Here is a 144,179-nt window from a genome sequence, read left to right as displayed (position 1 = left end):
TTAGAGCAGCTCCTCAGGAAGCTTCCTGAGCTCCCAAGGCATCCATGGGAGGTGGTAGGCTGTCCTTCTTTGGAGGTTTTTAAACAGCTAGATGGCCATCTGACACCAATGCTGATTCTGTGAACTGCTGGGAAGGACAACAGGAAGGGTTGCATCAGTGCATAGTTCTTGTGACCCTTTCTTACACACCCAGGGAAATGCTGATTGCCACTTTGGTCAGTGAGCAATTTTTATCCAAGCCAGATTGGCCAGGGATCCTGGAGGTTTTTTGTCATCTTCTGGTCATGAGCAGGGGTCACTGGAATTGTGGGGCAGAGGTATTTGTGAAGTTCCTGCATTGTGCAGGGGGTTGGACTAGATAATTTTGTAAGTCCCTTCCAATTCTTTGATTCAAAGGATAAAATGGAAAACCGGTGAACTAGGTATGTGACCCAGAGGTCCTTCAAGAAAGGTTGAGGTAAAAACTGTGATACAGCTCTGTTGAACTCAGTCAAACTTTCAAGTAAAATTAGTAAAACTGGGACATCTAGCAGAACACAACTGAGGCTTGAATTTTAAATATATATGGGAGGCACTGAGAGCACTGCCCCCTTCCAAATTCGCAACACACACCCCCCATCTTCCCTTCACATGTAAATTTAAAGATGCACCACGCCAGCCCAAACCTTCTTTCCTTTGTCAGTTGGCCAGGAGGGGGAGGGAGAATTTCAAGCTTTTTGTTTTTTATGCTGGAAAGTCAGTTCCCTGACTGGAAATGTACGTGGAGGTCAAAAGCTCCCAGAGATCATCTTTTGCAGGCACACAGAAGAGATACAAAGCACCTTTAAGGCCAACCAAGTTTTATTCAAGGTATGAGATTTTTGCACTGCAAGAGAGAGAGAAACTTTTGTTGGCTCATTATGCCAGGGCTCTCCTCGGTGCATCTGGGTTTGCCTCCCCATTTTCACTGTATTCATGCCTTTGTGATTCAGTCTTTTTCAGTAGAAAAGCAATGTGAACCATTTAGATGAGGCAGAACAACAAGCCAATCAGGTGGATTAGGCTGAGAGTTTGTGTCCGGGCCAAGTTTACCAAGCACATTTCCTTTGTAGACTGAAGATTTTGAAACCTAGGCTTCCCATATAAGTCGGCTGATACTGACCACTATACATTGGTGTCTCTATATTCTTGTATTCATTGGAGTTGTAGTTATTTATCTAGGGAAGACTATAGTTTTGTAGACAAAAACATAGCTCTCAGTCTGTTTCATGGTACCTTCACATGTTCTTGACTAGCACATTAAGCAACTTCTGTACAAAGCTCACAATGCCCAGCCATTTCCTGTTTTCCTCTGGGTCTTAGGCTCCAAGCATTGACCATGAGATTTCTGTAATGAACGTCAATAAATTAAAAGTAGGTTTGCAACAGCATACTGAACAGCATGCTCAGGATTGCTACAGCATAGACATTCTCTCCAGATTTTGATGCAATCATTCAGAGCAAGAGCTATTAGTTATCAAGGACTGTTAAATAAAATATTGGAAAAGTGCAAAAATTTTAAGCATGTTTTATTTAAAGTTTTTTAAACAAATCTTTGTGTGTATCTGTGTCCTTTATAAAGTTTACATCTCTGCTACCTGGCATTACATTTTATGACACACATGGCTCAGCCCGACAAGGTTGCATTTATGTCAGATCCGTCCTTCATAACAATTGAGTTTGACACTTCTGGTGTTGAGTTTTACGGAGAGGCTTCAAACAGAGAGTAGCTATAAAAGAAAAGTGCATGCACAATAGGTCAGGAAGGCTGACAATGCGTACATGGTTGTGGAAGCTTATAGTTGAATTTGTTGCCTCGGATGGAAGTTGTTCTCCTTGTGCTTTCTTTCTTGATAATTTAAATGAACGTTAATTTAATTAGCACACCCCCCATCCAGTTCTGTGGCATCGCCCCTTGAAAAAAATCCTGATCCTAAGCATGTCAGAAGTCAGCCCCACTATTTTCCATGGTGTTTACTTCCAAATTGATATACATAGGATCAGGTCTTTTTTTTTTTTTTTGCTGGAGGCCACAGGAGTGGAGCTTTGCCTGGGCTGGCCAGGGCTCCAACTCCAAGGCCAGCTGGTGTGGTCTCATGTACAAATGAGCCCCTGCTGGGCTTTTCTCCAAAAAAGCCCAAGCACCTCATAGGATTGTACTCATACTTACTCATAACTGACCTGATCGAGGCTCTCAGAGGTCAGTTCATAGAGTTGCTGAAGTGACTTGTTGGCTCTTAATACACATAGTTTCCAAAGCACTGGAAACATGCTTAAGATAACATCTAAGTGTGTCCTACTAGTTTTGGTGGAATTTTATCCCAAATGAAAGGGGAAAGGAATCCAGCCTTACAAATGGATAACTTTTGCAAACTCTTCAAATGTTCTAAAGCTTTTGGAACCAAGAGAGAAGAATCCAAATTTACGAGATTATATCAAGACCATGTGGACGCAACATTTGGGAGCGTTCAGCCAAAAAAAGCCTTTTTATCTGGAAGCAACTCCCACTGATATCCAAAACTAGAGAGTATTTAGCCCCCTCCTGTGTTCTATGTCACTCACAAGAGTAACAGTGAGAGCAGACATACACAATTATGCCAGTCAAGTCTATTGAGACCCTGGAGAGCCGCTGCCAGTCTGAGAAGACAATACTGACTTTGATGGACCGAGGGTCTGATTCAGTATAAGGCAGCTTCATATGTTCATATTAAAAAAATCTAAAAAATGATACTATATTTGGTAAACTTCCGGCAAAGTATGTGAATTTTACGCTCTACTAACTTTTGTATTGGTCCAACCCATTGACGAATGTCGTTTTGATATATATGGAGTATAAGAGGTGTATTGGTGTATAGACATAAGAGATGCCTACAACTTTATTGTAAGCGGCAGTTTTTTTTGTTTGGTTTGGTTCCCCATATTGGGGTGTGTTATTTATTTAAAAAATTCTCAATAAAATTTAAATAATAAAAAAAAAAATCCAGGCATCGAATGGAGTAATTCTATAGAGAATGCACTCCAAGTCCCTCTTCCAGAAGCAAACTTCCAGTGGTCTCCATGGTGGACATAGCGGGAGGCCGTCACCTCCGTGTGGAGCAGGGTTTCGTTCGAGTGATGCAATTCAAACGGGCCAATTAAAAAAAGCGAAGGGTCTAGGGGGGCGTGGCAAATGTCGCCTTCCACCTCGGGGCTTTAAAAAGGGCTCCATTTTGTGCCGGCCGCCCGGGAGTAGGTGGCGGCGGCGGCAGGATATCGATCGGCGTCCTCCGCCCCGTTGAAAGGCGAGGGGGAAAAAAGTGCCGCTCTCCACGTCGCCTTTTAGGGGGGGGGGCGCCTCGGCGGCGGGAGACGCAGCGGAGAAGCGGCCCGCCTCATCCCTCCTCGAGGTCCAGCCAGCCGCAGTAGCCGCCGGGCGGCAGGCGAGAGCGAAGGGGAGGCCCCGCCGCGGCGCGAGGAGGATGAAGCCGGGAGGAGCCGCGGCGGGCCCGGGAGCTGAGGCGGCGGCGGAGAAAGTGGTGCACTCCCGCTCGCAGGTGCCGTTCCCGGGCGGCGGCGCCAAAGCGCTGGGCGACGCCTTCAAGCTGCTGGTGCCCAAGTCGACGGAGTTCATGAGCTCCGACGCCGAGCTGTGGGACTTCCTGTGCAGCCTCAAGCACCAGTTCTCGCCCGTCATCCTCCGCAGCAAGGACGTCTACGGCTACGCCTCCTGCCGGGCCGTCGTGCCGGACATGCCCCGGGGCTTGGCGCGGAGGAAGTGCCGCCCGTGGAGGAGAGCCGCCGCCAGGGGGAGGCGCTGCCGAGGAGCTGCCGCGGCCCGAGGAGGAGGGGGCGGGGCCAAGAGGGCGGCCAAGAAGCGCAGCCGGCACGAGGCCGCAGTGGCCGCTGCTGCGGACGGAGGGCAGCCCCGAGCCGCGCCGGAGGAGACGTCGCCGCCGCCTCCCCTGGAGGAGATCTGGAGGGCGGCCCCGCCCCGCCTCGCCGCCTTCCCCACCATCAAAGTGCGGGGCAGCGTGTGGAACCGGCGCGCTTTGGAAGCCAACCGGCGCAGGGCGCAGCGCATCCTGCGCGTCGACCTGGCGCCGGTGGTGAGGATGAGCCGCTTCCCTCTGGCCAGATGCTGAGGGAGGGGTTTCCCCGGGGGATGCATGGGTTTTATTCCCACTACGGATTATTGCGGGGAGGGGGAGATGCAACGCTTGGGCCACTCCCTCGGGGCAGAGGCAGGCAGTGCCCTGTTTACAGATGTTTTTTTTGGTCTGGATCGTGCCCTCCTTGATTCAGTGAACTGCACTTTAGAACTGGGACGGAAGAAAAGCTGCTTCTCGGTCGGCTTGATGTCACTAGTCTGTGATCCAACTATAAAGACTGGTCTCCTTTTCTGACAACTTTTATCTAGGCTAGTGGAACTATGTGGCATGAAGGTATTTGTCCTTGCCCCCCTCCCCCCAAAAAACCTTTGGACTACCTCTTTTCTGGAAGTCTGAAAAAAAAATGACATTTGTTTTCTCTTTCAAAGAAACTTTCTGCTAACACAAATGCAAATGAGCTCTTTTTTCCCTTGAAGATGTAACCAACGGACTATTATGTATGACTATTTTGTGCTGTTGCGCACTATGTGCTCAGGGTTGTTTAAATGCTAAATGTTTCAGATGACTGAAGTTTTGACCAAGGATACAGGAATGAAGATTTAAGAGCCCATGGCTGATTTGGTCTTGCAAAAGGCTTCACTCCTTCTGGTTTGTTTTGTAATAATTGGTTTTGACCTACACATTTTCAGTATAATGGTAAAATATTTTGTATGTGAAAGTTTTATAGATGAATTGAAGTGATATTTCTGTTAAAGCATCTAAAGACATTTTTATTGGATACATCATTTTTATATAACTTTTGCTTTAAAGGAGAGGTTACCAATTTAAGTGAAAATTAATAAAAGTTAAAGATCAAGTTTCTATTTGACGTGGTTATTTGCAAAGATGCATGTTGTCTGCAGAGGGTTTCTTGATATGTGTTAAGGGCTCACAGAGACTTTTCTAATTGACTAGTTCAAGCAAGGTTAGCGATCTGTAAAATAGCAAGGGAAATTATTTGCTCTGTGGCCCATGGCAGTATTTTGCAGTTGCTAATGTGTACTACAAGTGTGCATGGGAATTTTAGATACTTTCAATTGTCACCTAAACAATTGTGAGGCTGGTCACATTTATCCCCAGTTCCCAGGAAGTCTTGTGAAAGGAAATATCAGTGCATTCAGTTGTCAGCTAAATCTGCTTCAGACTTAAAGCGACACTCTCTAGCCGAGTTCAAGTTCAATACTTGTAGCACAGGAGATCTCACTAATTTTTGTGCACTTTAAACAAAAGTATTTTAACTTCTTTGTGCCAATTGTGGGAAATGCAGGAGAGTCAGAAGTAAAAGCATGAACTTCAGCTACATTCCTGCAACACTGCTTTCATGGCCCATTGATATCAAAATGTGTCACTAATAGTAAAAAATGCCCAGTTAATACCTGTTTAAATGAGTCTGCATGACCTGCAAGGAAATACTTCTGTTGAATGGGAATATAATACCCCCCTTGAAAAAACAGTTCTGCACTGGGTATTCCTAGTGTGTTTGCTTATTACAGTAACTCATTCATTTTGGATAACAACCTTATAAGTACTATCAATGGATTGGTGACTACCATTAGGGTCACTGATGGCCATGTCTGCACTATTAATGCAAATGTCTGATTTCATATTTGATTAAGGGCCGATTATGCTGTGTCTTAGAATTAAAACAAAAGTCAACATCAGTAAGACAATTGTCTGTTTTTTTTGGTCTGGATTTGGTCTGAATGCTACTGCTCAGTTTGGAGAGCATTACTTCATGGGGAGTTAGTTGTTCCCTGCTTCCAAAACTCTCAGGCTACCATAATCTGTGGTGGTTTAAATACTTAACTATGTCACTTCTTCCAGGGAAACGAATATGTATGTTGGAGGGTTACATATCTTTGCTGGGCAAAGGTATACCTTGTTCCATCACAAAATTTTAAAAATCAAGAGCCATGTAATGCCTTTTATTAAGACCAGAATGATACAATATAGTGTGCAAGTTTTTGAGTTCTCCAGAACTCTTCAATTGGGTTGGATTTCTCACCCCTTCCTTAAAAAAAAAATCTCAGGCATAAGATACGACAAGTAACAAGTTGTACCCTTGGCATGCTGGCAACAAGAAGCAAAAAGATGGAAGTCATGCAATCTTATATTCTAATAGCCAAGTTGGCCAATTTTTGGATACTTAAAACCAGTGGCTGAAGCTGTGAATAGGCCAGACAGATCTTGCCATAAACCTGAAAGAGTCCTAGGTTTGCAGAAAAATGTGAAATATATAAAAATCTACACTGAGGACTTTTAAAAAATCTGAAAATGATAAAAGGGAGTGCCTGCAGCTTTAAGCAAGAGATTTCCTCAGTGACTGTTGCTAGGCAACCACAGTATTTCAGATTGGGTTTCAGTTAGTGAAAGGGAAAGGAAGGAGACAGGACCCTTTTCAGGCCTATTTTCACCTTAAAAGGGGGACTCATGAGGGCCAGACTGACTAGGGTTGCCAGCTCCATGTCTGAAAGTTCCTGGAGATTTTGTGGTGGAGTCTGAGGAGGGCAGGGTTTGGGGAGGGATGCCTCAGCTGGATATAATGCCATAAAGTTCACCTTCCAAACCAGCCATTTTCTCCAGGGGGACAGATCTCTGTTTTCAGTTGTAATCCTGGGAGATCTCCAGGTCCCATCCCTGGAGGCAACCTCTGGATTACTTGATACCTTACTTGCATGACTCAGGTAGGCCTTTCTGCTTGTTGCTGTTCAACAGCAGCTACTCCATGAAAGCCAGTGTGGTATAGTGGTTATACCTTTAGAGTAGGGTCTGGGAGACCTAGGTTCAAATCCCCATCTTGCTGTGGAAGGTGACGGTGATTTTGAACCAATCACATACTTTCAGACTAATGTACCCAACTGGGTGGTTGTATGAATAAAAAGGAGAGAGGCAATAATGTAAGCTGGTTGGTCCACACTGTGAAGAAAGGTGAGGTATAAATGAAGTAAATAATATAGCTGAGGATCCGAGGAAAATAAAAGATAGGTTGGTGAATGGCTGAGAAGGAGAGAATTGGACAGGAAAGTGTGGCACCACACAACAGGGTAAAAGTTTTCCTAGGTAGAGGCTGCTGGAGAGGGGAGAGGGAAAGTTTAAGGTAAAAGAGCCAACGAACGTAGATTGGCTATTGGGTGGGAGGGCTGCCAATTCCAAGTTAGGAAATTCCTGGAGATTTAGGAGTGGGGGCTGGGGATGGTGGGGTTCGAAGAGGGGAGGGACCTCAGAAGGGTGTAATGCTATAAATTCCACCATCAAAAGCAGCCATTTCCCAATGTAGGACTTGGATTGCCTGGGTCATAAGAACATAAGAGAAGCCATGTTGGATCAGGCCAACGGCCCATCAAGTCCAACACTCTGTGTCACACAGTGGCAAAAAAATTTATATACACACATACACTGTGGCTAATAGCCACTGATGGACCTGTGCTCCATATTTTTATCTAAGCCCCTCTTGAAGGTGGCTATACTTGTGGCCGCCACCACCTCCTGTGGCAGTGAATTCCACATGTTAATCACCCTTTGGGTGAAGAAGTACTTCCTTTTATCTGTTTTAACCTTTCTGCTCAGCAATTTCATCGAATGCCCACGAGTTCTTGTATTGTGAGAAAGGGAGAAAAGTACTTCTTTCTCTACTTTCTCCATCCCATGCATTATCTTGTAAACCTCTATCATGTCACCCCGCAGTTGACGTTTCTCCAAGCTAAAGAGCCCCAAGCGTTTCAACCTTTCTTCATAGGGAAAGTGCTCCAGCCCTTTAATCATTCTAGTTGCCCTTCTCTGGACTTTCTCCAATGCTATAATATCCTTTTTGAGGTGCGGTGACCAGAACTGCACACAGTACTCCAAATGAGACCGCACCATCGATTTATACAGGGGCATTATGAGACTGGCTGATTTGTTTTCAATTCCTTTCCTAATAATTCCCAGCATGGCGTTGGCCTTTTTTATTGCAGACGCACACTGTCTTGACATTTTCAGTGAGTTATCTACCATGACCCCAATATCTCTCTCTTGGTCAGTCTCTGCCTGTTCACACCCCATCAACTTGTATTTGTAGCTGGGATTCTTGGCCCCAATGTGCATTACTTTGCACTTGGCCACATTGAACCGCATCTGCCACGTTGACGCCCACTCACCCAGCCTCAACAGATCCCTTTGGAGTTCCTCACAATCCTCTCTGGTTCTCACCACCCTGAACAATTTAGTGTCATCCGCAAACTTGGCCACTTCACTGCTCACTCCCAACTCTAAATCATTTATGAACAAGTTAAACAGCATGGGACCCAGTACGGAGCCCTGCGGCACCCCACTGCTTACCGTCCTCCACTGCGAAGACTGCCCATTTATACTGACTCTCTGCTTCCTATTACTAAGCCAGTTTTTGATCCACAAGAGGACCTGTCCTTTTACTCCATGACTCTCAAGTTTTCTAAGGAGCCTTTGATGAGGAACTTTATCAAAAGCTTTCTGGAAGTCAAGGTAAACAACATCTATCGGGTCGCCTTTGTCCACATGTTTCTTCACCCCCTCAAAGAAATGTAACAGGTTAGTGAGGCAAGATCTTCCCTTGCAGAACCCATGCTGAGTCTTCCTCAATAACCCGTGTTCATTAATGTGCCTACTCATTTTGTCCTTGATAATGGTTTCTACCAACTTTCCCGGTATTGAAGTCAGACTGACTGGCCTGTAATTTCCCGGATCTCCTCTGGAACCCTTTTTAAAGATGGTGGTGACATTTGCTACCTTCCAGTCGTCAGGAACGGAGGCAGATTTCAATGAAAGATTACAGATTTTTGTTAGAAGATCCACAAGTTCAACTTTGAGTTCTTTCAGAACTCTCGGATGTATGCCATCCGGACCCGGTGACTTATTAGTTTTTAATTTGTCTATCAGTTGTAGGACCTCCTCTTTTGTCACCTCAATCTGACTCAGGTCTTTCAACACCCCTTCCAAAATTAGTGGTTCTGGGGCGGGCAAAAAGTTCTCGTCTTCCACAGTGAAGACGGAGGCAAAAAATTCATTTAGCTTCTCAGCCATTTCCCTATCCTCCTTCAGTTATCCTTTTACCCCATGGTCATCCAAGGGCCCCACTGCCTCCCTGGCTGGTTTCCTACTTCTAATATATTTGAAGAAAGTTTTATTGTTGGTCTTTATGTTTTTTGCAATATGCTCCTCATAGTCCCTTTTTGCCTGCCTGATCACAGTCTTGCATTTGATTTGCCACAGCCTGTGTTCCCTTTTACTAATCTCACTTGGACTGGTTTTCCACCGCTTAAAGGAGTCCTTCTTACCTTTTACAGCTTCCATTACTTTGTTTGTTAACCATGCAGGCCTTTTCTTATGCCTGTTTGTGCCTTTCCTAACTTGTGGTATGTATTTTATCTGAGCTTCTAGGATTATAGTTTTAAATAGCGTCCAAGCTTCCCCAAGGGTTTTGACCGTATGTACCTTTCCTTTCAGTTTCCTCCTCACATGCCTCCTCATCTCAGTGTATTTACCCCTTTTAAAGTTAAACGTGGTTGTGGCGGTCTTTTTGGACAACTCCCTATTTATACAAACGGTGAAATCAATAACATTATGGTCACTGCTCCCAAGTGGCGCAATCACTTTTACATCTCTCACCAAGTCTTGGGCATTACTTAGGACCAAATCCAGGATCGCCCCACCCCTGGTAGGTTCTGAGACCATCTGCTCCATAGCACAGTCATTGAGGGCATCAAGAAACTCAATCTCTTTCTCTCGACCAGAACACATATTGACCCAATCAATCTGCGGGTAGTTAAAATCACCTATTACGACACAGTTTTTACGTTTAGCCACTATCTTTAAGCCTTCCATCATATTATAATCGTCCTCTCTCTTTTGATTTGGTGGGCGATAACAAACTCCCATAGTTAAATTTCCTTTTGGGCCCTCTATTTCAACCCAAAGCATTTCTAAAAGTGAATCTAATTCTCTGACCTCAGTCTTACTGGACCATATATCCTCTCTGGCATACAGAGCCACCCCACCTCCAACCCTTCCCTCCCTATCCTTCCGATATAGCTTATATCCAGGAATCACCGTGTCCCACTGATTCTCCTCATTCCACCAAGCTTCTGAAATTCCCACAATGTCTATGTTTTCTCCCAACACTAAACATTCCAATTCACCAATTTTACTTCGAACACTTCTAGCATTTGCATACAAACATCTATAATTTCCCAGGCGAGCTAGGCCCGCCACCTTCCTCCTGCCACCTCGAGACTCTGGCAGACAGTCCATATTGTTTGTCGCCTTCACAGTGGACAACTCTGGTCTGTTACCTGGTAGAAAAATAGCAGTTTTTCTGGGGTCTGGAGATTACCCACTATTACAACTGCAGTCCAGATGACAGATATGTTCCTTTTTTTAAAATTTGGAAATAATCTTTATTTTTAACATACACCAAATCAATATGTAAATACATTGATACAGTTTATGGAATGACAAATACAAAGGATGATGATAATACAGAGAACCAAATGTGTTACAGATAAGATACAAATAAGGAATGCATTAGAAAAATAAGAGGTCCCGATAGTAAGCCTTATTAGGAACCACTTTTTGCTGAGTCAAATAGGATACTATTGGAAACCATACTGGTGTAAATTTTTCTTGATAATTTTGCAGATTTGGCATGAGATAATAGCTGGTAATTTTGCAATGGACAAAACATTCCCACACCTTATTTTGCCAAGATAATAAAGATGAACTTTTATCTCCCCATTTTGTAGCAATTACAATCCTAGCGATGGCTAACAAAGTTGTGATCAAAATATTTTTACTTTTGTTTCCAAAGCCCACTGGTAGCATAGATAACAACAGAATTTCTGGCCTGGCAGGAACCATGACTCTGTAAAATCAACTGCCAAAATGAGTATATGCAACAATATAACCAGCAGTGCATATAGTCCCCCAAATGACCACATCCCTTCCAACATTTAGCACTCACAACAGTCCTAAAACAGTGTAATCTACAAGGAGTAAGGTACCATTTATGTAACACCTTAAAATAATTTAAACGAATATTAAACACATTAGACTTAAGCTCATATGAATTATAAATTGAGTGCCAAGCCTCCTCTTGGAAATTCTGCTTGCAAGTATCCTACCAAAATATTTGAATTTGTAAGGGTTTTGTGACATAACTGAAACAAGATTTTTATGGATATTTGCGATAAGACCTTTAATTTCACCCTGATATTTATACAAGAGTTGTTCAAAAGGAGTAAGAGGAATCTTAATAATCTCATGGAAGTTGTTCGTTAAAAACATATTTTTAACTTGCAAGTACCTAAACCACGATACCTTTACACCCAGTTTTTTTCTCTAAGTCCTCCTTACTTATAAAGGTACCTTTATGAACAAGGTCAATAATTCTATATATATATCCTTTCCTCTCCAGTCTGCAAAAGCATTAAATTCCTGCCCAGGGGCAAACCAGAGTTGATTTAAGAAAGTAGTTGAGCGCGAACATACAGGAAGTAGAAGCTTGCTATACTTATCCCAAATTTGTAATGAGTTGCTAAAAAGATGTTATTTTTAATGTTTATAGGTCTATGATTTTTAGGGCTTCAGAATAACTCCTGCAATGAAAAATGCTCTGAATAAGATTCCTCCACAGCTTGCCATGTCAGATAAGCTTTACCCAAAATAACTCTTGACTATGCTAGCCAAATTCGAAGCAGCATAAGTTTCTAAAAAGGGCTCACCCAAACCACCAGCTGAAGTCGGTTAGGGTTATCAAATTTAATTCTAGCTTATTTACCAGCTCAAAAGAATTCATTAAGAGATCTCTGCCACATCTGTAACTGAGATTGTGGGATATGAACAGGAAGAGCTCTAAACAGAAACATGGCAATAAGTAACTCTTAATAAGGCTAATTCTATCCGCCCATGAATATTTCATAGTAATCCAATGTTTTATCTTAATGTTAGTTTACAAATACAATTTATCAAAGTTACAGGATACTACATTGTGCAAGTTTGGGGGAATAAACACCCCCAAACATCTCCATTGAGTATTATTCCAGGACAGTTTTGTAGAGTTTATAATTTTAGATTTCAACTCATTTCCTACTTACAATGGGATAATGTTAGATTTGTTAAAATTAATCTTAAAACCTAAAATTGAGAAAATTGTATCAAAAGTCTCTTCTAAACTCAGCAAAGATGTTACTGGGTTAGATTAAAAAATTATCAAATCATCCGCATACTCACTATATGCGCTTTGTCATCAATATTTATCCCCATTATTGCTGGGTGAATTATACATTGAGCTAACAGCTTGATGGCTAGTTCAAATAACAAAGGAGACAATGGGCATCCCTGTCTAGTACCACGATGTAGAAAAAAGCTCTTGCTAAGATAGTTATTAACTTGTATTCTCTCCAAAGGCTTAGAGTATATTAAAGATATAGCATTTTGAAACCTAGGGCCAAAGTTCATACCTTTTAAAAGATTAAATAACTGAATTCCACACTGTCAAAAGCTTTCTCCAGATCTACTGTCACTGTTATGGAATCTAATTTATTATGCCTGTCGTGTGAAATAACATTGAGGACCCTCCTAATGTCATCTCTCAAAGAACAATGAGGCATAAAACCCGTTTGATCTGAATTGATGTAGTGTTATAATTTTTTACAACCTGTTGGCTAAAACTTTGGAGAAAACTTTTGTATCACAATTAAGTAGTACAATTGGCCTGTATGATGCAAGATTTTCTGGGTCTCTGTTTTCTTTAGGAATTGTAACAATTTAAGCCTCAGACCAAGAAGGGGGCAAATTTCATGAAGTCAAGATATGATTACAAACTTTTGTAAGAGGGTCTTCCAGAATGACTTTGAAAACTGTAGAATTCTGGACAAAACCTGTCATTGCTTGGCATAGTATTTGGCCTCATTTGAGAAATAGCCTTGCGAACCTCCAAGCATTTCATTTCCCTATCTAGAAATGATTGATCTACAGATAGTTTCTTGAGAATCTTGATTTTGGCTAAGAATTTATTAATGGTTTCATGGTTAGGATTAGTAGAAGAGTAAAGTCATTTGTAATATTCTGTAAACGTGTTGGCAATTTCTGTTGTCTGAAATACTCTATTTCCTTTTGTATTTTTAATGGAAAAAATTATTCTATCTACCGCTCTCTTTTTGACTCTCCAAGCTCGAAGTTTTAGATTTTTTGTTTTGCCAAGTTTGTTGTTTTAAGTATAGCATTTTTTCCTAATCTCACTTGTCTCCAGCAACTCTAATAGTTTACATTCCACTTGGAGGCACTTAAATATCCTTTTTGAATTACTGTTTATGAGCCTTGTCTAAATCCTGAATATTATTAAGTAGTTCTGTAACTCTTTCTCATTTGAGAAAGGATTGCATCAAAATTAATTTACCACGTATTACTGCTTTGAAAGCATCCCAAACCATAGAGATATATACCTCTCCATTATTATTATCCTCAAAAAACTTCCTAATAAAAATTTCTAATTCTTCTCTCAAGCTATCTCTCAGTAAAATTGACTTGGACAGCTTTCAGTTGAATTGTTGTGGAGTTAAGTCTAGTTTTTTTCAATATACATTCTACAAATGCATGACCAGACCATACAAAAGGACCTATATCCATCTCCTGGATGAGATTTGCAACTGACACTGAGAAAAGTAGATAGTCTATTCTTGTGTATGATTTAAATCTTGGAGAAAAACAAGTATAATCCCGCTCAGTCTATGAAGCCTATGCCAAATATAACAGTTGATATTTATTTAGTATGTGAAAGAGTTTTGTATGTACATCCAAGTGTAGATGCCTTAGACTCCCCCCCCCCCTTATAATTGGATTTATCCAGAGAATAATTCATAATGAAATTAGTCTCCTCCAACTATCCTAGTGTCCCTCTTTAAATCTTTGTAACTTATCCAAAGTTTAATCTTGAAATTTCACTTGCATATCATTAGGGGCATATATTGAGGCAAATGTACATGCATTGTCATCCAGGATACCTTTAACAAACAGAAATCTGCCACATGGGTCTGAGAGCGTGTCTATACTGTTAAAGTGTTAGCCAGGAAAATAGCTACTCCTTAGCCTTAGAGGAGCCACCTGCCTGGAATTATTGAACATACCACAATTAAGCTAACACTGGTTGATTTACATCCTTCAAATGTGTTTCTTGCATAAAAACAATATTGGGCTTTGACTTTAAAATAAAGGATGTCATACGTTTTCTCTTTATGACATTGTTAAGTCCGTGCACGTTAATCGAGCATATCCTAAGGTGATCACCCATGCCTAAGAACTAGTTTTAAATTTAATCATTAATTAATTAATTTAGAATTAGTTATAAATAAATAAATAAATTTTGATTACCAATATTAACAATTAATTAATTAATCCTATTAGTGTGGATTTGCAGATACCCTAAATGTAAATATAGCTATGTAAATAGTTCATTTTAACCAATTAATTTATAGCAGAAAATTTATCCTAAACTTTACATGCAGTAAATTCACTTATTTATAGTAAATACATAAACTTATAAATCAATTTGCCCTAAATAAAGTGATTAGTGCTGTGAATAATAAAAAAACAATTGAATATTAGGAGAAATAAATATTCACTATAACAAGCCTGAATCCTCTGTTCCTCTCCTTACCAACAAGTTGTGTGTGTGTTCTTTCTAAATTGGTATAGTACTAATAATAGTAAAGCAGCTTTTTTTAAAAAGAGAGAGACTATATTTTGGGACTACAATCCAATAAAATGACTGAAATGAAATTAAACCTGGCCACCACTTCAAAGAAACCTTTCCACAGGCTGTTCCCATGAAGAAAATGGCTACTTTGGAGAGTGGACTCTATGGCATTATACTTTGCTGAGGTCATTTAACTCCTCAGACCTTGACCTCCCAAGGCTGCACCCCCAAATCTCTATGAATTTCCTAACCCGGAGCTGGCAATCCTAAAGGGAACTGGTTTCTGTAGTTGGGAAATCTACTGGAATCCATGAAATCTCCAGGCCCCATCTGGAAGCTGGCAGCCCTAGCAAGGAGAGAAGGAAGCAGAAAAAGAGGAGAGGTTCTGGGGGCTTTCATGAAAGGGAAAGAGGAAAGAGTAGGGAGCAGGAAATTAGATGCCTCCCATAAATTCTTGCAGGTTCCCACTTGTTTATAATAATCTACTACATAGTTCATCAAATTACTTTCTAATGCCAAATAGAACACACAGGTCTCTTGAAGACTGACAGCAAAATATGGTGAGTTGGAAGGTGCATATTTTCATATGCTATTTTAATAAAACATTCACTACATTTTATAGATTCCAATACTTGAAAAAACTAAACAATTCTATCTGTTCGTTCTTGGTAGATTATCATAGAGACATGCTGCGACCTGACATTCTATTCAAGATATAAGAACATTTCTGATGTTCCTTCTTCAAAGTCCCTCCTCAAACTATTTCAAGCATTTCATCTGGAACCACATCTGTAGTATCTGTAATTATCTGTAATAAATACAGCAGTGACAAACCACTTCCCCAGAGCGGACCACATAGTGAATGTTTTGTTAAAATAGCATATGAAGATATTTAAAGCAGTAGTATTGTAATGAACACTTTGGTGTATATTGTTCATAGAATCATAGAGTGGGAAGGGACCTCCAGGGTCATCTAATCCAACCCCCTGCACAATGCAGGAAGTTCAGAAATACCTCCCCCACACATATACACCCCCAGTGACTCCTGCTCCATGCCCAGAAGATGGCAAAAACCTCCCTTCCCAAACTGGCCTGGAGAAAAATTGCTGACTGACCCCAAAGTGGCAATCAGCATTTCATTGGGCCATGTAAGAAGGGGCCAGAAGAACTAAGCATTGATACAATCCTTCCTGCCCTTCATCTCATGATCGGCTTAAATTCACAGAATCAGCATTGCTGTCAAATGGCCATCTAGCTTCTGCTTAAAAACCCCCGAGGAAGGGGGGGAGGGAAATATATATATCCCCTCCAAGGAAGGAGAGCCTACCACCTCCCAAGGAAGCCTCTTCCACTGAGGAACTGCTCTAACTGTCAGGAAGTTCTTCCAGGGCCATCTTAACAGCGTTATGGGCCCCGGGCAAAGCAGTGTACTGGGCCCCTACGACAACTTACTCACGAATAAAAATATAAATGGTCGACGTATACAAAGGATCTTTGTATAGGTCTACAAGACTACATTCAACATTTTCTCAGCTTGCACAAATAAAAAACTTATCCATTGATATATCAATATCATTCATATATCACAAACTATCAATACCTGGTTATTAGTACTGCATCATACCCAGATTAGTATGGGGCCCCTATGCTCGTGGCGCCCATGGGCAAGTGCCCATTAGGCCCATGCGGTAAGACAGCCCTGAGTTCTTCCTAATGTTTAGCCAGAAACTCTTTTGATTTAATTTCAACCCATTGGTTCTGGTCTTACCTTCTGGGGCCACATAAAACAATTCCACACCATCCTCTATGTGACAGCCCTTCAAGTACTTGGAGATGGTGATCATATCACCTCTCTGTCCTCTCCTCTCCAGGCTAAACATACCCAGCTCCTTCAGCCTTTTCTCATAGGGCTTGGTCTCCAGACCCCTCACCATCTTTGTTATCCTCCTCTGGACATGTTCCAGCTTTTCTAGATCCTTCTTAAATTGTGGTGCCCAAAAATGAACACAATAATCTAGGTGACGTTAACCAGAGCAGATTAAAGTGATAACATCACTTAGTGTGATCTGGACACTAAACTTCTGTTGATGCAGCCCAAAGTTGAATTTGCCTTTTTAGCCACTGTATCACATGTTCAGTGTATGGTCCACTAAGACTCCTAGATCCTTTTCACATATACGTCTCCTCCATCCTCTAATTATGCATTTGATTTGTCCTACCCAAATGCCAAACTTTACATATACCCCTGTTAAAATTAATTTTGTTTTAGCCCAGCTTTCCAGCCTGTTATTTTGGGATAAATTGTTACATTGTTCAATACTTATATCAGTAAATACTTGGTTTATAATTGTCATGGAATTTCTCACAGGTCGTTTTCGCAGTCACCTTCCGCTGGCGCGACCCCCCTCTTCACCGCGCAGGATCTGCGCGGATTTTGCACTAAACGCTGCGGAGCAGCCAGAAAAGCCGGAAGCTCCCATCGCAAAAGCTGCGCAAACGCCAAACTGCTTTTTGGCGGTTTCAGTTTGAGCGGCCTTTGCAATCTGCCTCAACAGGGCAGTAAAGTGTAGAAAACTGGAGATCTTCCTGGCTGTTCTGCAATCTGGAATGTTCTTAAAGAGTTTAGTTTGAACTCAGGCCATAAAATATTGTATAGTGCTGAGTCTCTGAAATTCAAGAAGAGTTTCTGTTCCCTAAAGCTAGCTTTCCAAAAGTATGCAGGTATCTACCCTGGACACTTAGTAGCCCTAAAGAGGGCTCAATAAACCAACTGATAGTAGGAGTTAAGAGACCTTTAAAGGCTTGGAAGCACCTCAGTCTTATGTTAGACAGCATAACTTGAAAATTGCCTTGTGCCTAAAATAGCTTCTTAATTAGAATCTGGTGGGTAGCCAGGTTGAAATAGCAGATCTTTGAAGAAGAGTGCATGCACATGAAAGCTTATTCCCAGAATAACAATTTTTTGGTCTTAAAGGTACCACTGGACTCAAACTTTGTTCTTCTTAATTAGAAGACATACAACTTCCTGTCCCCCTAGATTAAAGAGAGTATCCTGGGAAAGATTGTTAGATTGCTTCCGTATTGAAATTTTGCTCTGGATTGCCATGGAAACTTTTTGGAGCAGCCACATTATCAGCCCCTATTAATGTTGCCTTCACTTTCCAAGTTCTCCCTGCTCTACTTCAATCTTTTCCAAGCCACCAGGGGATGGCGTGGAAACAGGCGCAGGTGTGTGTGTGTGTGCGCGCTGGAGGCCAGCCAGGGAGGGGGTGAAGCACCAACAAGGTCTACTGGGCCAGCTGTTCCATTCCGCTAGTCAAGCCCAGCCAGGTGAGTGAAGGGCTGGCGCTTCTCTGAAGGCTGCATTCCACCAAGAGATGCAGGCAGGCCCCAGAGGTGGCAGAGGGCTCCTCATGGCTGGCCAGTGGAGCATGCAAGCGGGAGGAGGAGAGCATGGTGTGGACATGCCAGGATACACACAGCAGCCTGGCTGCCCACTTTCCAGGCAGGCTCTCCCTCCAAAGGGAAGCTCACCCCAGTGGGAGAACACTGAGGAGGAGCACTGCCTCAGGCTCATTTGCTCCCAAGCCTCCCTTCCTCACCCTCCTTTCCTGCCCCTCCTGATTTGGAGAGCCTCATTAGGAAGTTGGAGGCAGGTCCCCCAGAGGCCCCCCTGTAGCTACGGGCCTGCTGGAGAGGAGACAACTGAGAGGTGATGTGATCACCATCTTTAAGTACTAGAAGGGCTGTCATATAGATGATGGTGCAAAGTTGTTTTCTGTTGTCCCAGATGGTCGGACCAGAAACAACAGGTTGAAATTAAATCAAAAGAGTTCTCCCTCTGAGGCAGAGAACATCTTGTGGGTGATCCCCACCCTGCTTGTAGAGAGGCAGGAACAAATTGCTTCACTTCCTGTTCCTGGTGGGTGTCACCCTCAAACCTCAGTTCTTTTCCTGCCTCAGTAGGGAGAGCAGCTGGCCTAGGCTTTGCCTAAACCTATTCTATCTTTTTTCTATCTGAGTGAGTGAGAGAGAGTGAGTTTCTTGGTATCTTCGGTTTACCCCTTGTCTGTTCTTTTCATTTTCAGCCAGTTTCTTTGCGTTCTATGCTGCATTTTCTCCTCCTTATTCTAATCTTTCCTATGGTGTATCTCATTTTTAGAGTGTAGGACTGAGTTGTAGTCCATACAACATGTGCCAACTGATTCCTAGGCTGTACAACATGCGCCAACTGAGCCGCCATCAAAAACTGTCTATGATTGTATTGCCTTTTATTTTATTTTATTCACGTTTTAATTGTTATTTCTGTTGTTTTTATAATGTTGTTATCCGTCCTGAGCCCTCCTTGGGACAGGGTGGTCTATAAATGACCTAAAATAAATAAATAAATAAAAATAGGACCTGCTGTTGATGGCTGTTTTATCCTGCCCTGCGGGGGCCATTTTATTTTTTCCCTCAGTGAAAGTAAAAAAGTACAGCAATGCTAGGGATCGACAGGGCTTGCTGCTTCAAAACTTTTTGGGGCTGACTTAACGGCACAGAGGCCAGCTACATTTCCGTATCAGCCAGGGAGCAGGAGGCTCTGTACTTCAACCAGCATTGCGGAGCCGACAAGACCCTGTAGTGGCTTGTTGTGGACTCCCTGACGGGCCAGCCATTAGGTGGCGAAAATCTAAAAGGCAGCAAAAGCCAGTGCAGTGTTGCAGGAGTCATACTCTCAGTCGGAGAGGAAGCAGTGCGCTCCAGAAGAGGCAACAGGCAAGGCTAAGCCAGCAGTGCATATACAATTCCGGCTAGGCTTATTACAGGTAATGGGAGGCCAGTGGCGAGGACTATCCTCCATTGGAGGGAACCTCTATGGCTTTGGGTTACCTGGGAGCAGCATCACAGATGGCTCAGGGAGGTAACCACTGTGGATGTGGGTCGTTGTCTCTTCCCTCTAATTTTTTCCCTTTCTGGTGAATATAGGGTTGCCAAGTCCAATTCAAGAAATATCTGGGGACTTTGGGGGCAGAGGCAGGAGACATTGGGGGTGGAGCCAGGAGCAAGGGTGTGGCAAGCATAATTGAACTCCAAGGGAGTTCTGGCCATCACACTTAAAGGGACAGCACACCTTTTTAAATGCCTTCCTTCCATAGGAAATAATGAAGGACAGGGGCACCTTCTTTTGGGGCTCATAGAATTGAACCCCCTGGTCCAATCGTTTTGAACCTTGGGGGGTATTTTGAGGAGAGGCACTAGATGCTATACTGAAAATTTGGTGCCTCTACCTAACCCCCCCCCCCGAGCCCCTGATACCCATGGATCAATTTCCCATTATTCCCCATGGGAATCGTGCTCCATAGAGAATAATTGCCCAGTAGACATTTCCCTCCCCCCCCCGCCACTTTCTGATGACCCTAAAGCAGGGGAGGGGAGGGCCTCCAAACCTGGGGATTGGCAACCCTCTCTCTCTCACACACACACATGCACACTTACTGGGTCTGGTTCCTCCACAAGGACATCTGAAAAGAACAGGGGCTATGCTGTTCCCTCCCTCCCTCCCTCTCGCTCTCTCTTACACACACACACACACACACACACACACACACACACACACTTAGTTGCTCTGAAATGAAAGCAAAACAAACGGAGGGACTGTGTTGCTGACCATTCCCATGAAGTTCTTCCTGCTCAACTTTAAAGGCACAGAGACACACACACATTTTGAAACGGACCTGTTTACAGGTTTTTAAACCTGCCCAAGATCTAGAGCTGCATGGTGGCTATGGGGGCGGGGCTTCCCCTGCCGGCCAGCTGGCTGGGGGCAGGGGGAAGCCTGTAAACCCGTGGGATCCCCAGCTGGGACCTGGGGATTGGGAAGCCTAGGTGAATATCATAAGGCAGTGATGGCGAATCTTTTAGAGACCGAGTGCCCAAACTGCAACCCAAAACCCACTTATTTATCGTAAAGTGCCAACGCGGCAATTTAAACTGAATACTGAGGTTTTAGTTTAGAAAAAACAACTCGTAGTGAAATTAACAAGCTGCAAGAACATTTTGTCTGGATAGCATTTGCTTAGGAAACCAACAAGATAGTAACATGTCAGAATGGGAGAATGATGGTGAGAGTGTCATAAGTCAATAAATGGAGGCTGTTCATTACTCTGTTGCTTGCAGGTCTGGGTTAAACTGAGAACATGCCTTTCCCAGAGGTATTCCTGTCCACCTAATTGACTTTTGGAAATGTAACATACATTATAAACATCATTCTAGTTTGTCATTAGGAAAAAAGAATACATTAAAATATAGTGCGTTTAGTAGGAGCTGGTGGTTAGGGTGTCCAAATCAGATCGGGGAGGTCCTGATTCATATGCTCACTTTGCCCTGGCAGCTTGCTGGGAACTCTTGGACCAGTAATATACTCTGAGTTAATCCTCCTCATAGGTTCGTTGTGAGGATAAAAGAGAAGGGGAGAGTGTGTCAAAGCACTTCAGTGTCCTTCTGGGGGAGGAAGACAGGGGATACATGATGTTAGTTAATAAATAAAGTTGATGAAAGGAGCCCACTGATTTATATGGCTAAATCTGAGTCCAGCAGTACCTTAGAGAACAAGATTTTTGAGAGTCAAAGCTCCTTTTATCTAATCAAGGGAGCTCTACTGCTGGAAAGCTTGTGCCCCCTCCCCCAAATCTTGTTCGTCTCTAAGGTGCTCCTGGGCTCGAATCTAGTTGTTCTACTGTGGACCAGCACGGCTACCCTTGGAAACTTCAGGGATAGTCTGAATTGTATTAACTAGAAAGTCTGGTGTGAGAAGGGAGGGCCAGTTTGGTGTAGAGGTTAAGTGCATAGACTCTTATCTGGGAGAACCAGGTTTGATTCCCCACTCCTCCACTTTCAGCTGCTGGAATGGCCTTGGGTCAGCCATAGCTGTCACAGAGCTGTCCTTGAAAGGGCAGCTTCAGGGAGAGCTTCTCTCAGCCCCACCTACCTCACAGGGAGGAAGATAAAGGAGATTGTGAGCTGCTCTGAGACCCTGAGATTCAGACTGAAAGGCGGGATATAAATCCAATATCATTTCTTTCTTTAAACTTAAACTGCAATCCTGTGCATGTGTACATGCACAGGATTTGAAAATTTAAATAAAACAAAGCTTGGAAGATCAAGAACCTGGCTTCACAAGTCACCAAGAGCAAGCTCTCTCCCCTAGTACAGCTGACCAAGCTGCAGAGCCTTCTGATATCCACCATCAACACCATACAATGGGGAGATTTCATTCTGACCAACTCTAGATGTTTGTTTTACCCTATCAGGTTCTTCTTTTGCAGAAGTCAGATCTATCACTTTGTGTCCCAGTGTCTGCAATGCAGCCTCTGTCAGTGGACCAAGATGTCAGACAGCATTCCCAGCAAGCATTTTTGAATTCCTCATTGCTTTCAGAATATTCACAGTTGCAAGCTTCAGTGGCTGGGGAGCCATGATCTGAGATCAGGCAGTTCAAGGCCAGTGGTCAGAAAAAGCATCAAGGCTTCCTACCATTGTCCTGGAGCTGAGGGCGATCAGATTGGGCTGCCTGTAGTTTGCCACCCAGAATGCAGGCTGTCATATTCTCTTCTGGACAGATAGTATGTCCGCCAAAATCTACATCAACAAGCGGGGGGGGGGGGGTTCTAAATTTTCTACTCAACACAGGGACGCACACAGTCTGTTCCTATGGTCCAAGATTCACCTGGCATCCATCAAGGTGGAACCTGTGATAGGGACAAACAGCATTAAGATTGTCTGGTTGGGTTGTCGGGTCATCTGACAGGAGGAGTGGTCTTTCAACAAGAAGATTTACAACAAATCATTAACTACTTCAGAGAATCAATGGTCGACTTCTCCGCCTTTGCATCAAACACCAAGTGGACCACTTCTACTTCAGATTATTCCATTGTAAAGCAGAGACCTTGGATGCTCTTATGGTCCTTGGGCAGAGGGAACCCCTGTTTGATTTCCCCCCATCAACCTTCTTCCTAAGATGTTCAGCTGGAATTGTGATCTCAAGGTAGCAATTCTAGTAGTGGCTTCTTATTGGTCAATATGCCTTTGGTTTGTGTCTTTTCAGGAGATGTCAGTAGAAGATCCACTAACTCTTCTAGGTTTACAGGACATTACACCAGAGGCTGATTTGCCATCCTCGACCAAGATGACACTGTTTGACTGCATGGAAGTGGAAAGGAGGAAGCTTCTTCTATTGGGATATTAGCTGATGGTGAACAATATCAGCCTGATTTTGCTAAAACAGTCTTCTACCAGGATCTACAATACCCCCCTGAGGCCTGTGTTTGCTGGGGCTCAAGGTGACATTCATCTCATTTCTGCAGGATAGCTTATCATGCAGTTTTAAAAACAGCTACATTGAGAAGACAGCTGGTAGCATTGGCATCAGCATCAGTCTTATCTCAAGTGTAGGGAGTGAACATCTTGAAATATTCTCACTTTCTTTGCTCCCTCCAAGGGATCTCTCTGGCCGTTTTCGCACTAGCGTTTACTCCGGCGTAGCACCCCATTTACCTCCGGATCTTTTCCTGGTTTTCCCACCTGTTGCTCCGGCGCTGCGGTTTGCTCCGGCGCTGCAGGGGTTTCACGCCGGAGTATCTAGATCCACCTCCTTCCGGAGTTTTTGAAAACCTCCGGATCCACACCGGATCCACTCCTCGGAGTTTGCTGTGGGAAATCCATCCACGCCGGATCGACTGCTTTGTGGGCGTCACCCTCTCCCTTTCCGTCCTCCCACCCCATCCACCCCCTTGGCCAATCATCAGCCTTTCGCGGCGCTTCCCCAAAGTGCCGGCACGGCCATTTTTTTTTAAAACTTCACAGTTTTGCGTAATAGTGATATTTCGAAATTAACAAATAGAAAAAAAAACCCCTCCTGGAATAGCCTCAATTGCCACTTCAATTGGTTTCGTTAGAATTTTTTATTATTATTATTGACTTTAGTTGCGTTATTTCGCTGTTGCGTTATCTCGATAATGCGAAAACAACCATTGTTGGGGGGGGGGGGAATCTAGTGCTGGTGCGGGCCAAAGCGTTCATGTGTGTTTTAAAAAGGGAATGCCTCCCTCAGCTGTGCCACCAGGATTTCTGGACCTGCACAAAATCGCCATGTATAAAATGGGAAGTTGGAGTCCTGCATTCTTCTCCCTGGCTACATTCCGCTCGGTTAGAAAATAGACGCGAGCTCGCTCTTCACACGCGCCACAGAAGGGGAAGGAGAGAATGGGGCGGGGGGGGGGAGCTCTGGCAGCAGGAATCAGTCAGGTCCCCGTTGCAAGCGCCAGCCGGGGAGGGGAAAGAAAGAGAGCGGAGGAAATCCCAGCTTCGCCACCCGGGAGGGAGCGAGGCTGGGAAAGGAAGAAGCTGCCACACACACACACACACACACACACACACACAAACCCCTCGATTTCTCTCTCTTCGTTATTGCGATATTTCGCAACTTCAGAATTTGGGGGGGGGGGAATCTAGTGCTAGGATTCTCCACTGTGAATGCTTCTGTTAATACATAAAGGGCTGTGGAGGATTCTACAGCTGCAGCCAATCCATAAGCAGCAGCAGCACACGTGATGCGGTTTGTCCACGAAAAGAAGGGGAGGGAACAGCTGTGCCTGCTCGATGTTACGTTAGTACGTTAGTACGTCCTTACGCAACCAGACTTGCGCTTTAAAAAAAAATGATTGACAGGGCATCGAACTCAAGTCGATGCCAGTGGGAAAACGATTTGAGCCGGGGCTTCAGGGAAGGTGACTCCGCAAAGAGTCACTAGTGCGAAAACGAGAAAAATGATCCGGACATAATTGCGCCGCGGAATAAGGGGAGCAAACGCTAAGTGCGAAAACGACCTCTGTCTCAACCATCACAAACTCATAGTTTCTGACCTGGAGCCTTAACACCATCTTGTCCACTCTAACCGCCCTGAGCCCACCTCGGTGGGGTAGGGCGGGATATAAATCGAATTAAATAAATAAATAAATAAATAAAATAACCAGAGTCTCCTTCGAAACCATTGCTAAAGTTCTTCTGCTCTATCTGAGAATGAAATATGTTTTTCCTAGTTGTCATCACGTCAGACAGGAGAGTATCGGGATTGAACGCTCTTTTGGTAAAGTCTGTGCTCTGTTTTTCAGAAATAAAAGATGGTTTTACACATAAACCTAACTTTCAGACCAAAGGTTAATTTCACATTCCACAGATCATAGGAAATATTCTTGCCATCATTCTATTCACGTCTATTCATTCTCTTGATGTTAGAAGAATACTGAATTGCTTATGTTAAGAGAACCAAACACTTTCGCTGGATGGTTGCACTTGTTATCATATTTCTCCACCACACACAGGTAAAAAGATACTGAGTGTGGCCATTAGCAGGTCCATAAGACATTGCATAGCAGAACCCTACAGAAGACAAAGCCAGCTGTTCCAGTTGGTATTACAGTTCATTCCACATGTAGTGCTGCAGTGAATGCAGTTGTTGCTAGGCAGGACTCAATTGACAAGGTGTGCCAGGCAGCTACCTGGTCTTCCATATCTACACCCATTAGATACTACAAATTCAACATCTAGGTGTCAGCTTAGATGGTTTTTGGTTAGAAAATCCTGCTACATGTTCTGGGGAATGGAGGTGGCAACCACCCTCCCAGTGCTTAAGGACACTGCTTTGAGATGTCCCACAAGGTGTCCTCTGCCTCAGAGGGAGAACAACCGTTGGATGCTTACCATGAAGGGTCCTTCTTCTCTGAGGACAGGAGGACATCTTGGTCCTCCCTAATATATAAATCCCTAATTATTCTCTCTCCATGTTTCCTCTGGTACTCACTTCCTGCAGTTAGTTCTATCTGGGATTGCTTGTCTTTTTATTCAAGTTTATTGTTGTTAGTTATGTTGTAGTACTTAGAACTTACTGCTATCAGAGTTACCGAACTGAGGTTTGAGGGTGACTCCCACCAGGAACAGGAAGTGAAGAAATTTGTTCCTACATCCCTACAAGTAGGATGCGAAATCACCCACAAGATGTCCTTCTGTCCTCAGAGGAGAAGGACCCTTCAAGGTAAGTATCCAATAGTCATTTCCAACTAAACATTAGAAAGAACTTCCTGACAGTTAGAGTGGCTGCTCAGTGGCTTCCTTCTTGGAGGTTTTATAAAGAGGCTAGATGGCCATCTGTGAAAGGCAGATCATGAGAAGGAGGATGGGAAGGGTTGCATCAGTGCTTAGTTCTCGTGGCCCTTTCTTACATGTCCACTTTGGAGTCAGGCAGCAATTTTCTCCAGGCCAGTTTGGCCAGGGATCCTGGAGGGTTTTTGCCATCTTCTGGGCATGCAGCAGGGGTCACTGGTGTGTGGAGGGGAGACTTTCTTGCATTGTGCAAGGGATTGACTAGATGACCCTGGAGGTTCCATCCAACTCTGTGATTCTATGATTCTACAATATATTGGTTCCAGTGATGTAGAACCAATGTTTTATTTTCTGCAGAGAATTTTCTATTTCTAAAGACTAGTTGTTTCATAAAATTAATATTAATGAATAGGTGCCATTGCTAATACAATATTAGGCAAGCATGATGGTTTCAATGTTGTAATTATTTTTTTTTGGTGATTATCCCTAGGAATTTTGTAAGAATGCATTATGTTTTATTCATTTGTAAATGGAGGAGAGCTACAAACACAAATATGCACAATAATTCAAATAAAAATCATGTCATGAATTCACCTTATGCAGTTGTTGCCAGAAAGGTATGATTTCCAATGTCCCCCACACTTGACTTTGGACTCTGATGTACTGCGCCTAAACTGGCAATCATGCCAGCCCAGCCTCTTGGCATTTAGCCATCCTGTACTACCATGGTGCTAAGGCTAGCCAAGCACAAAGCACCCCTCACTAGGACTATAACAATGTGGACCAGAAACCACAAGGACTTTAGACTGCATCCCCTGGCTGCCCAGCCCTGTCGCAGAAGCTTGCAGGCCTGTCTTCACAGAGACAAGTTCAGCAGCAGACCAGGGAGAAGCCATGGTTTCAAAAACAACAACTATGTTCTTGCAGCAGCCCTAAAGAGACAGCATCTTCACCATGCACTGTATTTCAGACCCTGTGGATCAGCTTTACTAATGCAAATGGTGACTGCCCCGCAGAGATAAAAGGATTCAGGGTAAACAGAACACTTGCCAATTAGGAAGAGTCTTCCAGCCATTGTTTTAAAACCGCACCTTTGTCAACAGAGTGTTTTTGGATTAATCTCTCATCATCAGCTGGATCCTGCCACCCATCTCCCCTCCTCCTGATCCCGTTTTTTCTCCGTATTTCCTCAAAAGGTGCCATTACAAACTCATCAGACCCTAAATTGCCCAACATAGTTTTCTTTGTTTTAGCATATGATGCATTCAGAGAAGCAATTATCATTCTCTGGGTGCTATTGTCAAATTTCCTGGAAATCATTGACCAGCCTCAGGTCACAGAATTAGCTACTTAAGGCAGACCCTTCTGCCATTCCAGTGCGACTCTTTCCAGACCCCTACCTTGCTAAAAGAGCCGTCCCCATTCCTGATCAGTTTGGGTCCATTATTGCAAGTAACGCTGGTCATCTCACACTCCCCCCCATCATCGCTGCTGAATTTCTGCTTCTTTTCTGGACAATATCTCCTACTAATGAAAACTTCCCTATCTTTTCATAAATATTTTCCTTAGCTCTGAACTACGTGTTGAGTCTGTGATTTTAATCTTGTATGCTTGAGTTTCCTTAAATTAATTCACTTTTCGATACAATCTCTCATTATTGACTTAAGGGCTCCTGGGAAATACTGACTCTAGTATACATAGGTTATCAACCCCATGCTATTTATGTCATCCTGCCTAATTAACTAAAATTCCCCAAATTAACTTGAAAATGGCATTTTGGCTAACACAGGTCAAACAAAAACCAAAGCTAATATTCTTTATAAGTCTCTTCTCATATGGAGTAAAAATGAGCCAAATATAGAACTAATAAGTAATGTCATGGAGAGTGACAGTGAAGCTAAGATGCCCCAGTGATCTCCACAGAAACTCTGTTGAAATAAATTAATAGATACCCATACCATGCACAGTTCATTGGGGATGCTAAATGTGTCAACAGTTTTCAGAGCCTTTGAGCTTTTTAGATTTAAACAATGTAAAGGAAGCACGTGCTTCAAGGATGTCAAACATGCTGCCCATGTGACGCATCCGGCCCCCACGGGGCTCCTATCAGGGACGCAAGCAACTAGCTGTTGTCTGCTTCCTTCTCCCTCTGTTGCTTCCTTCTGTAAGTCAGCTTGCTTTGCCAGACTCTCTCAATTGCACAGGAACTACAGAGCAACACAGCTTGCTTTGCCAGGCTCTCTCAGTCGCACAGCAGAGCTACAAAACAAGACAGCTTGCTTTGCCCTCAATAGAATAGTAGAGCTACTGAGCCAAGCCTCTTTCTTCCATTGGTCGAGGCTCCTCATCCTCCTACAGGGAGGGATACAAAATACCTTTAAAACCAACAAAGTTATATTCAAGGTATGAGCTTTTTGCCTTGCTACAGTGTGTGTGTGTGCGTGTGTGTTTTGTTGGACTTATTATGACAGGGCTTTCCTGGGTGCAACTGGGCTTGCCTCCCCTATATCACTGTATTCATGCCCTCATGATCCAGTCTTTCTCAGTAGGAAAGCATGTGAACTGTTTAGATGAGGAATAACAACAAGCCAGTGGATTAGACTGAGAGATTGAGTCCAGACCAAGTTCACCTTTTGATTTTTCTTTCACATTTCCTTTTGATTTCCTTTGATTGATTGAGGATTTTGAACTAAAGATTCCCTAGAAGTAGGCTGATACTGACCATTATACATGTCTGTCTCTATATTCTTGCACAGCCTCATAGGAGTTGTAGTTATTTTTCTGAGGAAGACTATAGCTTTGTAGACAAACACATAGCTCTCACTCTGTGCCATGGTGCCGTCACATGTTCTTGACCAGCACAAGAAGCAACTTATGTACAAAAGCTCTCAATGCCCAGCCATTTCATGTTTTCACTTGAATCTTAAGCTCAGAGCATTGAGCATGAGATTTCTCTAATGAATGTCAGTAAATCAAAAGTAGGTTTGCAACTTACAGATACACACCTGAACAACACGCTCAAGATTGCCACAGCACAGATATTGTCTCCAGATTCTGATGCAATAATTCAGAGCAAGAGATGTCAGTTATCAGAGACTGTTAACTAAACAAAATATTGCAAAAGTGCTAATCTTTTAAGCACATTTTATTTTAAGTTTTAAAAAGATCTTTAGTTGTGTTTGTCTATCCCAGCTTTGTCAACAGCAAAAGATGAAATGGCTGGACAGTGTTACTGATGTAACAAACATGCATTTGAGCAGACTTCGGAGGATGGTGGAAGACAGGAGGGCCTGGCGTGACTTTGTCCATGGGGTCGCAAAGAGTTGGACTCGACTGTGCTACTGAACAACAACAAATCCCAGCTTGCAGGGGGGAAAGTGTAGATGACTGGGGAAGGCAATGGCAAGGAAAAGGAAAGGTCCCCTGTGCAAGCACCAGACCAGTCAAACTACCCCGTAAAAAGTCTGCCTTAAAAACTTTGTGATGCATCATCACCCCAGTTGGAAACGACTGGTGCTTGCACAGGGGACTACCTTTACCTTTATGTCCTTTCTAAGTTTACATCTCTGCTACCTGGTGTTACATTTTATGACACACATGGCCTGGCCCAACAAGATCTCATTTATGTCTTATCTGGCTCTCATGAGTTCGACACCCCTGATCTACAGTAATCCACACAATGATCATCTCCATACTTGACTACCATAACTTGTTCTACATGGGGCTGCCCTTGAGATTGACCTGGAAACTTTAACTGATGCAGAATGTGACAGCGCAGGTCCCCCCAGAGACTCTGCATACAGCACACATCCAACTTGTGCCATGAGAACTGCACTGGCTTCAGTGGAGTACCGGATCTGATTCAAGGCTATGGTACTTACCTTTAAGGTCCTTAACAGTCAGGGGCCCATGTATCTTTGCGGCTGCCTCTTTCAATATACCTCCCTTTGCGCTCACTTGATAAGAACCGTCTGGTGGTCCCTGGTCTGAGAGATGTCCAGCTGTCCTCCACCAGGGCCAGAGTGTTTTCTGCCTTGGCTGCAACCTGGTGGAACTCTCTGCTGAATAACATCTGTGCCCTGCGGGACCTATGCAGTTCCACAGTGCAAGTAAGGCAGAGATAGAATGCTAGTTGTTTGGTTGAAAGGTTGAAACCCTTGGGATTCTTTAGCGTGGAGAAACGTCGACTGCGGGGTGACATGATAGAGGTTTACAAGATAATGCATGGGATGGAGAAAGTAGAGAAAGAGGTACTTTTCTCCCTTTCTCACAATACAAGGACTCGTGGGCATTCGATGAAATTGCTGAGCAGACAGGTTAAAACAGATAAAAGGAAGTACTTCTTCACCCAAAGGGTGATTAACATGTGGAATTCACTGCCACAGGAGGTGGCGGCGGCCACAAGTATAGCCACCTTCAAGAGGGGTTTAGATAAAAATATGGAGCACAGGTCCATCAGTGGCTATTAGCCACAGTGTGTGTGTATATATAAATTTTTTTGCCACTGTGTGACACAGAGTGTTGGACTGGATGGGCCATTGGCCTGATCCAAAATGGCTTCTCTTATGTTCTCTTATGTTCTTATGTTGAGGACAGTGACAGTTTTACCACCTGGCTGGCACTCCTGTTTTTTTCTCCCTGCCTCCCCTCATGAGGTGGTAGCATATTTCCTGGCAGTTCTATCACCATCTACTGGTTACTAGCAAAAGTTGTTTTTAAATGTAAATTTAATGTATGCATTTTTATTAACTGTGAATTTATGTAAATGATTCTTTTTGATGTACACTGCTGACACATCAGCAGGAGACCAGAGACAGGAAGGGCCTCTGCTGGCTGCCGCCACTCTGGTACTGGTCTGTATGGGAGGGCCGAGAGCGCTGCCCCACTCCTGTCTTCCTTATTAGCAAATTCCTCCTATCTGTGACTGAAGAGACGTAAGGACCCAGGCAGTATAACAACAATAGGTTTATTATAAGTGCTCAAAAATAATAAGTGATTTGTAGTGAACATAGAAAATAGTAAAGATTGGTATAAAGATATAAAAGCCACGATGGACTCACCCCTCATTGATGAGGGAACCCTCTGGCTGTAGCCTGATTCCAGTTCAGCCTTCCAGAGAGAACAGTCTCCCTCTCTAACCAGGCCTATTCATTCTTTCCTCCCAGGTCCCACCCCTCTGGGCAAGTTTTCCCTCCAAAACTGCTGCCAACTCAATCAGAGGGACATAAGGGATCCTGGGATGTGTAGGCCCTGAAGCTACTCCAACACAGGCTTCCCTGGAGCCTGTAGACCTAGGGTCGTGACAACTGCCCTGAGCCCTATTCTACAGGGGAGGGTGGTTTGAAAATCTATTTAAATGAAGTTGACATCTGAATTTGTTGCAGGGTCTGATCCCTGAGCATCTGGCTGCTTCCACTCAGCAACAATTCTCCATGTAGCTTTCATTGCCAGTGTGGCAGCATTTGTACCACCTACCTGACTTGGGTGCAGGCTCCCCCTCACCTTGCTAGGTAGCATCACATTGTCTCACTTTTTTTCCAGCTCATAATGTCGATTTTTAATTTTGGTGGACTTCTTTGCAAATGTGGGGTTGACCCAGATTTATATAAACATCTCACTACTCTAGTCTGTACCTGACTCCAGTGTGCAACTTTAATGGTCTGCATGCCAAGGTCCTAATTCAGAATTAGATATAGGATAATGACCTATTTTTAGATCCTCTGAATCCTTCCTTCCTTCCTAGTTTCTAGTCCCTTCTGTTGTGGAGGCTTAAGGAGAAGGCATATATGTCTACAATAAAAAGGTCTAGAGACTAACTTAAAAAAAAAAAGATGGGAATTCAGAGGAAATAGCAAATCATTATAATACTATGTCTACTGCAATTTGTTTAAGTCCCAAAACCCCTCCAGTGGTGGGGAGGAATGGCAGGGGAACTGAGGCAAGGAAAATAGTACTGACATGCAAAAATATATGCCTTTCCATTTACACAGCATACAAACATGCTCTGATTTTTCAAAAAAGATCATACCAAACCAGGTTTGAGAAAGAACTCAGCAAAGCTATGGTGGGGGGAGGGGGGAGGCAAAGAAAAATAGACAGTTAGGGGACAACACTGTGTAGATGCACACATGCACACACATACCCTGCTCTGGCTTGAATGTCAAACAAGAGCAAAAATTCTGTGTACAAGAAGCCTCTTTACCAGGTTCATTTTTGGTAAAGAGATCCTATCTGTAAGGAAGGACAGACCGGCCACCCAAGGCCTGTGAAAGAACTATTGTTATCCAGTAGAGACTATAGGACCTATTATGCACAGGTGTTTTGCCTTGCTTCATTGCACATGTCTGCCTGGTTTTCTTTTATCTTTTCTGCATTGTTTTTCTTTCCTTCAGCACTCAGTTCACTTTCCATTGCCGTTTCTCCAGGTTTTTTAGAGTGCTTTTGGGCCAGTTTTTCCCTTGCTTTGCTTCCAAGCCAAAGGTAAGTCAAAAGCATATAGATTCCCTTTGATTTCCCCCAGCCCTGTCCCCACACCTTGTAGCAGCTACACAAGAGGAGACCGTGTGATATGACCAACAAGTACAAGCACAGCTCACGGCCAATTACTGCAAAAAGGTTTTCTATATTTTCCAACAATTATTAAAGTGCTTCTAAGTGCATAAAGTTCATACTCCTATTTTTGTATACTGTAAAAACAGTCACAATTCAAAATAAAGCAGACCTGAAAAAATCACATTTATACATAAGCCAAAGCTTCAAAAAGTCCTTCACAGAACTTATCCGTTTTTAAGAACGCAGCTCACGCTTCTTAGTTCAGCATTCAAATGTAGTTCAGTCCTGCTATTTCGGTGGAAGAGCGCAACAGAAGACCAGTATCCACACTGTTTCTCAGCGAGTTTCCTCAGGCGCATATACAATATTTGAGATAGTGATGCAATCACAGGTTCATTTCGAGTCATGCATAATGCTGGCGTTACCCAGAACCTTGTAGGCCACTCCCCTGCCTACATTTTAATTTTTTTTTCAAGTGCCATGAGCCTAGCAATATGAGACCATCACTAGTCTCATGCCACTTGTAAAAAAAAGACTCCTGGCTTGGCTGCCCTCTGCCACCGTCCGGTTTCAACCAGTTGGCAGCAGGAGGCGGTGCAGAGCTGTGCCTATTGGGAGCTATTGGTTCCCCACAGGCACTGTGATCCTGGCAAAGCTGCCCTCTCCCAAGTGGGCAGCAGGAAGCAGTGCAGATCTGTCCCTGCAGGGAGCTGCTTGTAAGTTTTAAATCCCAGCTGGAAGTTGGATTGGAGTAGCCAAGGCTTTTTGCAGCAGCAGGAACTCCTTTGCCTATTAGGCCACACACACCTGTGGTAGCCGATCCTCCTGGAGTTTACAGTAGGCCCTGTACTAAGAGGCCGTAAGCTCTTGGAGGATTGGCTACATCAGGGTTGTGTGGCCTAATATGCAAAGGAGTTCCTGCTACAAAAAAAGTCCTGGGAGTAACTCATTCTGGTGACAGAAGTGGCAAGAGTAGGGCAACTGGGGGAGAGGTGAGTGCTGGGTCCACTCAGTGGCTTGGGCTGGTGGCTGGCCCTCCTCCAGAAGGAGCAGTGCCAAGGTCTCAGGGGGAGTAAGGCGCCATTGGCCTTTCCAGGGCATCGTGGCCCCACATCATGCACTCTACAGGCTGACTGGCCGGCCAAGTGCTCCACTCTCCAATCTGGGCACTGTGCTGCACTTCAGAATAGTGCTAGGGGCAGGGCTGGGTCAAGCCAGATGTTGCCTGCTTTTCATTCAGTCCCTCCCTCCCACCTGACTGACTGGTGTGGGAGGGCCACTTTGACATGCCACTCAAAGCACCAGGACTGCTCTCCATGCTGCTGGGGTGTTGGTGGGGGGTATTAAATACTCCAACACAGTCAGGGAACCCACACTGAGGCAATCCCCAAAGGTAGGATGCAAATGGAGCAGCCAGGAAGAGCTGATTTGAGTCTCCCCCTCATGTCTCGTGGAGAAAGCTCTGGTCAAGTGCTCTGCAGCCCATCTCATTGAGGTATTGCTTTTCTATGCCCCCCCCCCACCTTGCACTCGACAATCCCTTCAAATAAGGCCTACTTTCACGCGCTGACCCTGAAGAGGAGGTTTCCAGTGAGTCAAACCCCATGTGGCTAGGTCTCAGCTGAGTAGCCCCTGAACTGCTGGCAGAGCTACTGGGGCCCGGCTCTGTTTCCCCCCAGCTGCCAGCAGCCCTCCAAACTTTTGGGTAGGATAAATGCCTGCCTTGCCTATCACCAGATTCGGTGGGTGCTTCTTTTACGGATACTCGTTTTCCTCAGATCATGCTGCCTTGTTGCAGCAGAGCACGACACAGACTATTAAATAAAACACAATAATACTATTTATATAGTGCTGCCTGAGCATTCCAAGCACTTTGTATATATTATTGCAGTAATCCTATGAATAATTCTGTGCAGTGAGTATTATTTCCCTCCTACTGCAGATAGGGTTGCCAAGTCCAATTCAAGAAATATCTGGGGACTTTGGGGGTGGAGCCAGGAGACATTAGGAGTGGAGCCAAGATCAAGGCTGTGACAAGCATAATTGAACTCCAAAGGGAGTTCTGGCCGTCACATTTAAAGGGACGGCAGTCCTTCCTTCCATAGGAAATAATGAAGGATAGGGGCACCTTCTTTTGGGGCTCATAGAATTGGACCCCCTGGTCCAATCTTTTTGAAACTTGGAGGGTATTTTGGGGAGAGGCACTAGATGCTGTACTCTGAAGCGGGGGGAGGGCCTCCAAACCGGGGGATCCCCTGCCCCCACCTGGGGATTGGCAACCCTAATTGCAGACAAAGGTGCTAAGTCTGGGGAGAAGGGGCTGATCTAATGCTACCAAAGCAGTCATAAGACTGCAAGTGGAGGCCTTCTGGTTCACAGTTTGCAATACCATCCTAAGCAGCATTACGCTCTTGGCTGAGAAGGATGTAACTCTGTTTAGGATGGCATTGTCCGTCTCTTTAAGGCCTCATGCTGCATTTACTTTAAAGTGCAGCAGCTGTTATTTTGCATTTTTAAGAAAATCCTGCCATAATTCCTTGCACTGATTTATAGAGTGTATAGAACTGAAGAAGGGAAGGAAGATATGCTAGACAGTAGGGTACAAATTTAGAGTAAGGAATCACTTTGAAGTCATACATATTCTCAAAACAAGCAAATATTTTCAAAGTAAGCAAAGCTTTCTCATCCTAAGAGATTTGCTTTGAGAGAATTGCTAGGTGTAAATGGTCCAGCAGAGGACAGTATAAGCACAACTGAGTGGATGATCTTTCAGTTTCTGGAGGAGACTATAAACTGGCAGGTGGATAGGATTGCCAAGTCCAATTCAAGAAATATCTGGGGACTTGGGGGGTGGAGCCAGGAGACATTAGGGGTGGAGCCAAGATCAAGGCTGTGACAAGCATAATTGAACTCCAAAGGGAGTTCTGACCATCACATTTAAAGGGACAGCACACCTTTTCAATTCCTTCCTTCCATAGGAAATAATGAAGAATAGGGGCACCTTCTTTTGGGGCTCATAGAATTGGACCCCCTGGTCCAATATTTTTGAAACTTGGAGGGTATTTTGGGGAGAGGCAGTAGATGCTGTACTGAAAATCTGGTGCCTCTACCTCAAAAAACAGCCCCCCCAGAGCCCCAGATACCCGCAGATCAATTCTCCATGATTTTCTATGGGAATAAATCTCCATAGGGAATAACAGAGTTCCCAGCAGACATTTCCCTCCCCTCCCCCCGCTTTCTGACGACCCTGAAGTGGGGGGAGGGCCTCCAAACCAGGGGATCCCCTGCCCCCACCTGGGGATTGGCAATCCTACAGGTGGAGATAGATTTGCAGCAGCTTTTGAGGCCTGTGTCACTGGTAGCATTTAATGTCTGACCAGCAATCTGTCCAGTAATCAGTACTGGGGCTTGAAATCCGGTAAAACTCCTATTTTACTAAATTATGTCAATGATGCACCAGATTGTTTCTAGCCTGAATAATTCTCCATCTAGAAGTACAACTGGAGAGGAGAGAGGGTGCTTGGAAGATTTAGCATCTCCACTTGCCTAACACATACCATTTAATACTAGTTCAGCATCAATTTGCATTTGAAAACACCTATGATGATGTCATGTCTAATTTTGCCTGCAGGCTACCAATATGGTAGGTAACCATAGTTTAAGGCAAAGACTGACTAGGTTTCCTGCCTACCATCCTCCACCCCAGAGGGGGTGTTTTGCACACAAGCAGGGAATAATTACCCAGTTCATGTTGCTATGGACTAAACCAGAAATTATAAATCTTGGAACTCAGTGCAGTGTGTTCTTTTTGTATTCTAACCATTAAATCCTAATCTGCCGGATAGTACAGTTATGCTCTTTGAAATGATTAGGTGTGGAATCAGACATGGTGGTGATAATGGTTGACAAGTGGAGCATTCAGGGTTTTTAAATCTAATACAGCTCAATGTTGAATGGGGGTCATAAGTTCTGTATTGTGGCACTGTCATGATCTGTGCTGTGCTGTGAGACAAAGGCCTAGTGGACCTAGGGAGGCTGTGAGGCCTGTGTCACAGTAGGAAGAGCTCCTCAATGGCAGCCCATTCAGCTACTGCTGAAAGAGCTGCACTGGCTGCCTATTGTGTATTTAGAGTGCTGGTATTGACATTTAAAGCCCTATATGGCTGAGGACCTGCCTTTCTACAGGACCGCCTTTCCCCATATGTTCCCCAGAGAGCACTGCGTTTGGGAGCTCAAAATATGTTCCCCAGACCAAGAGAGGTCAAACTAAGCTCTACACAGGCCAGGGCTGTGGAATGCTCTCCCAGAGGCCATAAGAGCCCCATGGGAACTCTCCCAATTCCACAGGGCCTGTAAAACTGAACTTTTCCGACAGGCCTATAATAACTAAGTGGGAGAAGGCTGCCACTCTATGCAGCTGAGCAATACCATCAGAAGGACCACTAACAGTTAAACAGAAGAATTATGACATCAATATAATCTGATCCTCCTGTTAAAATTCTTGCATAGCATCAAATACTTAGTTTAAATCATTCTTTGTTCAAGTTTTATCGTTTTTTAAATTTGCAACTGAAACTGTTGTTTTTAACATGACATTTAGCTGCCCTGAGTCCGCTTGCGGAGTGGGTAGGATATAAATCTAAGGTAAATAAATAGACAGCCTACAATCGCCAGAATGCTCGGCGCTAGTTTCAGCCAATCAGTGTCCAAGTAGGCTCTCAGGGGAATTGTTTAAAAGCTCTCTCAGGAGAGAGACGCTGTTATTTCCTCCTGAGAGGTCTAGCAGGTAGGATGGCTGCTGTGTAGGAAGACCCTCACTCTGAGGAAGAGAGTGAGCAGGCCAAGGCCTGGGGCCTAACAGACAAGGGACAGTTGAGTTTAGTTGCATTAGGAACCTTATGTTTATTTTCCTTCACCCACGTTACTATAGTTTTAAAGCACCTTATTTGTTCACTTGCCCTTCATTGATTTCCCTGTGTAAAATAAGCCTTTTTGTTGTTCTTTGTTACTCTGCCTGGTTTACAAGCCTATTTTCTTGGCCCAAGCAAGAAATCGGAAGGGCTTGGGAGGGTACTCTGGGCCTTCCCAAGTGATCCTAAGTCCGGAGTGGGGGTGGTGTCAGGTGGCACCTCATCTGGATCATGACATGTTGACTTTAGTGGTGGGATGGGCCAAATTTTGACCTGGTGAAAGGCAGAGCATGATTGGCTTATTTTTATGAGAATCCCCCCATCCCCACTTTCTGGCTTAAGGAAGCCACCTTTTTTTTGAAGGTGCTGGTAGGGTCAAGTAAAAAGTCTAGTAAAGGGATTTTATTTATTTTTAGCTGTTGGGTCGATGGAACAATGAGGCTAGAGTTAGGCAGTGCATGTTCCTCCAGTCTGTCCCTAGAACCAAGACCCGAGCAGGGGCTGCTGGTCTGATGTCTGAGGAGAAAACACCAGACAAAGAGATGGCATTCCCGAGTGAAGAGGCCTTGCGTCTCCAACTGCAGTTTAAGCAGGCAGACCTGGAGAGAGCCAGACTTGAGGTAGAGTTACAGAGAGGAAGGATTCTGAGAGGAGAAGGAGAATGCAGCAAGGATGCTGAGAGAAAGAGAATGCAGCCAGGATAGAATTAGAGAGAGAAACGATGCTGAGAGAGGAGAAGGAGAATGCAGCCAGGATAGAGCTGCAAAAGCAAGAGAATGCAGCCATGTTAGAATTGGAAAGAGAGAAAATGAAAATCACATGTAATTGAACTTTCGAAAATTCAAAAGAGACTTCTTCCTCCATATGCTGCCAGTAAGGGGATAGATAAAAGAATCCTCTATATAAGGGCCTCTACATTGAGGCCTTCCTGCAGAATTTTGAACAAGTCTATATGGACTACAAACTCCCCTCAGAAGTGTACATGGAAAAGCTGAGACCGTAGCTGAGTGGTGTACTCGCTTCCATGTCTAGGCAGATGGAAGGTGACAAGAGAACAGCCTACAAGCTGTTCAAGCAGAGTGTGAGAGTGGGATTCACCAAGGAAAGGGCCCAGAAGGGCTTTTGAGAGTTCAAGCTTGAAGGTAAAGAATTCTATCCCCAGTTAATATACTGACTGGGGAAAGTTTATGGCTGGAGGTTGCTGAGGCCAAGACCCTGCAATTACATAGAAGTCTTCTAGGGGGAAGAACACAGCACTTCTGTGCTGTCTTACAGTTAGAGGTCGACCTTAGTGGGGATCCCTCCTGGGGCTTTGGCAGATGCCCAGCCATGATGTTCTGCTCCCTAACATTAGCCCTCACCTTGCACACAGATTTCACTAACACCCGTTGCAATTTTAAACCATTACAAGAATGGTCAATGCACAATTAGCAGGGCTATTTCAGAATGTCTTATATAACACCCTCAGGACATGGGCTACCCATGCTGGATAGCGCAAGGTGAGGGAGATGAATACCTTTAAACATCTAATTAATGTCATTATAACTGGAACCCTCCAGCCAAGTCCTCCTCCTCCTTCTATACATGCTTTGGGTGCCCCCACCTTTCAAGGAAGGTGGCAACCTGAGACAGGGCCTTCTTGGTTGTAGAATCAAAACTCTGGAACTCTTTCCCCAGAGAGAATCGGCTATCCCCTTCAGTTGCCATCTTCCACCAGCAGGTGAATACTTTTTAGTCACGTTTGGCGTTCCTTCAGCGATTCCATTCACCTGTCCAGTGTTTTATTGGCTTTTAGAATGCTTTTTGTATATTTTTAAGCTCATACTTTAATCATTGTAATGTGTTTTTATTTTAATTACTTTTTTAAGATATGGTTTTATTATATATTTTTCATTGCCTTGGTGATCTTGATGAGGGCAGAAAGGCAGGGTATAAATTTTCTAAATACATAAATAAAAGGAACATTGACTCCTCATGGCTTACGCACCTGAATTTGCAAGCACTGCTTCTCTGTGTTTCAGGATGCCTAATGCTATGAAGCTTGAACTCAAAGCACTCTGGGATGAGCCAGGACTTGGATGCCCTTCTGGACAGTTCTCATCTACTTATCTACACTCTCCTGATTCAGGAACCAGATTCACAGGCAAGCTGTGGAATCTTCAATTTGTCCTGATAGGGATTATAGTTCACTAGATACTCTGAAGGTGAGAGTTGCCGTTGTCAATTTTAGTAAAGGTAAAAGGTAGTCCCCTGTGCAAGCACCAGTCGTTTCCAACTCTGGAGTGACGTTGCTTAAAATAAAACATGCTTAAAACATTAGCACTTGTTGGTCTTAAAGGTGCTTCCTTTGTATCTCTCTCGTGCAGTCCAGGGAACTGGGCAAAGGAAGCTGTGGCTCTTTCCTTCCTTCCCCAAGGGACCAGGAAGGGGAGGAGCCTCAGCCAATAAAAGGAAGAGAGGCTTGGCTCCATAGCTCTGTTGTGCGATTGAGAGAGGTATATAACTTAGAACACTCCGTGAGAGCTTTAACTAATACATATATTTAAAATAAAATTTTAAACCACAGTATTTTTCACATATTAATTTGGAATTATTTTACAGTCCATTTTACAATTTACAATGTTTTTCTTCGTTGTAGGACTTCCTGAAGCCCGATTCACCAATGCAGGTGTGATTGTAGTTCCCAGACTGGTGTGGCTGTAATTTAGTCTAGCAAAGCAAGCTATTCTTTCTCCCCAAGGGAGAAGCCCCAGCCAATGAAAAAATGGAGACTTTGCTCTATAGCTCCTGTGTGATTGGCAAAGCAAGCTGTGATGCAGAAGGAAGCAAGGTACACCCAGGGTCATCTAGTCCAACCCTGAGAGAGAGGGAGAAGGAAGCAGATGACAGCCAGTTGCTTGGGAGCCTGATAAGAGCCCTCCAGGGGCCTGATTTGGCTCCCGGGCTGCATGTTTGACATCCCTCCATTGGGATGTAATTGTGTAGCTAGAACCTTAACTGGTTGTTTTCTTTCTTACTGCCAAGTTCCTTTGCAATTCAAGCATTTTTAATAACTACTTTTACTACAGTCGGTTGCTCTGTACTTCAGAGGTTGTAATCTAAATTCTGTACCAGACTAAATGTCCATCTACTGGTAAATGGTTCATAAAAACTCATTCTGCAAGTATTCCACTTTGCAGGATCTATTTTCTGGTTTAATTCCAGAAAGCTCAGGACTCTGCCCACTGGCTTCTGATGCTCTAATGGGCTGGTTTGTTGTATAACTTTGAGCTCTGCCCTTCATACCAAGGATCCCCTGGCTCCCAGGCTGCAAATCTTATATTTGCAAATTCAAGGCAGGTGACAAAACCCCAAAAGCTGCAAGAAGAAAAAACTGTAAGTGTCCAGCAAGCTGAAACCAACACACAAGGAGAGTCTAAAAATAACTAAGAAATAATTAATTAATAATTAAGAAATAATTAAATGATTCTTTATAAAAGTTAAATAACGATTAAGGCTGACATTAAGAAATGGAAATTGTTCAAGAACTTCTATTCCTTGGCTCCCTCATCAGCCCAAAGGAAGACTGCAACCAAGAAATCAAGAGACTGACACTGCAAAGGGAAGCCATGAAAGACTAGAAAAGATTAAGTGTAAGGATGCTGTCACTGAGCAACAAAGATCAAGATTATTCATACCAGGACTCTTTTTTTTAGCAGGAATGCACAGGAACACAGGTCTGGCTAGCTTGGCCAGGGCTCTGGATCAAAAAAAGTTCTTTTTGCAGAGGGAAGGCATTAGGCAGCCACGCGCTCCCAGACCACATGCTCCATCCTCTCTGCTGCCTCCAGCCTCCAATGGGCTTGCGAAGAGAGTGAGAGATGCAGAGCCACCGATGAGTGCCCCCTGCTGGGAAAAACTGGGCCTGCTGCTGCCCACTTCACTGCATGTGGCCTCTCGCCAGCCGTGTTGCGCGGGGGGGGGGGGGGGGGCGCGAAACAAGCTCTCTCATTGGGCTGTGTGACAACGCACATCCATGAAATGCAGCTGACGGCACTGTGCTTTCTATAATAAATAATCTACAATAAAATCATAACCAAAAACACACGTATTTATTACAGAAAGTTAAAAGCACTTAGTAAAATCATACAAGAAGAGGAAACCACTCGATCTGGTGCGTTCTGACCAAAAATGGTCTCCTTCAGAGGTCAAACAAATATACACACCTACAGGCTCACATTACAAAATACAATGAATCAATACATCAGTGCTGGACCAAAAAGAAAGCAGTTTAATAAAGCGACAAAGGCTAAGAGATTGAAGCAAAATCTGAAGCAGCGCAGCCCGACGTCCCACTCTCATGCACGCGAGTAAACATACAAAGAGCATGAGCCCCCACACCACACCACACCACACCAAGCCTACCTACTGCAAGAAGACTGCAAGAAGATCAGATCAGTCAGTCCTAAGGGAAACCAACCCAGACTGTTCCCTGGAAGGTCAGATGCTGAAGCTGAAGCTCAAATACTTTGGCCACCAAATGAGAAGGGAGCACTCCCTGGAGAAGATCCTGGTGCTGGGAAAGACAGAAGGCAAAAGAAGAAGGGGACGTCCAAAGAGGAGGTGGCTGGACAGCGTTACTGATGTCACGAACACAAATTTGAGCAGACTTCGGAGGATGGCGGAAGACAGGAGGGCCTGACGTGACTTTGTCCATCTGGTCGCAAAGAGTTGGATCCGACTGTGCAACCGAACAACAAGAAGTTAGGTATATTTCCACCTTGTATGCTCATTTTTAGTTTGCACGAAGTTTTTACACGGGGGAGAATTAAAAATGTGACTCCCCCAAATCCGCACAAAATCTGAAGCAGCGCAGCCCGACGTCCCACTCTCATGCACGCGAGTAAACATGCAAAGAGCATGAGCCCCCACACCACACCAAGGGACCAAATGCCCCTTAACCCATTCGGCACTTTTGAGTAAACCCACGTGAAATGCAGAGCAAGCGTGCACCGCCGCGAGGCTTACAGGACCGCCGCAACAACACGCGCGCGAAGTCCTCCCCAGCGCCCCTGTGGCCCAAGCACAGCCCTTCCCGCTCAGGTCCCATTCCCAAGTCCCCGCAACGCACAAAGCGCTCGAGAACCGAAAGCGGAGCCGTTCCGCGCGTGCGCTTTACTTCGCCGCGTCTCCCCCTCCGCCTTCTCTCCTTATCCCGAGACCGAACTATTGCGGACCAATCAGAGAGGAGGGAGAAATGATAAGGCCTCCAGCCCTGTGACGTCATTCCCCCGCCCCCCGCTCCGCTCCTCCCCCTCGCTTTCGGCCCCTCGCGCGAATCAAAAAGAGTCTCCTGACGTCACCGCCCCTCGGGCCAATCGACGAGCGCATCGCCATCTCCTCCCGCTGACCTCGCCGCCTCTTCGACGGCGTCCAATGAAGAGCCGGGGCGGGGACAGCGCTCCGTGACGTCGCGGCCCCGCCTCTCGGCTGCCCCTCGGGCGCTTGGCAGCGGGCAACGGAGGGCAGGGGAGAGCGCGCGCGCGAGAGGGAGGCTGCGCCCATTGGCGGCGGCGGCTGCGCCGTGCTTGTTCCTGCGCCTATTCTCGGCGGCGGCTGCGTGTGCCCTCCTCTCCTCTCAGGAACCATGGAAAGCGCGGCGGCGGGAGCGGAGTTCAACATCCTCCTGGCCACCGACTCCTACAAGGTTGGCGGGTAAAGCCTGACGGGGGGCGGGCGGGCGTCCGGAGCCCTGAAGCCGCCCGGTGGCTCCTTCTCCTCCTCGCGTCCCGTGCTTGTCGGTCGTGATCTTCTCTCTCCCGCCGCCAGCGAGGAGCTGCGCCCGGGGCTGCATTGGAGCACCTGCCGAGAGAGGAGGCTGGAGGAAGGGCAGGCCTGCTTGCCCTTGGCCCCTGCAGCCCCCGAGAGCCGAGGCGGTTCTCGCCCGCTCCTGCCACACCGCAGGGGGGGAGTCGACCTTTGTGTCGTCTCTGCTGGGAGGCCGCGGCTCAGTTCACTTTGGCTTGGGGATAGATCTGCCCCTTGAGGGATCCGAGGAGGTGTTGCTGCCCCCAGTGCGCTTTGCTCTTCCTACTTGCTGGTCTTCCAGGGAGGGCGGTGGAGGGGCATTCGCTCCCCCGCCCGCCCGCCGCGATTGGAGGTGTGTGTGGTGGAGGAGGCTCCGCTTGACCTGCATGGAGCCTGATCCTCCACCCCCGTTTCGTTTCGTTTCTTCGCAGATAGCTTGGCTGGGGGTGCAAAGGTGGGAAATGGGGTTTTGATGTGGGCACGTGCTCCCACAGCTGAAGAATGAGCAAGGGATCTTATGGACCCGAGTTTCCAGTAATCAGGAAGAGAAAAAAAAACCAGAGGGAGACAATGACCAATATAGAAAGTGAAACCTATGACAAGGAGGAGCTGGTTCCATGCTGCAGAACTGATTTATTATTTCTCTCTGTTTTAAGTTTCACTGGCTGAAGGGGGGGGGGGTGTCTATTGGAATGATATCCCATTTAGAAAATAGGTTAATGCAAAGGTAACAGGTCACGGAAAGGGGGGGGATGTCAGTGTTAAAGGAAAGGTCTTTTGTAGGTGAACTGTCTGAAACTAATTTGTCCTCAAATCAAACTAGATTTCTAACTGGTAAAGATTACATTATTTTCAAAGCGAGCAAGGTTTTTGGTCTTTGTCGATATAAAAGATTCTTGTTTTCTACCCTTTAGAGAGCTGTACTATACTTTTAAAAAACACTTAATGGTGCTAGTATTTTATTTAGTGCATTTTATCCCTCCTTTCAAGGACCTTAGGGAAGACTACAAGGGTCTTTATTCTTCCTGATTATTCTCATTGATACCCCGTGAGGAAGGTTAGGCTGAGAGAATAACTGGCCCCAAGATCACCCAGTAAATGTCATAGTAAGCAGAGATTTGAACCTTGGTCCTAGTCCAACACTAACCACTAGTACACACTGGCTAGGAAACAGTATTTCTTAGCTTTCGGTTGAACTTGGTCAGCCGACTTGGTCTCCTTCTAAAAACATTGTTGGTCATACTGGGAGGGATTAAAGAAATAAAATTTGATATCAATAATGTTAGATTGGAGATAAAACTCCCTTGATTAGTTGCAGATTTAGCTGTTGCTGCCTTTTCAGTTATGTTACTGTCTTCAAGTGTGTAATTTATTAAAACCATAATTTAGCTTTTAAATTGTATTATAATTAGCAATAAATTGCTCTAGCAGTTTCCATATTTTAATTCCCTTATGCAATTGTTGATGTTGAAAAACTTGAAACGCGACATGAAAGTAGATCTGAAGGTTATGAAACAGAAAACATTTATAATGCTGACAAGATCAGTTTAAAATCAGTTATACTACCCATGCGGGTACTGATTATAAAAGCATTTAAGTATGTAGAGCCACTGATTGCAAAAGAAATGCAGAGGGGAAACCTGTGGTTGAGGGAAGGTATGTCCAAAGTACTGTACTGTTTTATGAGCAATCTGCTTCTGAGGGCTTGAGGGAAGTAACATAAGTAGAGTCATGGCTAAATAAGGCCAAAAAGTGTTGAAACCATATATGAGGTGAGATGACAGACATTGAGGGATCATTTGGCCGGAAAGCCCCTGAGACTATGGCCCAAAATTTCTTGGAGTTATTTAGAGTTGTGGCTTGGTACAGCTGTTCCCATTGATTTTGAATATAGTCAAGTCTCTTGTTCCTAATTAATTGGTGTAAAAGGTTCCTGTAATAGAAATATTTTTTTGGGGGGGAGGATTGAGGCCCCAGATTGGCGGAAATTATAAATTTTCTGCAGAGTTGGTTTAGTAGTTGCACACTAAACCACGGAGATGGAGAATCAAGTGGAGTGACAACAACTCTTTCGGGACAGGCAGAGTTAGCACTCAGTGATTCTGTGATATGGTGTATTAGGGAATTATAAACAGAAATAGAAATGGAGGGGTCAGGTGCACTAATTAAAGCAGACCTAAATACTATGACTGAAGGAGATTTCAGCAGTTGATGGAGGGTACTGGAAGTGTGGTCATTCCAGAAAACTCTGGGGAGTGGCGCCACCTTTAAGGGCTGCGAGGCCGAATTGCAGGAAATATGTTTCTGAGAATCGACTTGAAGAGTTAGAGTTAGGGGAAGATGGTCGCTGGTAAGTACATCACCAATTGCAAAGTCTTTGACAATCTATCTCAATAGGGGGGATATCAGAACATAGTCTATTACGCTACAACCCCTAGAGGAAACAAACGTAAATTCTCCCAAACTGGAAAACTCAGGCCATTTAGCCAGAGTCTGTTGTAGTTCATACAGAACCTGGTGAGACATAAGCCTGCGGGATTTATACAGCGATCCTTGGAGGATCTGGGGTTTCTTGGAGTATTATAATATCAAACCCCTTTAAGTACTTAATGAAATCACCAGCCTTAACCTTATTCGGCCACCCCGCCATGTTCCATGAGATGACTTTAATTATTGCATTGTTTGGGGTTCTAGCTAGCTTGGATGGAGCAGGGGTTAGAAGTCAGTCTTGTTTGGCCAAGGTATCAAATGAATGGTTGGTATTGTAAAGTATGGACCCGTTTCCCAACCCTCTCGAGATGTTCTTGATTAATTGGTTTGTATTTGGCCACGCAGACACATTCGTGTTGCTCGAAGTGGAGACCGCATCCCTAGTTGGTGGCTGGTGCAGTTCTACTTGTGTAGATAACTCACGGCTCCCTGAAGGTTCAGAGTGAGGGGCTATGGTGGAGGATAAAACAATCAGAGGAGAGGGAGAATCATTAAAAGAGGTATCAGGACAATTGCCAGAGGAACTTAAAAGAACATTCTCAGGTCTGTCTACAGATTCTGTTTGGCATTTGCTTGCACTACTTGGCCTCCGTTATCTCCATTTTATCATCCTTCTTTGCCAGTGTTTCTTCCGGGGAGCTGGAAAAGGATTCCAATAAAGCGTCCACCAGGGGGCTGTGGGGATTTGAGCTTTCATGTCCTGGGACTGATAATGGAGGCATGCTGGATGGTTCAGATGCAACAGGTTCTGCATTCTCAGATGGAGGTCCCTCTCCCAGACAGATCAAGTCCATTTGCTCAGAGACCAAGGAGACAGGGTTCTGTCCCTCCACAACAGTTCCTGTGGTTTCCTCCTGCAATAAAGGGGCCTTTAGAGTGTTAATTAAAACTCAAGTTGGGAAAATCCCCACACCTCTGAGCATTGCACTCCATCTCATTATTAAGGATGGTATGCTTCCAGTAGCAAACGTGAGAACTCTTAGAACCTGACCTGGTTGGCTGATTTTGTCCAGTCCCTTCAGATCGATTTCAGAGTGTCTTCTAAACAAAAAGCTTAGGTAACTCACAGCTCATTGCTTTATAGTCCACAAGGATAATTTCCCATGGTATTTACAAATTGAGAGGCATATCTTTTCTGGCTGGAGAATCAGACAGGGACTGGGTGTGGCCTTCAGCGGATAGAGGGGGAGAAACATTGCAACCCGTTGGACCAGAAGGAGTTAAGAGTACTGATGCAGAGTTAGATCGGCAACTAGACTTTATCTTCCTTTTATTACAGTCCAGTAACTTCCCCCATATCTCAAGCTTTTCGTTGACTCCATCCAGGCATTCAGAGATACTTTTCACATTCCTTAGAATCAACTCTGTCAGCTGGGCTAGCGTCCTCTCAGCAGAGCAATTACAGTCCTCCCCGTTTAAAGAGGCAGTCTTTGCATCAAGTTCAATGTTTTCAGTTTCCTTTTCAGACAAGACAGAATATCTGTTCGAAGTTGGAATATCATCAAAGGCCTCTGTGGCAGTATTGCCATGGAAGAAGTCAGATAATTTTGTCTGCTTACTTTGTGGGAGGCAATTTGTCTCGCCATCTCTCAGGCATTTTGGGCGTCTTCCAGAGCTCATTAGCATTTGATTTACAGTCAGCAGTCTTAAAAGTGTAAAACTTATAGCCCAGGTTGTAGAGGAGAAATGGGCTGGTTCACTCAAAGCAGCAGCAACAAAATAGCTTGCAGAAGGTGTACAGAAGACAGCAAACACGAAGGCTGGAGAGACAGAGATGCTTACTGACTGCCCGATACCATTAATGTTTTATGGGAAATGAAACTTAGACTTGTACTTTGCCACTGAAGTCCGAGGCCTCAAGTTATGTTCCTTGTTAAACTTGTTTCAATAATTTGCCTGTTGTAGCTAGGGTTGCCAGGTCTAACTCAAGAAATATCTGGGGACTTCGGGGAGGTATTATAAAGTAGAGCCAGGACATTTTGGGGGTGGAGCCAGGAGCGATTGAACACCAAAGGGAGCTCTGGCCATCACATTTAAAGTGACTTAAATGTCGTTCCTCCATTTGGAAATACTGGAGGATATGGGCACCTTCTTTTGGGGGTCATAGAATTGGACCTCCTGGTACAATATTTTTGAAACTTGGGGATTTTTTGAGGAGATGCACGAGCTGCTACACTGAAAATTTGGTGCCTCTACCTCAAAAAACAGCCCCCCCCCCAAGCCCCAGATACCTATAGATTAATTTTCCATTATGCCCTATGGGAGCCGATAATGGAGTGCCCAGCAGACATTCCTCTCTCCCCTGCTTTCTGATAACCATGGGGAGAGGGGGGAAAGGCCTCCAAATCAGGGGATCCCCTGCCCCCAACTAAGGATTGTGCAACGAAAACAGAGAATCACAGCAAAAGAGGGACAGGGTAATCAACAGCAGGAAGCTTCCGTGAAAACCAACCTCCAAACAAAAATTACAAATTGTATAAACAATAAATACAGTATATTCTCAAACAGAAAACTCATCGGTCCTTAATACAAAGCAAGGAACATGTTCACCGGAAACCAGTCCTATTTTCTTTCAGCAAATTAATGCCAAACAACATCAAGGAAATCCAGGTGAAGTAAAAGATGATGTCAAACTGTCCAATATTTCTCGATATGTGCAGCCAGCAGTCCATGTAGCAACAAGGTCGTACTGGTGCCCTACTGGTGCCCTTGTTTCACATTTAGCTTTCTCAAGCTGCATAATAAAATTTTAACAATTAGTATAAAATTATGATAATTAATACAAAACTTTAAATACCTTCTCACAAATAATTCCTTCCACTGGGTAAGAACGGCAACAACTTTTTAACAATGCCTAACACTTCAATCGTGATACAGACAGAACCTCACATTCACTTATATATACACAATCTCGCATTAAAAATCTCGCAAATGCCCACACCCAAAGTCATAAAGAGGCAATAACGTCCGATGTTCTATTGTGCACTATTCTCCAAAGTAGGGTGCAGGTGAAAATTTTAATCACAAAGTCTTCCAAACGGAGCGCTGTTCCTAAAATTTCAGTTCGATTTAAGAGAGTCTTCCAAGGAGAATCCAGCTCCACAAACTTTGTCTTCTGTACAGCAAGGCACAAGAAGTAAGACGCGACACGGTAGTACTTATTCCCACGTTTCGCCACTGCTTCTACGAGCTTTCAATAGTTTTTCTCATATTTGAATGCTATCGCTTCTACTAACATCCATCCATGGATGTGTTAGTGCTAACCCCTCTAAATTAGTGCTATCCCCTCTAAATTACGCAACACACAACCATTAATGTCTAATTTGCTGGCAACAAACGTGAGTACACCCCTAAGTGATAATGTCCAAATGGGGCCCAAGTAGCTGTTTTCCCTCCCTGGTGTCATGTGACTCATTAGTGGTACAAGGTATCAGGTGTGAAGGGGGAGCAGGTTATTGCTCTCACTCTCTCATACTGGTCACTGGAAGTTCCATATGGCACCTCATGGCAATGAACTCTCTGAGGATCTGAAAAAATGAATTGTTGCTCTACATAAAGATGGCCTAGGCTATAAGAAGATTGCCAAGACCCTGATACTGAGCTGCAGCACGGTGACCAAGACCATACAGCGGTTTAACAGGACAGGTTCCACTCAGAACACGACTCGCCATGGTCGACCAAAGAAGTTGAGTGCGGGCTGGCTCTGTTCATGACGGCAGGCTAGTCGCGGAGCTCTCTCTCTTCCTCTAGCATTTTGGCTTTATCCCGTGGAATAATTACACCGAAGGTTCAAAGAACACCTCCTGTAACAAGGAAAAATAAAAGCCAACAAGAAGGGAAAACAGCAAACACAGTAAGTGCATATTTTTCTTCAAAAGAAGCCTTGTCGGCGCAGGAAGATTTATCATCATGTCGGGAGGGTGTGTAGGAAACTACCCTCATGTTTATGGATTCTGTTGTAACTCCTGCTAATGAGGAAAACAAGACCAAATAGTATCTGAAAAGCTGCTAAATACAGCTCTGGAGCGTTTAACAGATAAGTTGGCTTTGATGCTTACTCCAATTTCTAATCAACTGCAAGAGATTACAGCAAAGCTTGACCTTGCAGCTAGTTAATGCTCAGGAAACTAAAGAATTGGCTCTTCAGAATACTACTGAAATTAATTCCTTACAAAATGCATTACAACAGCACCAAGATAAATTGATCCAACTGGAATCGACTCAGAAAGATGGAAAGTTAAAGTTCCGCGGGATACCAGAAAATATTTGTTTATCAGAAGAATTATCTGGTTTTCTGATGGATTGGCTTACCTCACTGATGCACTTAAAAGAGAAACCACCCTCCTTTATCTCCTCTGCTTTTAGAGTTGGAAGATATGAGACTATCAATCCCAAAAGGAAAATGTCAAGGGACATAATTGCTACTTTTGGGAACAAGGACATTAGGAAAAACATTTTAAGACTAGCAAGAGAAACGGGCTCTAATCTCAGTTATGGTTTTTCCTGATATACCAGCGGAGGCACTCCAAAGACGAAAAGACCTTAAAGTGACAGTGCCCTGAGAGAGGCTAACATCAGGTACACCTGGCTTTCTTCAGGAAGATTGGCAGTCTACCACCAAGGGAATCTATTTTCAGCTTTTGATGCTACAACAGGAAAAAGGCTACTGTGTGCAGTCCAAAGCAATAAAAGTCTGGAATCAGAGTCAGCTGGGAATCAGAAGAAGAGGAAGCGTATGCTAGTTACTCCTCCAGATAAGGAGAATTAGACGAGGGTTTTTTTGTTTAACTCTTTAAGTATAAAGATACTAATCTTAATAAACTGTGACAATGAGGTTCTGCCATCAAGGTGAATTATTGTAAACAAATGACTTAGATATACTAATAGGAGGGAGGGGTTGATGTCTTCTGGAAGTCTTTTTATTGGCTCTAATTGGAAACACAGTTCACTGTGCTTCTCCCTTTGTTTATTTTTAATAAAGGGGGGGGGGCTCCTGTTTTGAGCCATCCACTGTTAGGAAGAAATAAAGATTTTAGATACGTGAGTTTGCAGTCGGTTTAGACTCTAACAGTGGTGGAGGGGCCATTCTATGGACTCCTTAATCATTGGTAAAGACCAGCAGATCAAGGTAACTTCAGTGAATATTAATGGTATCAATACAGCAATTAAAAGATCTCATTTTTGGGTTCATTTGAAGAGAGGTAAATCAGACATTATCTTTGTACAGGAAACACATCAAAGTTCTGAGGCAAAACCTTTTTAAGGTCTACTTTGTTCCCACTCCAGTATCAGTCTATAGGCTCTTCCAAATCTAGAGGAGTGGCTATCCTTATTTCCACAAGACTACGTGTTAAATTTGAAGCTTCTGAAGAAGACGATTTAGGTAGATATATTTTTGTTAAAGGGTGGATAGGCTCTTATAAAGTAACTTTGGGTGCAATTTATGCTCCCAATGGGAATCAAGGATCCTTCTTGGAGGCTGCCTTACAAAAATGGACACAATTTAAGGAAGGTGCAATTTGGGGCTGATTTGAACTTGGTTCTAGATGTTATGAAAGATAAATCCCAGATTTAAAAAAAATGAGCTAAAAGGAAGTCAATAAGTACTGAGAGCTAAAATTATACAGTCCCATGATCTAATTGACACATGGCGATTTTTGTAGCCGTCTGCACACACACCCCAATGCTCATAAGGTTAGCTCAAGAATTTACTTTATTTTGACTTCCTCAATTTTAAAGGATGCTTTAATATCTGCAGAAATAGGGCCAAAACTACTTACAGATAATTCCTGGATCCATTGCAACTTAATGTTAAAAGAAGTGGAGAAATTTGAGGGGTTATGGAGATTTAATAAAGCTTTCCTTAATAATGATGGTATTAAAGGCATGAAAGCGAAAGAACTAAAATTTTATTTTGAAACAAATGATACAGTAGAGGTTTCACCTTCAGTATTGTGTGACGCGTGGAAACCCTTTTTGAGAGGGAAATTGATTGCTTATTCAGGGGCTCTGAACAAACGAAAATTTAACACCAAAAACAAATTACTACAAAACCTCAAGAATTTGGAATCTAGATATTCTAAAACGTGTTCTAAAACAATATACAAACAATTACAAGCTGAGCGGAAGATTTTAGAGGCGTTGGAAATCAATCAGATTAAAAAAAAATTAATTTATATGAAACAATGTTACTGGCAGAGATCCAACAAGACCCTAAAACTATTGAAATGGAAAATTCAAAGATCTAGAGTAACAGATTCTATGATGAGTTTCGAAGGAGCTACTTTAACAAAGTCAAAAGATATGGGAGAGATATCTATTCCTCTTAGTATGCTAATAGCTCCATTGATAGGTTAGCTCTAGATCAGCTTTTTAAACACTCAGAATTGATACCTAATTTTTATGAAGCTGACAGAGCTTTTTTAAATCAACCTGTAATGGAGGAGAAAGTGGTGGAGTTAATAAAAGTTTTAAAATCTAACTCAGCTCCCGGAAATGATGGCTGTCAGGCAGAGTTTTATAAATCATTCCATGAGATCTTAGTTCCAGTATTTCACCAGAAATTGTAATCATATTATGTCTAGGGGAGAATTACCCACTTCATGGTCCTACGCTACTATGGTACCTATTGCTAAGGAAGGAAAAGTTGAATCTTAGCCTTCCTCATATAGGCCAATTGCTCTCATTAATCAAGATAATAAAATTTTACAGGTATTCTAGCTCGAAGACTGAAATCTATGATAAGTAAATACATACATCAAGATCAGACTGGCTTTATGCCTAATAGAAACATAGCTGGTAACACTAGAAGGACGTTGAACATCATTAGTCATGGAAAAATTACGAACTTGGAATCTTTGATTTTGAGTGTTGATATGGAAAAAGCCTTTGATTCCATCAATAAGGATTATTTTTTACCCCTGTTACATAGGATGGGATGTGGCTCCAATTTTTTTACAGCAATTGATTCGCTCTATAAAGTAAATAAGGCCCAGATTAGGATAAATAACTCTAGGTCAGAAGTATTTGAAGTTTACAAGGGCACTAGACAGGGGTGTCCCTTGTCCCTCATTCTTTTTGTGATGGCCATCGAGCCCTTGGCAAACATGATGAGCATTAATGAAAACATTAATGGTATTAAAATAGGTACATCTGATAATAAGATCTCGTTATATGCTGATGATTTAGTATCTTCCCCACTTAAATCTATCCCCAAAATTTTATCCATATTGAAAAAGTTTAGAACTATCTCAGACCTTAAAATGAATGTTACTAAAACAGAAATCTTTCCTATTTATCTTTCGCCACTTATGGAATCAGAATTAAAAGCTAGATTTAGCCTTTCATGGGTTACAAACCATTGGTGGTACTTGGGACTTAAAATACCTCTCAACCTTTCCACTATAATTGATTATAACCTTGGTCAGCTATACAGGGAACTACAAGTACAAATGGGCAATTGGAATAAAAGAATTTTGTCTTGGCAAGAAAGGCTTTCTATAATTAAGAGCTTTGTTTTACCAGAATTCTTGGTTTTTTTAGGACGATACCTTTTTATATTCCAGATCAATCTTTACATATGTGGCAAAGCTTTTTAAAATCAATTTATTTGGAAAGGACAAAAAACTTGGATAGCATTTCGAACACTTTGTAAATCAAGGAGACAAGGGGGCCTTCAAGTCCCACACTTGAAATTTTATTATTGGGCTTCTGTTTTAGCACAGTTAATACAACTATACAATCCTCTTTCTAAGGAAGCGTGGGTTCAAATTGAAGGGGCTTATTCTGCTCCCATTCCTCTCAGAAGAGCTATATGGTCTTCCTCTCCAAAAAGATCTTTATCACTAGCAGCTAACAGCATTTTGGTCAACACCTTTATGCTCTGGGATAGACTAAGAAAGAAATTGGCCTCTTCCCCTATAGCAAGTGTCCTAAATTATCATTGGTTTTCCCCAGGTTATAATCTTTTCTGATTTCAATATATGGATGAACTCAGGTATGGATTTTTATAAATCGGTGGTCCACCATGAGAAGTTATTGACAAAACAGGAAACAGATCAACAATTAAAACAAAAATCAATGTGGTTCCAATTTTTACAATTAAGAGAGGCTATGGTATCATATTTCAAACAGTCTAAGGTTTGTAGAAACCTCACAGAATTTGAAAATCTATTATCAAAGCCCTCATAAACATCTAATGGTCTTCTTTCAAAGATATATAAATTAATACTAAATTCTAAATTTTTTAAACCTCCATCATATGTACAAAGGTGGGCTAAAGAAACCCCAGAAACCTTGTCAGACGACGATTGGAATATTATTTGGAATTCTCCTTCATACAAATCTCCTATACACTCTATTCGAGTGCAGTATTATAAATTAATAGCAAACTGGTATCTGTGCCCCTTAAAACTTTCTAAAATCAAATCAGAGGTAAATCCTTTATGTTGGAAACATTGTGGACAGATAGGCTCTTTTTTTACATCTTTGGTGGACATGTCCCAAAATAAAGTTATTTTGGATACAAGTGTTAGAAGCCATATATACAACAACTACATTTAAGCCTCCAGAATCATTCCAGTTTTGTCTATTCGATATATGGAAAGGTATCAGAATATCAAAGCAAACTAAGTTGCTCATTTCTAAATTGGTAGCGGCAGCCCGTTTAGTTATTGCATCATGCTAGAAAGATTCTAGAAGTCCAATGATAGAAAAGTGGCGAGGGAAAATATGGGAAATCTGTTTAATAGATAAAATAGTTCAAAATCCATTTTTTGTTGCATCGGTCCTCCCTTTAGATAAGTCTTTTGAGGAAGTGTGGAATCCTGTCATAGAATATCTGAGTGAAAATAAATTTTTGCCTAGAAATACTGAGTATAGAGTGTGGCTTATGTTGTAAGGTGCAATTTTGCTTCTCTTTTGAGTAATCTATACTACTGAAATTTTGTAAGATGTGCTTATATTGAGTTATGATGTTCTCTGATAGGTCATGTGGTTCTATGTTTGTAATAAGATTTTACTGTTCGTAAATTTTCTTTTTAGTTTTTGGATTCTGTCTCTTTTGTATCCATAATGCAAAAATTCTTTTAATAAAATACATTTTTTAAAAAAACAAAGAAGTTGAGTGCCCGTGCTCAGTGTCATATCCAGAGGCTGGCTTTGGGAAATAGACGTATGAGTGCTGCCAGCATTGCTACAGAGGTTGAAGGGTTGGGGGAGTCAGCCTGTCAGTGCTCAGACCATACGCCGCATCAAATTGGTCTGCAGGGCTGTCGTCCCAGAAGGAAGCCTTTTCTAAAGGTGATGCACAAGAAAGCTCACAAACGGTTTGCTGCAGACAAGCAGACTAAGGACATGGATTTCTGGAACCACGTCCTGTGGTCCGATAAGACTAAGATAAACTTATTTGGTTCAGATGGTATCAAGCGTGTGTGGCGGCAACCAGGTGGGGAGTACAAAGACAAGTGTGTCTTGCCTACAGTCAAACATGGTGGTGGGAATGTCATAGTCTGGGGAGCTACAGTTCATTGAGGGAACCATGAATGCCAACATGTACTGTGACATACTGAAGCAGAGCATGATTCCCTCCCTGCGGAGACTGGGCCGCAGGGCAGTATTCCAACATGACAATGACCTCAAACACACCTCCAAAATGACCACTGCCTTGCTAAAGAAGCATGTACATGATGTCATAATGGAGGAGTGGAAGAGGACTCCAGTGGCAACCTGTGAAGCTTTGGTGAACTCTATGCCCAAGAGGGTTAAGGCAGTGCTGGAAAATAATGGTGGCCACACAAAATGTTGACACTTTGGGCCCCATTTGGACATTATCACTTAGGCGTGTACTCACTTTTGCTGCCAACAGTTTAGACATTAACGGCTGTGTGTTGCATAATTCTGAGGGGACAGCACATTTACATGGTTATACAAGCTGTAGACTCACTACTTTACATTGTAGCCAAGTGTCATTTCTTCAGTGTTGTCACATGAAAAGATATACGGAAATATTTACAAAATGTGAGGGGGTGTACTCACTTCTGAGACATACTATATATAGTGTCTCTAAATTTGTAGAAAAAAGTATAGATGTGTAATATAGACTGTGATCATAAGTCCAGTTCCCCATAATTACATAGAGTGCTGTACAGCCAAAGCTCTTGTATTCCAAACCAGGGTTCCCTAAACATGGTACCAAAATTATGCCTATCAGTACTTTCCTTGTTGCCCTCTGCGCTTTTCAGAAAGTGGGTGGGGCTGTTGCAAGGCAGGATTTCTTATTAGCTGCCCTCTTTTAAATGAAAATATTTTTCACTGTAGGACCAAGGGACTGGTAAGTGCCTGGGCTTTTCTTAGTGTGTGGTTGCATTCCCCCTTTCAGGATTTCCTTCTTCCTAGGAGCTGTGAGGAACTGAGTATTCCATTTGGCTCCACCTCCTGAGGCAGTCATATTGCGTTTAACTTCATCTCCTGTGGCAGCCCTTTTGGGGTGGCACTCCCTACTCTCTCTCAAAATTCCAGTGGTGTCCACATACTTTAAAAGGTTGGAGTCCCCTGCCCCAAATCATCTTTCTCTGTTTCACTCAAAGCATATAAAAATTAAATTTGCCATCAGGTTATTCATTTTAGGCAGCCGGAACAGCCTATAAGAAACAAGATGCGCACATCCTAAATTATTGAGAAACAAACTTTGATAGCATATCTAGAGCAATATTAATGTATGGAACAGTGGGACAACTCAAAGAGCTATAAAACAAAAATTTGTGCTAAGACAAAGAGCTTTCTATATACTAGACCAGGGGTCCTCAAACTTTTTAAATAGGGGGCCAGTTCACTGTCCCTCAGACTGTTGGAGGGCCGGACTGCCGTTACTGTACAAGGCCGCGGGCCATCAGTTCTCCGTCTTCTACATCTCCCTCCCTTCCCCACACCACATACCCCGGCCTGGGAACTCACCTCACCTCGGTATCACCTCACACTCTGTCTCCGCCGCCTCAGCCCAGTGCCGGAAGTGTGCGTTGCTAAAGCGAGTTTAGGTCGAATGTCACTTCTGGTCTGATTTTGCCATAACCCGGCGGGCCACATAAACGTCCTCAGCGGGCCGCATCTGGCCCGCGGGCCGCAGTTTGAGGACCCCTGTACTAGACGGTAGCTACTTTTTGTTTAATAAGGGGGAGATGGGAAAGGTGCTGGGCTCTGATGAAAAGGGAGTCAGATCATCTTGACCAATTTAAAATGATAGGTTGGGGTCTGTGATATATAAAATATGAAAGGACCTGCTCTGTTGGTTATAATGGGCAGGAGGCACATGTGTGGCTGCAGCTACGAAAAGGTTTGAACCAGCACCGTGTCAATGAATAGCCAATGTAGCCATTCAAAATAATATATTTCATTCTGAATCTGGCCACCATGTGGATTGAGAGACCCAGTGAATGGGGATAACAACAGCCACCCCACTGCTGCCTTACCTTGGTGGGTCAGTGGTGAGGAAAGAGAAGGTGACGCTGGAGCTGCCGTACAAGCACAGCTGCATGAGGCAGGCAGACAAGGAAGAAGGGGGAATGGAAGTTATTGAGTTGGTGGTAAGCATGGGGAAGGGAGAGCAGAGGTTTCCCTTCCTCCACTTGTGCTAGAGGGTTCACCACAGCCCCTTGCCACCACTGCCACATCCGCCAGGCAGGTGGAGTCAGAGATGTTGCAGCTGAGCAGTGAGTGACTGGCCTTCCAGGGAGGATCTCTCCCCCACCCCCAAGTCACAAGGATCATCTTTAGGTAGATTGGGAAAAAGAAGGGGAGAGCTGGAGCAGCATTTACGAGGTGGGTGGCAGCTATGCACGAGTGGACAAGTGGGCACCCCAGTGAGGGTGGAGACAAACAGGATGGGATAGTCTCTCCATAAGTTGCGGGTACCCATTTATAAAGTCAGTGTCCTTCCCAGTTTACAGGTGAGCTGCCGCATTTTGTATTAATTGCAGCTTCAACAGCAGCCCTTTAATAGAGCACATTACAGCAATCATGCCCGCAGGTTACAAAAGCACGGATAATGGTTACCAAGTATAGCTGGGCAAGCATATCTCGTTCAGAGTGCATACTGCAACCTTTGTTGAAGGAAGTTAACTGTAATGACATGTTACTGGTTTCACTGGCATGAGGGAAAGCACTCTATTGTATTTCAAGAAAGAGATGCCCAAAAAAGATGCCCAAATATTGGTTTCCCATTGTTTATAAGATTAAACATAATTAACTCTTAATGAAAAAATTAACTGGCATGTAGCATGCATCATATTTAGGATTCACATAGTATTAATGATCTGGGAGTGTTTGTCTGCTGAATGGGAACAGAAGAAACTTTAAACAATTTTCCATGGAATCAGTTTTGCCATGCCTATCAGTCCTTAATATTTCTTAATTAAAGTCATGCCAAATTTTGCAATGGAAAGGAGTATTTCATTGACAGAAGCGGCTACAGATTTTACCAGTTCCAGTGTTCCCTCTAAAATCCACTGTGTTGTGAGCTGAAATTCTGCCTTGTGAGTGAAATTGACATTGTGAGCAAGTCTGCATTTGAATATCGTGTAAATTGTTTTTTTAGATTACTTTCATAACCTTGTAAAAATCTCCGCATAAATTCTTTAATATTATATTTAAACTATATTTTAAGAATAATTTAAACATAAGAGAAAACAGAATCAAGTCAGATTTCACCCACCCCTGTCCACTATATTGGTAGACGTCCTCTGGAGGTCTACCTACCCCTTTCCACTATATTGATAGGCCTGGTCTCCAGAGAACAGGTCTACTCACTCCTTTCTATTGTATTAGTAGACCTGACATCTGGAGAACAGGTCTACCCACCCCTTTCTATCTGCCCCAACCCACTCTATTGGTATATCTGGCCTCAGACTGTTGCACTGTTACCAGCACTTGGAGGTGGGCAGAAGTCTTCCAGTTTACTTTGTGGGGTTTTTTTTTTAAGTGACGTATGATAGCCAGTATCAGAAATAAAGCATAACAGAGGAGGAACAATCACTGTCAGAATCCTGCCTAACCTAACAAATAGGAATTGCTTACATCTATCTATCTATCTATCTATCTATCTATCTATCTATCTATCTATCTATCTATCTATCTATCTATCTATCTATCTATAATCTATCTATCTATCTATCTATCTATCTATCATCTATCTATCTATCATCTATCTATCTATCATCTATCTATCATCTATCTATCTATCATCTATCTATCTATCTATCATCTATCTATCTATCATCTATCTATCTATCATCTATCATCTATCTATCTATCATCTATCTATCATCTATCTATCTATCTATCTATCTATCTATAATCTATCTATCTATCTATCTATCTATCTATCTATCATCTATCTATCATCTATCTATCATCTATCTATCATCTATCTATCATCTATCTATCATCTATCTATCTATCTATCTATCTATCTATCTATCTATCTATCTATCTATCTATCTATCTTTCTTTCTTTCTTTCTTTCATCTATCTATCATCCCATCATCTATCTATCTATTTATTTATTGAAATAATTTATTTTCCGCCCTTTCCCAGACGGGCTCAGGGCAGATAACAACATTTTAAAACAGTAAAACAGCAATTAAAACCACTAAAAGTAAACAATACAATTTGGTGGCTTGGTTGGGCACTTCATAATATACTAAACATCAGATAGTATATAATCAGTATTTCAGCAGAGGTGGTATCGCAACATAGGGTTAGTCGATGGGCTAGGATGCCCGCTGCCTCAACCAAATGCCTGGTGGAATAACTCTGTCTTACAGGCCCTACGAAAAGATAACAATTCAATAAAGGCCCAGATCTCTGAGGGGAGCTGATTCCACCAGGCTGGGGCCAAGGCTGGAAAGGCCCTGGCCCTGGTTTGAGGCTAGCTGGATGTCCTTCGGGCCAGGGATGGTCATCAGACGTTGAGTGCCAGATTGTGGTGTTCTTCGGGGCATATATGGGAAGAGGCAGTCCCGTAGACATGTCGGTCCCAGGCCGTGTAAATGTTATCAACCTGCCTGGCTCCATTGTAGCCTATGGGGACCATTATAGTCAGCAGCCATAGGCTATAATGGAGATTGATCTGGGGGGGGGTTCTGGGGCTTGGGGGGCTGTTTTTTGAGGTAGGCACCAAATTTGCACCATAGCTGCTGGTTGCCTCTCCTCAAAAACCTTCCCAATTTTCAAAAAGATTGGACCTGAGTCCAATTCTATGGGCCCCAGACTGAGGTGCCCCCATCTTCCATTGTTTTCAATGGAGGTTGCGAGCTGAAGCAGATAGGTTGTGAGCTGTCTGTTAAAATGTTGTGTGCCAACACCCGCTAGTGCAGCTTAGCAGGAACTATGGTTGTGTTTTTTTTAAAAGTGGCTTTTATGTAGTCGAGTACTGTGTGAGCTTTCCTTGACTTTAATATTTGGTTTTGTTCATAGCCCTGAAGTGCTGTATGTTGCAGTGCACGGTTCATTTAATCCCCTATGCTAGTCATTGAATTATAAAGCCACTTAAAAAAGAATTTTTGTTGTATTTTTAAAACTGTTTCATGTTGAAATAAAGCTTTTAAAATAAGCATAGAATGCCATGAAATGGAAAAACAAAAGAAAATTGCTACTTTGAACAAAAGCCTTCATTTTAGGCATATTTCATCAGAGTGAAACGTCATATTCAGTGGCGTGGCGTCAAGTATGATTCTAGTTTGAAATTTGGTATTAAGCAAGCAAAGATTTTTTTTTTTTATCACTTGACCGTTTAAAAACTGAAGTAATTATTCCATGAAACCTTGATCTGGAACAGAGACTAGTTTGTCTTTTCTTGGCTGGATAGTATTGATTTTGCATGCACACTAAAAGTGTGTATTTCTGACGTTTACTGTGTTTGTACGTAAGCTGTACGTAAGCTGTGATTCAGCACATCACAAGGTAGATTTTAGCCAGTTTTGCAAAAACTACCTTTGTACATGACTGAACTACACCATAATTTAGTGTGTCCATCCTGTTAATCAGTTTCTACCTTGACTTTGGCAATGAGCACAACAGGTCTTAAAAGAGAAAAAAACAAAATATACCAATACTGCCTTTAGAGTGCTTTGTTTATCTAACTTTGTACATACACATTGCCATAACTTTTTTTTTTCACTCTTATCAAACATTCCCTTGCAGTGTTGGATTACATCATTAGAGAGTAAAACTGACCAGTGTAATTTATTGCTCAAGCTGAGAAAAATGCAAAAATAAGTATGCGCAGTAAAAGTGTGTATAAGTGGTGGAAATGAAATTTGACTTTTAAAAATCTTTTAATCTACAGCTTTTAGTGTTCCAGGTGAGGGAAAAGGTGAATGTTTTTTGTCTTGAAAATGTCAAAAGTACTATTTTTAAAAATGAGCTGGGAAACCTTTCCCTTGATATATAAAACTGATGCTTGGTGTGCAGAATTAGCCCATTTTTGCATGTTGTCCTGTGAATATGCCAGTGGAAAGATACCTGTTCAAATCATTAATAGAAATTTGTTCTATCATAGTATTGGCTAAAACTGTTGGCTATCTTAAATTTGTTTTTGGCAACAATACCCATAACCTTATGCTTCTTAGAAAATAAAGTATAGTAATAAGGGGGGGGGGGATTCTGCCTTAATTACCATATTGGGGAGCAAAATTTATTGCATTTTCACTTTTGTAACCTAACAATTTAATATTGACTCAAAGAACATGCTGGACACTGTAAAGTCTTGAAAGGACCTTGCTTGGCGATAAGGAAAAGCTCTTTCAATTTCCAGTATAAATAACGAAAATATGCTTGGCAGTGATGACCCTGGTGAAATACATGCCCATCAAAATAGTAAATTGCAAGCAACATTTGTATTAGTGGGCATCTGTAATAAGTCCAACAAAACCTGCAGATTCTGAAACAATAGTGTAAGATTTGATGGTGGAACTAGGGAATGGGAATTGACCAAACCTGTCACTTTTCGGTTTGTTTAGACTCTTGGTTAGTTTTGCTTCACTGTTGCGGAAAGGAAATATAAAAAGCTGTGGGAAAGAGGAGCTCATAATGCAGAAATCTGTGGCTTGAGCAGCTGGAAACTGGAGGGAGGGTTGCTTTGGTTAGACTTGTGTATCTGTGTTCTGCCAGCAGATTGGGTGGGGTGATAAAATACTTATTCCAAAACCAGAAGAGGTTAGGACTACTTTGAGTTTGCCAGATTGTTAGAGGTTGAAAGGCGAAACGATCCTTCCTTGAACGATACATGATACAGATCTAACCCATTTTAGATAATTTTTCTTCTACGTGATGATTTAAAAAAAAATGCTTACTGAGGTTTTTCTTAATGTAGGTGACACACTATAAGCAATATCCACCCAATACAAGCAAAGTTTATTCCTACTTTGAGTGTCGTGAAAAGAAGACGGAGAACTCCAAATTAAAGAAGATGAAATATGAGGAAACTGTTTTTTACGGGTTGCAGTACATTCTTCATAAGTACTTAAAAGGTATTCCATCCTAGAATTTCAATCAGTTTTTGAATATAAATCACCATGACTCCTCTACTCAAACAGTAGTGGCATCTTTTAAAGTATATTACTTGAATCTCTGAATTAACACTGAAACAGGAAATTTGCAGAATTAAAAAAAACTGTTGAGAATGAAAGAATAAATGGCTTTTAAAAATGAGGGCAGTGGTGCTGTTTTCTCTGGGATTCAGTTAAGGCTTGAAGGAGTTTTATGTTCAGCACTAACAGTGTATAATCTTTATGAGATAACACTTCAGCCTTCCAGGACATTCAGTGAGCAACCTCAAAGGATTGTTTTATTGGAAAGGAACTTTGGGAACAGACTGGAAAGGGAAATTGCTGAGTCCCAAGTTATTATGACACTCATAACAACGGAATCCCCAGGATTTAACAAGGATATTGGGTTTCTTATCTCACTATGTATGCTAATCTCATTCAGTCCCTGTATTTTCACCAGTCCTCCAGAAAGGCCATATGTCCTCTATTTTATTTCTTATTTGGAGTAATAGATTAGAATAGTGGATTGCAATGTAACGTAATGAATAGTTAGAATGTAATGTAATTCGGAATTGTAGAATGGATTGTACATCTCTGGTCTGGGTGTCAGGAACCTCAAGCTGCCCCACTTCAAAGATGATGAATGCTGTAAAGTTGCTTCTATGCTTGAGAGGAGATGGATGGAGCAGAATTGTAGAATCTCAGTTAATTACTATCAGCATTCCACAGTTAAGGATGCATCTGTTCATCAGTGTCCTATCTTGACATATTTATTTCCCTCACTATGTTCTCCCCTAGAATTAAACCCAATCCAATTATAATCTTGGTGTTATTCCTGTTTGGTCCTTGCATCTGTTAAATGTCTTCATTATGCTGTCTGCTGATTTGCTGCCCACCCTCTTATCTATACATATGGCCTGGTAACTTCTGTTTCATTGTATCTGAGGAAGTGTGCATGCACACAAAAGCTTATACCTTGAATAAAACTTAGTTAGTCTTAAAGGTGCCACTGGTTCTTCATAGGATTGTGTTGTAATTTTACCACACACACAAAAAAAACCCTGAGCATTTTATGTCATGGGTGTAGTTGTCCACTAATTTATTTTAACAGGATTTAAGTATTTTCCATGGAGATCGCTGGGGCATTTTAGTTTTGCCTACATGGGAAGGCATCACTTGAACTGTATGTTAGCTTAAAACATCCCTTGTGCAATGTGAAAGGGGACGTATAAATAAAAATTGTAGCTCATGTTTTAAATTGGCTTGCACAGCCAATTGGGTGAATTCATGACTTGATTCCTATTGAATTATATTCTGTATTTGTGGTTGTATGCTCCTGCCCTGGTTTACAAATCAATAAACCATGCATGTACTCTCTCACAATTCATAAATATAATCATCTGAAAAAATATTAATGACAGTGTTAGTACGCTTGCTTAATATTAGTAATGGCATACTTCCATTCTTATTTTTCAGTGGGACAACAAATCTTTACAAATGGAAAACCTTCCACAAAAAAGAATAAAGCTTCGGGGGGGGGGAATCCCCAATATCTCTAGACAAAATTAGGCTTAAATAGAATTTTTAATACCAAAAATAAGGGTACATTCACACATGCTGAGGAACACAGTTTCAATTCACTTCAACTGTTTGCAAAGTAAATATTGCCATTTCACACAGTAAAATTCATTTGTAAAGTGGATTGAAAGTGTGTTATTTAGTATGAGTGAGATTTAATGTGGCATTTTAATACCAAATAACAATATCTATCCATTTAAATTCTTTCTCTTTTAAGGCATATGTGTTCAAATACCTGGTTTATATTATGCTTTTGTTTTGCTGAAAGGAACTATATTACTATCAAAGGTTTCAGGTTTTCACGGCTGGTAACATCATTAGGGTTTGTAGAATCTTTCGGGCTCAAGTGCCGTGTTCTACTGGAGAAAGTTTTCCTTCCAGACGTTTCGTGAGGATGTTCTCCGCAGCTGAGAACGAAACGTCTGGAAGAAAAACTTTCTCCAGTAGAACACGGCACTTGAGCCCGAAAGATTCTACAAACCCGAACTATATTACTGTTTGTGCATATATTTACTTTAAAAAGCAAACCACTGCCACTAATTTGCCAAATGCAAAATTACAAATCCGAGCTATGTCTAATTAAGAAAGTTGGTCCTAATAATGGCAGTATATATAATCATGCAAATACGAGAGCTTAGGGTTCATTATGAAAGACAGCTTCAGACCAAGATGTGTTACTTGTGGAAGGCCATAGGGTGCAGAACTGTGTAGCTCTTTTATATTAAACACTGTGGCTACTGTGTATAATAGCTTCCTGTGAGATTTGTGCAACATCAACTGGTGGTGTGACCAAACTGAGATTAATGTATTCCTCAGATTCAGACACTAGATGCTATATTGATTGCCACTTTATTTATACCAATCTGAGGAAAACTACTAGAGCCCTTATTTCCTATTAACTATAAAATGGAGGTGGCCAAGAGTAAGGTGACTGGATTTAACATTTGGCAGCTGTAGCCTTCATTTGATTACGTATGGATGGAATGCTGTAGATAAATTCCTCAGAACTTGCAAGTGATTATTTACCCATGGATATTGTTGAAGCATATTTGCTATACTCTTAGCTAGTTCTGTGATTCTTTCTGCAGCCAAATTATCAATTTTGGCTGGTGATGATAAATTCAACTTAAACCAATGGGACTTGTTTCCAATTATAAATGCATAGGAACGGGATACATGCAGTCCAATGCTTTACATGTTTACATGGAAATTCTACTGAGGGTGTGGGATATATTTCCAAGTAAGTATCCATAGAATTACAATGCACGGTGATCACTGTACCAGACAGAATTTGTCTGTCTGTGGCCAAGAAATCAAAACCTTTGCATACCTTAGTCAGCTCCTAGACTATACAGCACATGTATAGTCACATGATTCTATCAGATCAGCTTTCAGTAGGGACGGCTATATTCCAATGCTTGGTTATTTATTGATCATAACATTTAAACTGCTGTTCATCCCAGGCAAAGTGGTAACCAAAGAAAAAATTCAAGAAGCCAAAGAGGTATACAAGGAACACTTTCAGGATGATGTCTTCAATGAAAAGGGATGGAACTACATTCTTGAGGTAAAAAGAAGTTTAGTTTAGGAGAACACTGCTTTTGTTTTTCTGAATATCTGTCATGCATATGGTTAGTCAGATTTAAAGTTCGTCTTGCTTAAGGTCAGGGACTACAGTTGGCAGGTTCCAGCTGATTTCAGTGTGATAGGGCCAGCAGCTGTCATTTTCTTTTTTAGACATTTCAGGGTAAAGCAGCGTTCACCCATTTCACATACCAAATAGGCCTTTCCAGGCAACAGGGATTTAGTGCTGGTATTACATAGTAAAATGGATGGGAATTCAGTTTAAGGGGCAGGTTTCCATATAGACGAGCAATTTATGATGATATCTTGTTGAAGGCTTTCACGGCCGGAGTCCATTGGCTGTTCTGGGTTGTAGATTCTGGGTTACACCTCTGAGAATGCCAGTCACAGTTGCTGGCGAAATGTCAGGTCTCGCAATGCTAAGACCACGGCCACACAGCCTGGAAAATCTACAACAGTCAATTTTTGATGATGTTTCTGAAGGAGTTTTACAGCTTTTGTTTCACAAGTATTATACCTCTTGGTTAGTTACATATAACACTGATGGTGTAGGAAACAGTTGTCAAAATATTTTACTGCTTAAAGCAGGGGTGTCAAACCTGTGGCCCAAGGGCTGGATCAGGCCCCTGGAAGGCTCTTATCAGGTCTGTGAGCAACTCACTGTCATGCTTCCTTTTCTCTCTCTTGCTTCCTTCTGCATCACACCTTGCTTTGCCAGGCTTGCTCAGTCACTCAAGAGCTACTGAACAAAGCCTCTACTTTCTCCATTGGCTGCCCAGCACATAAAACAACTTATGCACAAATACTCCCAATGCCCAGCCATTTCATCTTTTCCCCAGGGCGTTAGGCTCAAAGCACTGACCATGAGATTTCTGTAACTAATGTCAATAAATCAAAAGTATGTTTGCAACTTACAGATGTACATCTGGACAACACCTAAGCAGCGTACTCAAGATTGCTACAGCACAGACATTGTCTCCAGATTTTGATGCAATAATTCAGAGCAAGAGGTGTCAGTTATCAGAGACTGTTAAATAAACAAAATATTGCAAGAGCGCTAATCTTTTAAGTTTAAAAAACACCTTTGTGTCCTTTATAAAGTTTGTATCTCTGCTGCTTGGCATTACATTTTATGATCCTCATGGCCCGGCCCATTTCTGTCACATCTGGCCCTCAAAACAAATGGGTTTGACACCCCTAGCTTAAAACCTGGATGAGTTGAAGTTCCTGAACAAATCATGGTATATGCTGAGTCGGGGATCTACTTGTGTGTTTTAGCCAGTTGTCAGTGCTTTCTGAAGCAAGTTTTTTCCCCATTTGAAACACTGTTAATTGCCTGATAAAATAATTTTGCTCTCCATGAAGTAATGTCATACACAAAGTTTACTTAACACAGAATTAAAATAACTGTTTGCATGGTAATTGCAAGAAGAGAAAGTTAGGACTTGCATGCTGAATGCAGCCATAGCGTTCTTTGACTTTAAGTTGCACATTTTTGTAACAGTGACTTTGTTGCCACTTTAAAAGAATTATTGTGAAATAAGACTAAGTGGCAGTATTTAACCCTGCTTTTCTAATCCTGCATGCTTACTATTATATGACAGAAGTATGAAGGGTGTCTTCCAATAGAAGTAAAGGCTGTCCCTGAGGGCTCTGTTATTCCCAGAGGAAATGTACTCTTCACTGTTGAAAACACTGATCCAGACTGTTACTGGCTGACAAATTGGATTGAGGTAAGTCATGAAAAGCTGTCCCTGATTAATCAAGTTGGCTGGCTGGTTGTATGTTTGAAGCCATGCCGTGGTGGCTTTGTGTACAGTTCAAGGGAAGGAACATAATTCCAGGACTGGCCACCATTGTCAGGTTGCATGCCTGATTACTACATGACTTAGTCTGGACATCTGTTACTGATTTGAAAATAATAGGATGTAGTGGTGGGGAACTGGTGTGTTTCCTGCTGCTGTTTCTTTTGCACCCAAGTGGCTTCCTTGTCCAAGAGAAGTGGGGGTGGAGGATGAGAAATGTGGGTACCTGCCCACTTCATACATTTGCTGCAATTCTGCACTTGGCCTTCTCAGATTTAAAGAGTGCTTAAGTGCCGTATAGAATCCATATTTTACTTGTATGTGTTTATATGTTTGACGTTTTACTTCCGCTCACAAGGCCCTCATCATGTTTTCTATTTTTAATATCTCTCACCATGTCACCTCCTTCTTCTGAGTTATATGAATATATAAACAACTATACTAGGAATAGACATGAACCTAAAATTTCTAGTTCAGTTTGGGGTTTGGAGCAGTCCTCAAACTGAGCACAAAAAATGCCCCAGACCAGCCAGTTCAGATCTTTCTTTCTCTTGGCCATGGCTTGCCACAGCTGAGAGAAGGGGGGGAGGAATCATCTGTTTTACTTACCCCCTTTTCAAAGGGAGGGGGGTGGCAAAACAGACAGGTTCTCCCTCAGAGGTGGAGGACACCTTGGGTGTTTCCCACCATTCTATCAGGGAGGCAGGAAATTCAAAAAACTCTTCCTCTTCCTGTATGATGTGGGAACACACATATCTCAGTTCCTTCCTGCCTCAATAAGGAGAGAGCAGCATGTAGAATAAGTTCGTGCTTTTTTTCTCCCACTGTTTTCTTCAGTACTTGCTCTATATATATTTTATGCCTTCCTCTTCCAGTTTTTCTTCTTTCCTTCTATTCCTTTTTTCTAAATTTTTACCTTTTGCTCATTTTCTCTCTAATCTTTCCGTATCGTGTTCTCTGACTTCTTCCCCCTGCCTTTGTACTCTGTGGGGGATTTTTTTTTTTGCATCAGTGACTTAGAGGTCTTTGGAAACAGCTGCGATGAAAAGAGGAGAAGGCATGTCCACTCGCCTGAGGGGCGACTTTATGGAAGACAGTCCAAGCTATGGCACTCAGTCTGGGGCCGTGGGAGGGGGGGCCATCCCGGAGCCGACATGACCTCCAGGCTTGTCCCGGTTGTCGGCAATGTGTCCTCAATGGATGACCCGCAGCAGCATGGGAGAAAACACCACTGGTCTTCCTTGGCGACTGAAGACCTTCCCCACCCTCTTGCCTCGACTGGGAGTGGCAGACCCGTTGCAGACCCAGTTTTGGCATGAAACAGCGCTGGTAGCCAGCGCAATTTTTATTGACCTCCTATGTCTGTGGATACCAACTTCCCCGCGGGAGATCGTGGAGCACAAGTTCATCAGATGGAACACTCCTTCTTTTCCATCGCATGTGTCTGGTAATGTATCCTCCCTTGGGAGCCCCTTTCCCTTTGATTTCATGGAAACCCTAAAACAGACTGTAAGGCAAGAAATCTTTAATGCTTGTTGCTAAGGGGCAATGGCTTCCTCTGCACCCTACTTGAGATCACCTTCTTGTTCCCTCTCCCCAAGAGACCTAGAGACACTCCATGGCCCACTAAGGCAACAAGAAAGCAAGGCCTGGGGGATAGATGGGACAGAGAAAGATCCTTAGAGCCTGAACATTCTACTGATTCAGTGGCAGAGGACAGAGAAGAAGGGGAATTTGTGTCTGTGTACCAGAATCCTATGTCCGTCTCTTTAAGGCAGAGGACTACCAGCCTCTCCTAGTCAAGGCCCTGGCAGCCTTAGAGATTTTTGACAATCAAAATGAGGAGGAGGTCACCAGCTCCATCACTAATCCAAAGAACAAAAAAACCCTTGAATTTTCCCCATGGTATCACCCATCGGACAGGGTTTTCCCTTTCCCTGAGTTCTTTGAGCATCAGTTAAAAGCTGAATGGGCCAAAACAAATTCTAACCGTCAATTTCCTGTGTTTGTTAAAAAGCTGTATACTTTGCCTCTGTTTGCTAACAAGATGTTACCGGTACCGTTGATAGATGTCCTAGTTGCAACTGTTCAGTCCTGTGGCCTGTTATCAGAAGATGGCCGTGGGTCTGTGTGTGACAACTGGGGCGAGAAGAGCAACCTAGCCTTTAAAGCACAGTGCATGAAGCTACTGCAATGGCAATCAAGGCGTCTGCCACAAACTCCATAGTTTCCAGAGCTGCGGTTGTGTGGGTTAGAAGGCTCATACAGCTTCTTCCAGATGCCAACAGAAAGATCCTTGAAGTCACCAACAGACTTCTGAAGGCAGTCAGATTCTCAGCAGACACTTAGTTATACATGCTCACGTTCTGTTCCAGAGCAGTGGCGTCAGTGACAGTGGCCAGGCGAAGAATTTGACTCAAGGCATGGCCAGCTGATACTCATTCCAAGCAAACAGTCATCTCATATCCTTCCCAAGAAGAAAAATTATTTGGTGATGCCCTAGAAACCAGAGATAAAAAGAAGGCTGTGCCTAAAAATACCCACCACTCCGAGAGACAGAACTTTGGGAATCAGTCCTTTCATTCCTTCAGCAACAATTCAAGATCGAGACAGGACTCTAGAAAGTCTTCCAGAAGCCAGCCCAAGCAACCTTTTCAGAGAAATTTCCAAGACTCCAAGTTCCAATGACAGCTGTCTGACAGATCTGACAAACAGGACAGAGATGCAAAGCCCACTAAAGCATGACTGAGACATGCTCCCAGTGGAAGCCCGCCTACTTAACTTTCATTCAGCATGGGTGGACTCGCAAGCAGACTCCTGGACCTCAGACATCATCTCTCAAGGTTATGCCATAGAATTCAAGATGATTCCATCCGATCATTTCTTGGTCTCATCTCTTCAAAATGATCCAATCAAGAAAGAGGTTACTGTCAAGGCCATAAATCACCTCCAGATTTGCGCGATAGAGCTGGTACCTCAAATCCAGAGAGGCCAGGGCATTTATTACATCTTTTTAATGGTTCTAAAATGGAACGGGGACTGGATGCTATCTTAGACTTGAAGTTTCTGAACAGACCCATCAAGGTTCGGCATTTCAGAATGGAATCACTCAAGACCGTCACAGAAGCTGTTCAACTTCAGGAATTCCTTGCGTCTCTGGATCTGATGGAGGCCTACCTGCACATCCTGATACTTCCATCACATCAAAGGTTCCTAAGATTTTGTGTAGATGGGTCCCATTTTAGTTCCAAGTTCTCCGCTTTGGTCTGACAACGGTGCCAACGGTCTTTACGGAGGCTCTTATAAATTTAGTGTCCCATTTCAGACAACAGGGGATCTATGTACACCTGTACTTTGAATGATCTACTGATACATTCATCTTTGAAAGCAAAATGCCTACAGGACATTTCATCACACCATTCATTGCCTACGTCACCTTGGTTTCCTGATCAATCTGACCAAAAATCACTTGTGCCCAACTCAGGTTGGAACATCTGGGAATGATCATATGAAGACACAGAAGACCAAACAGTTGGTTGTAACAGTTGTCCAGAGCAACTTGTCCTCCCTAATGACACTAGCAAAGTTAATGGGAGTTCTAATCTCAAACTGATCCAATGGGGCCAGTTGCACACAAGACCACTACAGCTCTTTCTACAGCCATACCGGTTTCAGGTTATGAAGAAGCACGACATCTTGCTCAACGTTCCTCTGGCAATCAAGGAGAGCCTGAAGTGGTGGATCAAAGAAAACAGCCTACGGCAAGGAAAGTTCTTTTCCATAGACAAAGAGATTCAAATGTTCTCAGATGCCAGTCTCTCTGGCTGGAAAGCTACGCTCAATGAGAAACCAACTCAGGACCAGTTGATGCAGAACAAAGAACGGTTACTAATCAACACCTTGGAATTGAAAGCCTTTTGATTAGCCTTACTCATTTCAGGGGCTAACTATCCAATCAACATATGTTGATTTGCATGGACAAACATAGCTGCCAAAACCTATTTGAACACCTGCAGGGGGGATTTGAAAACCTAGAGAGGGGATCCAGATCCAGTACTCTACACAAGGAGGCAGAGAGACTATTCAGTTGGGCAGAAATACACCTAGCTTCCATCAGAACTGAGCATATAAAAGGATCATCCAGTGTAAAGGTGGACTGGCTCAGCCGCAAGAGCATTCAGCCAGGGGAGTGATAATTGAACAAAGCTCTTTTTCCACAGATAGTGAAGTGCTTAAGTCTTCCAGCAATGGACCCATTCCTGTCTCCTCACAATCATCAATTACCCGTTTTTTACCAGGTACTTTCTTCAGCAGGTGGAGGCTACGGATACTCTGATGTCCAGATGGCCACGAGGACTGATGTACACCTTTCCTCCCATTCTGATTATCCTGAAGCTCCTCAGAAGATCAGACAGCAAGGGGAAACTGTTCTCCAAGTGGCACCATGGTGGCCGTGGCATCCCTGATTCTCCTTACTCCAACAAATGTTGATGTCTGATCCGCTCAGACTGTCAGTCTGGCCAGACACACTACTCAAATGTCCCATTTGGCACCCTCATCCAGAATGGTTGCAGCTGACCATGTGGAAATTGAGCAGCATCCCTTCATAGTTAGGGTGCTCAGCAGATATGATGGACACCATCCTGGCTTCCAGAAAAACTTCCACTACAAGAATCTATAACGCCTCCTGGAAGGCCTTTCACAGGTGATGTAGGAGAAAAGGCGTGAATCCATTGCAACCTTCTACTCAGGGGGTCCCTAAAGTTCCTGCAAGATGGCCTCAAGTCCAGACTGAAGCCTGCCACACTGAAGAGACAAATTGCAGCCTTAGCTTCAGTACTCCAGCAAGTTGACGGATTGAGCTGTTACTCAACCTCATATTCATACTGCATTGTCCTCCTCAGTTTCACAGGTTCTCAACTTGGCATCTTCATCATGTTCTGACAGCATTAACTAGGCCACCTTTAAACCTCTCGGGACAGTTTCGCTAAAGTGGTTGTGCATGAAGACCATCTTTCTCAGTGAGAAGAGTGTCAGAAATTGGGGCCTTATTGGTTAAACGTGACCTTTGCATATTTCACAAAGTGGTCCTCCACACGAACCCTACCTTCCAGACGAATATATCATCACAATTTCACAGATCTCGGGAGATCTTCTTCCCTTCCTTTTGTCTGGATCCCAAACATCTCAAGGAGCCTACATGGCATACCCTAGATGTACATTGTGCCCTCAAGATATATATAAATAGGACAGTGGTAGTTTGTAAAACTGACTCTGTGTTCATCAACATCATGGCCCCGAATCTAGGACTGAGGATGTCCATAGTCTGCAGTCAGCTATGCTATCAAGCAATACATTGCAGACGTGTATCAGTTTCTCAATATGACTGTACCTCCAGGGATTACCACTCATTCCATTGGGGGTGCCATAACAAACATAGTATATGATAAAAATGCATTGGTGGAAGAGGTGTGCAGAGCAGCTACTTGGACATCAATCTCCACCTTCATATGCCAGTATAAGTTGAATGTTTATGATTCAGCAGATGCGGCTTTTGATAGAAGAGTACTGCAGCATGTGGTGTCCAAATAGGGCAATTCCACCCTGTCTTTCCTACTGCTCTGGGAGCACCCAAGATGTCCTTTGCCTCTGAGGGGGAATGACCCTTGGCAGTTACCGTGAGGGTTCTTTCTCCTCAGAGGAAAGGAAGACATCTTGCCCTCCCATCTTTATCTGATGTCTGCTATATTCTGCTCACCTTGATCTCTCCTGTAACTGTTATTTGTCAGGTGATCCTCTTCAGGATTTGACCAGTTATTTAAAGTTTCATGTTTAAGTGTCCTCATCTTATGCTTCTCACTGAGGAATAATATGAACTGCTTCTCAGAATCACCCAAACTGAGATATGGGTGTTCCTACATTACACAGAAAGAGGAAGAGTTTTTTTTAACTTCCTGACTCCCTGGTGGAAAACACCCAAGATGATGTCCTCCTTTACTCTGAGGAGAAGGACCCCTCACAGTAAGTGCCAAGGGTTGTGTAATTGCTCACAATAATTTCACCCTAACAGCTGATGGGCAGATCTGCCCTACTATTGAGCTTAAATGACTTGCTGCCATTTTAGCCTAACGGTGGGGTGAGTGCACCAATCAGGTGTTAGGCTGAAATGGCTGGCAGCCATTTCACCAGTCCGTTTTGCTTCCTCCTGCTTCCAAGCAGGGGGATCGAAACGGATGGGTTTAATGGCTCACATCCATTTAAACCTAACAGCTGATGAGCAGACATTTAGATTTAAATAGCTCGCAGCCATTTCAGCCCATAGCAGGGCAGATGCACCTGTCAGGTTTTAGGCTAAAATGGCTCACAGACCTTTAAAATTAACAGGTGACCCCTGGACCCATGCTGCTCAGGTGTTAGGTTTAAATGGCCTGAAAAGCCAAACTGGGTCAAGTTTGGGCCAAATTTTGTCTCGTGAACTGGTTTGTGCCTGTTCCTAAACTATACTACTTTAAAACTCTTCATGTATCATCTTTCCTATCAGATTTAATTTAATCAGATTTAAGATGATTTCAGTTGCAGCTTTTAAAATATATGTAAGTAGGATGGCCAGGCCCTCCCATCTATGGACCTCCTCAGATCTTGGAAGCCAAGCAGGTTTGCCCCAGTTAGTGCTTGGATGGGAGACCACCAAGGAGGCAGGCAATGGGGGTCACCATAAGCTGCCTTCAAGTTGACAGCACTTTCCACCACCTCTAAGCACTTTCTAACTAGGCTTATCTTTCACATGTAATTTTCATTCCTGTTTGTAATTCCCATGCCTCTGCAAGATTCATTTATCTCAGTCAAGTCTACTCTAGAGCCAAGAGGGGGCTATCTTATTCACAGAACATCTTCTGTTTTCCTAGACTATTCTTGTTCAGTCATGGTATCCAATTACTGTTGCCACAAACTCCAGAGAACAAAAGAAGATCCTGGCAAAATACTTGCTTGAAACCTCTGGCACTTTAGAAGGGCTGGAATACAAATTGCATGACTTTGGCTACAGAGGGGTTTCTTCACAGGAGGTAATTCTGGTTTCTTCATTACATTGAAGTCTTGAACTGAGCAAGTCATGTTTAGACAGTTGGCTCATGAAATGAAACTTCTCTGGGCAACTGCACTTGGTGCCTATTTCATGTAAAATTGATGTAACATTCAAAAATCTTCAGCATTTTGAATCTTTAGCACCAGGGCTTTTTTTGTAGCAGGAACTCCTTTGCATATTAGGCCACACACCCCTGATGTAGCCAGTCCTCCTGGAGCTTACAGTAGGTCCTGTACTAAGAGCTCTGTAAGCTCTTGGAGGATTGGCTACATCCGGGGTGTGTGGTCCAATATGCAAATGCGTTCCTGCTACAAAAAAGCCTTGCTCAGCACCAAGAATTATGTTTTCTTTGGTCTTGTAACATTAAACTCTGCAATAAAAGAAACATGGTATCTTATTTATACCAGTTTGGTATAAATAAGTTTGGTGTAGTGGAGAGCCAGTTTGGTGTAGTGGTTAAGTGTGTGGACTCTTATCTGGGAGAACCGGGTTTGATTCCCCACTCCTCCACTTGCACCTGCTGGAATGGCCTTGGGTCAGCCATAGCTCTGGCAGAGGTTGTCCTTGAAAGGGCAGCTGCTGTGAGAGCCCTCTCCAGCCCCACCCACCTCACAGGGTGTCTGTTGTGGGGGAGGAAGGTAGAGGAGATTGTGAGCCGCTCTGAGACTCTTCGAGTGGAGGGCAGGATATAAATCCAATATCTTCTTCTTCTTCTTATACTCCAAAACCAGCTGTAGAATGAAAGTATTTATCAGTCTGGAGTTGCTTTGCATTCAAACAGTCTCTAAAAATTGTCATTCAGGTTAAAGCACGCCTGTAATGCAGAGTCACGTTTTGTTCACAGACAGCAGGAATTGGCGCATCTGCGCATTTGGTGAACTTTAAAGGAACCGATACAGTCGCAGGAATTGGTTTAATTAAAAAATATTACGGAACAAAAGACCCCGTGCCAGGCCATTCCGTTCCAGCTGCTGAACACAGGTATCTCTCTTTCCTTGACACTTTGAATGTTAAACCCCTGTTCTTCCTTTGATTACAATCAAATGTGAATCTGGGTTGGCTGCTATGAGTGTCATGTCTTTTTAAATCAGAATTTATATACAATTACGATTAAGTAGTTCTTTGCGAGACTTGCACTAGGCAGTGACAGCTGTTGATCACAGCAAACTCTCCTGGTTTGACATTACAAATGTCACTGGTATCTGTTTTTATTGATGTTAGCCATAAAGCGTTACCTAAAAAGGTTGCAAGATCTCAAATAAGAAAACTGGATGCCAGATGCAGGGGGCTTGTCATTTCTTTAAGCATCCAGTTCATATTACATGTTAAGCTCTTAGTAAATACTATATAATGAGTAGTGAGCATTGGAGGTTGGTCAGAACTTGAGCATTGCTATCAACACGTTTAATTCTTTGTGAAATGCTGCTTCTACAATAATAAAAGCCCGGTGCTGAGAAATCCTAGGGAGCAAATCCGAGTGCAGCAAAATATGCAGGGAGGAATGCAATAATGAGAAGAATGCACCATACAGTCAATACTTGTTTAAGTCAGTTGAACCCATAATGAAAACTTGCCGAGCAGATGCAATATATTGTGTGATTTGGATACAGCAGTCTCTCAGGGGAAGGCACAGTTCTTTCATATGTTTCTCTTCCCCAGCAGTCCTGTCTGACGACACCAAGTTGTTTTCTAGGGTTCAGCTACCCACATGACTCTGAGAGAGAAGTGGTTTGCTCCTTCTTCAGTGCAGGCACCTCTGACTCATGTGATTATTAGTCCACATGTGTCCTGTGACCCAAGAATCCACTTTTTCAAGGTTGGAATGGACTGCTGGGGAAGGTCTACAATTCTTGTGCCCGTGGATTGCTGGATCCGATCTGCTGTCTTTTAACTTCAGTCGATAAATGTTCTTATTGAGTGAAAGCTCAGTCCGTATTCTCAATACATATTTACTTGCTGTCATGCAGCCTGGTTCTCTACATTGTTCTCTCTTATTTACACTGTTTCAGGAATGTTAGAGGCTGTGCTGCTTTTCCCTACCCATCAACTTTTTAAGGGATTTTCCCTTGGAACCGGTTATGTATGAGGGAGAATCTTCAGTATAAGCTATCATCCTAATAATCAAATGTTTTGGTGCACAACATGCAGGCCATGTTGTGCAGTTCAAAGCCCCCTTAAGGCTAGGGAGGGAGAGTTTGCTGCTGTAACCGCTCCCCCCCCCTTTCCAATTCTCACTATGTCCCCCCTCTGGGATACGGTAAGGAATTTCCCCTGGGAAGAGATGTGAGAAATTCTCTCAGCTGCTCTCTGTCCCTTCCACTGCCATGGGAAATAGTGGCTTATGACTGAAACAGAGATGAAGTGAGGAAATTTCTGCATTGCCTATAAGACAGCTGTGAGCTTGTGTTCTGAAACTTCTTGCAGGGATGTAGTAAGACTTTTCGGGGTGGTGGGGGGAGGAGGGCAGGTTGGAATGCTATCTTGCAATAGTACTTTGAATTAGAGTTGGTGATCTGACGCTGCACCCCCCAGAAAGATGATCTGTCCGAGAAACTTGCAATTGAAATACAATTCAACACCCCCAGCCTGGTCACATGCAATAATGGATCCAAGTAATCTTGGTGGCCCAGTTAGCTCCAGTCAGGACCCATTATGGCCGATATATTGTGAGTTGTGCATCTCTGCTCTAGAAATAAATGGATGAAATGTAAAATCCTGCCCCAGAAAGGACTCTTATTGCAACTGGTAATCAGGTTACATTAGTGCATGTTCCCAGTCTTCAGGCTGAGCCATTCGCAGCACTGCTGCTATGCTAACACATCTCTTCCTAGGAGCTTGGGAATCAATCCCATGGAGCAGTGAGCAGCAGAAACCCTCTAAGTGGCATGTATCCTCTTGACATTTAAAAGAATGATCACGGATAGAAACGTGTACCGTATAAACTGCTGTAGATAGTGTAAATGAATAAGGAATGTATTTGCATTACAGTGCAGTTGTGTTACTATTGCTCTTGTTTTCCCAGTACCATAACTGCTTGGGGAAAAGACCATGAAAAAGATGCTTTTGAACACATTGTAAACCAGTTTTCTTCAGTGCCTGTATCTGTGGTCAGTGACAGTTACGACATTTATAACGCTTGTGAACAAATATGGGGTGAAGATTTAAGGCATTTAATTGAATCGAGAAGTGCCGAAGCACCGCTGATTATTAGGCCTGATTCAGGAAATCCACTTGATACTGTGCTGAAGGTAATGCTTATTTTGTTTTTTAATTGCTTATATTTAATAACATGCTTGGGAAACCCCATTTTGTTAAAATCTAACAGCATTTCCATGCCGTACGCATTAGTTGGCAGGACCATCCTCACTAAAACTGTTGTACCTACATTTCCTGTCATCTTACCCCGTTTCCCCATCCCTACCAATAGCCGGTCAGGCAATAAGAAAATGAAGTACGTAAGAGTTGCTCACTGCCTTCCCACATTCATTTGCATAGTGGTGATCTCTTGATAATAACTTTATAAGGTTATGTGGTATATACATGAAGTTGTCTTGTGTCAGTAAAACAAGAATTTGGTAGAAAGCTAGTTGGCATGTTCTCTGAAGTCTTGGAATGTATGTCTTGGCTTTGGAAGTCCTGGTTACATAACAGAATTGCCCTGCTTTGCATATACAGCTTCTCTACATCGCTAATAAAATTATTTTAAGTTTACCAGCACAATGGAGTGCTTGATAAACAATCGTAAATGTTCCATCTGCAGCTACCTAGGGAAACAAATGTGAATTCAACTAGTTTGTTGGAATTGGCACTGATTATAGCGGAGCATTTGGAATCATGCTTCTTGAGAACTGGGGGAAACCTTCAGGTGGACAAAAGCAATTTAAGGGGTGGGGGGTGGGAATTGCATAGCGAGTCCCAGATTGGGGGTTGGAATGTACTAGTTGGTCTACCAGCTGAAGACTTCACAAAATCTGGTTTTTATCTTTTAGTTAAAATGTTTATATATCCTACCTTTTCTCAATAGCTCACAGCACTCATTTTTTAAAAAAAAATTCCTTCAAAAATGACAAATGCACCAAAAAGGTGAATGTATAATGCAGCAGGAGCATTGAAACAAAAATGGGCAGATCCTCCCTCCATTTAACCCGAAACCCCATAGAACAGATCAGCCTTCTAGGGGCATTGAAAGTCCAACAAGGAGAGAGCCTTGTGAATTTCTCAGGGGAGTTCTTATGTAGAAGAAGAAGAAGATGATGATATTGGATTTATATCCCGCCCTCCACTCCAAAGAGTCTCAGAGCAGCCTACAATCCCCTTTACCTTCCTCCCCCACAACAGACACCCTGTGAGGTAGATGAAGATATTGGATTTATATCCCGCCCTCCACTCCGAAGAGTCTCAGAGCGGCTCACAATCCCTTTACCTTCCTCCCCCACAACAGACACCCTGTGAGGTGGATGAAGATATTGGATTTATATCTCGCCCTCCACTCCGAAGAGTCTCAGAGCGGCTCACAATCTCCTTTACCTTCCTCCCCCACAACAAACACCCTGTGAGGTGGGTGGGACTGAGAGGGCTCTCCCAGCAGCTGCCCTTTCAAGGACAGAGGCTCAGAGCTGCTCACAATCTCCTTTCCCTTCCTCCCCCACAACAGTCACCCTGTGAGGTGGGTGGGGCTGGAGAGGGCTCTCACAGCAGCTGCCCTTTCAAGGACAACCTCTGCCAGAGCTATGGCTGACCCAAGGCCATTCCAGCAGGTGCAAGTGGAGGAATGGGGAATCAAACCCGGTTCTCCCAGATAAGAGTCCGCACTCTTAACCACTACACCAAACTGGCTCTCCACACCAAAGCAGTAATGAAAAGCACCTTGGAAGGCTTTTCCTGGAAGGCCTCCTGCCTTGCCCCCTTGCCAGTAATCTCCCCCATTAGAAGAATTCCCATTATGATTTTTCTTTCACTTGTCTGAAAAAGTGAGTGGAGATTAATGGAAGCTCCTATTGAAAGAAATATTGTTAGGCCATACTGTTTTATTTTCCTAAACAAAGTTTGCAACGTTAGCAAAATTTATTCTGATCTGGTTCTTAGCAGTATTGAAAAAATTATGGTGTTTCCTTCCTAATAAATGCAGTTCAAAAGTTGATAGCTTAGTTCGTTTCAGTCCTTCAGAAATGAAATGTACAACTTTGTCTCCAGAGATTCACAAAAAAAGTTGGAGCCCTGTCATTCATCTTCCATCTTCAGTGCAGCCCCTCATTGTGCAGGCCTGCTGTGGAACATTTTCCCCTAGTATAAGACTCCTAAAGGGGGCACTGCCCCCTGATCTGGCTTTCCCACCCAAGTGTGGCATGCTCTGGCATCGTGGTGTGTAAAAGAAAAAAATGGGGAAATTTAGATCTGAGGGTATTCGGGGCTTACATTTTTTGGGGGGGGGGGAATATCTCCTAATAGTAGATTCAGTGGCTGAATCTGATTAAGGAGATATTTGGCTGTTCCTGACTATATGGCCCCATTATACCCTAGAGGCCACTTAAGTCAGTAGCAAAATAGCATCTACTGCATTGCAGCTGGGGAGAGGGGGTTTGAGATGGAGGCTCCAAATTTGCAGGGCAGCTGTAGGAGCGTCTCCTGCACAGAACCCCCAAGTTTCAAAAAGATTGGATCAGGTGGCCCAATTCTAGGGGCAAAGAGAGTGCCCCCATCTCACCATTATGCCCTACGAGCCATAGAAGTCAGTGGCAAAATAGGGTCCAATGAATTGCGTCTGGTGGGGAGGGGGTTTGAGTGAGAGGCACCAAATTTGCAGAGCTGCTTCTGGTGTCTCTCCCACACAGAACCCCCAAGTTTCAAGAGGATTGGACCAGGGGCTTCAACTCTAGGGGCACCATCTATGATGGAAAAACCTACCCCAGGCAGCAGTCAGATTCTCCTAGAGAATCTCAGCAGTCAAGTCGACAGTGCTGCAGGTGCTAGCTTGCAAGGAACATGGTTGCCTAGCAGAACAGGTGCTACTGTGGCAGTGGTAATGCAGTGCATAGGACTTTCGTTTAAATCAGAGAATCTCTCAGATTTAAATATTGGGATGGGGGCTTTCTGTAGGGACTGCACAAAGTTTAGCTGCAAAGTTAACTGTAAAAACTGCCAAGCTGCAGAGATGGAACATGGACTCAAAGGAGTTGCATATTGAACCATAGTGAGACAAAAGAAATACCTGTGGGGAATTCTGTAGCACTGCACTGTAAGAAAGAAAATTTTGGAAACCAGGACAGGACGCTTTGGTTTTAAAAGAAGCTTCTGAGAGGTCAAGGCTGCTCAAGACACAGGAACCCCCAGGACTGCCCCGTGTCATGGAGTACTTACTTTCATGAGCTCAAGAAGGGTAGGCAGTGTCCTTGGTAAAGACCCACCTTGCAGCTGTTTTGGCATTTCATGAGGAGGAAGATGGTAGTAAGCTCAGCATTTCCTTCAGGGATTGTCAAAGTTTTTCCTCCCACTCCCCACATCGTTCTGCAGTGGTCTTTGCTGCTGCTGGTGGCCCAGTTGATGAAACCACCTTTTGAATCCTTGGCCATACGTCCTCTAGCGTTGCTTTCAAGGAAGGTGGCATTTTTGGTGGCAGTTACTTTTGCCAGGAGGGTGAGTTGGTAGATCCCCTGTTGTATTTTATTGATAGGACCAAATCCTTCAGTAAATGCAAGGCACTTTTTGCGCATTACTGGGGCCCTAAAGATGGAAGGTCTGCCTCCTTGCAGTCCTTTTCCCAGTGGGTGGTTGTCATGCACGCCTGTTGCACAGCAGCAGGAAAGTCCTTTCCATTGAGTGTCACCACTCACTCCACTTGAGTGCAAGAATCCCCCTAGTGGAAATCTGCAAAGCTATTACCTGCTTGGTGGAAGGTATTTTTGTAGAGCACTGGATGCTGGCCCTGCGAGGCAGGAGAGATGCAGATCTGGCGAAGGCTGTGAGGCAGGAGCCAAGAAGGAAATATTGGAGAAAGTATTAAGGTATATGGAAAAGACTGTATTAGGAATCAAGGATTAATAGAAGAGAGGCTATCAAGACATGTCTGGACTTGCCTAGTTATTGGCTTATAATTGCTTGCTATAATAATAATAATAATAATAATAATAATAATAATAATAATAATAATAAATTTTATTTGTATCCCGCCCTCCCCGCCTCGGCAGGCTCAGGGCGGCTAAGAACATTGCTTAATAACATACAGTAATAATAAAACCTTTAAATTTAACAATATAAAACATTATTTAACAACATTAAAAACCAGTCAATACAATTAGATAGTTTAGTCTGACAGTGCTGGTGATGTTTGACGCTAGTTCTGCCAGTTTATACACAGCGGTCTAGGTCTTTAAGCCGCATTGGCGGATCCTTATTAACAGCCTTCTTTAGCAGTCTGAGTAAGCAAGTTTAAAAAGGGTGGTCTTGCAGGCCCTACGGAACTGGTCAAGGTTCCGCAGGGCCCGCACCTCCTCAGGGAGTTGGTTCCATAGGGCAGGGGCCGCGGTTGAAAAGGCCCGTGCTCTGATATTTTGATGTTTAATCTCTTTCGGCCCAGGGATAGCCATTAGATTTTTCCTGGCTCACCTCAGTGCTCTCTGGGGTTCGTATGGGGAAAGACGGTCCCTCAGGTAGGCGGGTCCTCGGCCATATAAGGCTTTAAAGGTAATGACCAACACTTTGTACTGGACCCGGTATATAATCGGCAGCCAGTGCAGTCCATGTAGCCCCGGCCGTATATGTTCCCATTTCGGGAGTCCCAACAACATTTGCTATGATAAAATGCTGTAGCTGAGCTAAGGAAAGTAGGTGCAAAGAACTGTGAAGCAAACAGGGAAAAAGAGGAACTGAACAATTACCACAAGCAAGATCAGCAGTAGCTTGTGGTTAAGCACAGATGGATTGCGGTTAGGGCTTCACACTAAAGGGAGCTGGTGGACGGCAATGCGAATTGAAACCCCTTGGTGCGACATGTATTGATTCTTTGGGTCAGCTTCTTTCTGTTCTAAGCCAATGCAAATGTTTAGTGCTATGTAAAGCCTGCATGCCCTTATGCTGCTTGCTCAGACTCCCGGGTCTGAAGCCCGTGTGCACGTTAAGTAAAGAAAGCTGTTTTCCTGACTTCGCCTCACGCTGCCTCTGTTATTGATCCGGCTGAAATTGGTAACGTATGAGCTTTTCCTGCTACAGCTGCTCTTCAGGCTTTGTTCCAGTGAGGGCACCACCCCTCCTCTTCTGGTAGGTAGCTTGTGAATGATCCCAATGTGGGGCTGCACCAAAGACAGAAGATGAAAACAGGGTTGCGCTTACCTGTGACTGTTGTTCATCAGTGTTTTCTGTGCAGACACACATTCTCTTCCTCCTCCTCCACTGTAAGCTCTCGCATGGGGGATCACAGCAGCCTTGCAGGAAGGGGGCACCAGCTGCCAGAGCATGTGTTGGGAAAGCACATGGGCGGGAAAACCTGCATGTGCCAACTCTGGATTAGGTTGGAGCACCCTCTTTAGGAGTTCTGTACCAGGAAAAAATGTTCCACAGCTGGCCTTTGCAAGCATAGTCCCAGTGTGCGTCTGCACAGAAAATGTCAATGCACAACAGTTACGGGTAAGTGCAATCCTGTTTTCAGTGTAGTAATGAACAAATTTGCTTTGCTTTCTGCAGGTTTTGGAAATTTTAGGAAAGAAATTTCCTGTTACAGAGAATGAAAAAGGTTACAAAGTATTGCCTCCGTATCTCAGAATTATTCAAGGAGATGGAGTAGATATCAATACATTGCAAGAGGTAAGACTTCCCCCCAAGTAAGATTTTTTTTAGATTGTATTTCCACATAAAATGCGAACCATAACAACACCCTCTTGCCCAACATGGCCCACAAACAAGAGAAGAAAGTGAGAGCTGCACAAATGCAGGAAGCTGAGAGTAGAGATTTGTACAGGGGGGGCAGTGAGAATGGGAGGAGGGGGATGAGAGGCCGAAGTATGGATCCAGTTCACTGGCAAGAAGTAGAGAAGGTGAGGCATCACTGCTCAAAGAGAGATGGAAGAGAAGGTTTCAGGATTTCTCATCTCTTGCATGTGATTCTCTCCTATCTAACATATATAATTGACCCAGTCATCTACAGAGTGAAAAATGCAAGATTTCTGGTGTTGTTAAGATAATTTGCTTGGAGACCAAGGTGGCCCTTTGAATCTGTAAATCTGATGTTTGGGAATTGCCCATAGATAGTATATAGCGTAGAATTAGTTTATTAGTTGTGAGGTGCAATTTGGTAGATAATGTGAGATTAATCCAAGATATAATATCTAGCCAGAAATATGCAGTTTTGGGGCACCAGAGAACATGTGGAACAGATTGCCTCTAAGTATTCAGACATCACTCTTATCCTGGCATAGGTGACAGGCAGACCAATCCTCTGCCACACCTGCACTGTGCTGTCTGTGATGCCACTAGCCCGTTCCCTATGGAGATGGGTTATGTGGTGGCCAGCAGAAAAATCTGGTTGGTTTCCAGTGTTTTCTGAGCATAGCAACCATGTCACTGCAGCCAGTGGAGCTGTTGTGATGGACAGGGTAGCCAGAACCAATTGGATCATGTGGCAAGGGGGCGGAGTCCATCATCCATCACAGGCAGGGGTGGGGAGTGGCAGGCCCTGGGAGTTTTGCTCATTGTTAGCAGCACCCCCGCACCCCCTTAAAGGGAGCAGTTCCCATCAGCAGTCCCAAGTAGGGATATGCATTTGGTATAAATACCATTATTGGGTAATTACTGGGTATTCAACTGAATGCGGATTAGTCAATATCCTCCCTCGGCAGGTCTTTTCCCATGCCATGTCCCATGGTGCTGGGAGGCCATGGGTTTTGTTGCCCCTGCACAGAACCAATGCTGGAGTGCAGGAGGTGTCATTGTTGGGGTAGCACCAAGCTTCAAGCAAGAGGAATGGGTCTGCGGGTTTTGGATTCCTTGCCCTTGCCTGTCACTGTGTGGCTGCCCCTTTGGGTCAAGCCTCTAAACATAGGGTGCCCGTCAGGGTTCTGGAAAGGAAGAGGTCCGCCACAGAGTACATGCTTTGCTCTTCTCCTTGGATGTTAGCACTGAGTGCTTGCCCTGTAGTGCTAGGTGTTCTCCCTGTGCTTTTCCTGTCACCAAAATGTCTTGTTTGCTTGCTCTAAGTCCTCATGACAGGGAGCGCTGAGACAGAGGCCCATGCCATGAACCCTAAGTACTGAATTGTAAGATGTCCGGCTTTTGTAAAGGAGGAGCTTGGCTGCCCCTGGGAAGGGAGCTGATTGGTCACACTTGTAGAAGGCATTCTGAGCTCCTTTGGGCCTAATGGGTGTGGCTGCAGTGGGGGGAGGGGACTTGATTTTTTCAGTTCGTTTGGTGCCTATGGACTACACCATGTTTTCTGCTGATGCAACTTTCTGCCTCTGACGGGGCATTCCCAGGCTGAAAGGGCTCAGGAAGCCAACTGCTAACTCTGGCCATGCCCCCCAAACCACCCACAACTATGCAATCAAAATAAACGTGACTTTGAAGTATTATGAGATGGGATGATCTTTAGAGGCAGGATCAGTATCAGGTGATCAATAAGTGGAATGGAAGAAGAAAATTATAGAAACAATGAGATGATGATATTTGAAGCCCTAGTTTGTTTACAGGAACAGAAATGGGTTAGGGACAGCCAGGAATAAGTTAATATGAATAAAAAGAATTGTTATGAATTGTATCTGAGATGGCATCTAACAATTGAGTAACACAGACTGCTGACACTGTCAGCCCCCAAATGGACATCTGCTGTATGTGTTAGCTGTCTGACAGCTATTTTGGAACCAAATGCAGAACATATTTTTGGAAACTTTGGGTAATGGAATATCTTTTGAACTGCAGTTGTTTTTACTGAGGTTTGTCAGAAACTCTGCTGAAAATGAATTAATTACAAAACTGAATATAATTGTGAGAGTGCATATAGCTAAAACGTGGAAACTCAAAACCCCACACCTATAGTTGGTAATGGTATTGGAGAAATTTATGAGGAACTGGATTTTGTTCTTTGAACACTGGAATTCAAGATTTATTGATTATGCACAACCTTATGAGTATTTTTCACTGATTTGAAAATGTTAAGAAAGAGAAATTAGGAGCTAGAACAAAACGTAGTTGATGTATCCCGTCCTCCTTGAAATAGTTGCTAAATTTTACTGGAAATACATCTTATTTCAAAACATTGCAAAATTAATCCACATGCATTTGAAATAAATTCCACCAGTTTCAGGACAAAAAATGCATCACATCAATGTAATTAATTACAGTTATGTAATTAATTCTTAGACGGTTTACGTACTAAATAAACAGTTGGAACATCAGGGTGAAAGAACTTTAAGGCATGCTTTCAAGGATGTTGACATACAGCTGCTTGCAGATGAACTAAGTATGACAGGATGCCCTTTAGCTTTGCCCATTTTCTCCGAGTCACAAGAAGACCCCATAAACTTGTTACTAGATCCTAGAGAACTGGGAGACCTGGCAGAAAGGATGTATTCATAACTATATTGGATGCTCTGTAGTATTGAAAACTCTAATGACTTCTGCACTGTACAATGTAAAAATATCTTTTCTCATCTGTATAGTTCCGAAATCTTCAGTGAAGACCTTTTCCCCTAGGCTTCTGGATATTTCCCTGAAAACAGCACATGTCTTCTGAATAGATAACTTTAAAATAACTTGCAGTGTTTTCTTTATTGTTGCTGGACTAAAATTACCATTCTAGTTATGCTGTAAAACTGAATAAGTTACCATATTTTTCGCACCATAAGACGCTCCGGACGATAGGACACACCTTCCTCCTGGGGGGCGATCCGCTGCCTCCGATCCCGGCGCTTCCTCCGTGCCTGCCTGCCTGGCTCCAGCTCTGACGCTTATAGCAAGCGCCAAGATCGCTCCCTCTGCCCTCCGATCCCGGCGCTTGCTGTAAGCGTCAGAGCTGAAGCCAGGCAGACAGGCACGGAGGAAGCACGCTGCCCCCTCCACAGCCGGCGCTCGCGAAGCGCTGGGTTTGTGGAGGGGGAGGGTGCTTCCTCCGTGCCTGCCTGCCTGGCTCCAGCTCTGATGCTTACAGCAAGCGCTGGGATCGGAGGGCAGAGGGAGCGATCTTGGCGCTTGCTGTAAGCGTCAGAGCTGGAGCCAGGCAGGCGCGGGGGAAGCGCCGGGATCGGAGGCGGAGGCAGCGGATCGCCCCCCCCCCAACAGGAAGGTAGGTACCGGTACCTTTGCTCCATAAGACGCACACACTTCCCCCCCATTTTTTTTGAGGGGGAAAAGTGCGTCTTATGGTGCGAAAAATATGGTATTTAAAAAGCTCCAGTGAGGCACTACTTCAACTTAACTTTCAATCCAAATAGTCCCTGCAAATTTAACTTTTTTCTCAATTTACATTGTCATGATATGGATTTGGTTTTAAAATACTATGCTTATAGCCCAAGGGCCACAGAATCTTTTTGTTTAAACACAGAAAAGTAGTCATAAAATACAGCAAACCAGACCTGTAAATATGAAACCAAGAACAAAGCAACGCAATGTCAAAAAGTTAATACATTATAGACAATATCACTGTTAAAATTATTCAAAAAGAAAGCTTCTTTGTAACAGGATCAGATTGTCAAAGCATATTGGGAATAAATATGTTTAGATCTAAAGGTCATGCTATGAACTGCACTCAAAGAGGTGGTTGTGCTCCCCCCTCACAATCCCTAGCACTCTTCAGGCTGCTCTGATAGATCCTCTTGATCCCAGTTTTTGGAGGGCAGTGTGAGTGAACATATGAACATATGAAGCTGCCTTCTACTGAATCAGACCCTGGGTCCATCAAAGTCAGTATTGTCTTCTCAGACTGGCAGCAGCTCTCCAGGGTCTCAAGCTGAGGTTTTTCGCACCTCTTTGCTTGGACCCTTTTTTGGAGATGCCGGGGATTGAACCTGGGACCTTCTACTTCCCAAGCAGATGCTCTACCACTGAGCCACCGTCCCTCCCCAATGCAGTGCTGCAGTTGATTGGGTGGGAGGTCACAAAGCAGGATCTTACGATAACATGAAACTGATCTCCAGGTATCGGCTGATATCACTCAGTAGAATTTTATTATTAGGTTACACAGTTCTCAAGTTTTTCTAAGCAATCATTTTTTAAGCTTTGCTTTCCAGCCCTTAACTTTAGGGTTGGGCACAAACTGCTTGATGAGTCATAGTTCAGGCCAAATCTTGCCTGGTTCAAGGCTTGTGAGCTATGACTCAGATGACGTGTCAATTGGGAAAAAAATTGCTAGGTAATAGGGGTGGTGACATTTTCCAGCCGGGGAGACGTGCGTAGATTGACAGGAGATGCTGCCGGGCAATAACAGAGATCCTTCTTATCGCTCATAACAAGAGGAGGGGAACGAAGGTAGAGTCCTGTGGCACCTTCAAGACCAACAAAGTTTTATTCAAGGTTATGAGGGGAGGGGGGCAATTAGGGGTGTGTGCTCAGTATAGTATCCAAAAGGTACCCTTGGGCACCCTCTCTTAACATCCAGGGGTCTGCTTCCCGACCCCCTTTCACTTCTGCTCTGAGCAAGCCCCCCTCCCCTTTTGCCTTCTTCCCATTCTGGAGTGCTGGAGACCCCATTCTTTCACTACTCACATTTCCTGGCCTTCCTCTACCACTGCTAAGGGTTGGCTGCTGGCCTGAACCTTGCAGCCTCCATCAGAACCCCCTTTTCCTTGTTGACAGCTCCCTGCCTTCCTGGGATGCTGGGGTCTGGACTGAGTAGCCAAAAGGTGCCCTTAGGTCCCTTCTCCAATATTCAGGGGTCCACCTGCTGAACCCCCCCTTTGCTGCCACAGTGAACAAACTGTCCCCCTTTTTGCCTTCTGCCCCCTGGATCAGCACCTTCGTGGGGCACTTGCGCACCTTCTGGTCTTCCTCTTATCACCACCAAGGGTTAGCCAGTTGGTACGACCCCCACAACCTATGTCAAATCCCCCGTAGCCTTTTTTCTTTGTGGATCATTTCCTTCCCTTGGGTCAAACCCACCTTCCTGGGATGCTGCAGTTCCAACAGAGCATGCAGAAGGTGCCCCTGGGCACTGCCTCTAACATCTAGGGATCCACTTTCTGACTCCCCCTTTGCTGCCACTGTGAGCAAGCCCCCCCCCCTTTTTGTGGACTTCTTTGCCCTGCAAAAGCATCTCCCCGGGGTGCTGAAATCCCTGTTCTTTCTCTGCTCACACCTCCTGGCCTTCCTTTACTACCATCAAATTTGACCAGCCAGCATGACCCCTGCAACCTCCATCACATTCCCCTTTCACCATTGCTTCTCTTTGCTTCCTTCCCCTTGCAGCCCCACCTGTTCAGGGCCACTGCTGCCAAGCTGCCCTCCCCCTCCTGGCCACTCTGCAACAACGCCACGTCTGAGCCACCACTGTTTCCTATGGCAGCATGAGGCAGGGAGTCAATTTAGCAAACGTTTACACTTTAAATCCTTTCTCTGTTATACCCTATGGGGACAGTCCCCATAAAGTATAATGGAGCCAAATAATCAGCCTTCTCAGTTGGGTGGCAGGTGGGGCTTAGCTTTGCCCTAGGTTTCTCCGAGTTGCTATTCTTTTTGTTTGCTTGTTTGCACGTTTGTTTTCTTGGTGCAAATGGTGGGTAGACTGGGATTGAATTCATTCTCACACACACACACACACACACACACACACATTTTGGTTTAGCGGAAATGTGGTGCTCTCGGCTTTTTCCTTCCCTTTTGTTTTAATCTCATGCCTCCTCCGCATTCTCTGGGTTGCAGTGGAGGGATTTCTCTTTGCATGCATTTGTTTTGGGGCTTTTGGTGGGGGGGGCTTCAACTTAGTTACTGCCTGGGGTTCCTTTCTTCTCTTCATTTCAAATGTCACCTCAGGTCTCCTGGGGGCAGGTTTCCTGCCCGGTTCCAGAGTTACTGCTTGGGGTTCCTTCCCTTGACTCCTCTCCATTTCAAACTTCACCCCCTTTCTCCTTTGGGGTTGATCTGTTTGCCTGGCTCATGAGTTACTGCCTGGGGTCCCTTACTCCTCCTGAGCAGGGCAGGAGTGGGGTTGGCCCTGCCCTGCATTCACTGTGTCAGTGGTGGGAGTGTGAACCCAGGAGAAACAGCCACCTGCAACTGTGTGGGTGGCTCCCAGGCGGGCAGGGAGGGTTGGTCCTGCCCAGTAGTCATGTTTCTAGTTATGGGGGGGGGGGTTGGTCCAAAGGAGAGGTGGCCACTCACAACTGTGCAGGTGGCTCCTAGGCCCAGGGAAGGGCAGGAGGGTTGTCCCTGCCCAATAATCACATTTCCAGGCATCGGGGGTGGGGTGGGCCACAGTGAGAACTGTTAACCTGTAAACGCCCCCCCCCCCCAGTCCAATCCTCACTAAACTTGGTGGCCAACCCAAGAATAGTCTGCAAGAGATGCACCACAATTTTGGAGACTCTGGGACCCTGGGGGCAACCCCTTCTTTCCAAACCAGTTCAGTTCATGAACATGGCTGGTTCTCGACCCTGGTTCAGGAACCGGTTTGGAAACCGATGTTTTGCATACTCGAAGGCAATGCACAAATAGATATAGGACCAAAACAGTAGTGTTGAAGAAAGAAATCAAAAGACGCAAGAAAAGTATTTCATATGAGGCCTTATAGAATCTAGACTTTAGTCAAATGAAGATGCGCACGAGTTGAATAATATTGCTATTTTGTGCCTTCCAGTTTTGGTCCAATAAGTCTTGGTGTGGAACACCTTATCCTAGCCAGCGTGCCTTCACAGGGTTGCCACTTTTTGGAAAGTCAGGGAAATGGAAATTGGTCAGGGAAAGTCAGGGCAATTGGTCTGAAGTCAGGGAAATCGTGATTAAAATATATTCAAGCAGTGGATTTGTGGCCCGCTGCTGCAAGAGCATGATCTGTTCTTGTGGCAACTGACATAGAGAAGTAGCAGAATAGAAGTAAAACTTAATGATGCCCTTTCCCAGCTCCACCTTTTTCTCAGCTCCACCCCCTGCAACCAGCCTAATGTGTTTGTAGAGCTCTGTCCCTGCATGATTTCTAAGGTCTGTCTATAGCATTTGCAAAGTAAGGCTAGTTTAAATGTTTAGCAAAATATACAAACTTTAAACATCTGTTTTCATCCCAACCTGCCAGTACTGCATTTAACTTACATATAAAGATGAGCATGTTTTTGGGTCATGCTTGTGTATGGAATGGACGTTTTGTCTCCTGCCAAACCCAGCACAAAGTTGCAAATGAGTTTTGCTGCTGTTGGATTTCACAGACAGCTAGCACTTTCTACTCTGCACCATGCAAAGTAAATTTTGTTCCTGCTAGAGTTTACAGAGTACCAGCTCTCTCACCCTCTTTCCTGACTTCTCCCATGCATAAAGATTGCAGATGAGGGTTGTCTGCTTCTCTAGATTGCAGAGACTCCACCTCCTTTCTTGCTGCTGATCTGCTCATTACACATCTGGAACCAGAAAGTGAAAGTGATCCCAGCTTTGGAAAGTTCCTACTTGTTAGCATTCAGAGTTTACTTGAATTGAAGTTTGTATCTTAGTGTAATTTTTGGTGCAATTGCAAAACAGATGTTGCTACAGTTAATGTTGAAAGAAGCTGATATTAAACCTCTTACTTTGACTAATATTTTTGCAGTTGAGACTTGGGTAGTTGTAGAGTGGAACATTTTATTAAGTCTTGCATTAATGCAACACGACCTATTCCTTTTTTTAACTTGTGGTTATATTTGAATGGTGGTCAGAGAAACTGACAAATGTTGGTCAGGGAAAGTCAAGGAAATGAAAAATAAAATTTTAGTGGCAACCCTGCTTCAGTATCAAGCTCATTTTAGTCCACTCAGTGGCACAACCCTAAAAGATGACACCACAGGACAGAAGCTAAACTGTAGGATGAAACCTTATAACCTGACTTTACAAACTCATAAGGTCTATATTAATAATAATAATAATAATAACTTTTAATTTCTATCCCGCCCTCCCCGCCAAAGCAGGCTCAGGGCGGCTTACAACATAAAATACATTATACATCAGATTACATAAATTGCAAATAAAATCCAAGTTAAGACAAATTACAAGTTAAAATTTACAAATTACAATGGTGCTAAAACATTCGATCTTCAATAATTCCATAAAATTCAGTAACCAAGAGCAATTTTTTTAGAGGCATTTCCTAGTTTATCATTGGTTGAAGGCTAGTTTATAGAGGTGGGTCTTACAGGCCCTGCGGAACTGTTCCAAACTCCGCAGGGCCCGCACCTCTACCGGGAGTTGATTCCACAGCAGTGGAGCAGCAATAGAGAAGGCCCTATCTCGGGTGGCCTTCAATCTGGCCTCCCTTGGCCCAGGGACGGTCAGCTGGTTTTTTCCAGCCGACCGCAATGCTCTTTGGGGCTCATATGGGGAGAGACGGTCCTTCAGGTAGGCAGGTCCTCGGCCATATAGGGCTTTAAAGGTGATAACCAGCACCTTGTAACGAACTCGGTATCCCACTGGCAGCCAGTGCAGTTCGCGCAGCCCCGGCTGTATGTGCTCCCATCTTGGGAGTCCCAACAACAGCCTAGCCGCCGCGTTCTGCACCAGCTGCAGCCGCCGAGTTCGGCACAGGGGCAGCCCCATGTAGAGAGCGTTGCAGTAATCCAGTCTCGAGGTGACCGTAGCATGGATCACCGTTGCTAGGTCACGGCGCTCTAGGAAGGGGGCCAACTGCTTCGCCCGTCGGAGATGAAAGAACGCGGACTTGGCAGCGGCCGCTATCTGTGCCTCCATTGATAGTGAAGGCTCCAGAAGAACCCCCAAGCTCTTGACCCTATGTGCCGCTTTCAGCAGCACACCGTCAAAAATCGGCAAGGGGATTTCCCTTCCCAGGGCACCGCGACCCAAGCAAAGGACCTCTGTCTTCGTTGGATTCAACTTCAGCCCGCTCAGTCTGAGCCAACCTGCCACGGCTTGCAATGCTAGGTCCAGGCTTTCTGGGACGGAGTCAGGTCGGCCGTCCATTAATAGATAGAGCTGGGTGTCATCTGCATATTGATGGCACCCAAGCCCAAACCTCCGGGCAATCTGGGCAAGGGGGCGCATGTAGATTACAGTGAGACATAAGGGCAGGATGCCCAACTGGAAGTCTACAAAACAGGCTGTTTCTCACCTGAGATCTCTTTTTCCGGAGTACAATGCTGCAGCAGACTTAACTTAATTAGAAATATTACCCATTGCAAGCCAAGTACAAAAATTATTGCTGAACTTTAAGAGCCCCAAAATGCTTTCAATGATCTTGAAATATATGGGCTTCTTGTCATCTAAGGGAATCTTTCCAACTAGGGTTTTTGCTAACGCTGCTATTACATCTTTGTTCCCCAAAGAATGTCATACAGGAACTACAGTGGTCAACAAAAAGACTTACGATAATAAGCTTCTACCCACAGCTATAGAAATGCAGCCTAAAAGAAATTCAGTTGAAATATTCAAGGACACAAATAGTGATAGAGGCTGCTGCTGTCTGGAGAACTCAATAGAAGAGGGCTTAATTAATTCCTTCCCAAAGATGCCCTCAGAGGATCAAATAGACATTATATCAAGACTGGATTGGCTAAAACGTGAACTTCTGGAAACCAAGGAAAATGAGACCCTCCGCCCCCCCAAAGACTTCCTCATCCCATAGTAACTACTCATGAGGCAACAACCTCAAAAGTTGCAGTTGAAACCCTTCCAACCAGAAAATCAGAGGAAAGCTATGGACAGTTTGTTGGTGAGAATGTGGAACCTGAACAACTTCCAGCACAAGAGGAGCAGTGTACGAATGGATGTGTCCTGAGAGGCAACCTGGAAAAAATTACTGAAGTGACAACTAAGGATCTTGTCATGGAATCGGGGGGAGGGGGGGTGGCACAACAGACTTTTTGACTCTGAATTTCTTACAACCCTGATATTGTTTTTTTACAGGAAACCTGGATTAAGGACCCCACCTCCCTAACCCTCCAAGGTTATAGAGCATATGCTACGCCAGTACTCAAGCTATACTCTAAAGGGAGAGGTAGTGGAGGGCTGGCTATATTAATGTCAATCTAAGGATGGAAATTCAAACTTTAGACTCACCAAGTTCTAACTACATTCAAGTCTTACTAATTAAGGACCTACCTATAAAATATGTCCTGTGCATTTACGTATATTTCCCACTTAAGCAATCCAAAGTCCATAATGAATGTAAGCTATGGGAACAACTATCCAAAACACTAGAAGACCTGGTGTATCAGTATCCCCATGCTAACATGATTCTGTGGGGGGATTTTAATGCCAGGATCGGGCCAGGAAACTATGAGATTCCTAAGGATATTAACACTGTAATTGCTGATCAAGCATCACTACCTGAGCGCAGCTCAATAGACCCAGTAATTAGCAAATCGGGTTTAAAACTTTTAGAGCTACTTTTCATATTTAATTTATATAATTTGCATGGCTCAAAACTGGATCTATCTAAAGGCCCCTTCACGTACCTATCAACTGCTAGCGCAGTAGACTATATAGCCATTTCTCCTGCATTGTTAGAACAAGGAGACTTCTTTAAAGTTGGAGAAAGTGCATTTAGTGATCAAAACCCACTGGAACTAGTATTACACTTGAAAAATCCCATCTTTTTGGCACCTTCTCCTGAAGTCTACCCAAACATGTCCCCTGGTCAAAGAAGACACAAATGGTCTGAGCACTTACAAACAGTTAGCTAAGGAGATTACTGTAAGGAGGAGAGATTATCTATCAACTATTTCAAAACTAAGGTAGGTCTTTTGGAGAAGACCTAAAATATATATATCTGGAACATCCATGGCATTCCAATAGAACAGTGTAAGATATACAAATATCTGGGTCTAACATTTAGCGAAACATTGAACTGAAACGCCCATGTCGCCTCCATTAAATCAACTGCAAATAAGCTATCGGGAGTAATCCTGAGATTTTACTGAACTAAAGGGGATTTCCTAATAGATTCTGTTGTTAAGCTCTTTATTACCAAAGTAATTCCTCATGTACTGTATGGGATAGAATTCTGTGGGTGGAAGGAACAAATATTGACCAGCTTGGAGACTGTGCAAAACTATTTTTGAGGCGGCTATTGTTTTTGCCTAAAGGATCTCCTGCAGCCTTAAATGAGAGCAGAATTAGGTATACCATCACTTAGGGCTTGAGCTCACATAGCAATCTTGAAATCAAAGCTGAAAGCTTCCAAAAGAAACTCTTAGTAAAATAAGCTACTCTGTTTTATTAAGCAATGACAAAACTCATGCTGAATTTGATAATAACACCATCTCATGATACACTGTCCCCGATGATTTACTTTGATCCTTCCTGAACATCCGGGATTTGCATCAATGGGTATATAATGAGGAATAACCCAGTCAAAATCTGCACCATGGTATCATAGGATAAAAAAGAAGACGAGTTAAGATCCTCTTACTTGACAGATATTGCAGTTTATAGCCTAAGAGCAGCATTTACTGCACTCTGTTTTCAGACCATGCCCCCAGAACTGCTGCTTGGAAGATACACTAAGAAACCACAGGAACAATGTGTATGTATATGTGGAACTGCAGTGGAAGATCTCTACCACTACGTAATGGTTTGCTCTTTATATTCGGACCGAAGAAGCAGATTTCTGTCTGGAATTTTAAGCCAAATACACAACTTTCCCGACAATGAAAAGCTGGTTTTCCTACTGTCAGATATGAATCCTTTGGTCTCACGCAGGGTAGCACTCTTTGCACCTGCAGCTAGAAAAGTTAGATCCAAGGTAGCTCCTAGTGATGCATCACACTGAGCTCTATAGTTCAGCATAGTTAATATTATTTAACTATTTTAAACATTGAATGCTTGAAATTTTAGATGCACCATACAGTTTTAACCTGAAGACTTTGTTTTTAAGCTTGCTATTTTGAATGTAAATTCTATATTGTGTTTTTTATAATGTGCTTTTATATTGTAACTGCCAATGGCCATGTACAATAAACTATTCACATCACTATATCCTGTTTTTAGTCCTATATCTACTTGTGCATTGCGTGGTGATTGTAATAGGAGCCTCTTTGTACCTTCCATTATTTTACCTCTGAAGGCCTAATTGGGTCAAAACACATTAGAGCGCTATTTTCTGTTGGGCACATCACTTTTAACTATATTATGAGACGTGTGTTGACCTTGGAATGTTTATAATGTCTTTGTAATAAATACATGTATTTTAATATACAATTAGTTCATATCACATAAGAACATAAGAGAAGCCATGTTGGATCAGGCCAACGGCCCATCCAGTCCAACACTCTGTGTCACACAGTGGCAAAAAATTTTATATACACACATACACTGTGGCTAATAGCCACTGATGGACCTGTGCTCCATATTTTTATCTAAACCCCTCTTGAAGGTGGCTATACTTGTGGCCGCCACCACCTCCTGTGGCAGTGAATTCCACATGTTAATCACCCTTTGGGTGAAGAAGTACTTCCTTTTATCCGTTTTAACCTGTCTGCTCAGCAATTTCATCGAATGCCCACGAGTTCTTGTATTGTGAGAAAGGGAGAAAAGTACTTCTTTTCAGCTTTTGTTCCTATTGTTACTTTCGTACTTACCTTCTAGGTTCTTTTTTGTAAAACAATTTATACTGTAATATATTGTAATAGCACATTATCATTTGTTATTGAAAATCAATACATATACATTACATTTTCTCCATCCCTCGCCCCTTTTAGTGACCCCCGGCAGTGTATTTTATTTAAATTGTTAAAAAAGGTAATAAACTTTTATCTATTAAAAAATCTTACTTCATAAAAAAAATCAAAAAGAAAAAGAAAAGAAAAAAAAAACATAGGTTTTAATTGTAATCCATCTTTATAGTAGTCCTTTAGTCATTAACAAAAGAAAAAAAATGTAAAAGATATATTCCAATAATCTTGCCTTTTTACTATAATCAATTTAAAGTTTCTTTAGAGATTAACCATTGTCAAAAATTGCCAAATATCCTTTAACATTCCATTGTTTTTCAACATACTTTTGAAACTTTCCCCAGTCATTTTTAAACTTCTCTAAATCTTGTTCTTTTAAGATTCTTGTAAGCTTGTCCATTTCACTCCAATACATAACTTTTAAAATCCACTCCCACATTTCTGGTATTTTGTCTTGTTTCCACATCTGCACATATAATGTCCATGCAGCTGAAAGCATATACCAAATTAACGTTCTATCTTGTTTTAAGAATGTTTCCATTTGTAATCCCAACAGAAAAATGTCTGGTGCCTTCTTAATATTATATCCCACAATTTTTGAAATCTCTTGCTGAATCATTTGCCAAAATTGTTTTGCCTTTTCACAAGTTCACCACATATGGTAGAAAGATCCTTGTTTTTTACATTTCTAATATCTATCCGACACCTGATTGTTCATTTTTGCCAGTTTTTTAGGTGTCATGTACCACCTATGTAACATTTTAAAGCAATTTTCCTTAATTTTATAACACGTAGATCTTTTCATAGAGTTCTTCCAAAAGTGTTCCCATGACACCATCTGTATTTCTTTATATTTATCGCCCATTTTATCATTTGTGATTTAACTACTTCATCTTCCATAGACCATTTCAATAATAGTTTGTCTTTGAAATCAGCTTTTCATTTTCCCCAAACAGCATTCTCTCCAATTCTATTTGTTCTTGTTAAATTCCATAGTTCTTAATGTCCAGTTCAAGCAAACTCTTTATTTGTTGCAATTGAAACCAATTATATTTATACTGTATTTCCTCAGCCAATTTTAATTCTACCTTTCCTCCTTGGATTTTTAAAAGCTGTTTATATAACCACTTCTCATCTTTAATATTTGAATACAGTTTTATTACTTCTGTTGGCACAATCCAAAGCGGTTTCCTCTCATCTCCATATCTTTTATATTTTGAGCAAGTATTTAACAGATTATCTCTTATATAATGATGTGAGAAGAAGCCGTCCATCTTGTTTTTCCCATAGTACATGTAGGCATGCCATCCAAAAACATTTCCATGACCTTCTAATGCTAGTAATTTTCTATTTAGTAATGTCATCCATTCCTTAATCCACACCAGGCATACTGCATCATGATACAGCTTTAAATTAGGCAGTTGAAATCCGCCCCTCTCTTTCGCATCAGTCAAGATTTTCATTTTAATTCTTGGTTTTTTCCCGGCCCATTCAAATTCTGAAAGTTTCCTTTGCCATTTATTAAATTGTTTGTTGTCTTTCACTATCGGAATTGTTTGAAACAGGAACATAATTCTCGGTAAGACATTCATCTTAATTGCAGAAATTCTGCCCAGCATAGACAAATTCAATTTATTCCATTTTATCAAATCTCCATCGATCTTACGCCAGAGTTTCTCATAATTATTTTTGTACAAATCAATATTTTTGTTATTTCCACACCTAAGTATTTTATTTTGGAGGTAACGTCACACTATGGTAACCTCTGTAGTTCTTCCTGTTTGCTCTTTGACATATTTTTGCACAAAATTTTCAATTTTTCTTTATTTATGTAAAAGCCTGCCAATTCTCCATATTCTTGTATCTTACGAAGCAACAATGGTGTTACATGAGTGGGATTTTCATTTATAAACATTACATCATCTGCGAATGCTCTGTATTTATTAAAAAAACCCCTTTCTCTTTTAATCCCTCTATCTCTTTATCTTCTTGAATTTGCATTAGCAAAACCTCTAAAGTCATTATAAATATCAGTGGAGATAGAGGGCAACCTTGTCTTGTTCCTTTACTTATGATCATTTTTTCCATTAAATCTGCATTAATACAGAGCCTTGCTTGTTGTTCAAAATATATCGCCTTTACCATTCTTATAAAAATCTTCTCCCAATCTCAGTTTACTGCAAACAAAAAGTCCCAATGCACATTATCAAATGCTTTCTCTGCGTCTGTGAAAAATAATGCTACTTCTTTTTCAGGATGCTTTTCATAATATTCAATAATGTCTATAACTGTTCTGCTGTTATCTCTAATTTGTCTCCTGGGAAGAAATCCTGCTTGTTCTTCTTTAATAAAACTGTTCAAATGCTGTTTAAGGCGTTCTGCTAGAATTCTTGCATATATTTTATAGTCATTGTTAAGTAATGAAATTGGTCTATAGCTTTTTTACATTTGTAGCATCTTGTCTTTTGCTATCAACTAAATTACTGCTTCTTTCCATGTGTTAGGAATTTTCCCATCTGTTCTTATAATGTTCATCAGTTTCTGAAGTTTTGGTAATAGCGCCTCCGTGAGAACTTTATAAAATTTCGCCGTAAAGCCATCTGGACTGGGTGCTTTTCCTAACTTCATTGAGTTAATCGCCTCCTCTATTTCTCCTCTTTCAATTGGTTTATTCAACACCTTCTCCATATTTTCTGTTAAGGAATTTACCTTAATTTTCTGTAGATACACATCAATTTTTTTTCTATCCACACTTTGACTTTTAAATAGCTTGGCATAGTATTTATAAAATTCCCTTTTAATTCCTTCATGATCAACAATGTCCTTTTCTCCCGACAAGATTTTGTTAATTACTTTATTCTCCCTTCTTTTTTTCATTTGCCAAGCCAGATATTTTCCAGGTTTATTCGCTCCTTCAAAAGATTTCTGTTGGAGTCTTTTTAAATTCCATTCCACTTTATTCAACAAATGTCTCAATTGGCTTTGTAATATTGTAATCTCTCTTATAATTTTCTTTTTCCCAGGTCACTTTTTAAGGTCTTTCTCCCTTTTTCCAATTTCTTTCTGAATGTCCATCATTTGCTTATTTTTGGTTCTTTTATCTTTATTATTCAATGTAATTAAAATGCCCCTCATTACTGCTTTATAGGCATCCCACACGATTTGGAATTGAGTGTCCTCATTTTCATTTATTTGGAAGAAGCATTTAGTTTCCTTTTCCAGAGACACCACTGTCTCCTGTTTCTGTAGCAAATCCTCATTTATCCACCATCTTGGAGTCTTTCCCTGATTTTGCAGACCACATTATTGGATTGTGGTCTGCCCTTATTTTAGGAAGTATCTCTATTTTTTTCGTTAATAGTCCAAGATCTTTTGTAGTCCATATCATATCAATTCTCAAAAAAGAATTATGCCTTGCTGAAAAATAAGTATAGTCACATTGTTTGGGGTTTAGTTCTCTCCAAATGTCTTCTAGGCTCTCTTATTTTACCAGCTCAAAAAATGACTTTGGTAATTTTCCTTCATTATTTTTTTCCCAGACCTGTCCAAAATATTTTTTATTGTTCCTTTAAAATCTCCCATTATCATAATTTGTTCATACACCACTTGGTCTAATTGTTGCATAATATCTTTTTAAAAAGTCTTTTGCTCCATTTGGGGCATATATTACCAACAACAAAGTTCTTTTGTAGTTCAATGTCACTTCCACCGCAATATATCTGCCATTATCGTCTTTAAAAATTAATTTTGGGTCTAATTCTTGTTTGATGTAAAAAACTACACCCCCTTTTTTCTCCTTGGCCATTGAACAAAATTCAATGCCAAGTTGTCTGTTCCATAAAAATTTATAATCCATTTGTTTGATATGTACTTCTTGCAGGCAAATTATGTTACATCTTTGTTTCCCAATCCAATGAAAAGTTGCCCTTTTTTGCGGTGAATTTAGTCCATTTATATTCCAGGATATTAATTTGTAATAGTTTTTATTCTTGATCTGTTCCCCCAAAATCCTTATGCTCCCCCAAAAACTTTGTCATTTCCTGAGTATTTGTGATGGTAAATCTCCGTCCTTTAAATTCAAAACTTAAACCCTCTGGGAGTACCCATCTGTATCTCATTTCTTTTTCTCTCAGCTTTTCTGTCAACTTTTTATAAGGTATCCTGTCGCTGATGACTTTCCTTGGCAATTATTTCATGATTCTTACTCTACTGCCATCCACCTCCAGTGTGCTCTCAAATTGTTTACTCAGAAGCTTTCCCACCATATCTCTTGTCACAAATCTTACTACCACATCTCTTGGTAGTTTGTTTCTTTTGTTATATTCCGAATGTACCCTATAGATGTAGTCACAGAGATGGTTAGTTTCATCTGGGTCTTCTAAAAATTTTTATATTTCTATATAATTTTTATTATATATGTCTTTAAGTCTCAATAGATTCAGGCACCCCTCTTAACCTTATCTGATTTTCCATTAGTTTACAGTCTAGTAGGAATGCTTTCTCCTGCATTTTTTGAATAGTGGAATCCACTGTATCTATTCTTATACCTTGGTCTTTCACCTTTTCTTCCACCTTTTGAACTTTCTTTAACGCTGCTTGGGAATCTTTTCTGAGATCTTCAATGTCTTTTTAAATTTCTTTTTTAACTTCTGCACTGGACTCAATGTCTTTTTTTATTTCATTCTTTATTTCTGTTTTTGATTTCTTTATTATCTTTACCAATCTTGCTTCCATAGCATCCATTGCATCCTGCCATTTAGCCATTTTTGCTTCTTCAAGTGACCCAGCCCTCGTTCGAATCTGCTTTGTTACTGATTTTTGCACAGACATCACTGTTTGCCCATTACTTAAATAGGCTCTAAAGTTGACCTCTCAGATTCGATTTTCAAGTACTCAGTCTTATAGATTGAACCATGCCCTTTTATATAAGCCCAAAATCGCCATTCCCCGATGCTCCGAAGTCCAGATATTATTTTTTTAAAAAATTTATTTCTTCAAAATGGCATCCGTGGCTTTTCTGTCCTTTTAAAAAAAAATTCCTTTTTTCTCCTAAACTGCACCAAAGTTGATTTTGAACATATAATCCAATAGATTTCACTTTTTAATGATGATATCTGCCGGCTCCACTATTTTTTAGTGTCCCATTTTCTTTTAATTAATTTTTTAAATTTTGACCTTCTTTTAATGGCCACCAGTACTTCTCTATGATTTGAGGTCCTAGAGAGGGCTGGGAGGCCTGCTATTTTCCCTTCTCTTAATGGCTTCTTCCTTCCTTTCTTGCCATGAAGTCTCATTTTCAGTGGTTAAGAAGTCTCACATTATTTCTATGACGCCATTTCCTGTGTTATCTTCACCAGGTCAGCAGTTCTCCTCGGAGGGGGTTGTCTGCTCCCGACCACAGGTATTCAAAACAATATTTGTTTATCCTCTTTTAATCTTATTCCTCCAGTTTCACCAGTCCCAGTATTACCCCCACCTTTATCTTCCTTAATTTAAGATGGTATAATTGGATCCAGACCTTTGTTTTTATTTTAAATTAGTCTTGTATTAGTCCCGGAGTGATAGATATAGATCTTTTATCTTCAATGCTGATATCCTTCTGCACACTGCTCTTTTCGAAGATAGATGTTAATCAGTTGCAGAGAAGCTTTGAATCTTGGTGAATTTGTCAACTTAATGACCTCAGAAGTCCTCTGTAGATGACTGAATGCAGTCCTTTTCCAGGGACTCTTCAAAGCCAAAAAGGAACCCCACTGGAGTCCCACGTCAGCCAAAGTAAATCCCCTCAGAACTTAATATGCATATCTTGACCTTCTCCCTGCCTGGAAGAAGTAGGCAGCAGGTGTTGCAATCACCTTCTCTGCCCAGAACAGAGGCTCTGGTCTGCTCCTCGACTGAGAAGCAACTCAATCCGCCATGACCAAAACCCGGAAGTCCTTACCTTCTAGGTTCTTGATTCAAGTTTGTTAAGTTTCCTCCCCACCTTTTTTCCTAATTACCTGGTTCATGCTCATCTCTATTAAACATGTATGAAAGATGATCACTTTTGTGTTTACATAAATTCTAAATTCACATTTTCTCCTTATCCACGAGCCAGACCTAACTATCCCTGAGTGTACATACTTACCCTATACATACTTACATACTTCCCCTATGCTGATCTTATGTGGACTGTTTTTTCCCCCCTCAAAAGTCTGCTCTTAGCATGGTCATGTTGTGAAGTGCACACATATGTATTTTATCTTTCTGTGCGAAGGAAGTATTGTGAATTTTAATAAAGTGTGTAATATTTGTTCATTTCTTGCGCTTTCAAACATCTGACGTTTATTCTGTGTGGCTCTTACATTAAGCAAGTTTGGCCACCCCTGATTTATAGCCTGTAAAAGAACACCATGCTAACAGCATGATATGGGAAAATATCATGCCTGATTTGCCCGGTTCTTAAAATACCTTTTGCCACTTTTTTACCAGATTGTGGAGGGAATGAAACAGAAGAGATGGAGTATCGAGAATATAGCCTTTGGGTCTGGTGGAGCTTTACTGCAGAAATTAACTCGAGATCTACTGAATTGCTCCTTCAAGTGCAGTTACGTGGTGACCAATGGTCTTGGGGTATGTTCTTGAAATGTAGCTTTTACACGGGTGTGGGGGGCGGAATTAGACCATTGAATTCATTGTTCGTTGTGTCTGAGAGCTGGTTTGGAGAGAGGATTAGCTTTGCTTACAGCATCTTTCACTTTGCATTTAGGTAAATGTCTTTAAAGATCCTGTAGCTGATCCCAACAAAAGATCAAAGAAAGGCAGGTTGTCTTTACACAGGACACCAAATGGAGAGTTTGTTACCCTAGAAGAAGGCAAGGAAGATCTTGAATATGGCCAGGTATGTCTGTCTTAATCCCTTGTAACAGCATTTGCCATGAAGCCTTAAAAACCTGAGGGAAAGGATCTTACTAGTTTGCTGTTATGCTTTAGCAACCTTTGAACACACAGAACAAAGATTATATCCCACAATTCAGAAGGTTAATCAAAATGATTAAAGCTGCATACTAATTTGGTGTGTGTCTAGCACCCAGTGAACAAAAAGACGATCAAACTCTGGATCTGTCAGTGGTTTTCAAACAGAGAAAGAGAAAAAATAGCCTGCTTTTGATTAGTGCTAAATCTCTGAAGCATTTCATAGCTTGGTTAATCTACCACAATTTTCTGAATACTATGTATGAACTTTGCTGTTGTTTTTGTAGCATGCGGTACTAGTTGCTTACAGTACTGCCACGCTCATTTCTACAGGCACTGCTATACACTTACCTGAGTTCTGCATTACTTCCAAATATACAGTGATGTTTTGCACCATATCCCAACAAAGCTTCAGACACAGTACTTTTCAGTGGGAGCTGTAGGGTTTCAGCAGTGAATTCTCAAGTGACAGGACGCGTGATAAGTTAGTATGTGTGAACTGAAACCTTGTTTCATCTTAATGCAGGGTTAAATTTCTGGGCGTATCAGAGTTAAAGCGTTGGCTTCAATTGCCCACTTGCAATGGGATCTGAGCTTGCATTACATCAAAACTAAGCTGAGCTGTGATAGTTGAAAGGGGAAGGAGTAGGGAGAACCAGCTGCTGAAGAAGTAACAAGACGAAGGAAAACTAGTAGATAGAGAGAAGCAACCAGAGAAGCAATCCTCTCAGTTTGTTTGCCTGTGGCTCCTGTCTCAGAATCTTCAAGAGGAAGAGCCTAGCTAAGATGTGGCTACTTCTGACACAATGAGTGTAACAATATGAACTTCTGTGAGTCACAGCTCACTTCAGATATGCTCACAGGAAAGGCAAACATTTAGGTTCTTTAAATAGGTCTCACCACATTTACTCCCTTACAGACTGGCCATTTATTAATCTGTGTATGTGCTCAGAGCAGTATGTCCATCTAGCTTCAACAGTTTGAGAGTCCAGGACTTTTTTTTGAGCAGGAACGCACTGGAACGCAGTTTCAGCTGGCTTGGCATCGGGGTGTGGCCTAATATGCGAATGAATTCCTGCTGGGCTTTCTCTACAAGAAGCCCTGCATGAAACAATGGTGATGTCAGGGGATGTGGCCTAATATGCAAATAAGTTCCGGCTGGGCTTTTTCTACAAAGAAAGCCCCGTGAGAGGCGATTGTTTGTACTGAAACTGGGAAAAAATTGTTTTGCAGGATCTTCTTCACACAGTGTTTAAGAACGGAGTAGTAACGAAATCTTACTCATTTGATGAAGTGAGGGAAAATGCCAAGCTGAAGACAAGTGAACTGGAAGTGACGCTTCACTAAAGTTTCTTTCCATATTTGTATGTGTGTAACGATTATGTACTGCATAGCTCAAGATTTCCTGTACAGATCTGTGTGTTTGTGTTTGCCGCATTGTAGCCAAATTATTTGTTGGTTTTTGAACATCACTGCCCTATTTTTTTTTTCTTGCCAATCTTTAGAAAAGATGGAATTGGGAAAATTCTTGCAATATAAACCATGTTCGGTGCGCTTCTAGAGGCCTTTTGCCAGTAGCGATTCAATCTGGTATTGATCTCCTCACAAACGACAGAGCTGAGACTGTGTGTATGTGCGTGCGTGTGTGTGTGTGTGATACCACACACACACACAACAAAACAGATTTGCATAAAAGTATTGTTGCTTTATGTTTATATTTAACTTGTATTTTTGTACAAACAAGATTGTGTAAAATGTATTTAAAGTTTCGATAATTGCATCTTTCCAACTTTTCATGATTTTTAAGAGCACAGACTTTCAAGGAAATACTTGGGGTGGGGGAATTCATTGCCTTTTTTTGTCCATTGATCAGCAAATAAAACATGGCCTTAAAAATTTTTATTGTGACAACTGTTCTATTTGAACATTGAATCAGGATTCATTGCTCCCTCGGGATCCCACCAAAGTACAGATCTTGCTATCCATTCTGGTTATATCTATGTCAGTCAACGACTGTGTTTCTTTTCTTAGTGGAATGGTGACATTCTGTGAATACATAGACATCGCTAGATGGCAAGAAATGTAAACGGAATGCCAAATGTGAAAGGACTTTTTACAGCCGCAAAGATTGCAAAGTGTGCCAATATTCAGATCACAATACTGTGCATGCTTATCTGGGCGCATTCAAGTCAGAGGAAATGTGCATGTGATTGGGCTGCAAAACTTCTAAAGGATCTCATCTTTTGCAACAACCTGCTGTCATGTAAAACACCAGTATGGAAGTGGTGTATTAAGCTACACTTAGGGGTTTCTTTTTTCCACACTAAGCCATCCCTAAAGCAAATACTGAACTGAATAGTGCACTTTTTAACTTTTTTGTATTTCGGTCACTAATTTTTGCGGTTTTATCGCTAGATATTATATTATATAGACATCTTAACTATTTTTTTGTTAAAACAATTTGAATAAAACATACTAGCCAAACTCCTTTTATGTTGGTAGCATCCCTAAAGGGGAACACTATGCAGAGGTTAACTATTTTAAAAAACAGGAGGGAATGAAAAGCACTCTTTCTTTTTGAAACTGAGCTTGATTTACTTTCTACCTGTGCTCTGAATTGCTTCTTAAAGAACAAGACGGTCAGTGATGTGACCTGACAAACTGTATCAAGTTCTCAGGAGTGCAGCCATGTTTTGGGACAGTTCCTAGAAAAGAAAGACTTACCCCCTTTTATAGAGGAAGCACAATAATGGCCTTGGATTAGTTTTGAGGTATAAAATCTCTAGTTGCTGTTAATGGGGGGACTTGGTTTCATCAGTTCTACAGGAGATGGTTTACCAAAAGTCTCGCAAAATGCAGAAAGCAAAGAGAATAACTTTTAAAATGACAGAAAAGCCATATTTTAGCATTTTTACCAAGGATCATATTTAAATACCAATATACATAGTTTGCTTAATAAGGTTTCTGCTGTTACTTTATGTGGTTCTACAGACGTATTAATTAAAAGCAATGGTTTGGTTAACTCTCTACACTGGCTTTCATGCTGAAAAGCAGCGTGCCCTGCCCTGCCCTGATGACTGCACTGAGTTTTCAGAAAATGGATTAAAAGTCAGCAGAGACTTTCACCACCACACAATGGATTGGATCCCATAAAAAAAATGCATGCATGGTGTGCACAGGTAGATTCTTCTTGCTACACCAGCCCTCTGTCTTTGTGCAGCTCCCGGAGTTCTCTGCCCCTAAAGAACAGCATTTTGGGGAGGGCATTTGGGGCTGCTGTGTAAGGGGATCAATGGAAAAGTTTTAGTTGGAATCCAACCCAATGCACTGGGAAACAGATTGCATGATAGATGGTACCAGAAACTGGTAAATCTTCTGCATAGTTAATATTTTTGTACTTGAAAGCTGTAGAAAGGTACTGTTATGTACCCCTAATTCCCTGACTGAATGTTTGATTTCTTGATTGTTTCATAGTTAGATACAAAGTAATTCAGGTCACCTGGTGCTAATGAGTTCTAGGCTCTTACCACTAAGGTTTGTAGTGTTAGACAATTGACATCTCAATCAGTTTCATGTTGGATACAACTTACTACAGAGCTTGAAGCTTAAATATTCTAATTCTTCCATACAGAAGCAAATAGTCTGTTTGGTTTTGCTTCAAAAAATTGTAGGAACAGATACCTTTAAGCTCCCCATTCTAAATACCTTTATTTAAAAATGGTCATTGGGAATCTTTCTCTGTTTATCTAAACATTTATTTGTAACCTGTATTTAACAAATTATGACATTTTTTTTCCTCAGATGGTTATGAAATTGATACAAAATCGTTTTATAGCAAAGATTGCCTTGGAAGATTTGTTATGTATTTATTGTTTGCCAAAATTCAAACCTTAAATAGAATTTTCTTCTAGTTTTACATTCCTTAATTTACATAGCAGAGTAAGTATTCATCTATGTCAAAGTAGTTATAATGTACCTGGCATCAAAGTTAATTGTAATGAAAATGGAAATAAAGTTTTAGTTCCAGTAGTGAAACTTCTAGCTATTTGGCTTATTTTAGAATTGTGCTTTTTTAATCAGCAAATAACTTGTGTTTATATTGTGAAATGCCTAAAGTATGGTGCCCTGAAGTAGCGACACACAGTCTGTTCTGTGCACATTATCAAGAGGGTATCTTGTGAATCTCAATTAACCTGATAGCCTTTGGCAGTTCTTGCAGATTTGTAGAAAAGGCGGGACTATATTTTTTTTCAGCTGCTCGAGTGTGTGTTTCGATCTGAGCATCAGATTTCTTTTCATTTGTGTTGTGGCTTTGTACTTCCAAAAGTGCAGTGTGTGATACCAAAATAACACAAAAAAGGACATGAAGTTTTCTTATGCAGCCTCAACCTGCTTCTGTGTGCAATAGGTGGAGGATGGAGAAAACTGTCTTCACTGACTGTGGGCACTCACAGTAGGAGTCACAACTGGCTGCAGCTTCCTGTTTAGCTGTGCATGCCGTGTTTAAGAAGTAGCTAAATGATATACTAAGCTTCTCAAAAGCAATGCCTTGGATTTAAAATACTGACAGACTTCATACTGGCAGTGAAATATTTTTGAGTATTTACATCCCACTTTTGTACTTAAAGTTGTGTAAATGAACCTTGCCCTAACTTGGATGGCCAAGGCTAGCCTAATCTCATCAGATCTCATAAACTGACCTTGATTAATATTTGGATGGGGGACCATCAAGGAAGTTCCAGCATTACTATGCAGACACAAGCAAAGACAAACCGTATCTTGTTAATCTGTTGCCTCGAAAACCATACAGGGTAGCCATACATCAGCTGATCTTCTTCGTGGTCTCTGTGCTTCATACTCATGGGATAAAACGGCAGCTCCGATCCTCGATCAGTAATTCCAGAGTCCGGGATTTTTCGCTGCCTGACCCCGGTAGGCATGCGCAACAACCCCAGTGCGCATGCCCACCCGGTGGGCGCGAATATCCCACCAGTTCCTTCTTACCGCCACGTCAGACAGACTTGTTTTCATCACTCTGGTCGGTAGTTATTTTTTCCTTCTCCGGGTTCTCCTGAGACTTGGTTTCCTGTTCTCCTAGCCATGGCAGGGGGGTGTCGTCACAAGTTCCCATCGGAACCAGACCTCCTTTTGGCTCAAGGTGGCCGCCGGTTTCACCACGACATCCCTCACCTCAAATTGATGACTCGGAGGGTCAACTTCTAGAATTCTCTGACAGAGTGCAACATGTCATGTCGAACCAGTAATAAGCTGTCAACTTGCCGTTCCTATGCGGGAAAGTGGTCTAAGTTTCTGTCCTTTCTACAGAACAACGGTATCAATGCACGTTCTGCTGATCTTGAGTTTGTGTTTGAGTTTTCACTTTTCTCTTGTTGATGCTGGCCTTAATCATTCTTCGGTTCAAGTATATCTCGCTGCCGTCTCGGCTCATCACGACCCTGTGGATGGCGCTTCGGATTTTACCCATCAGCATACAAAGCAATTTTTGAAGAGTCTTCTGCGGTTTCACCCGCCGTCTGTGGTTCCTCCTCCTGCTTGGGATCTGGCGCTCATACTGGACCAACTCTCTAGGCAGTCTTTTGAATCCTTGGCTACCTGCCTGTTGCATCTTCTAGCCTGGAAGACTGCCTTCTTAGTGGCCGTCACTATGGCCAGGAGGGCAGGTAAGCTCGTGGCTCTGCGATGTGATGTTCCATACATTTTCTTTCAGGACGGCGGGGTGTCCTTGGCCCTGGACATCTCGTTCCTCCCTAAGGTGGTGTCTAGTTTCCACCTTAATTTGGAAGTCTTTTTGCCCACTTTTTACCCTTCTCCTTCGGTGGAAGAGAGACGTCTGCACGCCTTGGATGTTACGAGGGTGTTGTTGTTTTTTGTGCATCGCACCAAGCCGTTCAGGAAGGATCCCAATCTATTTGTCTCCTATGCGGCACCTAGGTTGGGTCTCAAGATCTCTTCACAGAGACTTTCTAAGTGGATCACGGAAGCCATTAAACTTTGTTACCTGTTGGCGAAGCATCCCTTGCCGAGGCCACTCTGTGCGCATTTCACTCGGGCTATGGCTACGTCCACAGCATTCCTGAAGGGTGCTTCTCTGGCGGACATCTGTTTGGCTGCAACCTGGGCAGCTCCTCATGTCTTCATGCAACATTATGCCCTGGATGTCCGGAAGTGTCGCAGAGCAGAACTGGGTACCCTGGTCCTTCAAGGTGCTACTTCTGCATAATCACCAGCTCCCTCCTCCAGGTAAGCCTAGCTTGCTAATCTCTCATGAGTGTGAAGCACAGAGACCACGAAGAAGATAAACAGGTTGCCTACCTGTAACTGATGATCTTCGAGTGGTCATCTGTGCATTCACACTACCCGCCCTCCTTCCCCTCAGTTGCCAGTCATGTACTCTTGATAGGTGGCGGTGGGAAGGAAATGGCAGGATATTCGTGCCCACCAGGTGGACATGTGCACTGGGGCTGTTGCGCATGCCTACTGGGGTCGGGCAGCGAAAAATCCCGGACTTTGGAATTACCGATTGGGGATCGGTGCTGGCACTTCATCCCATGAGTGTGAATGCACAGATGACCACTCGAAGATCCTCAGTTACAGGTAGGCAACCTGTTTTTACTTAATGGTACCTTTCACCAGCAAATACACCCTTATCACAATGCTTAGTACACATGCTCTTTTGAGCCTAAGCATGTACCAAATATTTGTTTTATGGGCTTTCCCTTACAGAAAATATTACACATGAACTTATTTTAATGTACTGTAATGCTGCTCTTCGTTTAGTTACAAGAAGTTTCCTCTCAAGTAGTTCAGCAATTGGCCAACAGAGAATAACTGAACAGAACTGTTGAAAAAAATATAGAGTACATGGCTAACTTATAAATTGCCTTGGCCTAAATCATTCAGATGTAGAAACAAAAGCTACATAATACCTCTGATTGGGACCAACCTGAATGCTTGTGTGTTCCAAATGCTGGATATTCAAAAAAGGTAGAAAAATGCTGAGTAGAACTTTTAACAGTTTTCATCTTTCACCTTTGGGGAACAGAAGAAGAAAAGTTGGGTTTATACCCTGCCTTTCACTCGGAGTGGCTTGCAATCTCCTCTTCCTCTCACCACAGCAGACACCCTGTTGTGAAGTAGGTGGGGCTGAGAGAGTTCTGAGAGAACTGTGACTAACCCAAGGTCACCCAGCTGCTGCATGTGGAAGAGTGAGGAATCAAACCCAGTTCTCCAGATTAGAAGCCCCTAATATAAAATTAAAAAGTGGTTCATCAAGCCACCTCCCTTGGGTGCCAGAGAGTCATTTGATCAACTACTATATATTTAATTGGAAGCTGCCATTCTGCCTTCCTCATTACAGAAGGCCAAATGTGCAAACTGATACCAGCTCCATCCCAGCACCACTGTAGTCAAACTTGCCAGATATTCTTTGTATACTACAAACCAGAGGCCTTTGCAGCATCTTTTTTCCTCCCCTGCTTGACGGGGGGAGGGATACTTGAATATCAAACATGATGAAAATGTCCACAAAAAGCTGGTATGCTGTTCGATTCTTCCCAGGTGTGGGGGTGAGAGCAGGAAGCTTGAGACGCCAGGGCTGCCCCTCTCCCTCCTGCATGAGTTAAAACACAGAGGAGGGGCTTGGAGGAGCAGCCGCCTTCCCCCCCCTCCTCTGAAGAAGGGTCCCCAGGAAAGCAGGAGCAGCATTTGGGAGGCTAAACAGGCTGCAGGAGGAGGAAAGCCACTTCTGCTTGTACTTTCCAACCCAACACTTACTCAACTTCAACAGAAGTTTGATTAATTCTTTCTGCCAAGAGGCAAGTTGAGGCAATGTCCTGTTGTTCATTGGATACAGATACACATACATAGTTTGAAATAGTTTGCTTACACTGTGGTATCTCCTTTGGTATCACTGTGGTATCAACACACCTATCAGTCATTAAACTTGAAAGAAAATTCCAGGGAGTGGAGAAAATGTTGGCAAGGAGAGAGATGTTTGTTCGTACCTTAACGCAGCTGATTCCAAGATCTGAATTGTGCTGTTATGTAAGATTTCTGTTTGTTACAGTCGCTTTGAAAACAGCAGTTGTAAGTGCTGCAAATGTTTAGGAAATAAGGAATTCCTGCAGTCCTTAACATCCTGACCTGATTATTCTTGGAGAGCAAAAACAGTAGAGGCCATATAGAAGGGGGAGGAGGAAATATAGGTTATTAGCAATGAACTGTCAACCACAGTAGATTTCTTAGAGCATTTTAATTGAAATGTCATACACAGCACTACTCAAAAGCAGTTATGACTCTCGCTGCTCCCAGATAAACTACCTTATTAGCAGATCAGTAGTCCCCCAGCCCCATTCTGTCTGCTTTAAAAGGCAGTGACTCTCCAGAGGCCTTAGCAGACCTGATGATCAAATTCTTTAGCTGGTGATATCAGGGACTCATCCAGAAATACCCTGCATGTAAAACATACAGCTGTATCTCCTCAGTTCTCAATGTAGAGTCTTTATGAAGAAGAAAAGTTTTTCTTAGTGCCAAAGTCAAAAGTCATGATTGAGGGCAACACTTCCCTCTCTAAATACAAGTTCTATTTCCCCTTCCCACAAAGCCAGAGTCTTCATCACTTGTATGTATGCTTGCATGCATATATGCATGTGTATTTATAGTCCACCTTTCTCACTGGAGCTCAAGGCGAATTAAATGGAGTGAGTCAATATAATAAAAAAGATGGGACATTCAATAAACAATGAAATAGGATTTAAATTGTAGATCCAACCAGAAGTCCAAAAAAACAACTGAAGCAAAGCATGTTAATATGGACATACTACATGATGCAAAATTACACAGTGGGAGCCAACCCACAGCAAACTATACACAGTCCCCAATAATTCATCCAATAAACTTTGTGAAGCCTTTTGTAACAGTGCTACACTATTGCTACAGTGTAACAGTGCTACAGTGTGCGGACTCTTATCTGGGAGAACCGGGTTTGATTCCCCACTCCTCCACTTGCACCTGCTGCAATGGCCTTGGGTCAGCCATAGCTCTGGCAGAGGTTGTCCTTGAAAGGGCAGCTGTTGTGAGAGCCCTCTCCAGCCCCACCCACCTCACAGGGTGACTGTTGTGGGGGAGGAAGGTAAAGGAGATTGTGAGCCGCTCTGAGACTCTTTGGAGTGGAGGGCGGGATATAAATCCAATATCTTCTTCTTCTTCTTCTTCTTCTTCTACACTATAGCCTGTGTAGAAAAGCCAATCAGTTTTGCATAGTTTGTGGAAAGCCAGGAAAGTGGGAGCTTTCCTTACCTCCTTGGGCAGGCCATTCCATAAGGAGGGAGGCTACAGTAGAGAATGCACATATCATGGCAGTTGTTGACTTAGCTCATTTGCAGGTTGGCACCTGCAGAAAACCTTGCTCAGGCAGAAGGTGTCATGGCTGAGCATAAAAGGAAAGATGTCTCACAGATATGAGGGTCAAAGGCCAATTGTATATGATAGCCAATTGAACCTGGTGACTGATGGGTAGTCAGTGAAATGGGAAAATTATGAATGCTCCATTTAGCTCCCAATAATAATCAAGCTGTGTGTCAGAATCACTGCAATGTCTCCTGTCATGCCTTTCTCCATGCTACATTGACTGTTACTGTAGTATATTATGGGGTTGTGGTGTATTGAATGTGTCTCTCACAGTGGAGATGATGGTGGCTGCCTGGGACTGGGGGCCCTCCCCTTCCTTCCACTCCACCATCTGGAGGCAGAGGCTGGGAATAGCCTTCACTTCTCAGGAGATAAGGAGATGTGCTCCCTTTGAGCTGCTATTTGTTAGAAGGTCTGGGGTGGGGAGCCCATGCTTCCCTGAATTACTTAATGATGTCTATGATTCTTTCTTTCACTTCTGTAAGGGAATGGTCTGAACGTGTAACATATTAATAAAGCTTCACCTGTGTTTACATAGCGGAAGTCTATTTGAGTGTTACTTGGCAAAGTCTCACACTGAGGTACTTTTCAATATTTTTATCAGTTATCTGGATGAAGGTGTGAGGAGCTACTCATTAAATTTTCAGATGACACGAAATTGGGAGGAGTAGTGAACACTCCAGAAGTTAGAAATAGAATTCAACAAGATCTGAACATGCTGGGAAAATGGGTGCATGTGAATAAAATGGAATTTAACAAGGATAAGTGCTGAGTTCTACATCTGGGTAACAAAAATTAGAAATATGCATACTGGATGGGGGATACACTTCTCGGTAGCACTTAGAGGAGGGCAAGGAGCTGTTCCTGTTGGCAGCAGATGACGGGACTCACAACAATGGATTTAAATGAAGGACAGGAAAGTACTGGCTGGATATTAGGAAAATCTTTTTTACAGTAAGAGTTGTTCAACAATGGAATCAGCTACCTAGGGAGATGGTGAGCTCCCCCTCACTGGCAGTCTTTAAGCAGCGGCTGGAGAAACACTTGTCAGGAAGGCTGATCCTGCACTGAGCAGGAGATTGGACTAGATAGCTTGTATGGCCCTTTCCAACTCTGTGATTCTATGATTCTGCACTAACTGGAGTTTCTGAATTGATTTTGAGGGGAGACCAATGTATACTGCATTACAGTAGTCTAGTCTCCATGTCACCGTGGCATGGATCCAGGTGGCCAGATCAGCCAAATCAAGTAAGGGCTAGACTGAGTTGCTCTCTCTTTCTAATTAAATACCATATCTTTTTTCATTAAAAACCATGGAATAGTTCTTTTCTCTTTGTCAGTCTTGCAGAACCCTTAGGAGTACTGCACACTACTAGTACATTATGGTAGATATTCTGAGTGTTGCAGTTGGTGGGTAATTGTTAAGGCTGTAGGAGACTTACGGGAAATGGCAACAGCAGTAGTTCTCATATTTCCCTGATAAATCTCATGACCAACAGAGGGCCTTTCAGTAAATTAATATGTTCAATCCTAATCTCAGTAATTTGACAGCAAAGGATAACATCTGCTACTGCCACCATAAAATCTTATGAATTACCTAAATCAACTTTGCAAGGATACTTATTCCTTTTATGTTCAAGGGACTTGTGCTTTGCATGAACAGCAGGGCTTTTTTTGAGCAGGAACACACAGGGACGTAGTTCCAGCTGGCTTGGTGCCAGGGGTGTGGCCTAACATGCAAATGAGTTTCTGCTGGGCGTTTTCTACAAAAAAGACCTGATGAACAGTAATACAAAGCCACAGTTTCAGTTTTCCACACAACCAACATATATGCCAGGCTAATAGTGATGATGCAGTTTTCCTAATTCTAAATTACTGTACTTTATTTTTTCCTGTTTTAACCACATTTCCAAACAAATTGTACACCACTGTGGCATGACACAGGAATCGGTTATTGTAGCATTCTACTTTCCCCCCATTTTTAATTTTCACTTCCAGTTACCATCACAGTTATTTCAAGGATCGTTTCTTGAAATGCGGGTGAACATTCCTTGTGGCACTATCCCATTTCAAATAAAAATTACTTTTGCAAGGGTTATTTTTTCTAACTTTTAGTAACATAATCCTTCATGACCACAAAGCCAAATACAAAACCAAATCAAGGTTACCGAATGCAACTATTTCCTCTTTCTTACGCTTCTTCTGATGTTTTATACCTCTGCAATCCAGAGCCCTTGTTGACTAAAGGTTTCACTATATTTTTAGCAGCTGCTCTATGAACTCATTCTGCTATTTTCAGTTGTTTGTGATTGACAGTGTTCTCAGATGAGGAACACCGAGAGGGAATGCCATTTCTGCTGAATTTTTTTTTAAATTTTATTATATTTATATCCTGCCCTCCCCTGACGGGCTCAGGGTGGTGTAATTTCTAGAAAAAAGCACAGTATTCCAGGAATAATGCTCTCTAAGTTACATTGTATTATACCTTTCACTGACAAACCACAGTATAAGTCATAACTGTAGAGAAGACCTCTGGTTGTTCCTCTGAGGAAAACACCTGGAGATGACACACTGGCAGCAAGGAAAATGGATGTATGGGACACCTGTTTCTTCAGATATGGAACCAATGCTACTGTTATGACTGGGGACAGGCAAGGAAGTTAAAATGGCCTGCCAGGTAAGCTAAGCCCCAGAGTTCTGGAGAATGATCTAGGTGCTGGTTAGCTGAGACAGTGCAGACACTGTCTAAGCCGAGAGGTCTCTTGTACCCCTGTCAGCATTGCTAAGGCTTGGCTTGCTCTTGGCTGCCAGTGGCATTCTGGGATAGTAGTCCACTGGAAACTTTCCTGCCAAGTTGTAAAAGATTCCTATTAGAGGAAGAATATACAGTTGCATTGTTGAGTCACAACCAACTCATGATGCCCCCATCCACACAAGAGATGAACTGAGATGGTTTGCCATTGCCTTCCTTCAGGTGTGTGAGAGAGAGAGAGGCATTAAAGCATAAATATCAATCCAATAAACCAAAACAATTTGACCAACCTGCTTATAGCTCTTGGTTTGATAAGGAATGTAGTGAATTAAAGGCACATCTACATTCCATGTATTGCAATTTTTGCAATGCTATCTCCCCTCATCTCCCAGAAGAATACCAAATGTGCAAAAATCACTTAAATAATCTTATTAAGATCAAGAGGAATGCCTTTGTCTTAAAACAATGGAAACAACTATTAACTGCTATATCCTGCAATGACTTGAAAACAATTTTCAACACTAGCTAACAGAGCACTTGGACCAGGAATTTCCAGCCCTTCTGTCATTGCTTCCTCTACTTGGTATCAATATTTTCTTGATCTATTCCAAGAGGAGCCTCCAGGTACTTTCCATATGACCAACCTTGTTCCTGACAATATGCCTGAATGCCCCCCTGTAACTCCAGAAGTTGTCCCTCTCATTGACCAATTAAAATCAGGTAAAGCTCCTGCAGAAATTTTAAAAGCAGACCCTGAATAGTGGGCACCTCCTCTTGCTGCCTTTTTTACCATTGTAAATGCTACAGGGCACATGCCTAAAACATGGACCAATGCAATTATAGTTCTGATTTTCAAGAAGGGTGACCACTCAAACCTTGCACATTTTTGGCCTATTAGCCTTTGATCTGTTATCAGCAAACTGTATGCAAAATTATTACAAAATAAATTCCACACTTGGCTAACAACTCAGAAATACATTGGCCCAGAGCAAATAGGCTGTAGCCAGGGGAAATAGACTCTGGACCTCTGCCTGGTTCTCTCTCACCTTGTCAGTAAGTATATAGGGTGCAGAAGATCCAAATTGTATGTGGCATTTCTGAACCTCAAAGGAGCTTTTGATTCTATTCCCAGAAGTTGTCTTTGGGAGAAGATGGCTGACACATCCCTAGACAAGAGGCTCATTTTTCTAATTAGTAGACTCCATATGATCATTTCATGCCAAATTAGATACTCCATCTCAGGGAGACTAACAAAAAAAATCCCAACCAACAAAGGAGTCAAACGGCTGTGTTCTGGCACCCCTTCTTTTAAATTTTTTTCTATCTGATCTTGCCCCCTTTTTGACCCAAATGGATGGCCACAGCCCTAAATTGGGTCCCAATTTTGCTTTATGCAGACTACGCGGTCTTATTGTCCTGCTCCCGAGTAGGTTTACTTCGACTATTAAATTGCTGCCAAGAGTACTGTAAAATCAATCAATTAGAATTAAATTATGAGAAATCGAAAGCGTTAGTCTTCTCCAAATCTAGAAAGCAATATACTTGAAGAGTGGGCAACCATGAGCTCAAACAAGTAAAACATTTTAAGTACTTAGGTTTGCATTTCCAGGCTACTAAATCATGGACCCAACAACACAAAGTAACAATCAGTAATGCTAAAGCAAATGTTAACGCACCTCTGGGCTTCTATTTCTCTGAAAGAGGGAACCAATATGTTCCAGCTGTGCTAAAAGTTTTTAGTTTGAAAATTACTCTATGGAGCCCCTCTCTGGATCAATTCAATAAAGCAGTCAAACTAGGGTTGCCAAGTCCAATTAAAGAAAAATCTGGGTACTTTGGGGGCGGAGCCAGGAGACTTTTGGGGTGGAGCCAGGAGACATTGGGGTGGAGCCAAGAACAAGGATGTGACAAGCATAATTGAACTCCAAGGGAGTTCTGGCCATCACATTTAAAGGGACAGCACACCTTTTAAAATGCCTTTCTTCCATAGGAAATAATGAAGGATAGGGGCACCATCTTTTGGGGCTCATAGAATTGGACCCTCTGGTCCAATCGTTTTGAAACTTGGGGGGTATTTTGGGGAGGGGCACTAGATGCTATACTAAAAATTTGGTGCCTCTACCTCAAAAAATAGACCCCCCCAGAGCCCCCAATACCCACGGATGAATTCCCTATTATTCCCTATGGGAATCGTTCTCCATAGGGAATAATAGAGTGCCCAGTAGACATTTCCCTCCCCCCCACGCTTTCTAAAGGGGGGGGAGGGCCTCCAAACCAGGGAATCCCCTGCCCCCTCCCTCTCACACACACAAATACTTACCAGATCTTCTTCCGGAGAACTCTTGCTGTGAAAATGAAAGCAAAAGAAAGGGAGGAGCTGTTCTCCCAAGCCCTTCCTGCTTCCTGCCCAGCCTTAAAGGGGCATACATTTTACAAACGGCTCAGGTGCTCTATAATAACATGAAGCCTACAGGTATGTTCTCCCCCCCTCCACCCCCCACCCCCCGCTTCCCAATTTTTGAAGAGCGGGAGATGAGGCTGCGAACCCAGGGGTCTCCCGCCAGAGCGGGAGGGTTGGGAAGCCTAAGTCGAACAAGTAGGCTTAGGCTTTCTACGGGAGATTTGGGTGTTCCATCTTGTGTACCATATGCCTGAAATGCCTTCTGTACCTTATGCCTGGAATGTGGCCAAAATTTTAAGACCACAAGGGCGTGGTCTATGACCTTTAAATGTTGGCTTTGATTGCACTATAGATCTGAGCCCTCTAGCTACTGTGACCAATTCTTGACAGAATCTCATATTTCCCTATGGCTGGTCAATACTGAAAACAAACTAAGAACACTGGATATTTCCTTTGAATCTCTTCTCTCCCTTTCAGAATGGGAGGCAATGCGAATAATAAGGGAAAGATTATTTGAGGTAGAGCTATCTGAACTGTACAATGCAGCTAATAAGACACGCTCCCCTCATAGTCATGGAATCTTGCCCACTGTGGGCCTTCCTGCTAGCTATCTTTACCAACTCCAGACTCCAGCATTACACAGAATCTTTTCTCTTGCTAGGTTCAATGCCTCCCTTCAGCGATTTTAACTGGGAGATTTAGCAATACATCTTTTGCTAACAGACTGTGCCCTTGTGCAAGCAGGTCCATTGAAACTGTGTCTCATGTGTTATTTACAGGGGTGGCCAACGGTGGCTCTCCAGATGTTTTTTGCCTAAAACTCCCATCAGCCCCAATCATTGGCCATGCTGGCTGGGGCTGATGGGAGTTGTAGGCAAAAAACATCTGGAGAGCCACCGTTGGCCACCCCTTGTTATTAGAATGCTGTTATTTTGTTAATAATTAGCACAGCATTTTATTGTTAATTCTTGGTAGTACCTTAGAGCTTCCGGATTCATATAAATTGCTCATGCTGTGGCAAAGTTTTTCCAGGCTGTTCTTCTTAGGTATTGTAATTTAAATTTGTATTAGACAGACTGACTTTTGAGTTATTTTTATACAGATTTTAGACCCTTTTAGAATGTTCTTTTGTCTATTTGTATTTATCTATTTGTATGCATATGTGTGTACATCTATTTTTTTCCTCTTTTATCTTTCCTTTAATGCCAATAAAGGTCACTGAACTAAAACAGAGAGAGAGAGAGAGAGCCAAGGGCACAAAAAAAATTGTACTTTCAAGTGGCTCTGAGTACATACAAAGGTAGGAAAGTATTTGGTATTGGCAGAATGCCCTTCCAAACTGTGTGGGAAACTAACTCTGGAGACAAGGTCTTTTGGATTTCTCCCTGTAATATAGTCAATATTAATCCAAGAACATAACTAAAGGCCAAGCACACTTCTTTCCTCTTGAAAAATGTTGGGCTTGGAAGAACACAAAGCATAATGAAACCTCAGTGGATCCTAGATTATATGAATTTCTCACTCATTGAAACCCCACGGATATTGATGACACTCAGTTATGACAAAATATCTGGCATCCTGGAATTAATTTGAAGAGCTTTACTAGTTGTTAATCTAAAACTAGTACCATTGTAAATTGTGTCTGTGTAAACTGTGGGTGATTCTCTGTAGCTGTAACCAGAAAGATGTGGTATGAGTGATTTATAATACAAATATTATTTAAAAGAGGTTTATTTTAAAAGTTTGAATTATTGTACATCTTGCTTGAATTTCTGGGGCTTCTACAATAATAAGGTGTACATTTTTGCCATCGTATAGCTTGCCACCCTCACCCTGTTTATGCATACAACTCTCCACACCGCTCCCAGTGTTGAACCAGCCCTCAGAGGCTAAATGCAGTAGAGGTGACTTAGCCAAACTCAAGAGACTCATACTCCAGTTGATCTCCTGATTTGCTTTCTGCTTGATAAAATTATATGTCCATATGTGAGGAACACAAATGTTTGCGAACTAGCTGTTTAGTCTGGAATTGGCATAATTTGATCATTCAGTGGACTGCTTCCGCAAAGAGTAAAGTAAGTAAAGTAAAGTAAAATTTTATTTGTATCCCGCCCTCCCCCGCCGGAGCAGGCTCAGGGCGGCTAACAACAAAAAAGATAACAATACATTGATAAAACATTATACTAATGAACATTAATAATAAAACCACTTAATACATTAGTTAAAACAATTAATCTAATACATTAAATTAAACCTAACAATTGAGGTAGTTCTCTGCTTTGCCATTCAAACTGGAGTGCTTTGGTTTCACAGTATCCACACATCAGGGTGATCTAATAGTCCTTTTCCTGTCCTCAGTATACCCCTTCCCAAACCAAGTTTGCTGTGATTTGGGAGGTGGGGGAAGAGAACACAGTCCCAGTGTACAGCCATACTGTTTGGGTGGCAAAGTTTGCATTTTCAGAAGTCACACCCACATTGGCACTTTTTCTTTCTGTCATCTCCCTGGAAGCTGGACAGTCAGAAAACTGTTGCATTCCAGAACTTACTGTGTTGTCCTCTCTTTTTTTTTTTTCCAGACGATAAAATCGCACACCATAAAATTCACAACTAGATGTTATTTTCAAGGTGAAAAATGAACTGGTGCTTTGAAAAGTAATGGAGGAAAACAGTGCTTCTAATTACTAGTATGTATGAGCAGTAGCATATCTAAAATCAGCTCATATAGACTATGGAGCTAGAGAAGAGCCCCATGGCGCAGAGTGGTAAAGCTGCAGTACTGCAGTCCTAAACTCTGCTTACGACGTGAGTTCAATCCCAGTGGAAGCTGGGTTCAGGTAGCCGGATCAAGGTTGACTCAGCCTTCCATCCTTCCTAGGTCAGTAAAATGAGTCCCCAGCTTGCTGGGGGGAAGTGTAGATGACTGGGGAAGGCAATGGCAAACCACCCCGTAAAAAGTCTGTCATGAAAACATCATGATGTGACGTCACCAGTGTTCCCTCTAAGCTGAGTTAGTGTGAGCTAGCTCACAGATTTTTAGCCTCCAGCGCATACATTTTTGTCTTAGGAAGGATGACCCCAGAGCACAATAATTTATGCAGTAGCTCACAATTTTAATGCCAGTAGCTCTCCTGCCAGCTCTGAGACCAGACACACATGGAGGCATGACACAGGGATCACCAAAAAATGTTGCATCAAGTTCATGGTAATATGGTCAGTAACGTGGTTTTCCAGAACTGTTATACAGAACCAAATGCTTGTATTACTTCTTGAGGGACTTTGTTTTGGTGCAGCACTCCACAGCCATACAGCAGCACCATCTCCACAGATACTTTCTATCTGTGTGGCATGTCCTGCTTATTCCAGGCATCTGCTTTTGAGAGGTGGGCATTTCCAAAGGAACTGGCATCATAACATGTAGCCACAGGAAAAGCAGAGGAGTCAACACCAACCCTTCACACGTTATAGTGGCCAATAATGGCACAAAGGGTGGACAAAGTCTCAATATATATATTTGCAAAAATCAAAGGGGACACCCATGTGTTTCTCCCTCATTTCACTCTTGAGAGTTCTGGCACTTCTTAACAACAGCAAAAAACCTTTCATACCTTTGAGTAAGGCATGCTGCTGTGATCTCAACCCCTTGGCAGCATTAAGACCAGCCCTGCCAGTGACTATTTCAGGTGGGGCAATGGGGATGGACAAGCTCCAACCAAAGGGTAATGTCAGTTAAATACTCCCCAATACCCCCAACCAGAATCACAACAGTCCAAGGACATTCACTGTAACACAGAATACTTGTGCACACCACAAGGTTCAAAATGTGGAGGGGATCGCATCACATGGTTGAGGAATGGCTGCCGGTGGATGGAACCCCACAAAAAATACATGTGGGGTGACGGTTGTAGTGGCCGCATGGAAAGCAAGGCACACAGTGAGTGGCAGACAAAGAAGGGGGGGGGATTAATATGACCTCTCATGGAAAATAAAACCTAACACACACTGACAAGTGGACAATCAGTCAAAGTGCGGGCCAAAAGAAAACAGAGTCCAAAACATTAAAACCTATACTTACATCATTCGGGATAGACCAAACAGAGGTAAGAAAACTCAGGTACAAACAGCATCCTGATAACCCGAGATAAGAGTGGATCGAGCACAGGTCTGCCACGATGGAGAATAAAAGCAAAAAATAATGTGCGATAATTCCTGGTTCAGTATAAAACTGCATTCCAGGAACAGGGATGAAACCAGGTTAAATTTGTACTGCGAAATCATCCGGTGTGGAAGCAGAATTGTTTTCAGTAGAAAACAAAGACCAATGCTCTAGCCTAGCTATCCCCAATGAGGTGTCTATGGGACATCATCAGGAACATAATGGAATATGAATAGCACCTATCCAACACTCCCCACCCCTCTTCCTTGCCATTTACCTGAGAGTGGTCATGGACAGGGGAGAAGACCTCCTAGTGGAGGCTCTCTGTGGGACTTATTTGGCACCAAGAATGATGCAATAACAGTGTGCTCATCAACATTCCAACCACAGAGCCCAGGAAATGTAGTGTGAAGAGTACATGATAATCTGTTGCTCATGTCTGAGAGCCAGTTTGGTGTGGAGAGCCAGTTTGGTGTAGTGGTTAGTGTGCGGACTCTTATCTGGGAGAACCAGGTTTGATTCCCCACTTCTCCACTTGCAGCTGCTGGCATGGCCTTGGGTCAGCCATAGCTCTGGCTGAGGTTGTCCTTGAAAGGGCAGCTTCTGTGAGAGCCCTCTCCAGCCCCACCCACCTCACAGGGTGTCTGTTTTGGGGGAGGAAGGTAAAGGAGATTGTGAGCCGCTCTGAGACTCTTTGGAGTGGAGGGCGGGATATAAATCCAATATCTTCTTCATCTTCATCTTCTTCATGTTTGATGTCATAACAAGATACATTTTCCAGAGTCCTTAGCGTCTGGGATATTTTCATTGTTCCGTGTGAGAAGGAGGAAGGGAAGTGTAATCCATCTAAATAGGGCAAGATCATATTGTAGGTAACATCATTAGGGACTTTGGTAGCATTATTAATCTGAAATTGATTACCTGAGAAATAGATTAACCTCATTATCTGTTGTTTACGGGAATTCGACCTCTGTTAATCCACTTTAGCATGGGGTTTCTTTCCAGTCACACACTAAAATGCTTCTAAGAGCAAGCTTAAGTCTAAGTTCCAACTACTTGCAAGGTCAATGTACTTTGCCAGATAACAGCTGATAAAAGATATAGTGAAACTCACTGACCCTGCACTTTACAGGGCAATACAAAACCACAGAGAACCCCGAAGAATCTTGAACTTCAGATGCTTTGATACAACTGGTGTAAAATGCTGTCCTCCTGTTCACACAATTTTAATATAGCCATTTCTCATTATCTCAAATACTGCTATTATTTTGAAGTGCCCCACGCCATCCCACCCTTCCCAGGCATACTAATCAGGAATGCCTTTGAAATAGCAAAGATGCACAGAAAAAGAGAGGAGAGTGGATTTGCAGGAAGGAAAGACTTCTTTGAAGCAATTCCAGGCAAATAACCCAGTTGTTTGAGAAAGCAGAAGACTTTTGGATGGCAGAGTGAAGGTCAGACAGGGAGGTATCAGGACAGGACAGAAAAGAGGTAGCAAAGGGCAAGACCATGGAACACGGAGTGTGTGGAGGATCTGGGAGGAAGCTTGTGCGGGATTCAAGGAAGTCACATTATGGTTGCCAGCTCTCTGTTGGGAAATATGTGGAGATTTTGGAGGTGGAGCCTTGGGACTGTGAGGTTTGGGGAGTGTAGGGATTTCAGCAGGGGACAATGTCCATCCTCCTAAGCAGTCATTTTCTCCAGGGGAATTGATCTTGGTTGTTTGGAGATAAATTATAATAGCAGGAAATCTCCAGGTGCCACCTGGAGTTTGGCAACTCTAAATCACAGCCAGACCAAGTGAAACAAACTGTTTTGTCTGCAGAGTCCTGAAAGAGAGGTGAGGGGGCAACAGTGCAACAATGACAGACCAGAGAAGAGGAAGTTACAGCAGTCGAGATGAGAGATGGCCAGGGCCTTTTTTGTAGCAGGAACTCCTTTGCATATTAGGCTACACTCCCCTGATGTAGCCAATCCTCCAAGAGCTTTCAGTAGGCCCTGTGAGAAGAGCCCTGTAAGCTCTTGGAAGATTGGCTACATCGGGGTGGGGGGTGGTGGGGGGGAAGGTGTAGCCTAATATTCAAAGGAGTTTCTGCTACAAAAAAAAAAAACCCTGGAGATGGCCCAAGCATGGACCAGAGTTTTCAGCTTAAGGTGGAAAGAGGAGATCTTATTTTTTTTGGAATATTGTTAAAGCAAAAGCAATATGATCTTAGGACAAGCTGAATATGTGAAGCAAAACAAAGAGTCAATGCTAAATCCAAGCCTTCATGTCTATTCTGTGGGATAGGTGATGGTGACATTGCCAGTGTATATGACGAGCATACAAGGAGGAGAGGAAAGCTCAGAGGAAACATGAGACATTCAGTCTTGGCCATGCTAAGTTTCAGACAGCAATAAGACATGCAAACAGAAATATCAAATGAGTAATTGGAGACATGGGATTAGACAGAGGCAGAAAGTTCAGGGGTAGAGCTGGGTGACAGCATATTATGTAGGTTGTACTGAAAGCCATTCAATTTGATGAGGACACTCACTCAGGACAGCGTGTAGAAAGAAAATGGGGAAAGGATAAGGCTAGAACTCTGAAGAACCCCAGCCCAGAGCAGGAAAGCAGGGGAAAACTTTCCCCTCCCACCCGTCATGCTGGGGGTGGGGGGAGACGAGGACAGAGGCGTAGAAGAGAATTAAGCAGGAGAGAACGATGAACTCTGTTAAAGGTGTCCAAGAAGTCCAGGAGGTTATGTGAAGGAGGCAGGGGGAGTACGGTCAGTGCTTTTGGCAAGGGCAGGCTCATTGAATGGCAAAGTGCAGAAGCTGATCTGAAGGGGATGAGTGGAGTGATGAACTGGGAAAAAAGAAAGTTGAGCCGGTGGGATCAAGCAGCAGCATTTGCAAGGAGTATGGAGGCAAACAGTAGAAGAGGAACCAGGCTGTTTTGAGAAACAGAAAGGATCAATCAAGGAATGGCTTTTTTAAGAATGTGGGGAACAGTAACGTATTTGAACACAATGGTAAAGGAGTCAGAAGCGAGCGATGGATTGATCACCTAGCAGAGAGAAGGAATAATGTTGGGAGAAGTGATAGAAGACGGGATCAAATAGACACATGGAAGCAGTTCAATGAGGTCAACAAGGAGTCAGCTTGAAGAGGTACTAATTCAAGGAGGTGTGCAAAGAGTGAGAATTCAAAGAGGATGAGGAAGGTAGGAGAGACCGAGAAATCACAGCAGACAGTTTCACATTTTGTAACTGAAGGAGGAGGTCAATTTTTGATGAGAGCAGGAAAGAATGGATAAAGCAGGAGAAGGCCCTTGCAGGATATCAAAGACAGAAAGTACTGAGGATTTTTAGAACTGGTGTGTATCAGGCAGGTGTTGTAGTGTGTGATTCGGCCAGTAGATTAAGGGATGTATATTGTTTTTACGTTTATTCTTTTCAATATTTATTTTTAGTTCTTTACAAGTGACTTTCAGAACCTAATCAGTCAAACAACACAATAAAATTATTTTCAATAATCTCTGGATTTTATACATACTTGGAACTGGGAAGATGTATATCTACCTTGAATATCAGTGCATTGGAACAGGATGTATAATTTTAAAAAGAAAGCTAGTCTCGCTTTATGATTTGGAGAGGGAGAGCTGTATATTTTCAGGTGTCAAGCAATGGTGGAAATGGGAGGTCAAAATTGGCTGATTAAGTTAAGAGTGTTAGTTGGGAGGGAGGGGGATCTAGAACTTAACTAGCTTGAAGGATAATTTATTAGCTAATTGATAAATGGATTAGATTAGGGGTTCAGAATTAATCAGCCATTTAGGGGAGGTTAAATTGGCAGGGTTGATAGATTGATGGGGGGGGCTCCTAGTTAGCAAGGGCAGAAATGGCAGAGACAGCACTGGAATTGCAGGATTATTACAGGACATCTTGCATTGGTTGAGGTGACTGTGGAGACCAGTGGGGGGGGATGACCGGCCTAGGGATTCCAGTACTCCTGGGGAGGGGAAGATATGACTGTGGGAGCAGACATAAATACAACGAAAGGCGGCGGAGATGTGTGGGAGCTCGACCCCCTTCCAGTCTGTGTCCCATCCCAACGGTGACACGGGGTGGGGCCAGGTTAAGTTACTCACCTCCGTCACTGGTGTTATGCAATGCCAGGTCCATAAATAATAAGACCTCAGTCCTTCGAGATTTCCTGTGTGAACAGGATATGGACCTGGCATGCATGACTGAGACCTGGGTACACAATGGGGAGATGGTAGCCCTCTCCCAGGTAGCCCCCCCCCAGGGCTCGGTCTTTCACCAGTCACGGACTAGCGGGCGGGGGGGAGGAGTGGCACTATTCATATGGGAGGCTTACTCCTTCCGGGCTCTCCCGACGCCAGAGATCGACAGCATTGAATGTGCGGGTCTGAAGTGGGATGTAGGAGAGGTTTTGGCAATTTGGCTGGTGTACCGATTGCCTAATGCACCAACCAGCTCCTTATCGTCCCTGATGGAGGCCGTAACAGGCTGGGCGTTGGAACACCCAAGGCTTTTAATCATGGGCGATTTCAACGTCCACGCCAATGACGCGAACTCTAATCGAGCGACAGACCTAGTGTCATCCATGGCTACACTAGGACTCTCTAAATTTGTAACTACACCCACACATCAGGCTGGGCACATGCTGGATTTGATCTTTGCGTCGGGGATTACGGTGACCCGAATTACTGCCAATGCAGTGCCATGGTTGGACCACTATGTCCTGAAGGCACGTATGGATGTATCACCCCAAACTTATTTAGGCGACGAGCGTATTTTAGCTCGCCAAAGGAACCTAATGAACCCAATACGGTTCCAGAGGGAACTGCGGGATCCCTGGCACCCTGGTGACTCACTCGAGGACATGGTTGAGCTATGGCAAAATTGGCTCATCACGGCTACTGACAAGATCACTCCTCGGCGCCCTCTGCGCCCCTGTTCAAAGATGGCACTGTGGTATAACATGGACTTGCGGTTGATGAAACGGAGGCTCAGATGACTGGAGAGGCAGTGGCGGTGGACTCATGACGAAGCAACTCGAACGTCTTATAGAGAGTATATGAGATCCTATGATATGGCAATCAAAGCCACAAAGAAAGTTTCCTTGCGGCCAAGATTGCATCTGTGAATTCACGCCCGGCACAATTATTTAGTATTATTCAGACTCTTACAACTCCAAATTATAGGGAATTGGAGATCAAATTATAGGGAACTGGAGATCGGCTGTGAGGCCTTTGCAACATTTTTCATGGATAAGGTCTCGCTGCTCCGCCGCGACCTCCCTGCCACAATTGAAACAGTAAGTGAACTTGAGGCACCGTGCCTGTTTTCGGGATCGGCTCTAGATTGTTTTACAACACTCAGCCTGGAGGAAGTTAACAGCACCCTCACAACTGCATGCCCAACAACATGCGATTTGGACCCCTGCCCATCCTGGCTGATTAAAGCTTGCCGGATGGAGCTTCAGTATCCTATACGGGATATTGTAAATAGGTCCCTCTCGGATTGGCTTTTCCCAAAACCTCTTAAAGAAGCGATAGTCCATCCCCTCTTGAAAAAACCAACCCTAGATTCGGCCAAATTGGCGCACTATGGCGCACTTTTTGGGTAAAATCATCGAGAGGGCAGCAGCATTGCAGTTGCAGAGTTTTCTGGAGGACGCTTCCGTTCTAGACCCACACCAGTCCGGCTTTCGATCGGGCCATGGGACGGAGACAGTGCTGGTCGCCTTAGTGGATGATCTCCAGTGACAACTGGATCGAGGCGGGTCAGCAGTACTGTTATTGGACCTGTCGGCATGGTCGACCACCAGCTGCTGGTCCATCACCTCGCCGACGCGGGGATTCAGGGGTTGGCCTTGCAATGGCTTTCCTCTTTCCTCTGTGGTCGGGGATAAAGGGTGGCGATCGGAGGACAATCATCCCAGAGGCATCCGCTTAATTGTGAGGTGCCTCAGGGGGCGGTGCTTTCCCCAATGTTGTTTAATACCTATATGCGCCCCCTTGCCCAGATTGTCTGGAGATTTGGACTGGGTTGCCATCAGTACGCTAATGACACCCAGCTCTATCTGCTGATGGATGGCCGGCCTGCCTCCGTCCCAGAAAATCTGGCCCTGGCGTTACAAGCTGTGGCAGGGTGGCTCAGGCTGAATCGTCTGAAGCTGAATCCAATGAAGACAGAAGTCCTTTGTCTGAGCTTCGGTGGTCTGGGAAGGGAAATCCCTCTACCAGCTTTAGATGGGACGCCATTAATTCCGGTGCCCAAAGTCAAGAGCCTGGGGGTGCTACTGGTGCCCACATTGGCCATGGAGGCCCAGATAGCAGCCACTGCGAGATTCACCTTTTTCCACCTTAGGCAGGCACGACAGTTGGTCCCCTTCCTAGAGCACGGTGATTTAGCAACAATGATTCATTCAACGGTCACCTCGAGACTAGACTACTGTAATGCCCTCTACATGGGGCTGCCCATGTCTCGAATTCGGAAACTGCAGCTGGTGCAGAATGCAGCAGTCAGGCTGTTATTTGGTCTCCCTAGCCGGGACCACATACAGCCGGGGCTGCGGAGACTGCACTGGCTGCTGATAGTGTTCCGGATTCGCTACAAGGTGTTGGTTATCACCTTTAAAGCCCTATATGGCCAAGGACCTGTCTACCTTAGGGACCATCTCTCCCCATATATTCCCCAGAGGATACTTAGATCTGGATCGCACAACCTATTAGTAACCCCCGGGCCGAGGGAGGCGAAATTGAAGGCTACTAGAGAAAAAGCCTTCTCTATTGCAGCCCCCCACTGGTGGAACCAACTCCCAGACGATGTTAGAGCCTTGCGGGGCCTTGCTCAGTTCCGCAAGGCCTGCAAAACAACACTATTTCGAATGGCCTTCAACCAAAACGTGTAGATGTCAAACATCACTGAAGAATGGCACGATGTTAGCACCAAACTGTTGTTTTAAAACCGCACTAATAATTTTAAATTGTAACCTGTTTTAACTTTAATGGACTTGTGATTGTGATTGTTTTTATTGTTTCATTGTTGACATATGATGTTGTTAGCTGCCCTGAGCCTGCTTCGGCGGGGAAGGCGGGATATAAATATGATAGATAGATAGATGATAGATAGATGATAGATAGATAGATAGATAGATAGATAGATAGATAGATAGATAGATAGATAGATAGATAGATAGATAGATAGATAGATAGATAGTCCTAGGAAAACGGCCATGCCCTTTCTTGCTCATGGTGCACTTGCCTGAAGATAAATGAGCCAGCTGGAGGGGTAAAAGGTGCCAAGCTTCTCCTTGCTGGGTGCACTGTGTGTGGGGACACTCTAGGATGAGTGGCTCTCCAGGGCAGCTGTCCATCTGACCCTGGTACCTAGAGAGCAAGCTTGCTTCAGAACCAAAAACATTTTCAATCTTCTAAAAGTGTCAGGCTATGCAGAGGAGGGGCTGTGGCTCAGGGGTAAAGCTTCTGCTTGGCTAGTGTGAAGTTGCCAAATCCAGTCCCTGGTATCTCCAGTGAAAAGGACCAGGTAGCAGGTGATATGCAAAACCTCTGTCTGAGATCCCAAGGAGCCTCTGCCAATCTGAGTAGACAATATGGACTTTGATGGATCAAGGGTCAGATTCATTATAAGGCAGCTTCATGTGTGCAGTCTGAATAATATCCTTATACCATTACAATAGGCTTCTGTTGGGCCTTCAGTAAATTAGATGTTGAACAGAGCTATCACCATATTTTGCAGGATTTTTCCCAACTGCAATTATGCACAAAACCTACACCAAACAATCTCCAATGTTTGCAGTAATTTTTTCTTCAAGATTTCTTATTTGCCGATTTGGCATTTCATGTGAACAATGATCGGTAGCTGCTTTTTTTTTAAAAAGTGACATTTGCATAGTGTCAGGATATGTCAAGTAGCCTCCACAGGGACTGACTGAAAACTACAGTAAGAGCTGACCAAAATGGAGGTGTGAAGAGGTTTTGAATCAATGAATTGCCTGCAGGAGGAACGCCAACTAAACAGAAATGGGGGGGGGGGTGACTCTTTTTTGTTCCTTTACAAACAGACTGATGTGCAGAAATCGTCGGGTGAAGCATCGAGACAGGGTGGATATATTGTGAAATGCCTCATTGTCTGGAACAAGCAGTTACAGAAAGATCTGAGTCCAGTAATGTCTAAAAGACCAACAAGATTTTCAGATTATAAACTTTCAAGAGTCAAAACTCTGTCTGTTTTGCATGGTGTGTAATGTGTTACTGTTATTGAGCTTGAGGCAGGTGCCCAATTACTCTCCAGGATCCTGATGCCTACATTCCAATTGGCTGTTCTCTCAGAACCAGCCCATCGGGATGCGAGGCATTTTTCCAGGAAATGCAAATGAAGAAGAAGAAGAAGATATTGGATTTATATCCCGCCCTCCACTCCAAAGAGTCTCAGAGCGGCTCACAATCTCCTTTACCTTCCTCCCCCACAACAGACACCCTGTGAGGTGGGTGGGGCTGGAGAGGGCTCTCACAGCAGCTGCCCTTTCAAGGGCAACCTCTGCCAGAGCTACGGCTGACCCAAGGCCATTCCAGCAGCTGCAAGTGGAGGAGTGGGGAATCAAACCCGGTTCTCCCAGATAAGAGTCCACACACTTAACCACTACACCAAACTGCCTCTCCTGGAGAGCAAAATGGGATTGGATCCTGGAGAGCAAAATGGGATTGGCTGGCACCTGCCAAGGAGGCTTGTAGTGCTAGTACTTATGTTTTTAGTTGGTCTGCCTAAGTCTGCGTAGAATCTTCTGTTTACTGCCCAGGGGTGATAACAGCCAGCTGCAAAGCATTAGACCTTGGCTGGTAATTAGTGGCTCTTCTGGGATGGTAAAAGGAGGAGACTTTTCTTCCTTGGGGAGCTTGCCTGTTTGAATATTAGCTTGCTTGCTTAGGCAAGAGGCTGCTGTGGCCTTAGGGTCCTTGAAGGGAATATTTTGAATCCTGGAAGACTGCCGGAGAGTCCCAGAGAGGAGTTGCCCTGTGAAGCTCTGGACTTTTAATTGTCTACGATTGGCTTGTTGCAAACGTAGTTTAGTTAGCTTTAAAAGCTTTTTAATTTTCTTTAAACTATGTGTTGTGCTGTGTACCCAGAATAAATTTTGTTTGAACTTTTGTTCTGGAGTTTGTGTCCATGGCTTGTAGAAGAGACCAGTTGCCTTTCAGCCTTATCAAAGAGTGCTCCTGAAGGAGTGTGTGAATGCCTTAAGTATCTCCTTGTTCATTTGGGGATTATTGACCCTTCTAAAGGGAACAGGCCCTGGAACTTGAATACCCAGTCTGATGGCAGCTTATGTAGGGGAAGGTAGCAGAGCTCTGTCTCCCTCTTTGAAATAAACTCTAAAGGGCCCTGTTAGGTTTCCAAGACTGGCCTTCTCGCAAGGAGCTGGGAGGTGGGCTAGAGGGGCCTACAGGGCTCTATAGGGCATGTTTTGAACATTCCAAACTGTATATAGTTTGCTATGTTGCCAGTGTTTCTTGGTGACTGTTCCTGCTAATAAAGCATTCTTGTGTGACTAAGAGCTGCCTGAACTCACTATTTAACCCTGGTGACAAAGATGAGATGCTTGTTTGGGAATGCGGCCCAAGAACTGAGTTGAATCCCTAACAGGCCCGTAGTTTTGGGGGACCTTGGGGGCCAGGCCGCTCTATTAAAAAACCCCTTCCCTCTGTAGGACCCCCCCCCCCCCATTGGAGGGCCTCCAGGACCTGAGGAAAAGGGAGGAAGAGATAAGCCCCTCGGCATTCTGGTGCACCTGAAATGACTGACAGGAAACATCAAAAAGGCTTCCCCTTTAACTGCTCCTTCCTAGCTGGCTGGGTCCCTTGCTTAAGCCCCTCTTGGCATTCTGGCATGCGAGACGTGGCTGACAGGAAAGATCAAAAAGGCTTTCCCTTTAATTGCTGCTTCCCAGCTGGCCAGGTGTCTCATGTGCCAGAATGCCAAGGGGCATAAATCCTTTTGCATTCTGGCGACCAAGACCCCACTGACAGGATACATGAAAAAGAGACTTCCCCTTTAATTGTCTGTCCCTGGCCCATTTTGACACCCCCCCCCAGCTGCTGCAGCCACTGCTTCCCCCCTGGCAACGCATTTTGTGCTTGGTCTCTGTGGCGCGCTGCCCTGGACATGCTCCAGTGCTGCCATCAACTCCCCAGCAACTGCACAAAGAAAGCCCGGGCTGCAAGCAGGTGGCAGAGAGAGAGAGAGAGAGACGGACAGACAGCAAGGAGGAGAATGGCAGTGAGGGGGAGAACGGCAGAGAGAGAGGGAGAGCGAGAGAGCTATAGACAGAAAGTGCGAGAGAGAGCTGGGGCCGGACAGGCTGGCCGCTGGAGAGAAGAAGCAGCCAAGCCCTGCGGGCCCCCCACCAAATTTTTTTTCTCCAGGACCCCTTCACCCCAAATTTTCTGGCTACCGGGCTGATCACTGAATTGAATTCCTTGCCAGCAAGGAACTGTCACCTTGACCAATCAGCACACAGTCACCCTGGCATTCCAGTGCAACAGTCAGCATGGCCGCCAAGGGCTACATCAAGCCATCTGATCCAGCAGCAGAAGACCGGGATTCATACATCACTCGATTCGATCACAGGCTGAGAGGAAGAAAGCTACCTTCTTCAGCGTCAGTGGGCAGCCTACCTTTAAGGTTGCTTGAGCTCTCATTGTGCCAGGTCTACTGAAGGATGCGTCGTTTGAATTAATCACCAAGAGGCTCAGAGACCATTTCTTGCCTCAACCATCTGAGATTGCCTGCCACCACGCCTTCTACACGTGGGACCAGGCCCAAGATGAATTGGTGACAGCGTTTGTAACCGCCCTGCAAGAAGTGGCCTGACACCACAATTTCACAGAGCTTGACTTTCAAAATGGCTCTAGAGGAGGCCATTTCTGCTGAGGCTTCTGACCAATCCACTCATGAGATTCTACAGTCGCACAGTCCAGTGGTGACACCCAAGGCCGAGGCTGTTCATCAAGAAAGCCTGGAGGAGGAGTCAGAGAATGATGGTGACGTCCATTGCGCATGGATGGTTCGGCTCAAGCACAGAGACCTGCAGTCATTCATCGGGATGCCCTGAGCCAGTTGTGGAGGCTCCCATCTCCAGAGGTCTTGTCGATTCCAAGATGTCCAGTGCAGGGTATGCAGGAAAACCAGGCACATCACTCACACATGTCGAGGCATGAAACCAAAGAACTGTGCTCAACCAGTGTCTCCTCATTTAAGGCCTGCCCACGAGGGGCAATACAAGTTGGAAAAGTGCCATACTGTCTTGCAATGTTCCTGCCTGGTCAGCAGTGCCTGCGGTGTGACGATCCAGAGGGCCCAACTTCGACTAGATCAGGGTGACAGTGAGCATCGAAGGCATGCTCTATGAGATGGAGGTGGACTCAGACTCGGCACTCTCCATCATCTCCAGGGACACCTTTCACTGAGTTTGCCCACAGAAGTTGGATCAACATCCAGAGCTGATCAGTGTTCATCTAACAAGACTTCCAAGGACAGCATCAGAACATTCCACATCTGCAACAAAGACTTCAATGGCCCATTGAACCTTGTCATGGTCAAAGGCTGCCACACTAGCTTGCTTAGACTCGACTGATTCGAGGCGTTGTGTCACGGGCTGGGGCCGGGCCAGGCGAAGTCCAGGGGCAGTCCAAGGTCTGTAGCTGGGTAGCAAGGAGGGTCCAAAGCGCCAAAACCGAATCACAGTCCAGGTATCGTAGGTCAGAGGTTCAGAAGCCGAAGTCAGGGGGTCCAGAAGTCAATGCCACAGTCAGGGGGTCCAGAAGCCGAGGTCAGAAGCCGAAGCGGATGCTAGAACGTCAGGTAAGTGACTAGTTGCTTCCAGAAAGCCTTCTCTCAAAGCTCACAGCTATATAGCCCTCTGCTGTCTGTTGCCCATTTGGGCTAATTGCTGGCTCAGAGGGCAGCCAGGATCCTGCTGAGACTCAAGCATCCTCACTCCTAGAAGGGCCAGAATCCTTTGAAAACTCAGGGCTCAGGGAGCGTCTTGCTCGTGAGCGTGCCGCCCTCCTCCGATCCCTGAGGTCCTGACGAAGGCGGTCACGCACACGAGCCACCTAAGAGGGCGAGGCAGGGGGGCTTGGATCTTCTCCAGCAGGAGGCAGGGGCACTGGTGCAGGTGGCAGGGGCACAGTTTCTTCTGCAGGCTCGGCTTCTTCTGCAGGGCCCCCAGCACCCATGACACGTTGGGCATTCACATTACAAGTGTCCAAAACATTGGCCAGTCCCTTTTTGAGACTGTTTGTTCTGAATTTCCTGTCATTTTTGACAGTTCCTTTGATAGGCCCTCCAGTGTCATTCAACCTCAACACAACCATTACACCTGTCCGACTCAAGGCTCACTGGGTGCCATTTGCCTTGAAACCGAAGATTGAGGAAGATCTGGACTGGCTGATTGCCCTTGGAGTCCTGGAACCAGTGACCCACGCTCGCTGGGAAACTCCAGTCGTGACCCCACTCAAGGCCAACAGGGCTGCTTGCATCTGTGCAGACTATAAGTGCATGATCAACAAGGCATTTCAGCAGCATGCATATCCTGTTCCTGTGGCAGCACTGTCTGGTGGGAAAATCTTTGCCAAACTCAACCCGGCACAGGTGTACCAGCAGCTTCCCATGGATGATGCCACTGCAGAAGCCCAGACCTTTGTCACCCACAAGGTGCCTTCGAGGTGAAGCATCTGCAGTTTGGGGTTAGCATGGCTCTGGGCATCTTCCAAAGCTTGATAGAAAGAATACTGAAAGGAATTCTGGGGGTCATCCCCTATTTGATGATTTGCTGATCTCTGGGGGCTCTGCTGCAGAACTGTCTGAACACCTCTGAGAAGTCTTCCGCAGATCGCACAATGCCAATCTGAAGGTACAGAGAGAAAAATCTAAATTTGGGGTTCTGCAGGTTGAGTTCCTGGGGTTCCTCAATGACACAGCTGGCATTCATGCAATGGCTGCCAAAGTGAAGGCAATCCACAGTGTGGCTGCCAGTGTTCCCTCTAAGCTGAGTTAGCATGAGCTAGCTCATAGTTCTTTCACCGTCCAGCTCACACATTTTTGTCTTAGCTCAGGAAGGATGACACCAGAGCACAATAATCTATGCGCAGTGTCCTAGAGACTAAGAGTCCCTGGGTCTGGGGCCCGAAAGAAAACAAGGCTTTCGCTGCTGCTATAATCTGACAGCATGCTGACACATTTTGATGATCTGAAATCACTTGTCCTAGCTTGTGATATGTCACCATATGGAACAGGTGCTGTTTTAAGTCGGTGGCTTTCTGATGGGTGGGAAGCTCCCACTGCTTATTATTTCAGAACTCTGTCCTCTGTCAAGCGAAACTATGCCCAAATCGACAAAGAGGCACTTGCTATTATAGCCGGAGTCAAGAAATTTCATGATTATGTCTATAACAGACATTTTGACATTGTAACTGACCACAAACCATTCTTAGGACTGTTTGTGCCTGACTGCCAGACCCCACAAATCCTGTCGCCTTGGATGATGCGTTGGTCTGTGTTCCTGTCAGCCTACAACTATACCCTGGCAAGGCTTTGGGCCATGCTGATGCCCTCAGCCGCCTACCTGATGCAGCTGCCAATCCTTCTCCAGCTCCTGGCATCATGCTGCTCGAGGATCTTCCTCAGCTGCCTCTCCACACTTCCAGTGTGACTGCCCACATAGCCAAAGATCACACCTTGTTGAGGGTTCTGAACTGGGTGTGGAGGGGGCCAACAGGCCATTTTAATGCTGAATTTCTGCCTTTCAGTTCTTGCCAGCATGAACTGTCAGTGCACAAGGGGTGCCTGCTCTGGGGGAACCATGATGGTGGCTCAGTGGTAGAGCATCTGCTTGGGAAGCAGAAGGTCCCAGGTTCAATCCCCGGCATCTCCAACTAAAAAAGGGTCCAGGCAAGTAGGTGTGAAAAACCTCAGCTTGAGAACCTGGAGAGCCGCTGCCAGTCTGAGAAGACAATACTGACTTTGATGGACCAAGGGTCTGATTCAGTATAAGGCAGCTTCATATGTTCATATGTTCATTCCACCCAAACTGAGACAGCAGGTACTTGAGGCTTTGCACATTGGTCACCCGGGCATTGTCTGCATGAAGGCTCTGGCCTGCAGCTATGTGTGGTGGCCAGGATTGAACAAGGCTATTAAAGAGTGGGTCCAGTCCATGTTTTTCTTGCAACTTTGTCTGTGCTGCAATGTACTTCAATGGAGTGGAGCTCAGTGTAACTTCCCAACATTCCTATGGCCAGCTGAAGCTTCCTGGAGTTGTGTCCTTGCACATAAAGGGTTGATGCTTTGAGCCATCTTTGTCTCTGCTCAATGGACGTGAGAACCCCTGCTCTATCTGATTACACTTCCAACATAGACCTTTATAGTTTTCATCCATCTTTTCAATGTCTTTGGGCATAATGTACCAGTGATATAACATTTAATGCCAGTTGTCTCTAAGTGCTTGACTCACTGTGCATTTTATGTCTTTTGTCCATGGGTTTGCCCATTGTTGAAATAGAATCTACTTCCCAAAGTTTTGCAACCGTTTCACCTACATGTCTTGTTTCTGTGTTATAAAAGGAACTTATAACTATGTCCTAAACAATGTTCTTTTTTGTTCAATATTATTTTTTCAAATTGAGTCAAATTCCTTAGTGTATCTCCTTCTCGATCTTTATCGTCTTTAAGTCTTGATGAAAGCTGAAGATATGTTAACTATTGTACCTTTTTTTCTTCTTCATTAATGGCTCGCCAAGATTTGGTTATCTCATTTTTGTTGATCAAATCTTGATATGTTATAAAGTCATTATTTTTCCTCTCAGTGTTGTTATGATAAGCATCTAACGGTGACATCAGAGGGGATATTGGAGGACTTGTTATTGTGTTAAGTGACTACCAATTTTTTTTAGTAGGCTATCTCTAATAGCATGTCCAGTATTTCTCATGGATTTTTTTAGATGTTTTCCCAGTTGTTTTTATCCAAATATGTCTATGTTAGCCATTTGACAAATTCTGCTGTTTCAAATTTTATCAGCCTTTCATTCAGTTTTATTGTCTGCGTTATGCCTTCCACAAATGGACATGAGGATTCTTTTGTTATTATCATCGATGCATGGCAACAGCCAGCCAAGCAATTTATTTTGTTATGGTATTTGGTTTGAATCAGGATCATACAGGAGTGGGCATGGGGGCTCTCGGCTGTCCTGGCCATTTCACAGCAATCTCTTGTTAATGTGCTTTTGCTACACAGCAATCAACGAAGATGGGTCAAAGAGCAGTCACTTTGAAACAGCTTTATAAAAACCAAAGAGCAAGAGCTCTGATACCTCGAAAGGGGCAGAAATCCTTCCATTTTGTTTTGGTTAACGTCCTTGGCAAGTTCACCCAAGCATGACTCAATGGCTCATTAAAATGTTTTTGATAGTGGAGTTTGTGGGGGGCAGGTTGTGGAAGCACAAAGACAATGCTAATGACTTAGGCTCTCCTCAGGGCTCTTTCTTTTCCTTTGTCCAGGATGATGGTAGTCAGGCTCTTTCCATTCATGAGCTAATAATAATAATAATAATACTTTTTAATTTATATCCCGCCCTCCCCGCAGGGCAGGCTCAGGGCGGCTCACAACATACGAATGCAGTACAATAAAATCATACATAGCAATTACACTTATAATTATAAATCAACATAAATCCATTTACAAATTGTATTAAAATTAATTGTGGTGCTATAACTTAGATCCTTGAACTGAACGAAAGGCTGATAAAATTTGAAACAGCAGATTTGTCAAATGGCTAACATAGACATATTTGGATAAAAACAACTGGGAAAACATCTAAAAAAATCCATGAGAAATACTGGATCTAGCTGCAAATTAATGTGCTATTTCTCTGCTGTTGAACAAAAACTAAACATCTCACCTTCTCCCCCCATCACCACCATGGCTGCTTGATGAAGCCTCACATTAAAATTTGCACTGAGAGGCACTGATCTCCATGTTTGGTCTCCTGTCGCTATTAATGTGCTGTTTCTCTGCTGTTGAACAAAAACTAACAGCACAATCCGGGTGGGGGGTGGGGGTGGAAAGTCTTTTGGGAGCAGACGAGTTGCTACGTGGGTGCAGGAAGGGTTTGTGCTGATGTACGGCTGGCACCGCCACAGTGGAGGGGAGTTACATGGACGGGGGGCCGCCCGAGTGCTGCTCCGCCCAAGGGCAGCGGTGCCTGAGGACTGCACCTGAGCGTGGGCAGAAGTGAGGCAGACCGCGGCGTTCAAGCAGAGGAGGGGATGGAGTTGGGGGTGCGGCCAGGCTTAGGCAGCTTCCTGAGCAGTTTGGCCCATGACACCCCTGCCCACAAGAGGCACAATGTTACGCCTGCAAAAACAGCGGCATGTCCCATGTGCACTCGTTGAAACCAAAAACAAAGGTCGCCTCCTCCGCTGCGGAAGCTTGCAAACCCCTTAGGGAGCAATGTGATTGCCTCACCAATCCCCTCGCGCCTCAGGCTGACGAGCCCCCTGCCCAGCACCCAATCGAGGTCTCCCCCCTCCTAGAAATATTTCCGCTCTGGCCTCGCACAACTCAGTTGTTAGGGAGAGGAGCGTGTGGCGAGAAGATCTGCCGATGAGCTCCCAGCCATACAGAGAGTGAGGGACAGGCAGACATGTTGGTGATGGGTTTTGCACTGTGCAGTTGCTTTGACAGTATCTTTGACTTGTGAGGGGGAGAGAGAGGTCTCTCCCTTGGGGCTAACTGCTCTTGTTTCCGGGTTCCACTGTCTCTCCCCCGGCCTCCCCCTCCCATCGCTCTCGACCACTCAGTGTGCGAGTGTCTCTGGCACTTGAACCAGGCAGTGGGCTCCAGAAGGGGGCATTTGCTGACCCTGCTCCCCTGTGCTGTCACCTGCTCCCTTCCCTTGGTCTGCCCTCTGCCGTGTTCCCAACCCCTGGCAGGGCACGGTGTATGTGTGTGTGGCAGCTGCCCTGTTGCGGGGAGGTGGGTCAGAGACTATCCCTTTAAGAGAGTGCCAGGCTGAAATGCAGCCTGCTCTTCCAGCTGCCGCCCCTGCAGGTGCACTTGATCTCTGTCTCCATTTTGCAGGTTGGACTCCAACACATTAAAATTTGCACTGAGAGACAGACACTGATCTCCATGTTTGGTCTCCTGTTGCTGAAATGAAATTGTTCAGCCTGCTAGGGTGTGTGCTGCTCCACCGCCCCCCCTCTCTCCTCAGCTGTTTCTGCCTACTGCTCTGGATGGAGCCCCACCCACAGTGAGACTGCCCAGCGCACGCCAGGGAGACTGTTGCACTCTGTTCTGGAAAAATAAAGTCTGAGCTGTGGCCTCTGTTGTCTCTCCTGCTTGGCATCTGCTGCATGTTCCCTGGGCAACCCCGCCCCCTCTGTCAGTGGCCTCTCCGAGGGAATGCCTGGGAGGGTGGGCAGACTTGGGGGTTTTTTGTGGGGAACAGTCTATGAGCCGCCACGCTGCCCACCATGTGGCTGGACAGGGGAGGGGGAGTGCCCGGGCTGACAGTCTACCCGACCCCACAGGGCTGTTGTGAGCAGGGCACTAAGGGGGGAGGGGGCTGATGGACTCAGAGTTCTGCAGCTGATGCACTTGCACTTTGAGTTCTGCGGCCCCCAGGGGAGGTGTTCCGTGCACATGACAGGGGGCGTCAGGGCAACACAGGGGGGTCTCTGGGTGTGGGGGGGTGTCTGCTGCTGGGCTGCTCACTCCCATACACACATTCCAGCCACTGTCTATGACAGCGAACTCCTGCACTTGTTACTTCCTGCTTGTCTGCCTGCCATTGGCAGAGTCTCTGACAGCGGGAGGGTGTGAGGGGATTGACGGCTTCTCCGTGGTCCTGTGCGGGCCTGTCTTGCCCCCACCCCCGGCTCGCCACCAAGCCAGGCTTCTCATGCACGCATGCCCAGCTTCACTCTTGTTCTCTCCCCATGTTGGTGAGATGTCTCTCCTTTGCCTTTGATGATCTGCCCATCATTGGCTCCGTTCTCTGTTTGGGGGCGGGTTGGGGATGGCTATCAGCCTCTCTGGGGCTGCCTCTCCCCATCCCTGACTGTCATGAGCCATGGCGCATGCGCCAGGACTGGCCAATGGGGTGGGTGGGCTGGCCCTCCCCGCCGACTGCCTCCGCTTTCCTTGCGTGCCTACTCCAGCAGCATTGCCATGGCGACCGTCTCCCTCACGGCAAGCAACGCCTCCCCCCTCCCATGCTCCAGTGTGCCGAAGTCCTCAGGAAGTCTACTAGCGGTGTGGCAGCTATGCCATGGCCGGCCGCCACTTATGTCTGGATTGGGCTGTAAATGTCCCACCTTCTCCCCCCATCACCACCATGACTGCTTGATGAAGCTTCACATTAAAATTTGCACTGAGAGACAGACACTGATCTCCATGTTTGGTATCCTGTTGCTGATATGAAATTGTTCAGCCTGCTAGGGTGTAATTGCCTCAAGCTAACCCTTGATCATTTCCCTGGATAAGAGGCTGAAAGGAGAGTGGGAAGGTTCTAATTGCCAAACTGCTTTTCTACAGTCACAGTAGTATAGATACTATTTGCAGAATTTCCTTGGGCTCCATGGTTTATCTTAAATTCATTATCTAACCTGTCCCAAATCACAGAGCATGTAGAAGAAACAGGTTTATTTTTGGAAGCAATTAATGCCATGTTGAAAACAAAAGCCTCGTAATAGGGACTTTTAAAAAGATGCCAGTTACACATGCAGAGAGGTGGCCCAGCATCTAATATACACCTGAGGGAGATGAAAAGGCTGTCAGGCTTTTGTAAATTTCAGTGTCACAGCAATAAAAAGACTGGGATCCTGAGAGCTGAAAACAGCAGCTATATTGGACTGACAATAATAGCATCCTGTCAATATATATACACTCAAGGCAGGAGGTAAGACCTGATCAGGATACAAGGGTTAAAGTGAAGGCCACTGAACATAGCACTTCCAAAGGTCACAAGAATAATGGTATGGCAGAAACACTAAAACTTGCTAAAGCTCAAGAGTGCCACCTAGGATGTATGGCATCTCGGACACTTGGATGTTAGCATCAGAAAGACCCATTCACTTCCATTCCACATTGGACTATCCTGGCTGACTTAATCCCTTTTGGACAACCGACAATCCAGTTTAGACTGAACCCCCTATTTATCATGGAAGTTCAGCCATTATCAGATGCTTAATGGAATATTTTATACAGCTGTGTTTGGTAACAGTAGGTAGGCAGGCAGGCAGATTTTGGCATCAGAGATAGAGCTTTGCATGGGATTTGTTAAAGCAGTTTGTCACTCTTAGAAAGGAGAATTGCTTAGGTCCAATTCCATTGGCCATAAATATCTGGACTTTTGGATTTTTCCCTTGTTTTTCACAGGAAGACCATGGGAAGTTGAAGAGGAGTTAATGACCCCTTCACCTTCTTGTTACTGCAAGAAATTCTGAACATGTTCTGAGGACCCTGCTGCAGCCTAGGTAATGTGTTTCGCTTAGTTCAGCTGCATTGCTTTTCGTTGGAACATCTCTGTGCTGTTGCTTGCCTTTCCTGTATTTTGGTTTCGCCCTATCACTTTTTGAATCCAATAACTCTTTGCCTTTTAACTCTCCTTTGTAATAAACCTTCTTTATAAAGATGATTTTTTTTTTTTTGCTTTACTTAGTACAATTTACTTCTTTGAGTATTTCTTGGGAATCTCTTCCCCATGGGCAGCATTGTACTACAAAGGTGGTTATAATATATTTTCTAGGGTTTCTACCTTTTCACTTGGTTATTGCTCTAGTACTGCACTGGAAGAATACCTTCTCAGTGGCACAGTCCAGATGTTCACAAGAAGTACTGAGTGGTGACAATGGCTTGTTTCCCCCCCTAGAGAACTCTTCATCTAAGGTGGTTTCCCAGCAAGGAAAAACGCCATTTCCCCCTTCCTACCATAACAAAAGGGAATTCGAATTTGATTCTTTCAGCAACCAAACCTATATATAAAACAATGTGTTTCAAAGCAGCCATTACAGAGAGAGTTTGGGACCACTAGATGTTCCACACATCTGGAACTTACATCCAGACATCAGTTGAATATTAAGACAGATTCCTAGATTGTATTTTGTAACACCAGCCAGTGCAGTCAATGCAGATTCTTAGGGCAGCTTTCAGACTATGTGCACACACGGGGAGCTGCTGCTGCTGCTGCTAAGCATGGTGTTGTGTATGCTGATCAATAGTATGCATGAATAGGTTCCTGCCTGGCTCATTGGAGCCTTATGAACGGAGCTTGGGGACTCAGGAACAATGGGCAGTGGGATCCAGATCCCTGCTGCCGTGCTCCAATCACGGGCACCCTGCTGGTTTGAATGATCCAATGGCATCCTAGTGTGGGAACCTCGGAGTGTATATAGTTGGCCCCATTGGCCCTCAGTCTTGAGTTCAGCCACTGCTATGCTGTACTTAATAAAAGAGCTTTGCTTTGATCAAAAGCATCGTCCCTTTGGGGAGGGACGGTGGCTCAGTGGTAGAGCATCTGCGTGGGAAGCAGAAGGTCCCAGGTTCAATCCCCGGCATCTCCAAAAAAGGGTCCAGGCAAATAGGTGTGAAAAAACCTCAGCTTGAGACCCTGGAGAGCCGCTGCCAGTCTGAGAAGACAATACTGACTTTGATGGACCAAAGGTCTGATTCAGTATAAGGCAGCTTCATATGTTCATATGTTCAATCACTGCCGCCTCACCTCCTCCATGCGTTGAACCCACTATATTATATAAGGCCAGTTACGAAGACAGATTCTCTGCTGTATTGAGTGTTGGGAGATTTTTTCTTGTCACCCCCTTGCAACACAAACCCAAACCCAAAACCTGCAGTTACCAAAACAATTTGCAGTTATCAGAAGGCTAATGCATACTCACTATTAAGTTTTAAGACCTCATAGGTGAACTTTATTAGACTCCAAGTTTGGAAAAGCAAAACAGTTTATTAGACTCCAAGTTTCTCCTTTAGACAGAAGGTTTAAACTTATAGACAGGAAAGCAAAACAGCTAGATAAACTTAAGACATTTAAGAAAACAGTTACACAGTTAGAAGATCGTCAAGCATAAAGCATAGTTCTACAATAAAGCAAAAAAGCATAATGAAAAATATAAGCCCCAACAGGGACTTCACCCTATTAATCTACATTTTCCCATTTAAAATCTAAGTCTTAAGTCTCTAGTAGAGCTATGCTCTATTTTCTATGTTTGAGCATTTACTCTACGTTTGAGGCCTCATACAGGAGATGACTTAAAAACAGCAAAGGCTGTTTATTCTCTTAGGTTGTCCAGCAGAGAGATTCTCATGCAGGCCAACCCAGACTCTAAGTATATCAGCTTGGCATGATTGACACAGAGGGAGCTTCTTGTGCAGACCAGCAGCCTGTGCTCAAATGTCCAGGGCTTATAAAGGCTCACCATCTCTATCTTATCAAATAGTATCAGATGTTTATGCATTCCAAAAAACTTCAGGTGCAATTTAATATTGACAATTATACTGCCAACTCAAATCATTTTTTGTTTAGTGGGGCACAATTTTTTTGTGCATCACCAATTATAGTTACATACTTACTTCTCAGAAGACGCACTCACACAATCCCATGCTGTCTCTCACCAGCATTGGGAGGAATGCCTCTGCAGACCCCAACATGTGCTTTTGCGGGTTCTCCTGCTTTGGTTTCTACATAGCTATGAAAGAGGAGGGGATGCAAAGTTCCCTGGGACCAACCCCCCCCCCCCAACATAAAACATCCAGAACCAAACCAGCTGTGCAGTGTACCTCTCCCCCCCGCAATCTGCCTCCATAAACTACCTCCTCATGTTTCAGAGGGGGGAGGTTGCAGATGCTGATGTTGGGAGATGGGGAAGGGACATTCAGTGTTAGCTCTCTCACACTTCCCAGCTTGTGCATCCTGCGAGCAGGCATGGAGCCACCCTATAGGGAAAGGGAGCGTGGCATAGTGCCCCAAGGTTGGAGGGTCTTGGTTGGGGGCTTTGTGCAGCCATCTCTCTCCCCCTTCGCTTTGAATCTTATTCAGGCCCATACAGAGTTTTCAACCCCACCAATCTCAGTTCCCTCATCACCCCCTGTCATTCCCCATTGCTCCCATCAACCCTGGGGGTGGTGCTGCCACTGCTACCCAACCCCACCACACACCCATGGACTCCTAGCCTCTCCAGTGCACCCAGACAACCACGCATGACAGCTCAGTGGGCAGCATCCCTTTGCCTTCTGGCTGTGATGGAGGGGGCAGCCGGCTGCCTCTGGTTCCAGGTGCGTGG

General features: G+C 43.6%; 2 protein-coding genes across 2 annotated transcripts; both read left to right on the top strand.

Moving 5' to 3' along the window:
- Positions 1–3,476: 3,476 nt before the first annotated feature.
- CCDC71L (coiled-coil domain containing 71 like) lies at positions 3,477–4,967 on the top strand. Its single transcript, XM_060244622.1, has one exon. It carries the CDS (start codon positions 3,477–3,479, stop codon positions 4,137–4,139), a length of 663 nt encoding a protein of 220 aa, XP_060100605.1. The 3' UTR covers positions 4,140–4,967.
- Positions 4,968–42,919: 37,952 nt separating this feature from the next.
- On the top strand, positions 42,920–104,949 carry NAMPT (nicotinamide phosphoribosyltransferase). Its single transcript, XM_060244720.1, has 11 exons — positions 42,920–43,137; positions 62,095–62,251; positions 65,311–65,414; positions 67,036–67,164; positions 74,142–74,300; positions 75,165–75,301; positions 77,343–77,568; positions 82,997–83,116; positions 102,568–102,708; positions 102,845–102,976; positions 104,284–104,949. Exons 1-11 carry the CDS (start codon positions 43,078–43,080, stop codon positions 104,395–104,397), a joined length of 1,479 nt encoding a protein of 492 aa, XP_060100703.1. The 5' UTR covers positions 42,920–43,077; the 3' UTR covers positions 104,398–104,949.
- Positions 104,950–144,179: the final 39,230 nt, after the last annotated feature.

The sequence above is a fragment of the Heteronotia binoei genome, chromosome 8 (assembly GCF_032191835.1).
Source record: "Heteronotia binoei isolate CCM8104 ecotype False Entrance Well chromosome 8, APGP_CSIRO_Hbin_v1, whole genome shotgun sequence".
NCBI classification, from domain to species: domain Eukaryota; kingdom Metazoa; phylum Chordata; class Lepidosauria; order Squamata; family Gekkonidae; genus Heteronotia; species Heteronotia binoei.
This window is presented reverse-complemented; position numbering and strand designations above follow the sequence as displayed.

Coding starts and splice junctions, on each gene's coding strand:
- CCDC71L (XM_060244622.1), top strand. CDS start 3,477: ATGAAGCCGGGAGGAGCCGCGGCGGGCCCGGGAGCTGAGGCGGCGGCG.
- NAMPT (XM_060244720.1), top strand. CDS start 43,078: ATGGAAAGCGCGGCGGCGGGAGCGGAGTTCAACATCCTCCTGGCCACC. Junction 43,138..62,094: donor TGGCCACCGACTCCTACAAG/GTTGGCGGGTAA, acceptor TTCTTAATGTAG/GTGACACACTATAAGCAATA. Junction 102,709..102,844: donor TGGTGACCAATGGTCTTGGG/GTATGTTCTTGA, acceptor CTTTGCATTTAG/GTAAATGTCTTTAAAGATCC.